Below are 121,896 nucleotides of genomic sequence, written 5' to 3'. Positions count from 1 at the left end.
CCGGTGTCCGCCCCGGGCCCGCAGCCCGGAGGGGCACGGAGGCCCTGGAGCGCATCCAGGGAGGGGAACGGAGCTGGGAAAGGGGCTGGAACACCAGCAGGGGCTGAGGGAGCTGGGCAGGGGCTCAGCCTGGAGAAAAGGGGGATCAGGGGGGCCCTTGTGGCTCTGCACAGCTCCTGACAGGAGGGGACAGCCGGGGGGTCGGGCTGTGCTCCAGGGAACAGGGACAGGGAGCAGAGGGAACGGCCTCAGGCTGGGCCAGGGCAGCTCAGGGTGGGCACAGCAGGAATTTTCCCATGGAAAGGGGGGTCAGGCACTAGAACTGCCCAGAGAGGTTTGGAGTGCCTATCCCTGGAGGTGTCCCAGGAAGGGCTGGACGTGGCACCCAGTGCTCTGGGCTGGGTAACGAGGTGGGCATGGCGCACGGTTCGGTCTCAGCGGTCCGTTCCAGCCGGAATGAGGCCGCGGTGCCGCGGGTCAGGGCTGCAGTCAGGGCCCCGAGCCGCGGCCGCCGCGCAGCTCCCGGGCCCGGCACTGGTCCAACCGCAGCGGGAGCGCTGCCCGACCCCGCCCGACGAGGGCGCTCTTTCGCGTTCGCCGGCGCTCCGGCGGGGCCGCGCACCCTCCGCCGGCCGGGGCTGTGTGCGGCCGGGCGCGACCAACCCCCGGGGGGGAGGGGGGAACTCGGCGTGCGCCGCCATATCCCAACTGTCCCCCGCAGGCCGCGCTCCCCAGCCACCCCCGCGCCGCGCTGCGCTGCTTTGCGCCGGGCCGTGACGTCACCCGCCGGGGGCGTGACCACGTCGCTCCCAGGGTGCAGCGCACAAGTTGAGCCCCATCTTGGGCGAGAGGAGCCGCGGCCCTACCGCGCTCCGGGAGCTCCGGGGCCGGTGCAGCGCAGCGGGTCCGCCCGCCCGCGGCCGCTGAGCGCCGCTCCCCGGGCCGCCGCGGCGCCGGCACCCCGCCCGCGGCGGGGGTTTGCCCGTGGGGCGAGCCCACGGGCCGGTTGCGAGCAGGATGCGCCTGGCGCTGGTCTCCAGGTAGAGCGCGGAGACAGCGGGGGGGGGTGGGACACGGGGCCGCCCGGGCCTCGCCCGGCCAGCGCGGGGCCCCTCGCGCGGGGCGGGCCGCGGGCCCGCTGCTGCGGCCCGCAGGAAGCCGCGGCGCGCTCGGAGCGGCGGCAGGGAGGAGAAGGAGGCCCGGCCGCGGGAAGAGGGCTGCGGAGAGGGAGGAAGAGGAGGAGCCCCGCCGCCCCTCGCCCGCCGCAGGAAGCCGCCGGAGGATGTACGGTAGCGCCGGGGGCCCGGCCGGCACGCCGTGACAGCCCGCCCTAGCATCCCGCTCGCCTCGCCACGGCCGGCCGAGCCCCTTCCTGCGGAGGAAACATGTCCAAGATGCCGGCCAAGAAGAAGAGCTGCTTCCAGATCACCAGCGTGACCACGGCGCAGGTGGCCAGCAGCATCACCGAGGACACCGAGAGCCTGGATGACCCGGATGAGTCCCGCACCGAGGACGTGTCTTCTGAAATCTTTGATGTTTCCCGAGCCACCGACTACGGCCCCGAGGACGTCTGCGAGCGGAGCTCCTCCGAAGAGACTCTGAACAACGTGGGCGAGGCCGAAACTCCCAGCAGCGTCTCTCCCAATCTCCTTTTGGACGGGCAGCTGGCTGTGGCTGCTGCTGGGGTGGCTGCAGGCCCCAACGGGGGGGCTGTGCCCAAAAGTTCGGCTGTGCCCCTGCCAGCTGTTGCTCCTGGCACTGCTGTGGGGGGAGGCAGCAGTGCTCAGGCACCCACTGCCCCTGGGGCCATCTCTCAGACGGCGGCTGCTGCGTGCAGCTCACGCTTCAGGGTGATCAAGCTGGACCACGGTACTGGGGAGCCCTACAGGCGAGGCCGATGGACGTGTATGGAGTACTATGACCGGGACTCAGATGGTGGTGGTGTTCTGGGCAGGACTGGAGATTGCATTAGGCACAGCAGCACCTTCGAGCAGGCTGCTCAAGAGAGGGACAGTGGCCTCGGTGCCACAGGAGGCTCTGTTGTGATCTCCACTGTGCCGGCATCAGCCCATGGCCCCGATTCTATAGCTGACAGCTCCCTGGCTGCTGTGTCACAGCTGCTTCAGACAGAGAAAATGAACCAGTCCTCTCTACAGCAACCTAATTTTGTCATTGGGCAACAGCAACAGCCCGTAGGTGGGGCCGTGCCTCAGAGTACTGCTCAGCCTGTGTTTTCTGGGGCTTCAGGAGCAAGTCAGCAAATGATAGTGCCACAGCAACCACAGCCACAGGTAAATCCACAGGGTGTTTCACAGGCTGGACCCAACGGGAAAGGCATGGCACCTCCAAACGTGACAGTAGGGCAGTCAAGCATTCCTGTGGCCCAGCAGCAGGTGCAGCAGGCAAACATACCAGTGACTCAGCCTCAACAATTTGCTTATTCTCAGTCCCAGATTCCACCAGTGCATCTACTGCCGACGCAGTCTCCTGGGCAGGCTGAATACATGCAGCACATGACAATTATGCAGTCTCAAGGAGCAATTCAGCAGGCTACTACAAGCTCTGCTCCAAGTACTGTGGCCTCCAGCCTTCCTGTGGGGCAGGTGACGGGCCAGAACCCCTCAGCTGTGGGAGCGCCAGTGATGGGGGTGTCAGCACAGCCCGGCGAAGCAGTCGGGCAGGGATCGGGGCTGCTGCAGAGTGGCCAGGCACCAGCGAGTCAGCCTGCCCTCCCGCAGCCGGGAGGTGTGGTGCAGCCAGGCCTTGGACATACGGGGGTTGTGCAACAGAAATCTGTGACTCAGCATCCAATGGGGGGAAGCAGTCAAGTGTCGGGAATGCCTGGTGCCCCCCATGCTGTGGTCCCTGGAGTTCAGAGCGTGCCTGCGGTTGTGCCCGGTACAAGTGTGCCTAGCGTGTCCACCACGGCCTCTGCTGCTATGCCAAACGTCCCTGTTACGCTGGTCCAGTCCCAGCTGACAAGCCACCCTTCTGCCAGCAGAAGCACTGGCGCAGTCCAGTCCCAGCACGTCGGACACTCGATGATGCAAGGTGCGCCCAACGCACCCGCCAGTCTGCCTCAGGCAAGCCTCGGACAGTTTCAGACCCAGGCCCAGTCCTTAGTAGGCCAGATTGATGATACTAGAAGAAAATCGGAACCCCTACCTCAGCCACCACTTTCTCTTATAGCTGAAAATAAACCTCTTGTGAAGCCTCCCATTCCAGACACTCTAGCAAATCCTCTTCAGTTACCTGCAAGTACTCCAATGAACAGTCTTGCCAGCTCTGTTTTTGGCATATCCATTCCTGTTGATGGTGATGAAGACAGGTATGAATTATTTTATAATGCCATAAAAAAGAACTGTGTTTTTGGGGGGGGGGGGGGAAGTCAACTTTCAAGTAATTGCCCAGTGTTTTTTGTAAATTCTTATTTTCAGAAGGTCATGCTGAGGTTCACCTGGACTGTATTTTTATTTTAAGAGTGCAAACCTTAGCAAAGTATTTAGGCCAGTAGTGAATTGTACTTGTTTTTTGCAGGGTGTGAGTGTGATTATTTTCTCACAAAATGGGGTACAAAGTATCCTGGAAGCTGCTTAATGCATGAATAATATTACCTCTTCCAAATCAGAAGACTGAAAGCTGTATTTCTGTAGCCAGTGGCTGAGGCTGTGAGAAGGGTTGTTCTCTCATTTTTCCTGAATGCATTATAAAGCACTTCAATGGCAGCTGGGTTAAAATGACACTGTATTGCAGTGTTAAATCTCTGTAGTGCTATCTCAGGGCTTTTAACATAGACTCTTGATTTTTACCCTGCTGTGGAGTTAACACTTTATAGTGTCAGTTAGTAAGGAAAGTACTTGCACTTGTATGTGGATTTGTGTGCAAATCCGTATGCAGGGAAAGCTCTGCAGAGAATGGTCCTTTGTGCTGAGAAAACAGACACCACTTGGGCAAAGATGTGGACACGGTGGGAAGTACAACCTTACAGTGAGTTTTTTTAAGTTGGAAAGTAATTTGGAACTATAACTTGTAACAGAGGGGTGTGGTGTGAGCAGACTCCTAAGAGGGCCTGAGAGAGGGAGTGGGTGTGTGGCTGCTGTTCCCATGGCCACGTCAGACTGCTCTGAAGGCCAGACCACTTGATTGACTTCTTTGAGGGAAAGAAGAATCAAGCAGTGTTTTAGCACTGAAATTAAGTCCCGACATTTACTGTCAGAATTGCTGCAGTTTGGAGGAAGGGAATACATGTGTGTTACTTGTTTTTAAAAACAGGCATTAGTCCATTTTAAAGAGCAGATCTTATGGTGAATTTCTCTGTAAATCTTCTCTCACCTTGAGACAGCACCAGACATGAAGATAATATGTCAGTGTTGCTTTGAGGATGTTTTAGTGAAGCAGCTGTGTCTGTGGAGTTGGGGTGCAGTGCATGGAGAGAGCACCTCAAAGTGGATGGTGAGTTCAGGCTGCAGGTTTAATGCAGGCCTGTGCTCGCTGGAGCATTGGCTGACGCTGTGCCTGAGAAAGTAACTGCTATGCTTTTCTGCAAGGAAAAGCTGTGGTTTGGAAACCTGTGCTGGTTTTGAATAAAGTGGTAAAGGACTAACTAAAAGTTTAAAATTTACTCGCAGTTTGCCCACCTTAAGAGGACTGCTAATCTGGCTGACAAACTGCCTTGTGCAAGTAAGGTTTGATTTCAAGCTGATGGGTTCTTTTCATAGCTCAGTGTTTTTTGAGAAGACAATTTGTCTGGTGTTTAATCATTCTCTTGATTCAGGAATCAGAAAGAAAGGAATACATTTTGCATTTGTTTTCCATAGCTTCTAATACTTAATATAAATTATGGCAATGAACATGATTGTCTGTGACAACTTAATAACCTCTGTGTAAAGATAGAGAAAAACTTATTCTGCTTACTCAAATCAGGGGTTATGTAACTTTGTGTGGCAATCCAGTGGGTCAGTTTTTGGTGCTCTTACCAGAACAGTGATTCCTAAAGTTAATTTTCTAGTTTAGTCCTTGAGCTTGCCGCCTTGCAGTGGTGCTTTACATGGTGTTCATGTCTAAAGTAATTCTTTCAGACACTTTGCCATGAGTAAGAAATGGAAGTGGGGTCTGAATGCAGTGTGCCCTTTTGGTAGGCCATGCTGTGGTGTTCGGTAGAGAAACGAAAGTCTGGTTATCAGTGAAGGAGCGCCTGTGTGTCGTTTGTCAGCTTCTGCACTGGGTGATAAAACTGTGCTGTGTGCTGGGTTGTCAGAAAGCCAGGAGCACATGTACGGTGTGAGAGTCTGTCCTAGCTGGGAAGGTGATTCTGGTAAGCCGTGAAAGCTCACCTTAAGCAGACCTAGACCTCATACATAACATAGGCAGATAGATACAGAGACAGTAGATGGAAGTTTATTCTTTGCTCCCCTCAAACAGTAGCCTGATTTGCACTGGCTTCAGACAGAGAAAGGTGAGAATGAAAACCTAGCAGCTTGTTAAGGCTGTTTTAGCTTTGGTTTTTATGTGCTTTACTCTCTGGGAAGGCTTTATTGTAAAACTGTCTCCTGCTTGTCTGCTGTTCTATTCTTGCTCCTGCTTTTTTTCCCCTTTCCAGCCATTTAAATTGTGCTGCCACTCCCATGGGCTTTGCCCAGCTGCCTTATCTGCTGGAATCGGTGGTGAAATAGTTAATGAAGACCTTCAAGTGTCATTAATAGGCTGGGGGTTGACACTGATAAAGCTATTAAAGCACAAAGGGAGCTGATACATCATGAGTCATGGTTTGTGCTGGCAGGTCCAGGAAGTTAGCGCACAGCTCAGTTCAGAGAGGTTACTTGGTGGTCATAGAAGCTATAAATCTGTGGAAATCATTTTTCTCTTTGTCTTCCGTACTATTAATCTGTAACACTCCCAGAAAGGGGGCTTAGTGTGGAGGCAGGTATCCATGTTTCTTCTGGCACCTTCAGTTATACTTCAATATTTGCACATACTTGAAGCTTCACAGACTTGCGTAGATCATTCTCCTATAGTCATCTTCTAAAACAGTGACTCATCAAGGAGTAGTGTATAGCTCTCAATACGCTGGATTTACCTGGAAAGTTACCATTCTGAATATGAAGAGGAACTGTTTTAAAGGTAAAATAGTTAGGATGGAAATTCTTTGAAAGCAGCATGTTGGTAATACAGTAAACATGATGTAAAAAGTTGATCAGTTAATGTATTTCTGAAACTTATTTTTTTTTTTTATTACTCCTATCTTATAGTCTGCTGTTTTAAATCGAACAGCATCTAAGGTTATTAGGGGTGGAGGTGATCTAGTATGATATATAAAGAGAACTATGTTTATAGATTGCTTTCTTCCAAGCCATTGCCCAAAGACTTTTAATTTCATGTTCCCATAGCCCAGTACACCTTGTCAGTAGTCTAAAAACCTGTGGTTTCTTGCATTGACCTGATGAATAGTGAAGAATCAATTAATTGGAAAATCTTGTCTGTGGGGGAAGAAAGGGTGGATAGGTGGCCCAAAAGAATGAAAAAGAAAAAAGCCTTCAGTGTGTCACACCTTCCTTGAAAAGCAAAGCCAGTATTTCAGTTGATGTGTCCAAATTGCTAAGCTCTTAAAAAGAAAAAATTGTGTGTGAAAGTTATGAAATCTTTACCGCATAACACATTTTCCTCTTTAAATGTGGCTGCAAATAAAATAAGCTGCAGCAGTATTAAAGGATGGAGGAGCTAGTACTGGTACTGAGGCAGATGTGGGTATTGCTGTCTCAAACAGGGAAAATACTAATTGTGTAAAACCATTATTGGAACTAGGTCTCAAAATTGCTCTGACTCTCTTTCGTTGGACTTCAGCACTAGTACTAATTATTTTGAAGGGAGGGCAGTTAGAGCACCTGAGAGGATTTTGGTATCAGTGTGTGTCAGGTTCTCTGCTTGCCCTTATGCCCATGTATACACAAATTTGTAATTGACAAGCAGAATATTTCATCTGGCTTAATAACTTTATTTTGGCTCTTGGGGGAAAAGAAATATGTGGCTTCTGTTAAAAGAATGTTACTGAGAAAGCTTGTTCAAACCTCCTACATGTTTGGCAGACTTTTGGGGCAAAATATTACTGGGGCTGTTGGAAAAGGCGCAGAGTATAGATCATTTTCCAGAGATAACTGCCCGGCTTGAACTGTTCCGGCTGTATTCCAGGAACACTAATGAATGGCTGCAATTGTGAACTGTCAGCTATGGCAGCTGAGCTGTTGAGAACCTGATTGTGCAGGGCTCTCGGCAGCGTGGCTGCGAGCTCAGCTAAATCACGTACTCGTGTGGAGCACTAACTGCTGGGAGAACTGTGCTGTTGAGACCATGTTCAGACAAAGCTGGGCATGGGATCACTTAAGTATTGCCCTACATGCATATTTTATTGTGCTCCTAAAGAAAAATAATAAGTTTTCTGCAAGTACCTACCAGCACATGGCACTTGAATTGCATTAGTTTGCAGTGTTATCCCTTTCTTCACCTTGCTTATAAACTTTACAGAGGTTTGAGCTCTCCTACAGCTGCAGACTTGTTCTCAGCTCTCCTGCTGAAGGCCCGTGTTTGTGAGTGTGTGTGGAAGCAGGTGGGAATGAGGCCTGGAAAGACACGCTCCAGAGCCTGGAGAGCCTTTGGTTTGATGGACAGTTCGAAAACTGAGCTGGGACTTCTGGGGTGGCCTCTGCAGCTCATGGCAGCAAACGATGGTTAATGCAAAGGAACTCCAGTTGGTTGTGTTCACTGCTTGCTATACTTTCTATAACAAAAATGACCAGAGGTAACTGCAGCACTGCATGGGTTTCTGCACGGTAGAAAGCCTGTCGTGCTGTGCAGTCACTTTTAGAGTGGTGCAAGATAGCTAAACAAAACTGTGGTTGCTTGTTTGACAGTACAGTTTCCCAGTTTAAACATTCAAATGCCTTTGTTAAGGAGGAGTCAATAGATTCTTAAAATTAATGGGGTACAAGTGTTTCAGATGAGAGAGTTATTAAAAGGAGGGAATGGGGAAAGTAGTTGAAAGAAATTCACAGTGATACTCTTCAGGTTGTTTCAAAGACTGTAGTGACCAGCCCTGACAGGAGAGGTTCCCGGTACCTCAGACTCACGAGTGTTCTGCTCAGCTGCTGGGGTTAGTTTTTTCCTCATCTCCTACAAAAGATGTTCCATAGCTGATTTCTGAGTACTGTCCGTATGACAGAAATAACAGCATCTGTTTTATGGAAGCTGTTTTAAACTTCTTGTTAAAAGCTGAATATTGAAGTATTTGGATGTTTTGAAAAGGCAGGACTACCAAACTGCTCTCAGACACCAGAAGGGCTGAAAGTTCTCAGAGGCTGCATTTTTATGGGAGCTGCTGATAATTTTTATGACTTCAGGTGACACTATAGTAAAAAGGAGTTGCTTCCTGTTACTCTACTGGATATTTGAGTTATCAGCCTGTTGTGTGTTGAGGCTGTATATTAATTTTCCTGCTTAAAAGCTGGCAATTAGCAGTTTCTCTTGCTCAGGAGAAGTGCAAACCTTGTTTGTGCTTTGTGTCAGCAACGATTCCTTAAACTTTTGTGACACTCCTCCTGCTAAAGTACATCTGGATGGGTCTGTTCAGTAAATCTAGATTGTCAAGCACAGGTGTCTGCTTTTATTCCTATATTTGACAAAGTATAAAGATAAAAGTATTTATAGTAACTGCTAAAGCCACTGTCTTCTGTGAAGACTCTCCAGACATAAGAGGTCACTTGAAGTGCAGAGTAAGGTTGTACTTTCATTCCTCTTGAAAATTACTCCGTCTTTAAACTTCACACTTCATAAATATGAATGTGTATTAAGTGCCAGGAAATCTTTTCCTTATGGGATAGTCTATTTTCACTCAGGCAGGGCAGGTGAATTACTTGGCCACATGAAGGACAGCTATACGCTTGTCTTAATTTTCTTTGTCAATCAAGACAAAATTAGTCCAAGAGAGTGTATATCTGGTCTCCCTTTGACGCTATAAAGGATGTATTTGAATTGTGCCAGCCTGCTTGAGCGCTTTTGTCAGTGTAGAGAGAAGGTAGAAACATTAATTAGTGCCCTGGAGAGGTGTCAGCTGTCAGTCGCACTGGCAGCTGGTGGGTTTGTCTCGTACACAGGAAAGGTTCAAACTGGCGTGGGATCTGGGCACAGCCCTGCAGGTGCGGCCTCAGCAGTGCTGAGGGGAGGGAGGGATCCCCTCTCTCCACCTGCTGGACTCTGCCCTGTGCAGCCCAGGACGGCATTCACCCCCTGTGCAGGGAGGGCAGAGTCCTGACCCGTTTGTCTGGGAGGGGAGGAGTGGGGCAGGGGTGTGAGCTTGCAGGGGAGGAGTGTGGATTGGATAGGAGATGAGATACTTCACTGAAAGCAGTGTCTGAACCTTTTGCATCCATCTCAAGCAGATATCATATCCATTAGAGGATAAGGTGGTCAGAAATGAGGGTTAAAAAAGCCCTGCTTGCTTCTCCATCAAGTTACTTTGGCTATTTTTGTAGGGATGTGGATGAGAGCTCCTGGGAATGTCTCCTATGTCGAGCACTCTTTGGTGGGTGCAAGGCCTGTAAATACCTTGACCAACCCTACAAATGCATTTTTAAAAATACTTTTTCTGTAAACCAAGTGGTGAGCACTCACTGACAGCACAGGCTGGCCTGAAACTTGAGTGTTAGAGACTTTGTAAATGTTGTGGGAAGGCAGACAGATTTATAATATTCTGTGCAAAAACAAAGTGCCATACGTGGCCTAGGATCTAACATCTTTTTTTTAAAGTCAAATGTGTAATTTGAAACGTTTGCTCATACATGCATTCCTGACCATTATCACATGAGTAGGACAGGTGGGATTCATCTGAGTCTGCTTAAAGCTGTTTTATCCACTCATTTTTTACCCCCCACAGATACTGAAATATTTTGTTGTCAGAAAAACAGGAGCCATTTGTGTTTATAGATGACTGAAATAGCTGAAAGTGTCACTGCAACTTAGTGGGGGAAAAAAATCTCATTTTAGTGCAGTTTTATTTGAGAATGAATATTCAAGCCCTGTTCCACTACGCGGGGCCACTTTCATCAGACATCACAGGCACCTTTCCCTTTATCACTGTGTTTGAGAAAATCAGGTTTTGTGGGCATCACAGGCAGCAGGAGCCTGATCACCTTCAATAACAAGTTCATACATGCAAATACATGCCTTTTCTTTACCAGCCATGTTGTATAAAAGTCAGTAATTTTGAGGGGTTTTGCAGATTTTTGGATCTATAATGCAATACTAGCAAATGTGGATCTTTTTATTTCAGAAATGCTGAATTTATTATTTTGCTCCCTCCTTTATACCAGCATATCAGGGTCTGCTGGGTAGGAGCACTCAGAGCATGCTCTCTTGAATGGATGGGGTAATTTGCAGGAGAGTATGATGGCATTATGATATTCTTTGGCAGGTATCAGTAGATGCTGAAGGGCTCCACTCCATGTGAAGTGGAGTTCAAAGTGTTTGTTGTGACCATGGGTGTTATTATCAATAAGACTTTGTTTGGTTTTCGTTTTTGGTTTGTTGGGGTTTTTTTTGTTTTGTTTTTTTTTTTAACTTTTCTCAGTTCATTCAAACATGGATAATATTGGTGAGTTTTTCTATGGCTTTTCTTGAAAGCTACTTGATAGAGGCAAGAATCCCTGACTAGATCAGGCAGACTTTCTGCATTGCTGTTCTCAGCTTGTAATCTGTAAGTTTCTCGCTGAAAATGTGATCTGCTGTAGATTTTTTTTGCCTGGAGGCCAAGCTGTGCATCATGTGGACTACTTTGTTCTGTATCCTCCCTCCAAGAACCGAAGGTTTATTATATCCAGTGAGAAGACAAATCATTAGTACAAAAAATCTTAGCTTGTTACATATTTTGATTTAAGAACAGAAGCTCTCAGATTAGTCCTCACACAGTTTGTAAGATGAAGTAATTAAAGTTCAGCCTGACTGACAGCCTTCACAGAAGAGCCGTGCTCCATTAGCAGGAGCTGTGTTAATTACCTCGTCTGTGGCAGTGGGGTTTGGGACAGGAGGAGCAGGAGAGCCTTGAGTGCCTGGCTGGGACAGGAGTGCACCCAGCCTGGCTTTGGGCAGTGGGAAGGCAGCATGCTGAGGATGGAAAGGGTCATCACTGGAGCTGGAAATCATAAAGCTGTTACGATTACAGTTGTGTGCAGCTCTCCTGAGCCTTGGGGACCAATCTGTGGGACCCAAGAGAACTGGACTCCAGAGCTTTGAGCTGCAGCTGTTGAAATCAGGAATAACAAGATACTTAGAAGATTGTTGTATTCTTTCTCTGATTAGTATTAAATAGTCATACTAGAATTCACTATTTGAACTCTTCAGCAAAGCTCCTTCAGAATTAGTGTATGGTTATGACCCAGTATAGGTAATAATGAAACTTAATTTTTTTTGTTATTTATTAAAATCACATAATTACATAAAGCAAGTAATAACCTTGGTAGGATTTGGAAAATATTCCTGGTATTGTTTTGAAATACTCAAGCCCACCCAGAGCAGGGGAAGCTTGATGCCAGTGTTTGAACAGAGCAGGGAAGTGATCAGTGAAGTGCCTCTGCCAGACTTCGTACTCTGTGTATTTGAGGCAGTTGTCTGTAGTTCCTTCTCCTTAGAGACTTCTGGTCACTGCAGGAAATTGTTTGCCAAAATCTTCTTTTGAGAGCAAGGTGAAGAAGTATGGGCTACTGCTTTTGGTTTATTCAGTGAAGATCAGTTCCCTGCAGTGTGCTTTCTCTACGTTGTTACAATATGTTTGTTTTGTAGTAGCGTGTGAAACCCCTTTAAATCCGTTGTGGTGTTTGAGAGCCACTGTCCCAAAAACTGTCATGTGGGTTGGTCATTGAGTCAGCCTTTCCTCTTATCTGTAGCTACAATGCACCTAAAACTGAGTGTTAAACCTCTGAATTCTTGCTGGTCTTCTAGGGTGTGTATAGCAAGTATAATGGCTTTAAGGAACTGCATGAACAGAATGTGCAATTAAACACATTGCTTCAGAGCTTGAGATGTTATTTTCCTTAATTTTGCATTGACTCCCCCACATTTAGTCCCTGTTAGTTTTCTCCTGTAAAGCTTTGTGCTCCAGTTGCTGTTCTGTAGATCGAGTCTTATGAAAGAAAGCTAATTCAAAGTTGCAGCTGCTTTAAATAGAAGGTGCTAAAAATAAAGTGAAACATCATTTAAAAGGAGAAGGATAGAGAAGGAATTCTGTTACTAGTGTAAACATAATCTCAAAATGCCATAAGCTATGCTGCAAGTTTCTTGATAAACTGTGATCAAGTGATCATCAAATCCCTCATCCAGATCTCAGATGAAGCCTCCCAAGTCTGTAATTTTGAGAGCAGCTGTAATCAGTGTCCATTGCAGGTCATAGTACCCCAGTAAACAGCCTTTTGTTACCAACAAAAATGTCACGCAAGGTGGCATTAAAAGTGCAACTAGTTTTATGACATGGTCACATCTCCTGTGGCTTTCTATATGAGACCTGTTAATTGCTCTCAGAGGGAATTATGGCTGAAGTGAGCTTCTGTAAAGGTCACCCATGTGTGCTTGCTTCTGACTGGGTCGTGAATACGTACTTCTGTTCTTATTTGGTTTTCCTTAGAGGTACTGAGCGTGGACTGTCTGACCTGTTGTTCTCATGTTCTTCAAAGACAGGTGGTTGGGCCTTTTCCTATTCTCAAACCTAAAGAAAATAGCTCAAGTTGAGAGAGAACTGTCTGAATTGATATTGATTTTTTTATCGGGAAAAAAGTGCTATTTTACGTGTGTTCTTGTTGTTGCCCTCAGTTTCTGAGGTTGGTCAGTAGTTTGAACTGGGACTTGTTCATGAACAATGATCTTACTATTTCTTTCAAAGGAAGTAGCTGGTAAAAAGGCATCTGTGGTCGGGCTGATACCCAGTCCAAAGCCAGTATCATTACTTGAACCAAAAGGCATTTATCTGTGTACTTGATGATTTGCCAGCTTTCACAGGCATGGTTTCTAGCAAAGAGAGCCTTCAAGGATGAAGTTTGTATTTGGAATATTGTCCAGATGAATTGCAGTGGGAGGATACACTTCCAACAGTGACATGAGACTTGAGATGAGGTCTAGGCTTCCCTTTTAAAGGGACAGCTTGATGACCTGGGCATTATGCGATCTGAGTAAGTTCTCCTTCTTTAAATTTGGATCAAATTTCCTGTTGTGTGAAAACTGTTCTTAGAAACAAGAGTGTGGGAGTGAGTTGTGAATATTGGCATTCATGAGCTTTTAAAGATGCAGTATATGTTGTAGGACTTGTTTAGAGAGACCTAGAGGCATTTTTGGCCACTTGAGATACACTTCAAATGTTTAAGTGTACTAAGCTGGGAATGAAATTCAGCCCGTGTACCCTTGGGGATACCTGGTCTCTCACCAGAGATGGAGGAAGAGAAGTTCTGGAGTACCTTCTGTGGGAGGTGCTTGCTATTTCTCTGGATCAGCATCTGGGACATTTCTGTCCTGTGTGGCTCTCAGTTCCTCTGCATCACTCTGCAAGGACCGGGACCGAGTCCTGACCTCAGACCTGGCATTCTGCCAGGGAAGAGACATAGGCAGTCTGCTCTTCTGCTCCAGGCTGTCCCTGCCTTCACTTAGGGCAGTGTCAGGAGGACTTGTGGGGCTGCGGCTGTGGCACAGCAGCAGCAGGCTAGGCTTTAGTGCTCCTGTAAGCTGTTTTCTCTGTTGATTCTGCAAGCAGAAAGGCATTTTAGTTGTTCTCTAACCTTTCACTGTTTCTTATGGTTAAACTAGATGCCTCATCAGTCTGAAACTCAGTCATATTCATTCAGATCTGCATGTGAGGCATCATTCATGATGCCTCTGTGGATTTACTTTTCCTGTTTAGGTACACACAGCCCCATTAATTATTTTTAAAATATATAGCTGTGGAGTAGAAAAGATTCTCTTACTTGTCTGAAGTAATGCAAAAGCAATTTCAACAGTAGGGGTTACAAATGAGAATCTAATAAGGAAAATTTTTCCATATCTTTTCAGATGCTTGCTTAAAAACAGTACACAAATACAGAGCATAGAGTGTATCAGTACAAAAATAGACTATATGGAATACATGCTGTGTGGTTATAAACCACTTTTTATACCTAACAGTAGCAACATGACTTTATATGCTACAAGTAAATTTATCTTGGAAGTTAAATGACTTTCTATTTACAGCCTCATTCCGAGGAGGGGACTGTACATGCTCCTGACAGCTGCATTAGAAAGAAGAGCCTGGGCCTGGAGTGCTCTCCTGATCTGCAGATGCCAATTGTTTTCCACATGTGAAGTTCTATTACACCAATGTCCTTTAGCTATTGTGTTGCTCTTCCTGTAATTATTTGTTGAGTTGTGTGCAGTGCTTCTTAAGAAAATGTGGATATTACCAACATAGGAGGATGGTGTTTATCAGTTTCAATCAAGCAACTTCTGCAGCAGATTTTAAGCTAAATTCCAGACTTGTGTGAATTTTCTTTTTTTGAAGGGTACAGTACTGAAGGTGGGAGAAGGAGTGACAGACACTTTAAACTCAGACACTTCCTGATCATTGCTGATACACAAATACCACTATCCTTCCAAGATTTTTGGTATACACCTGCCATGAGAATCTAATTACTTCTGATAGTGTTTTGTTATGGTGCTGCCTCTGTGATGTTTTTGTTTTATTTTATGTGATTATTATGCAGTAATTGTATTTCAGTTGAAATAATTAACTTGAAGACTGTTGTTTTTAGAAATATTCTTGCCATTAACTTAGAAAAGGGATTGATACCTGTGCTTCCAGTGCGTTATAAACATCTCATTTTAAAACAGATTCTAAAAGGAATTTGAACTTACGTTTGCATGTCTGAAGATCTTTCAGCAAGGCTGTTGCCTTTGTCTCTAGGGCTGGCGTAGCTCTGCCCATGTGAGGATGAGCAGTTGAGGAAGGGAGTTTGTAACTTCAGTGTAACGCTGCTGCAGCCACTGGCAGCAGAGAAGCGTGTGCTTCATCCAGTATCCACTTCCCAACAGATGTTCAGATGAGACTTTGGAGAGGTAGAATGTTCTAATTGCGCTGTCAGTGTAGTTGCCATGGTGGGGCTGAGGCGGGAGGGTGAGGCTGCCCCTGGCACTGGAACGGGGCCACAGGTAGGGTTTTCAGCAAGAGGAGGGCTGTGTTCTGGCCGTGTGGCTGTGAGAGCACTCTGGGCAGGGCAGGGCAGGGCTCCATCAGCCCTTGCCCTCCTGCACCTCGGGAAGGGCAAGGTGGCTGACAGGTGCTTACGAAGGTACTTGATGTTCCATTTCTCATTTCTAGCTGGATCTGTTTTTCAGTTGTAACTTGATCTGTCGTAATTTGAATGTGGTGCATTGAGCTCTGACTTCCAGGTCCCCTTGAAGGAATCATCTGTTTTGAGTACAAAGCAGGGGGTTAAGTAGGATGGAAACACTGGGTACTGTGTGCAGAGGTAGTCTGGAACATACCAAAAATGGAAAAGGTGTCTCTTGGGTTTAGGTATGTTTGGCATTGGGGTGGTGGTCAGCTAAACTATATACAGTGTTGCCAGCAGGACAGGAGATGTCTTATTTTTGGCCTTACAGTCTCATCTTTGTAAAGGAGCAGCTTGCTATAGCCTGAAAATCCATAGGGCTGGAGAATTGCTATTTTGTTTTGGATCCTTGTGTCCTTAATGCAAACTCATAGAAACAGTAGGGCCTTTCAAACATTAGTTTAACCTGTCTGGACAGCTAATTCACTTTGTAATGCAGGTTGAATTAAGAGAGTTGGTATTTTTATTACGTACCCATTTTCAATATGTCTGTCTGATTCTTGGATCTCATAGGAATCCGTCAACTGCATTCTACCAAGCGTTCCATTTCAACAAGTTACACGAGTCAAAGACCACCTGGGATAGGTATGGATGCTTGAGTATGGAATGCATACATGCTGAGGTATGCATGAACTGCTTTGCTCTGTGCAAGTTTCTCATTGTTGTTGTTTGCACACAACTGCTGCCTGTGTTCACAACTCCATACTGGGCTTCTGCAGTTTGAAGAGGTGAAAGCGGTCATGGAAGTGAAGTGTTTGTTCTGAGACATGGAACTAAACTCTAAAATATGACATGACTTTTTTTTCTTCTTTCTTCCATTATGCATGTATCATACATGATGTGTAAGCTCAGAGTTTAATGCTAGTCAGCTCCTAGGCGAGCTTTGCCTAAATATTCAATTTCCTTTTCCAAAAGAGGAAACTTTTTGGCATTGAGTCCTATATCAGAAAACACATTGTGAAAATACTACATTTAAACACAATTTTGGCAAAGTTAAGATATATATATATATATATCTTTAAACCAGGAAAAAAAAGCTTTCTGGCTTACTTTCATTCTGCTCAAGTAAAGCTGGATGGGGAACAGAGGTGAACTGTGACAAGGACAAAGTAAATCTCCAAGGTTAGCATTGAACTCATGGTGAGAAACTGCAGTGAAGTGCAACAAAGTCTTATCTGGCATGGATAGACTTGAGAGAGGTGCATTACTAATTCATCAGTAGCTGCAAACTGTTTCTCTCCTGTGCTTTAATGATTTTGAGGGATTTTTTTTTGTCAGCATTAAGTCAAAGTCCTAGTGATGATGTGATTTAATGCCTTGTGCTGCTCTGGCTTGTCAAAACTTCTGCTTAACAAGCTGTGTAGAATGTAAATTTTGTTTGGCTGTTGAAGTATTGATAACCATTTCGTCACTGTCCTGGCTGTATTTGACTTGAAAGGCTTCTCAACTTGCACAGCTCAACTGAATCCTTTAAAGTTTGCTTGGCAATAGTTTGTATACTGCACAATGATGAAGGTTATAAGTAATGCTCAGTGTTCTGCTCTTTTTTAAAAATTATTTTGTATTGCTGGGGTGCTGGCATTAAGCTCAGTTTCAAAGCACATCTTCCTTTTTCAGCAGTAAGTTGGACGAATTTATGTTCTTGCTTCAAGCTCTGGATGATGCCACTTCCCTGTATTTATGGAACAGAGTTGGTATTTAGGTTTCAAGGACTTTGTTATTTCACTGGAACGAACTTCAGGGCTTAGAATACACATTTGGTTTGTAGACCAAAAGGTCACTTTGTGGTCTAGCCTTCAGCTGTTTCTCTATTTTCATGCCTCAAAATAAGGCTTAAGATGAGGAAGCTAATTCAAAAAACCCTAAAATCAAATAATGAATTATTAAGATGGAGGCTTCACAAATCTGACGTTTATGTACAATGCCTGAAGCAAATGCTGGAAATGTGGGATATAAAACATTAAATTCAGATAGAAGAATGTAAATGGTTACCTTTAAAATAACCTTGCATCTTTGCCAGTGAACTCTTTGTGCTAGAAACAAGCATTTGTGAGAACATAGAATGCAATTCATCAGGATTGATACATGTTTTAAACTTATAATCCGTTCAAATTCCAAAGTCTTTGACAGGATTTTGCAGGTTTTGCATTTATACCCGAGTTATTGGATTTTAAGGTCACATTAGGCATCTTTCCTTCACTGGATGACTGAAACAGAGAAGCTGTCAGCTATAAACTTCCAGTAAAAGCTGGTGGAGGGAACACCAGGGCCATCAGTGAGCTGGTGGTGGAACCCTTGCAGGATGGAGCTGGGCAGGACACAGTGGGGGCTCTAGCAAGAACATGGTGTGGGGCTTCTTTTTGGCATCTCTGGTTTGGGAAAGAAAAATTGCTGCTGTGAAAACAAGAAACTTAGGTGACTTGTCCCTTTGTTTGCCCATCACAAAATGTGTGGGTTGACACACTGCAGAGCACCAGGACCATGAGGCTGCTGGCAGTGAGCTCTTAATTACATTTTGCAGTTCTTTGTACTTTTGCAGTACTTTGTGAACCTGAGGGGCTTGACTTAGGAGACTTCAGGGTAAACTGAAAATCTTTCTGTGTAATTCTAGTACTTTTTCTAACAAATATGGATTATTCCCCTATGAGTAGCTGTCTCTGGGGACCTGCTGAAATCAGCCTAGGTAGACACATGATACTGCAATAGAGAGAGATTGCTGAATTGCTCCGGTGAATAGAAACTATTTTATTTTTCACCAACATGCTGTGGCAGGAGGAGTGCTGGTGGCACTCGGGAGATGCTGCTGTTACTGACACATTAGCAGGGATGTTTTCATGCACAGTGCTCGCATGGGTGTTGCTGGAGGCACAGGTCTCGTGTGTTGGTTTTTTCAGCTGATGTGATTTGAGAAGGGGAATAGTGGCTTCTTGGCATGTCCACATGAGTCTGGGTGGTTGCTCTTCTGGGCCTGGGTTGTCTTTGCACAGTAAAGGTGCACAGCTTTAGGTGGGTCTGCCTAAAGCACAGACATTATTTGGAATCTTGAATTTAAAGTAGTAGGATTTATGTTTCCATTGCGTTTATATGTGAAGCATTAAGCCTTCACAATATAAATTAACTCAAAGTGTGTGTGGGAACTCCTGAGGTGGTGAGTTCACTGCCTCAGGTTGTTGCACATTCTCACATGGCTTTGACAAAGAACAGTAATGGAAGTCTGCAAACTCACACAGATCCTCTTTCCAGGCTGGATAGGTGATTGGATTGCTTGGGATGCTATCATTATAAAATCTCTTTATGGGATGGAGGCTAATTAAATAGACCTTAACTCTTGAAAGAATAGAAAAGATTTCTCTGAGTAGACTGAACAGCTCAACCAGTGCTAAGACAGTAGCTCATAAATGAGTAAACAATGAGGGGAAGGAATAAATGGCCACAGGGCTGGAGCTGCAGCCTGCCCAGTGTGGCAGCACTGCCCTGGGCACCTGCCAGCCCAGGCACATGGTAGTTAGTGGCTGTTATCAAGTGTTCCAGGCACAGCAGTGAGGTGATAAGAGCAGTGTGGCAGCAGTGAGAGCAAAGAGTGGCCACTAGCAAGCAGTGGGCTCTAAGAGACTCAGGCAAGCAAGCCCATGGCAAGCACAGGAGCTTCCAGGCAATAGCTGCACAGAAGGAACAGCAATCCATTCAGTCTAGAACATCCCAGTCAAATCTGTCCTTACCTCAAACCCTTCCAAGCCCATGCTGGGTGCCAAAAAGGGGTGTTTTGGATTAATCCTGCTGGCACTAAGCTCCATGCAGCCGCTCGCTCAGCTCCCCCTTCTCCCACAATGGGAAAAGTGAGAGAACTTGTCAGTTGACATAAAGACAATTTAATAGGTAAAACAAAAGCTGCTGAGATTTTTTTTAAACCATCAAAATGAGGATTTCTCTGACAAAATGGGGTTTTGTCTACCTGGTGTATAAGGTAGGAAAACACTGGGATTACTGTGCATCTCTGGGAATGACAAACTGTGCTTGGGGCACCTTTGATGTTATTGCTGACTGTAAATCTTGCCATGTACCTTGTGGGCTTCAGTGTGAACTTGATGTACCAATATGGCATCCTTTTGGGTAGAGCCTCTATGGACATGACCTTAACTGGGAGGTCCACGTCAAAATTAAGTGTGCCATGTTCAGTGTATGTGTTTGATACTTCGTGGGCTGCAGAAGCTCAGTATGGGATGGGGGTTTTGCTGTTAAAAACAAGTATTACATGCCTAATGCACCCCTTCATCTGCCCTGTGGTACTTGATGTGGATTTTTTTGCAGTTTTGACAATAGTTGTCAGACTTCTGTAGCTCTTGGAGCAATCAGCAATTGGTCTTTTTTTACAAGAGCTAAATGGTGTCTTTCCTCTTCTGATTCCAGGATTTGCAAGTTGAGGCATTGGCTCTACAGTGGATGGTGCACTCACAGAATGTGTCAGACTCTCTCTCCATTCAGTCATCCAAAAAGACTTGTTTAAGGGATATTTTGGGTTTATTCCTGGCCTTTTCTTAAGGTCTGGATTGTATTTATAAATGTCATTCTGCAGCCATGGGATAAAAATATTTCTATGCAAACTGGAATTTGATGTCAAGAGTTTAGGATTTGAGAAAAATATACAAAATTTTAAGATTTGGCAGCATGTTTGGAGTTTCCCATGAGAGCAGCTGTCACTGGAGGGCTCTGCTGATGAATGTCCCGTAGGAGCTGCTTGGTGTTGGGAGCACTGTCAGCTGAATAAAGAACAAAATCATGTGGGATTGTGCTACCATAACATCTAATTCTCATCTGCTTTGAGAAAGTGGCATGAAGTATAATCAGCTGGTTTCATCCTGATGGCAAACTGGGGCGCCCTGTGTCAGTGTGGAGCTTCTCCTGGGTGGGCGAGTAGGGGTCTGCACGGTGCCAGCCTCTGCCTGCTGAAGTTGGCACTTAGGATGTGTGCAGGGAGCAGGGCTGGAATCCAGACTCAGCATCTCAGTCCTAGCACAGCTGCTCTGGGGAAGGGAGCAGCAAGAGCATTACAAAGTTGTGTGTAAAGCTGCTTAGAGCTTTCAGCACTGTTGGTGACATGTCAAGTGTGGAGTGTGTGTGGTAAAGCAGTGGTTTCCCTGGCTCATTCCAGTCACACTGCAGTGAGGGACAGCTTCTACACCCACCCAACAGGCAGAGGGGAGCTCAGAGCAGAAGGTACACACAGGAAAGGTGCCTCTGCAGCATGCCACGCAGGTACAGCTCTTTGGGAGGCTCAGGGAAGGCTGCCTGTCTTTCTCATGGGACAGCTTGAATGCCTTTACTTAGAGTCATGTAGTGGGGTTTGTTGTTTTAAATAATCACACTACAAAGTAGCTGAAACAGGGATAGAAGAACAAAGTTCCAATCTCAAGTTTGACTAGATGGGTCTTGACAAAAGTTGTACGATTATGGTGCAGAGATGGGGAAGTAGATCCCACTGCCAAGTGTGCAGTTTGCTTTAATTGTCCTCCTCTTGTTGTTACCTCTTCAGAGCTGCCTCATCTGATCTGGAGAGTGGTGTCCATGAAGGACTGTGAGAGGACATGGAGTCTTGGGGATTTTGTGGTTCACGAGCACAGATACTTCTGTGTTCATGAAGTGTCAATGTGTCAGATGAGTCTGATGATATATGTTAACTCAGCATGAAAAGGCATACTTCCCTTGGCATGAGTTATAAGTAGCTTTTATTCTGAGGAGGTTTACCATAGATAGGGTTTGGAAGAGGCTTAGAAGACAGTAAGAGATTGGAACAATTATCTTCTGAAATGGGTATTCGGTGCTTTTGGTTTGGGTTTCAAGATTGGTTCAGTAGAAATAGAGGCTGTTACTCCCCCAGTCTGCAAACCTGATGCCCCCCGCTTGTAAAAGCCCAGTTCTAGTGCTGATGGTTCTGTGGGAGCCCTTAAAATTAACTTCTCTGACCAGTATCGCTTTTCAGGAGCTGAGCCGTGTTTCACATCTGTCACTTGTACTGCTGAGCACATTGCCATACTCTTTGTAAAAAGCCTTGAGTGATTTTTTTCTTAGCACTTGGTTTTGGTGAGTTGCACAATTCCAGAGAGGCGAGTTTTCCAGCATGACTGCAACCCTCGCATTTTCCCCGTGTTAAGTGTACTGAACGCGGCTGCACAATGCTGATAGCCACGTCCATGGCTGGGAGTGTTATCAGCAGCTCTCGCTGGTGGGGCTGCCACAGCCCAGGAGCTACTGTCAGAGTCAGACCGGGGCTGGGTGGGACATGGGAGGCTGAAGTGGAGGGTGGGGAGGTGGCTGCTGCAGGCCGCAGCCCTGCGTGCCCAGGGGCGAGCCACAGCTCCTCTCTGAACGGAGAAGCCAGAGTCTGGGGGGAACAGGGCACCCTGGCCTGCTGAAATCCCACTCCAGAGCTGCCCGTGAGGGACTGGCTTGTGCGCCTCTGGCGTGCCTTGGAAACAGACCCTGGCTATTAAGGGCTGGATTCCTGTCACACAGGATGCAGAGATCCCAGTTTGGGGTGCTGTTGGCACAGGAATTAACATCTTCACAGTGTACCGAGGTGTGCTGGTAGATGTCCTGCAGCAGTGTGCGTGTCTGTGGAACAAAGCTGCCCTAGCTGTGGCCCATGGCCGTGTGTTTGTCAGCTGTCAGACAGGATCCTGGCAGAATTCACTGGGAGCCAGGAAGTGGCTGCGGGCTCAGGGCTCTGGTCCTGTCTCGCCCTCCTGCCGGTTGCTGCCACAGGCTGCAGGGGCAGTGCTGTGCCAGGAGCTCCTTACCTGGAAGGTGGACTCAAATGAGTCCAGAGAACAGGTATTAAAACAGGATGTTTTCTTCATTGCTTTAGAAAAACAGTTTGGAAGAAATAATGGTAGTGGTAAGAATCTGATGAATATCCCATGAATTTTTGTTTCCCTCAGTGAAGAAAGCTGGTAAATGAGGCCAGGAATTAAAGCAGTTGATTTAGTGTTTATTCTAATGCATTTTTATGGTTATGGGTGTCATAAGCCCAGTATGACAACATATAAACTGAAGGAGCAGTGTTTCTTGTGAGTCACAACTGTACTGGGCAGCTGGGTGGGGTGGGGTGGGAGGGACATGGGACACCCCCCTGTGAGTGTATACTGGATTCTTGACTCTAAGCTTCAGCCTTCCAGTGACAGCATGATCCAGGAGTCCTGCGGGTGCACAGTTTGACCTGAGTGATACAATACCGCTCACGGAGTTTTCTCATTGTATTTACAGTGCCTCTGGTGCAAGTGTTGTTGCCATTGACAACAAAATAGAACAGGCAATGGTAAGTAAAGTATAAGTTGTTATTTCTAACAGGATTAATGTGGTTCATCACTGAACATAAGTTTCCTGCTTTATTGTTAGTTTCTCTGGGGCTTCTCTGTGATATCCTTCCAGGTGGGTCAGACTGAGAGCATCAATAAAGGATTTTCTATATCATCTATGAATGACCACAAAGCATTATTGCTTTTAGTGTTGGCCTAGAAATATTTTTCAGTTAATTTTCTTACAAATTGCTGTGAACAAGGTGATTGAACATGGAGTGCTGAAAATAGAGTGCATATTTCAGTCTCTTACTCTAGCCAAGTTCATTACTGGTTTTTCTGAGTGGCCATCCTTAACACACTGCTCAGCTTCAGTTAGAGCTGTTGGATTTTTGCTTGTGATGGCGTAAAAGCTTTCTTGTTGATTTAGTTCTCATACGCCTCAGTGGCTGGGCCTGTGTACCACAGACCCATACCCCAGGTCACAGCATCAGAGCAGGTGCTTTCCTTCTGAGGAGCTGGGGCGTCACTCTTCTCCTTGGCTTCCACAGAACTGAAGTGACTGGAGTGCTGGAGACAAAGCTTTTCATATCAGGCCCACTTCACATAAGGGCTGGGTTGTTTGTGCTCAAAGGCTGATTTATTCATAAATTTTTGGTGATGAGTGCTTTTTTTTTCCCAGGCTTACTGCAGCGAAAGCAGTAACAGTAAGTTCTGGGGCTGGGGTGAAGGAAAGTTGTTCTTTCCCGTGGTGTAATTGTCCACTTGTTCTTTGCAGGATCTAGTGAAAAGCCATTTGATGTATGCAGTGAGAGAAGAAGTGGAAGTTCTGAAGGAACAAATAAAAGAATTAGTTGAAAGAAACTCTTTACTTGAACGAGAAAATGCACTGTTAAAGTCCCTTTCCAACAACGATCAGTTATCCCAGCTCTCCAGCCAACAGGCCGGCCCCAGCAGCTCCTCTCAGGCGCAACCGCCGCCCGCGCAGCCGCCGCAGCCCAACGTCTCCTCGGCGTGAGCCGGCCCGTCCGGTGCCTGCGCCGGCTCAGCCCGAGCGAGCAGCCTGCTTCTGTTGTGTGTTTGGCCTTTTCAGTATTAGACAATCGCCCTGCGGAGCTGCCCTGGCCGCGCTGCGGAGGCCGCGCAGGGCCCCGCGGCCCGGGCTCGTCCCCGGCTGCAGCACGGAGCTCTGTCACCGCGGGGTGGCTCTCCGAGGTTCCCATTGCTCCTGGGCTGCTTTGGGCCTTGCTGTCTGGTAAGGAGCAACTATTCCTCTTCAGAGCCACTGTTCTTTTCATATAAGTAACATTTGCCTATGTTAGTTTCATTTATTTGTTTTATTTATTACAGGGCTGCTATTTTCATAATGTACATGAACAATGTCACAGAACTTTTGAATTTTTTTTAATAAACGTCTGTATGGGTAAAATGATAGATGGGATTGCGTTAATAGATACAATGTCTAGGCAATAATTGAACAAAGAATCCTGGCATATTTCTAACACTAATGGCAATTGACCTTTGGTATTTATTTACGGTAGTAAAGATCCAGCTTGAATGTAAATTTTGTATAGAGTGTAAGTATGAAGACCATAGTGCATCTGTACAGGTAGTCACCAGTCCTTGTGATATAATAAATAAGTGATGGGCTATTTTGATGAAGAAAACTTTGCTCATTTCTGTTTCTACTTTTTAATAGAGAGAAGGGGGCCATGATTCCTCTGCTTTTTGACATTTCGTTTTTGGTTTGGTTTTTTGGGTGGGAATAAAAAGCTGTGAAATTGTTCAACCTACTTTGTAACCAAAGAAGCAAAGCTGTATAATTGAGTTGGTTGTTGATTTTTTGTTTTGTTGTTTTGGTTTTTTTTTTTTTTATTTTATAATGCACATTCTTTATGTATTTTTTATTTAGTGTTTTCTCATTCACAACTTTCTTTGCTGTCTCGCATGATCTGCATGACCTGTAATCTTTGAACCACTTCCGTACCTCATGTTTTTATCCAGCACTCTTAGTGTAATATGTACTAGTCTGTGAACAATGTCAATAAAGAGAAAGAACAGCTGGTGTTGGTGGAGCTAAGCTAGTGTGCTAGGCACTAGTTGTTAAAACAAATAAATGAAGTGAGCCATCTTTTGTTCATTTAAAATGGTGTTTTGAATTTCGTATGCAGAAAACGTTTTGTTACATTGCAGATTTAATGTATTTAATAAATGCAACATGCAGATTAAATGCAGTGTATACTGAGTATTTAAATTAAAAATGTACATTTCATAAATACAGTTTCAAAAAAGACCATCATTTGTGTAAACTAATGCAGTGTGTCAAATTGATGTACAAATATATATATATTTTAACACATTTTCTGAAATTAAACCAGTTTTGTTGAATTTTTTGGCTGTAGATGTTGTTGCAGTGTAATTAAATTCAGTAGCTCTTCTGAACAAAATGGAGAAATGTAGTGTCAGTGAGGCAGTAACAGACCAATGCCAGAGTTACTGCTTTTCATGCAACAGCCTGGTTTCTTCTCTTCTAGAAGCATCTTCTGATGCTGTCAGTGGCTGCCTTAGGGGTTTGGGGTTGCACTGATAGCTCTGAATAAACAGCTGGGCCTGCTCAGTCACTACTGTGAATGTCTGCTTCAGTACTGAGCCCTGAGCAGCTCTAACTCTGCTCAGGTTTATGTCTAAGGTAAAACAGAGGAAACGCTGGAAACTGCAAGTTTTGGTGTCTTCGGATCTCAAAGAAGTGTCCATGTCCTGGAAACAGAGAAGCATCTCCTCCTGGTACGCATCAGTTCAGCACAGTTCACACAAACCCTGTGTTGTGTGCTTATTGAAAAGTTCTTGCTGAAGTAACACCAAAATGATCTTTCCATTAGCTGTGGATTGGTGTTTTCTGCCTGCTGCACCCCTGTGCTGTGAGCACTGCTGGGAGACTTCAGTGCCACAGATTAGAAAGCAAAATATTCCAGTAGCTATGTGTGTTTCCTCTGCAGTGTGATCAGTGGTTCACTCCAGCTGTACAATGAGGATGATGCTGGTAAAGAAAGAAAAAGGACAAAATGGGGATTTCTGGGAACAAGAGTCCCTCAGGTGAGTAGTTGATTAAAACTTCTTGGAGGATACTCTGTAGCTGTCAGTTCGCTTTTGAGTGAAACAGAACAGAGACACAGGTGCTGATTGTTTTCCTGCTGGGAGCAGAGGGGGCAGCTCTGCTCCCCTGGGAATGCCTGTTCCTCTGTGTGAGAGCTGTGAGGCAGTGCTGGGCACATCCTTCACACCGGGGCGCTGCAGAGGCGCTTTCTCCAAAAGCAAGAAGCATTTAGTAAAGCTGAAAAAGGGGATGAAACAAAGATTGAACGGATCCTGTTAGAAAGCCTTTGCTTTGCTCTGCTCCTGTCAGGTTTGCTTTGGGGGTTTGTGTTTAGTTTTTGCGTAGAGATAAGCTGTATTCAGCTGTGGACAGCGGCTCGGCTTGTGAGAGCTCTGAACTGTAGGAAAGGGTCTGGGAATGCTGCGGGCTCTTCTTGAGAGGCTGCCCGAGGAAAAGGAGCAGCAGTTCTCACAGTGAGAGCGCCGTGGTGTCGGTAGATGCGCGGCTGCCGCTGGCAGGGAGCCTCGGTGCTGCTGCCAGCCCGGCTCGGTGCCGCCCGCGCTGCTGCGCCCCGTCCTTGTCCCGGCTGCCGCCGCTGGCCCGGCGCGCTCGGGCCGGCCCGGGGCGAGCTGGCTGCGGCAGCCGGCTCTCCGCACATGATGCGGGTGCTCTAACGCGTGTCTTCGACATTGTTCCATAGCTTTGGTATAAAGGATTCAGCTGCTGCGTTCACGGCAGCGTCTGCTTTGGCACGGGCGGGGAGCGGGCTGCAGTCGCGGTGTCACACAACGCTCTGAATGCACTGAGCTGGGCAGAGGGGGGCTCCGAGTTAGGCCCGGCGTCTCAGACCGGACGTGAAAGAAGATGCGGGGAAAAGCTACGGAAACAGTGGAGGATGCGGAGGAAATGCTTACTGAGGAGAGCTTCAAGGCCGCGGCCCTGGCTCAGAGGGGAGCATGTGCAGGAGGAGGCTCGCACAGCAGTGAGGCGGCTCTGGAGCGGGTGCCGGGTGAGGTGAGCACAGAGAGGCACAGACCCTTCCCGGGCTGCGGCACAGACGCTTCCCTCCCGAGCCTTCCCCGGCTGCGGCGGGCGGCTCCGCCCGTGGCGCAGCGGGACCTGGAGGGGCCGCGGCGGCCGCGAGGCGGCGCTGTGGAGCGGGGCGGGGCTGTCCCCGCACCGCCCCCGCCCGGTCCCGTTCCCATTCCCATTCCCGGTCCTGGTCTCGTTCTCTTTCCCGGTCCCGGTCCCGGTCCCGGTCCCGGTCCCGGTCCCGGACCGTCTCCGCAGCCCAGGATCCGCTGCCTCGGCCCGGTTCCCCGTCGCTCGGGCCCTCGCGCCGTCACTCCCAGCGACGCTGCCGCCGCCTGTCCCGGGCTCCCGCCTCGGCGCAGGGGTTGTCCCCGCTCCACGAGGCTGTTCCCGGAGAACGTGGCTCCTGTCGCTGCCGGGTCCCCTCCGTGCAGCGTGTGCGCAGATGGGCGGGACACGGCGCCGGGGACGTGGCTGCGGCGCTTTGTGCGGTGCCGGCAGCTGCGAGAGGCCTGGCAGGACAGCAGGGAGCTCTCGCCTTGGGAGGCAAACCGTGTGCCCCTCCTGATGCGCTGCTGGAGCACAGTCCTGCAGCCAGCCTTGAGAAGGCTTCACAGGTGAAAAGAAAAAAAAATAATTTAAGTAAGTAAAATTAAATAAGTGTGTTGCAGGTGGTTACTGACGTCACCTGAGCAAGCTCAGCTCCGCGGAGCAGCCCGAGCAGCCGCGGCTGTGGCACAGGGTCAGCCAACGCCTCAGCTCTCAGGGCCTGGAAACGACCAACTGCATCTCACGAGGGGAAATAAACGGGTATTGCTTGGATGGGTTTTGGAAAGAAACAAGTGTGGTGTTCTGCAGCATTTGTTCTTGGGTGTGTGGAGCCAGAGCACAGCTGGGGCCAGAAGGGCCCTCCAGAGATGCCCCCAGCCCCAGCTCTGGCACTGCAGCTGCCCATGACCCTCACACTGCAGGCACAGCGCTGCACACACCTCTGTGCCCAGCTCGCACCAAAGCAAGGATTCCCTGAACTTCAAAGAACCAACTCGTACAAGCCACCCTGAACGCTCCCACAGCCCGGGAGCAGCTGCTGTGCTGGCACAGCCAGAGCCCTGCGCCGCCGTGGCATTCCCGGGAGCAGAGGCAGGAGGTGAGAGAGAGCAGAGCACCTGCTGAGCCCCCGTGGGGGATGGCCGGGGCCCAGAGGGAAGGGGAGCGGCAGCTGGGGGCATCCAGAGCCTCGGCAGCCCCCGCTCAGGCCCCGCGGTGCCAGCCTGGCCCAGCACGGGGCGCCCCATGGCACAGAGGCTCCTCCCAGGGAAAAGCCAATCAATCCCTGCTTGGTGTGAATGGCCGAGCCTCAACAGCCAGCAGAGCCCTGCCTTGCCCACATCAGAATGAACACAGCTTGCGTTTGAAAAGAACTTTATTTAAAATCAGCGATGATACAGACTGCCCCCGCTGTCACAGCACAAGGTGTCCCAGCACAAGGTCCCCGTGCCCTGGGCAGCCCCGGCTCACAGCAGTCCCAGTGATTCCATATGGAAATACAACGTGTACAGATCTGCTCCTTCACAGCTAACAGGCGATTCAGTAACCTCAACCCATTTTGTTTTCTATGATTTCTAGTGTAACCAGACTTAAAATTTGTCTTCTAAGAAATCTGGAGAAATCTTCCTTTAGCAACAGCGTGCACCAGCAGAGCAATTCCCACCACCTTTGTCACCACGCAGACAGCAGAGCCAGCAGGAGTCAGGGCCATCAGCAGGGAAATATGATCAATAGCAGCATTTTCCACGTGATCTCAAGTTACAGTCGTCTACAGAAGAAGGAACTGTGATCACCAGTAGGGAAGCAGTTAAGTACTGAATCCATTGTTAAAAGAAATTGAGTTGAAGGCAGGTTTTACCTTAAATAGGATTAAATATATATTGCAAGACACACCACACTCTGCAGGGGCTGCACATACAGAAGCAGAACTGTGGGCAGGGAGGCAGCGTGTGTCCCCCCCTGCACCCAATATTCCCACACAACATTGTCAAATTTAAAACTATCACCACTTGTTGAAAGTTGTCCAAGAAGTATTTACAGCACAGGCAGGGCCGGGAGAGGCTTGGGGAGCCGCAGGTCTGGCCAGGGTGCTCCCGCAGTCCACGGAGCTCCAGCACTGGGTCCTGCCAGAGCAGCTGCTGCCCGGCCATGCCAGCTCCACACACCCCTCTACCCCTACACAGACAAGCGTTTGGCGTGGATTAGGACAAAGCTACAGGCGGTGCCGTGGCGTGGGGACGGCGAGCACTGCCCATGCTGCAGTGCGCCCGCCCGGCGCACACGGGAGGATGCACGGCGGGGTCGGAGCAAGAGAGGCTCCTCGGGAACATGCTGCACAGTCGGGCTCCAGCCTCTACAGGAATCCTGGCTTCCAGCGTCAAATAAAGCCATTTCCAGCTATACAGCGAGGGTGGCACTGATCTGGGACCGGTGTTTAAACAGATGCCAGTTCCTACGGACCTACGTCGCGTATAGCTCCACGTATTACAGAGACCAGGCCGGATCTTCAGCGAATAAGTAGGTCCACGATTGTAGATCAACAACAGACTTTTATTGCTTTATACATGTGGTGCTGTTCAAGGCACTGTGGCACGGGCTAGAAAACTCGGAATGACTCGTGAAGGGACCTGGAATGCGACACGGCCGGAGCCGCGCGCCGCTCCTCGGCTGCTGCCGCGGCGGCCGGGGCCGGCGGGCCATGGCCCGACACCGGCCCCTCACATGCCCATCCGGATGCTCTGGATGATCTGGAAGATAGCTACAAGAGAGCGGAGAGGGGAGCGCTCGCCGGGCAGCGCCAGCAGCGAGCTCGGGGGCCCCGAGGGGCAGCGCCCGGCCCGGAGGGGCAGTACCGGGCCCGGACGGGCAGCGCCCGGCCCGAGCCGCCGCCGGACCCGTCCGCCCGCGCGCGGCCGCTCACCTGATCCGCAAACCACGAAGATGAAGAGAGCCAACAGCCAGGGCCCGACCGACGCCTTCTCCTCCGGGGCCGTTCTCTGCGAGCACAGCACCGCCGTCAGCGCAGCGCGGCCCGGCCCCGCCACCCCCGCCCGTGCCCGCCCGGCTCAGCCCGGCCCCGCGCACCGAGGTCTTGGCGACGTTCCCCCGCTGGGTGATGTTCTTGCTGTGCTTCTCGTTGGCCATGCGGATGCGCTGCTTGGCCACCATGTCCGCGCTCGGCCCGGTCCGGCCCGGCCGCCGCTGCCGCGTCAGCACCGCGCGCGCCGCACGCCGGGAGCGCGCCGGGGGCGGGGCCCGCGCGCGCCAACCCGCGCACGCGCCCCGGGCCCCGCCCCGCCCGGTAACGTGGCGCGCGCTGCGGCCGCTACGCCGCCGCCGCCCCGGAACCGGAAACACCGCTCCGCCCGCGCCGCAAGATGGCGCCGCCCACGCCGCTGCTCGCAGGTGCGTCTGGCCCGGGCCCGGGGCCGGTGTGCGGGAGATGGCAGCCAAGTTGGGGTGGGGTGGCCCGGAGTCCCTCCGTTGCTCCTCCGGTGCCCAGTGGTTTCCGCTGCGCGTCTCCTCCCCGGCGTGCGCTGCCGCGGCGTGGCCACGTCCGGCCCCGGTCGTGGAGTTCTTGACGGTGCCGGCCCCGGCGCTGGTCAGGGCTCGCCGGGCCCTGTGCTCGCTGGGCCGGGGCGAGCAGCGGTGCCCCAGAGGAGGGCCCGGTCCTGCCCCGGGCCTATGCCCGAGCAGCCGCCCCGCCGCCGACTCCCCCGCCCCGCGGGGCCCTCGCGGCCCCGTGTCGCGGATTCGTTCTCCGGCCGCGGGTGATTCACTCGCGGGTACCGGGGCAGGCGGGCAGCCGCTGCCGGCCGGGCCCCGCTGCCGTGTCCGCTGAGCTCCGCGGGATTTGGCTGCCGCTTCTTGAGAGTCGTGTTCCCTTTCCGTGTCTCACTGTTTAAACTGCCCCAACATAAGGGATGCGTATTGTCCTTTTCTGTATTTGTAAGCTTTAAACACGAGCCCGTTTCCCCGCACTCGGCCCCGTGGTGGCGGCAGTTGCTCGGGTGGATTTTTGGCTGCTCACTGCCGTCTGTTGTGAGTTTGGATCCTAACGGGGAGCGTGACGGGAGGGCTGGAGAACACGGTCAGGAAGGGCTGCGCTGGTCCTGGGTCACACCTCACGTGTGTTAGGGGTTCCCTTAGGGTCTCTGGGGGCTGTGGTGTGCATGAACCCTGTACAATTGTACTTAGGCATGAGAAGGGCTGTTCTCCTGTGAGGCTGTGGCTGCCCACCCTGGGGCACATCCTGCACAGTGATGGCAGCTCCAGGGCTGTGTCCCGGCTGTGCCTTGGAATTTCCTTATAGCAAGTATGGGAAGCACTGTGCATGGCTCAGGGTTCACAAGTTAGAAAATCACCTGCTTTGTCAATTTCCTGCATTTGAAATGAGTTGTTTGTTTCCCCTTGCAGTGAGAGGCTCCGAGGGGCTGTACATGGTGAATGGGCCCCCCAGCTTCACTGAGAGCGTGGCATTCCAAAGGTACTGCTGGCACTGGCACTAAAGAAATTGCTTTCTGTAAAGTAAGGGTAGACTGTGGAATTGAAAAATGTGTGAATATAAGTGAGTTCAGAACACTGATGACTTGGAAGGCTTTGCACTTGCCTGAGCTTTCACTGCCAGGTGACAGTCCCTGGGCAGGGGTAGCAGGGACTGCACTGTGACACAGGGCTCCTCAGGAGCACAGCAGGAAAGCTCTTGTGTTGGTTTTTGTTAAGGAAACCTTAACCATGGCACTGTTGGGTACTTATGTATATTTCTTATTTCTTCAGGGATTCTGGAAAAAATTGCAAAGCTGTTGCTTTTAGCAAGGACGGCTCCCTCTTTGCCTGGTGCAATGGAGAAAAGTGGGTGCATTTTATTATCTTAATGTTTAGCTTGTATGAAATGTAATCAGTTATGCCTCATTTACTTTTGTCTGTGTAAAGATGATTGCTGTTAATGCAAGTGTTTGCATGTACACTTGAAATGGAGTTTATCAGATGAAACATTTTGTGTTCTTGGTGCACCCATGATGCACCCATTCTCATGCAGTCTGGATATGCTCTCTTTGGTTGGTTGTTTTTTTATTTATGGCTCCCAGTACCTGGTCTCTGGGATTAATCTATTAGTAGAGCCTACAGAAAATAATGAGTCTATTCACCTTGTGGACATTACAATACAAGGTTCCTTTTTTACAGATCAGGTACATTATAGAGTTCAGTCTCATATTTAGAGCTTATGTGTTGCATATAAAAATACATATTATGTTTTGACCAGTGGTTTCTGTCAGGCTTGGGTGTCTGGTTTTAAAATGTGCTCTTGGAAAAATTTAGTAAAAACAAGGGGGGGCGGGGGAAGCTCTTCCAATTCTGTTCCGTGGGCCAAATTTGAAGCAGATCTAGAAGAGTCAATGCTGAACAATTCTCTCAGCATTAATTAACTATTGTAAGCATGTTTTATTGAAATAGCGTCTTTTGGTTCCAGAGTCAATGTTGTTAATGTCACCAGAGCTGAGTTACTGCATTCCTTTGATCTCCCAAAGACAGTTTGCCTTGAATTCTCGCCAAAGAATAGCGTTCTGGCAACGTGGCAGGCCTATGCAAGTGAGTATTGTACCAGCTGGGGAAGCTTTGTGCCAGCTGGGAGGCTTTGAGCCCATGCCTGTGGCCTCTGTAGTGCGTGTGTTGGCCAAATGGGCAGTGCAGGAAGGTGCAGGAAGTTGTGTGGGCAGTCATAGCACAGTGGAGAGGGAGGGATGCCGTTGTCGGAGCAGCTGGCGTTGGGCACGCTCACCCACGCTCTGTCAGAGTGCTCGTGCTCACAGCCACTCTGTCACTCAGGCACGTCTTTCCTAAGCTTTGGGAAGTGGTCCTGGTGCCACCTGGTGTGCCCTGCAGGCAGCTCCTGTTCTTGGGTAGGCAAGGGAGATGGTATGCTGTCCTGGAGAGCTGTGTCCTGCCCGGGGCCCATGGCTGGAGGGTTCTCCATGTCCAGAGCTTTATTCCCTGCTCTGCATCCCTGGGGGGTTTGAGATCCTGGTTCTGAGAGCTGCAGTCCTGCCTGAGGCACAGACAGTGTAAATGCTGCCTTGGGAGGGAAGAGCTGGGCAAGGCTGGGCCTTGGGAGCTGGCCAGGCTGTGGGGAGACTGGGAACTGGGACAGGCTGTAGGATAAGACAACATCACAAGCTGTGAGCTGCTTTGGGGCTGCTGTAAATCACTGACAGCAGCAGGCAGGCTCTGCTAGCCTGGGTTAGGAGGAGAGTACAGACAGCTTAAAAGCAGCAGAACCATTTTGCATGGCTTGCAGAGAGAGCAGCATTGACTACAGTGGAAGGGACAAAATCACCTCATTCCTGTGAGAGCAAAACACTGGAGTAGAGAACATGCCTCCATTGTTTGCCCTGAGGATGGTTTTGGGTTTGGATTAAAAAGCTGTGCAGGTGTTGGTTGCAGCCTTGCGAGGTTAATAGGCACAGCAATCAGCATTCATGGGCTTGGTCCCTCAGGGGCAGAAGTTGCATGCTTGCGAGAAGTTCACGCAGAACCATGAGATGGGATGTTGGGGTGAAGCAGATTTAAGCTTCAAATACCACTATGTTCTTTTGCAGCTGCTAAGGATGGCACAGCAGGGGTGCCCAACCTGCAGCTCCATGATCTGAGAACGGGAAAATGCTTAAAGTCTTTTGTGCAGAAAAAGATGCAGAACTGGTAAATAAGCCTTCCAGATGCTAATTGTTTACAAAGAAATGTGGTTTTCAAAATCTGATCCAGGTAAATGGAGCTGTTAGTGTGGTGTTGGCTTTCAAAGCAGTGCCTGCTGCCCACTGAAAGCCAGAGTCTGTGCCTGTGAGTGTCTGTGTGTAGTTTATTGTAAATTCACTCTCACTTTGCACCACAGGGGAAAGCTGAGCAGACAATAACTAAGTCCACTTGTACATTTTTGCTATGCAGATGTCATTTATCCACATTAAATGTATCATGTTTGAACATACTGGGCTCATAGTAGAGGGAAAAAACAATCCTGGAGTGCTAATGATGAGCATCATTTCATGTTTGTGACTTTTCCCTTAATGTGCAGGTGTCCTTGCTGGGCAGAGGATGAAAGCATTTGTGCCAGAAATGTGAACAATGAAGTGCACTTCTTTGAATACAACAACTTCAGTATGCGAGTATTTCTCACATTTCATTCCTTCTATAAATGCTGCTACTTTTGAGGGGTGGTTTTTGTTTTCAGGTTTTTCTTTGTTTCTTCATTTGCTTGCCTTTTATTTTAAACACTGCCTACATTCTATTTCAGTTTGAAATTCAGAATCATTATTTCACTTTCTTACTTATCTTTTCACTGACTGACATGATATGAAATGCATCTGATTCTCAGTTAAGAAGGCCTGATTCTATATTGTTACTCATTTAATGAGATCCAGGAAATTGTTTTGTAGAAAATGTAATCTGCCATTACTTCCTTGGGTTGTGCATATTCTGTCAATAGATTGCTAAAAATGGCTCATTAAAAATTGGTGGCAAAAATGAAATAGTGAAGCCTGAAGATTTTTACCACAGAGATGTACTGTTGGTGATAGAATATCTGGAGTCGATGGGTGTTTAAAAGGGAAGGGGGAAGAAAAAAGCAGAAAGATAAAAACTAATTAGAACAAAAATGTAAAGGAGTGAAAAGAAAACGGAGGGGAGAACAGCAGCATGTGGTTTTAGTTTTGTATTTAGTTTTGCATTCTTTGTTTTGTTTTAAATATAAAGTTGATAGAGGAATTAGGGCTACAAGAGGCTCAGTTTCCTGAGAATTAGTCCTGGTGTTGTTAATCAAGCTGTGGGAAGCACGGAATGTCAGCCTCAGCAGGATGTCTGCTGACAGTGCAGGTTCCTGGCTGCAGTGGAGCTGTGGGGTGATGCTGTTGCCATCAGTTGTTTGTGGGAAGGAGCAGTGCTGAGCTCTGTGCAGGCCTGTTGGGAAGAGTTATCCCATGGAGGTGTGAGGGGAGAGGCCCTGCCTCTGTGTGATGGCACCTGAATGTGACTGAAGCCAGCACAGATAAGGTGAAGAATATCTGCTTCAAACACAGGCTGCATTCACCTTGGGTTCAGAGGCTTCCTTTGCTTTTTGAACTTCCAAGTACTGAGTGCTGAGTTTCAGGCATAGGCTTGATTAAAGTTGGTTTTGTAGGTGAAATGGGAAAATAATATTTGTTTGCCTAGAAAAAGAGATCCTTTGTGATTGTCTTTACTGGTCTGTGTTATCCAGGATAGAGCCCCATAGAAGGATGTGGTTAGGACATCCAGGTAACATGGTTTGTCGTTAACATCAGACATCTGTGACCTTTTTCATGGCAGATACCATTGCAAACAAGCTGCATTTGCAGAAGGTCAGTGATTTCGTGTTGTCCCCAGGAGCACAGCCAACCAAGGTACTTCTGATCCAGCTTCCAGTCCTTTTTTTGTTTTCTTAAAAAAAAAACCCCACTGTGATTTTAGTACAGTTGTAACTATTTTAGTAACTATGCCCTGTGCTACCAAGGCTTTAACCTGCACTGAAATCTCGTGGCTGTTTCAGGTTGCTGTTTATGTCCCAGGCAGCAAAGGTGCTCCGTCCTTTGTCAGGCTCTACCAGTACCCCAACTTTGGGGGCCCGCAGTCAGCACTAGCCAACAAAAGCTTCTTTAAAGCTGACAAGGTGACAATGCTATGGAACAAAAAAGGTATAGCAGCTATGTACTGAGACTTATATTGTGCTCATTTTGGATTGACTTTGTGTGCTGTGTGGGGTTTGTGTTTAATTTGCATATGTTGATAAATCCTGAGGGCAGCCATTAATGCTTTGCTGAGGTGCATTTCTGCACACCCTGGGGTGCTCAGCACTTATCCTGTGACTTTCATAATTTTTTGTGTTGTGCTTGAAAATATTCTATACATGCTGGTAAATTTTTCAGTTGAATGACAAATTCCTATATAATTTTGCATCCTGTGTCAATAATGTAATTGGATTGTAAACATAACAACCGTTCATGTGATGATATGATCTTAATCTGTAGAATCATCTGTATGCATATATATGATAACTGGGGTGATCTGAGAGGCCTCTGTGCTTGGTTGTTTGTTAGCAATGAGCTGTTTCAGAATGATTTTGTACAAATCATTTTACTTCAACCCACATAGTTTGGAATATAAAGGAGGATGTTTCACACATGTAGAAACCATGCTTGGGGACTGTGAGAGACAGCAAAGATTGTTGCTCGAGACATTTTGGGGTGCACGTGTCTGTGGGAATGGGCAGGCTGGGCCTTGCCCTGGTGAGACAGTGCCCTGCTCTGCACCCCCCACAGCTTTGGGTAACAGATGTGCATACAGAAGATGTTGAAAAAATGTTTCGGTCAAGGATTGATCAGGATGTTTGGTTTCTGCCATAGTTTAATTTTTTTTTAATCGCTGCAAAGGATGTTCAGTTGCTTGTGATCTAACAGTAAACTAATAGACTGAGCTGATGTTTCCCACCTGAGGAAGGAATGTATTCAGTGCTTTTGTGGTAGCATTTAGGAAAAACTCGATTCAAAAGAGAATGATACGAGCCCTATCACACAAGCAACCAGCAGGAGCTCATAGTGGAGCTGGTTTTGCTCAGTCAGGTGTTTAGTGCAGTGGCTGCTGTGGCTTTCAGAAGCTGTGCTGCAGTAACTGTGTGTGTTCCCAGCCACGGCTGTGCTGGTGGTTGCCAGCACCGAGGTGGACAAGAGCGGTGCCTCGTACTACGGCGAGCAGACGCTGCACTACCTGGCAGCCAGCGGGGAGAGCGCCGTGGTGCAGCTGCGTGAGTACGGGCTGGGCTGGGCTGGGCCGGGATGGGCCGGGCTGGGCCGGGCTGGGATGGGATGGTCTGGGCCGCGCTGGGCCGGGCCGGGCCAGGCCGGGCCGGGCCGCACTGGGCTGCGCTGGGCTGCGCTGGGCTGCGCTGGGCTGCGCTGGGCTGCGCTGGGCCGGGCCGGGCCGGGCTGGGCTGCGCTGGGCTGCGCTGGGCCGGGCTGGGCCGGGCTGGGCCGGGCTGGGCCGCGCTGGGCCGCGCTGGGCTGCGCTGGGCTGGGCCGGGCCGGGCTGGGCTGGGCCGGGCCGGGCTGGGCTGGGCCAGGCCGGGCCAGGCCGGGCCGGGCCGGGCTGGGCTGGGCTGGGCTGGGCTGGGCTGGGCTGGGCTGGGCCGGGCTGCGCTGGGCTGGGCTGGGCTGGGCTGCGCCGGGCCGGGCTGGGCCGCGCTGGGCTGCGCTGGGCCGGGCCGGGCCGGGCCGGGCTGGGCTGCGCTGCAGCTCCTGCCTCTGCTGGGCTTCTTAGTCTCATGAACTGACCTTTAAAGCAAAATCCTCTAAACAAAAAATCCTTCACCTTTTTTGTTGTTGTTGTTTGTTTTTTACCTCTGCAGGAGGATGTTGCTTTTTTCTGGGTTGGTGTGGGGTTTTTTTCAGTAGCTGGATTTTATTACCTTTGATAGACTTACCATCTTGATGTCAGTGGCATTCAGTTAATACATACATAAAGGTTCCAGTTAATACATACTGATAGTTTGACTGGGAAGGTGTTCAGGTGCACAGGGAGGGAACTATACTCATTTTCTGAGAAAACACCTGGACACTGGAGCCAGGTTGATGTCTGAGAATCCATAACAGGCAGGAATGTGTGTCACCAAACAGAATAGTCCTACCTGCACTTCAACATATGCAAGATACTGCCCACAATGAGCCAGGGCAGAGTGACAGCAGTGTTTTGAAGTCTGTCAGAAAATAAAACTCCTTTATTTTGTATTGTAATACTGAAAGTGTTTTAAAACCTAAAAATGACATATTGGAGGGCAGCAGATGAATGTGCTTAATTCCAGTGTCTAGCTTTAGCTGGAAGTCCATGCCTTAACTTCTGCTGTGGGGGTCTTTTTTCCTTCTCTCAAGCTCTTGCTCTTGTGTGCAAACATCTGGCCTGCTTGGGATTATAGAGGCTGGTTTGTTGGGAGTGCTTGGGAGCACTGGGGGTGACATTGACCACCTTTGCTGGAGGTACTGTGAATGTAACTTCCATAACAGTGCTGGCTGGGAACATTTCCAGTTTGCCTTCTGCTGCAAAACTTGTGGATGAGTACTGTGCCACGTTTCCCCTTGATAGTAACTGCCCTGGGGAAGGAGAATTGGGGTCATGACTCAGTATATAGAATCTCTTTGGGAGTAGTTTAACCCAGCTTACAAGTAGAGCACTACTTGTTTAACTACATACCTACTAAAATGTTCTTTATTTCTACTGCATCTGTATTTAACAGGAAGTCTTTTCACTTAATTTAGCTATTCCTTTTCAAGGAAAAGTCCAAACTGATTAAAGCAAGTGGTGGGCACTTGGACTGAGAGTGCCTGCGGAGTTGGATCTTTTTTGAAGTGCAGTTTTGAAGCTTTTTTCCACTCAGGCATTTGCAAAGGGCTTTTCATTTTCGACTAAGATGTGGTGCTGCTGCAGGCTCTGGCAGAGCTCTGAAGCTTGCATGGAGCTGCCCTCATCTCTCCAGCTGTTGCTGTCACCAAATATCATTTTCTGTCACCTCTGTAGCTGAGCTGCATTGGGTTAATTTCACTGAAAGGGTTTCGAAGGGGAACACACAGTGTGATTATACATCCTTGTTTCTAAAGATAATGAGACTTCAGAGTGACAGCAGACATGAACCATTTAACTCAGTTTGAACATCTTGGGTCAACTCTGGATTTAAGGATTCAGTAATGCATTTGGCATTTATCTGAACTATGGGTGAATATACCCAGATGATGAAAAGTTATAATGGCCTGTGGTTTGTATTTACCTCTGGGTATTTTACCCGAGTTTTCATCACTTATTCATTATTCTTCAGTATATCCTGATGTTCCAACCCCCAGAATAACTTCTAACGGTAGCAAGTTTTGATCATTGCATGTAAGGCCATTTTTGTGTGCTCACCCACATTAAAGTCTGACTTATAAAATATTGTGCATGGGCATAGTCCAAAGATAACTCAGGTCACTATTGCTTACCTCTACAAAGCTGAACTACACAATATTTCTTAGATTAAAAGAAGAGAAACTGTTATCCAGCTGGTATAAAACTCCTGTTTTTGCAGGTTTCCAGTGGGACAATTTGAGATGGTCCTGAGGTCATACTTGAGGAAAAAAAAAAAAAAAAACGGAGTTTTTTTACATGTCAAGCTATGCTTACTGTTAAAGTGTTGGTGCTGGCCCTACAGAGGTAATTTGGAATGACTGCAGTTGTTGTTGCAAACCGTAACTAAAGTTATCAGAAGATACAAGGTTGTTTTTCCCTCTGTTGTTAGCAGAATTAATTTTCACTGTCAATAATTAGAATATAGCATTTTAGCAAAGCATGAAGAGTCACTATGGATTTTATTTTGGCTTGCTCTGAAAAAATGCAGTCTCCCAACAGTTGCATGTTTTTCCTTTTCCTTCAGCCAAAAACGGCCCTATTTACGATGTTGCCTGGAGCCCCAATTCTGTCGAGTTCTGTGCTGTGTATGGTTTCATGCCTGCCAAAGCCACGGTTTTTAACCTGAAATGTGACCCCGTGTTTGATTTTGGCACCGGGCCTCGCAATGCTGCCTACTACAGCCCCCACGGACACATCCTGGTGCTGGCAGGGTTTGGAAACCTTAGGGGACAGATGGAAGTGTGGGACGTTAAGAACTACAAGCTGATTTCCAAGCCAGTGGCCTCGGATTCCACGTACTTCGCTTGGTGTCCCGACGGGGAGCACATTGTGACGGCCACGTGCGCTCCCCGGCTGCGCGTCGGCAACGGCTACAAGATCTGGCACTACACGGGCTCCGTGCTGCACGCCCACGAGGTGCCGGCTGACCAGGAGATGTGGCAGGTGTTCTGGCAGCCCTTCCTGGACGGCGTGTTCCCGGAGAGAGCGGTGCGGTACCAGGCGGTGCCCGGCGAGCTGCCCCGCGCCGAGCCCAGCCCCGCGCAGGCGTACCGCCCGCCCGCCCTGCGCAACAGACCTGCCACGAGCTCCAAGCTGGTGAGTGGCACTGTCCCGGGGCAGCTGCCCGCCTGGCTCTTGCCTCCTCGGAGCTCGGCCTCGCGGATCTGTGTGCTTTTGAGGAGGAGCGTGAGAACAGTGACCAGGTTGACAGCACTGTGGGGGTTTGGAGGGGTTTTGGTGACCTTCTTTGGCACTCTGCTCACAGTTTGCAAGAATGTATGCTAGAAAGCTCTCATCTCTTTGGCCCAAACACTGTCCTTTCACAAAGCATTTGCAAATTTCTGTAATGCTCTTTGCAACATGCACTGGAACACTAAACTCACGTGTGGTGAAATTGAGTACTCTGGTTAGGACAGAAGCCTCTGATCTGGGTGACTTGACCCTGCCAGTTCTGAACCCAGCCAGCCTGGGGCTTGAGTAGCCTCCCAACAGCCATTCTTTCTTGGGTTTTTTCTTTTTAATAAGGTAAATATACTTATTGGAGATTGGATCATTAGCAAGTCAGCTGCAGCTTAAACACATTTCAGTACAGTGATCTGCTTGTATAATTAGTTTCTTTCTGCAGGTTTCCAGAGTAGGCTGAGTAGCAACTAATTCCATGTAAAAGCTGCATCCTTGGTGTTTGGGTCCCGGAGAGCTTTGATTTTGAGCCCTGTGCTTTTGCAGGAGACTGCGAGCAGTCTCTTGTTAGCCATGCTGAGGGCTGCTCTCACAGGCCATCCCTGAGCAGAGGGAGTAGGGAAAAGATACAGTCAGTAAAATAATTCTCCTTACTTATATGGGCAAAAAGTTTTGTCACATGCATTAAAAAAATACAGTGCCACAGTTGAGAGTTATCTTAAAAACACCGAGCAGCCCCCTTTCTCAGCCCCCACTGCCTCCCAAGAACCCCCCATCTCCCCTCCCAGCACTCAGCCTTCCCCTCTGGTCATCGGGAGTTTGAGTTACAAAGCTGTCAGCAACAGCAAAATGCCAGGCTTCAGTCATTTTGTGATAGGTTATTCTTCTTGGATTTTGTTTCCTTCCCGAGATAGAAAACAATGATTTTGTTTTCTTACTGGAAAACTATGAAATCATTGGGGCACATGGGGTAGTCCCATGCACACTTGAGTGGATGAGTTTGAAACCCTTTTCACCTTTCTTTGGCTGTTCCAAGGAGTGCGTACTTTTTCCTCCACTTTCTTTCTTTCTTTTTCTTTTTCTTTCTTTTCCTTTCATCTTTGTGTATGATGTTGTCTTAGGTAGATGTTAGGGTTTCTGTGCCAACATGGAATATGGAGTTTTAACCATTTTGCATGTCCCGCAGCATGAAGATGAGCCACCCCAGAACATGAAACCCCAGCTGGGAGGCAGTGATAAGCCAGTGTCTAAAATAGCTCTCAAAAATCAGAGGAAGCATGAAGCTAAGAAAGCTGCTAAACAGGTACTGCAAAAGTCGCCGTTATAAGAATCACGTTAATTAGTTAATTAGCTTCCCCAAAGGGCAGGGGTCAGTCTCAGAGCAGTGGCTTGTGCAGCAGTGTGGGAAGGGCAGCAGAGTTTAACCAGAGAAGAGCAGCTACAGAAGGGTGATTCAATAGTAACAGCTTTGCAGAGTCACTGCAAATGTTAGCTAAAATCAGTGTGGAGACAAGGTGATCCTGGCTTCTCACATCCTGCAGAATGTGGTTTGGTTTTAGGTAGGAGGGAGGAACAGGTGGGTGCTTTGTGTTTCCTGCAGGTCAAGGCTGAGGTGTGTTTTTAGGGCAGGCCAGAGACAGCCTGTCTGTCACTTCTGGACTTACTGTTCTTTGACTAGGTAGATAAAAGTCAGCTTTTAGTATTAGCCTTCCAATTACTACAAAACTCTGCAGCAATAATTTCTTTAAATGCTATTTTAAAAAAATTCTAGCACTGCTTTTGAGCCCTTTTTTTTTGCTTCACAGGCAATGACCCAGTCTGCTTTGTAAAATATTTGTGTATGTATTTGTCATATCACCCTTAAACTGGTGTTTCCCTGTGCTGTGTGTGGTTGGGATCTTGAGGAAGTAGAAATTAAACAAGAAACAGCATGTGAGCTGTTCCAGATAAGCCTTTGTCCATGGAAGGCAGATCAATAGATAATGCAGTACCTCAGAGCAAGCCATCCTGGATTTTGGAATACATCCAGCAAACTGGGGAAAGAAGGAATATTAAATGGATCCTAAAGTGATTAAAGACATTTTTCATTCTCTTTGTAATCAAAGGTATTTTCTATATTGTGTTTATGTGTCTCTTTGTAATCAAAGGTATTTTCTATATTGTGTTTATGTGTCTACAGGAGGCCAAAGCTGATGCACACCAAGGCCCTGCTCAGGTCAGAGCCCCACAGAATGCCCTACAGAACACTGTGCCAGCCATGACCACGGGAGATCCTGAAGTGGATAAGAAGATAAAGAATTTGAAAAAGGTGTGAAGAGATTCTTAGATTTCTAATAGACAGTATTCCTCCAAGGGCTGGTCTGTCACACCTAGTGCAAGTGTAAGGTGAGCTGAGTCCAGGAGGATGCAGGAACCTTCACGGAATTGTCCCAGATTTGTACCCACCTCCCTTTGCCCTCCTACCTGTGCAGCCATCATGTGCCAGGGTTCCTGAAGGTCCCATCAGAGGTGGCAGTACAGGGAGGAGTTTCAGCATTTCCTGACCCTCAGGAATGCTGTGGAGGTGCAGCCAGTCCCAGCTGAGGGTCAGGGTGCCCTGGCAGGTGTTGGTGCTCAGACAGGAGCTCTGTGCATTCCGTGGGTGTTGGGACCTGCATCTGCCAAGGGAAGAGTGCCCTTGTGGCATGAGTGCAAAGTTTACTGCCAGTCTTGAGAATTCTCGCATTAAATAATTCCAGAACAGAAATTGTTAAGTTCTGGCTAGAGAATCTTTCCCATTTATCTTGCTGCCTCCTGCTGCTCATAGTCTCTGGATTAACTTTCCAGGCTTTTTGAGGAGAATGTGTGGTGAAGAGGGATGGTGATGGAGTAATTTCCAGTTTTGGATCTAGCCCTTCAGTGAGACAATGCCTGGTGTTTTTGTATCTGAGATGAAGTACTGCTGTTCCTAAGTTCTGTTCCTGAAAGAAATGTGTGTTATGGGTGGGAAATTCTGGGTGAAGCATCTGGAGATGCTCAAGGGATTGTGCTTTCCATAGAGACCTGCCTTCAGACACATCAGCAACTTCTAAGATTTATTTCCTGTTCTTGTTTCACCAATATTTTTGTTTGGTTGGTTGGTTGTTTTTTTCAGAAACTAAAGGCAATTGAGCAGCTGAAAGAACAGGCAGCTGCTGGCAAACAGCTGGAGAAGAATCAGGTACGATTGAGATCTGTACAGTTTATTCCAGGTTCATTTTACAATAAGCTACATCTATTAAATTTTCTGCTCTAGGTGGAGAAGATTCAAAAAGAAGCTGCTCTCCTTAAGGAACTGGAAGACCTAGAACTGGGTGTTTAAATCTTCCTCGAGCTCCAGTGTGGTGCTAACACAAAGTTCATGCAAAATGTAGTTTTGTTAAACATTTCAGCAAATGACTAAGGGTTCGACAGTCCACAGATTTGCTGCTCATTTGCCTTTAAAAAAGAATTTTCCTAAAGATTTGTGCACATGAAGCCATGAGCAAGCGATGAGTATCCATCAGCCAGTTCTGCTGCTGTTCCAACGAGAAATGCGCTCCTTTTCTGAGAACATACTGCCTAGACCAGATTGTTTTTCCTTATTTGGGTGGGAGAAGGGAAGGCGACAAAGACATTTGATAGCTTTATTATATTTAAGAAGAGATGCGATCTTTATGCGATGACGGGCTGTAGATAAAATAAAGAGCATTTATAACAGCGAGCTGTCGGAGCGCTGTGTGGCCGCCAGGGGGCGCGCGGGGGCAGGGCTCCGGCCATGGCCCCGCCCCGCCGCGCGCGTGACCTTGGCGAGGCGGCGCGCGCGCGGTGCCTCAGCGGCGGCGGCGGCGAGATGCGAGCGGCGGGGCTGCGGCGGCTGCTGCTGCTGCTGCTGGCGGGGCTGGCGGCGGCACCGGGCGGCGGCGGCGCCGCGGCGGCGGAGCAGGGCGGGCTGCCGGCGAAGAAGCTGCGCATGGCCTACGCCACCGGGCCGCTGCTCAAGTTTCAGATCTGGTGAGGGGCGCCCGCCAAGATGGCGACGGCCAAAATGGCGGCGTCCGCCGGGCCGTCGCCTCTCCCTCCCTCGTTCCTTTTTCTTCCCTTCTTTTCCCTCAGCGCTGCGGCGGCCTCGCTCGCTCTTGTCCGTGGAGGGGCCTCCCCCAGGGCAAGGGGCCGCCTCGCCCCAGGCGACCTGTCGGGGAGCCCGGCCTTGTTGGAGCGGGGGAGGCGGCACCGGGCCGCGGGCGGCGGCTCTTTCAGTGGGTCCTGCTCTACGGCCACTCGCCATAAAATCGCGCTTTTCGGGCCCTTTAATGCCGTGTATGGCGTTGTGCTGGTGCGGGACTAGCGTTTGGGAGGAGCCGATGTCTTAGCAATGGCTGTAATTTTGTGTGTTGGTGCTGTGCCCGTATTGCAGTCGGTGCGTTCGGGCACCTTTGCACCTTTCCGGCGGTGTTGCGATGGTGTCAGCAGCACGGAGCCTCTTGGCGGCGAGAAAACTCCACAGGCCCGGAGCACTCGTCACTACGGTTCCCGGCCGTCGGGGTGCGCAGGGCCAGGTGGAGGCCGGAGCCGAGCCTGGGCGGGCCCTCGGGTCCTTGAGGCGCCGCAGAAGCGCTCAGCGGAAAGTGCCGCGTGCGGGGTCTTCGGCGGTTTACCGCAGTTTTATAGAGGCGGCTGCTGAAAGGCGAGGCAGAGGACAGCTCGGGACTATTTAACTCCTGCAGTTTCTTTGTCGTGCTGACATAGAGATGGCTGGAAAAGACATTGCCTGTCTGGACAGTCCCAGAGAGGGATTCACACGTTCTGTGTGAAGACTTTTTCGGCACAGAGCAAGGGATTGCTTACATTGACTTTGTAAATTAATCGTAACTTTACAGATTTTTGCAGGGAAAGCGTGTGATTTGATGCTTAAGTGAGTATTTCCAGAACTCTGTGTCTGTGCTGGGATGTGGAGCAAATCAGTGTCACACCCAGGGCTTACCTGTCGGGATTTGTGATGTGTAATTTCACTGCAGATGAGGTTTTCTTTGTGCCATAAAAAATGTGAGTTCTATTTTAGATTGATGGGGTTCTGAAGAGGGTGAGTGCTGCTGAGCAGTGCAGCCCTGGAGCTGTGGTGACCATGCTGTCTGTGTTCAGTGTCTCCTGAGGCTACAGGCGGGTGTTTGAGGAGTACATGCGGGTCATCAGCCAGCGGTACCCAGACATCCGAATCGAAGGGGAGAACTACCTTCCTCAACCTATCTATAGGTGAGCGTGTGCCTCATGCTGTGTGCTCTCTGTCTGTCTGCTTTCCACTGCTAAACACATGCACTCACACTGAAATAATACTGAAAATATAAACTTGAGGGGATTTTCTACTGCGATTGCATACAAGGACGCTCGTATGGTTTTCTTGTATGTGATTTTCTGCCCTCCAGGTAGCTGCCTTAGTTTTCCATACAAGTATCACTATCTGTATATCTGTATGATGAGGCCTGTCATATCCAACCTAAAATAAATTACATAACTTGTTTTTGAAACAGTGAATTTTCCTAGCTTTTCTTCATGCTGTATCTGGACATAAATTCAATTTGTTGCTCAGGCTTATGCACTTAGTGACAAATGCCTGTAATGGGTTAAGGACACAGAGGAAGGAAAAGTTCAGTGTTAACATCTGAATCAGGGAGAGCTCACCTCAGGTTAGGGGCTGCCAGAGTGGCCTTTGCTGCAGCTGTGGGGGGAAAGCCCAAAGAAATTCAGAAGAAGGCAAAACAGTGTTATTCCTGTTACTTAAAGCAGCGTGCCCACGCAGGAGAGTGATGCCATAGTTACTGGGTGGCTCCTGGAACGCTCGTTGGCCCGATTTCTGGCAGGGTTGTGGTGGTGGGAGGCTGCGGGGCGCAGTGCCTCCGCGTGGGCTGGCTCTGGGGAGTTGCACATCACTGGGAAATGCTCCACAGGAAGTGGTGCCCGTCAGTCAGACATGTCTGTAATATGGCACAGCTTTAGAAACTCAATCTGTTAGCCAGGCATAAAAGCAAAGTCCCATTTGAAGTCTGCTGAGGAGCAAAAGAATCTGTGTTTTACAGGAAGGTGGCATTCTGGGGTGCTGTGCAGAAGCAGGGCCTTATTGGAGGTTTTGTTATGTGTGTTGCTTTTTTGTTTTGTTGGTTTGATTTGGTTTGGGGTTCTTTTCCAGTGAGACAAACCGTGGAAAGTTTTGTACTTCCCCTGAAACATTTGATTGTACTGTCTCCCAGTGATGTGAATTACAGTTGTGTATGGTGAAGTAGGAACTGAACCTTCAGTCACTGGTGTGTGTTGTCTCCAACAGGCACATAGCATCCTTCCTGTCTGTCTTCAAACTAGTATTAATTGGCTTAATCATCGTTGGCAAGGACCCGTTTGCTTTCTTTGGCATGCAAGCTCCAAGCATCTGGCAGTGGGGCCAGGAAAACAAGGTAAAGGACATACTTCTTTTAATCTAAAAAAGCAGCTTCAGAGTTACTTCATGAGGGTGTGCTGTGAGTCCCTCAGTTCTGACTGATTTACCTTTCATATGCTGCAGCCTTACAGTAGAATAATTTTACCAGTTGTGCTTTACGCTTTTGACAAAGCCAAGTGTGCTTCTGTGATCTCTTTCCAAGCTGCTGCTACTGCAGAGGGGCAGCTGAAGTTAAAGTGCTGACAAAGATGATAAAAGAGTTCTTTATTTTTTAGGGCTCAAGAAGAGCATTCCAAGCCAGTATTGTTGATGTTAAAATTACCGTTTCCCTTCTCTGTTGTCTCATAATGATTTTGCAGTTGATGCTTCCATCAGACTCCTGATAGATTAGGCAGCAATTAGAAGGGTGTTAGAAAAATGAAGTTGAAATGTTGTGGGTGTTTTTGGAGAGCAGACTGGCTTGACATTGTGGGAGAATATTCCCATGAGTCAGTACTGATGATGCCAGTAGATTCAGGGTTTTGTACTCTGATTTAGAGTAACCTTGTTCCAGATTTATTCCACTAAACTAAACTAATTTACAGACCTTCATGCTGAGCTGCCTAGTGCCCTGGGTCTTTCACTGGCCAATTTGCATGTCCAGAAGCTGTAATATTTCCATTTGAATTAAATGGGCCAGCTCCGTGCCTGGCTGGGCTGGCCGCAGTGCGTGGCTGCTGTCCCTGTGCCAGGTTCTGTGGTGTTGCAGTGACTTGTGCGAGTGTGCCTGTGAACAGGAAAAGGAAATTGGAGAGGTGCTGGTGGTGAGGGAGGAGCTGCACTGCTGAAGATGCTGTCCTTTCCTCCTTAGTCACCCATGCACAGAGAAAATTCCAGATGAAGAGCTTGGAGGTGTGCAGGAGGGTCGGTGGTTCTTATGCATGGGACTTGCCTTGCTCTGCTGTTTGTGGCTGGGCCCTTGGCTCTGTGATCTGGAGATTGCTGTGACAGTGACAGGCTGTGTCTGGGGACAGTTGAGTTCCCATGTCCCACTGCCAGCCCCCTGCAGCTGCCTGTGCTGGGTCCAGAGGTGTGCAGAGGCTGCAAGTTGGATGGGGTTGGAGCTGGTTTGGTGCTTTTCTGGGGAAGGCAAGGTGCAGTCTATAAAAGGAGGAAGGGGAGGTGTCTGTAGATGGGAACATTCCTTGAGCAATGACAGGGAGTTCAGAGGCACCTGTGAACAACAGCAGGCGTGCCTGACATGGCTGAGATCTGTGTGGGTCTTTGTTCCCTTCCAGGTGTACGCCTGCATGATGGTCTTCTTCCTGAGCAACATGATTGAGAACCAGTGTATGTCCACTGGGGCTTTTGAAATCACTTTGAATGGTGAGCTCAGACTTTGTTTGAGGGGTGTCACGTATACACATGTGAGGGCTGTGGGGTGTGGAGAACGAGGGATGGTGTCGGTAAATTTATGTCCCAAATGTGATATGTGGAAATTGCCATCCATTTGGATCTTCAGGTGTTGCCTATCAGAATAAATCATGAAAATCATAAGAGTCTTCTAAAGCAATTTATACAGATGTTAGATATTCTAGAACAGGTCTGTAAAAACTTTCTCAGAGGGATATTTGGTGCCTTGGAATAACTGTGTTACGTTCTTTCTTTGTGTGTGATGGGCATTAAATAAGAAACCATCAGCTAGGGGCATGTACTTTCCAATTAGATGCTTTTCCTGTCTGTTCTGCAGCATGCTTTAGCTTTGGAATCCTAAAGAATCCATTACTATTACTGGATTATCAGTACTGATGGACAGCAGTACTGATATTTCAGGTAGAGGGGAATGTCAATGGATATTCTACACCTTTCCATCAATATGATACACTTCTAAATGGAAGCATTAGACACTCTGCTCTCCTAGTTGGGCTGGGATTCAGCATAGCCAGAGGTTGGAAGCATTGTTGATTCGGATGCTTTCCTCAACATAGATCAGTACCAGCTCAGTTTCCTAGAGCTTCTCAATTCCATGTTTACACCAGCTCGGCCTGTTTTCTGATGCTCCCAGTGTAACGGTGCTTCTCTCCCGTGTGTATTCTGCACTAGATGTCCCAGTGTGGTCTAAGCTGGAGTCTGGCCACCTCCCTTCCATGCAGCAGCTTGTACAGATCCTTGATAACGAGATGAAGCTCAATGTGCACATGGAGTCAATGCCCCATCATCGATCATAGCCCCATCGATCAGCACTGAAACTTCTCGTAAGTCTCCTCCAGTCTCCTCCAGTGTGTTTGCCCACGTAAGACAGGCACGCTGGAGACTGGATTTTAGCATTGTGTGTTTGTTCAGTTAAATGTTTTTCTGGAGAACCAGCTCCCATGATGTTAAAACTGCCACATGTGGTGTCACAGAGGCTGTTTGGGTGGGAGGTTTTGGGATGTGGCTCATTCCGCCTGTCTCAGAGCAGGAAGCTGGCATTCCATGATGCAGGAGAATGTGTGTTACTACAGGCAGAAGGCCTAGTGTCAGTGAAGCTGTGGTGCAGAGATCAGGAACACTGCTTTGTGCATTACAATTGCCTCTGTCCTGGGGCTTAAGGTCTCCCTGGCTTTTAACCCAGTTGAATTCCAGAGCCTTGGGGAACAGGATGCTGTCTATTCCTTGCTTAACCCTGGAGAGCAGAACAATGTCATGCTCTGGTGTCCTGCCCCGTTCCTCTGCAAAAGCTCCACAGCTTTTGGTAGCGTGGAGTTCACATCCTGTAGGTCCTTTATGACCAAGCACTTCCACGTCCCTGTGTCACCTGTGGCTTTCAAAACGCATGGCTTACGATTCCCCACCTTGGGGCTGGCTCAGTGCAGGTGTGCTGCTGTGCTGCAGGGCTGTTGCTGACTGTAACCCAGGTGTCTCTCCACAGGCATTGGGTGGTGGTTCCCGGGCCACGTGCTGCAGACCCATGAAGGCCTGCACTGAAGACAGCTGCTGTTGGTGCAGGCTGGATGCCTCTCTTGCAGCCACGTTGTGCCTCCTGGACAAACACTCAATGAGCCCTGTTTCAGTGCTGGCCAGTCCTCACTGCACAGCCACGAGTGCAATAATACTGTATAGTTTTTTTAAGACTTCATTCGACCAGTTCATAGATCAGCAATGCAGGCATTACTAATGGTAACTTATTTTATATTCATGTTTCACACTATGGCAGATTGAGTTGATACCTAATTTTTCCTTGGAAAAAGAGAAGTTTGTTTAATCTGTTGTATTTTATATGAATTTATGTTTTTGTAGTTTAAAATGAAGTTATAGGAGTGTCTGATATTGTCCTAAACTGTTGAGTAATTGATAGCTGTCTATCAAATCTCTTTAATGTGGTTAAAACAGGTTTGTATATTTTTCAAAATCTATGGCAGAGTCGAACAGTGCATTATATACTGAATTATATAAGCAAAATTATATGCGGAATTGTTACATCACTTGGTGACTTCAGTGAAAATTAAGATCAGCTACTCTTTAATCATGTGGACCAGCTCCAGCAGTTCTTCTTGGCCATTTGAGAGATGAGCTGGGCCTTCCTGCTGTCCTGAACAGAACCCGAGAACATTAATTGAAATAAAGAGTTCCCATTTCCTGTGTGAAGTACCTGGTTTGTCACCGATGGACATTCTTGGAACTGCAATTGAAAAACTGCATAAAAAGCCAACTTTCCAAAGTTACTGACCTTGTATTTGTCATGTGTATGCCCCTAAGAACCTCCAGTGTGGGGAAGGGTACATGGGGCTTGGTCTTATCCTTTAGGCACCTGCCACAGTTCAGGTGTGGCCTCCCTGGGGGAAGCTGGCCAGGTGCACCCCTAGTTTCAAGGGCAGCTCTGAGAGGCTGACTGCAGCACTCTGAGCCTCTAAACACCCACTGATAGCTCTGTGTTTGCAGTGCTTGAACCAGAGCCCATTGCAGGCTGCAGCTGGTGCTCCCTGGAGCCAAGCATAGGTGATTGCTTTGGGCACTCTGAGGGCATTTGTCGCTCTCTGCGCAGGGAACCACCTTGCCTTGTACCTGCAGCTGGCTGAGCTGCCGTAGGCATGGGCACCAGGAACACCTGGGGCTTCCTGCTGATGCCACCTTCTTATCAGGAGCGGCAGAGCAGTACCTGTGTAGCTGTCCCAAGCCCTGGCTCAGCTGTGCCTTTGTGCCTTGTGCTGGGGCTGGAGACAGAAGGGGGCCTGCTCAGGAGCAGTGCACTGCTGTGGAGCACGGGATTGCCTGAGCAAAGCCCTCCCATGCCTCCGTGACCAAGGTGCTGTCACTGCAGGCTGGTACCGTGCCCTGAGCAAGACCCATTTGGGGCTGTGTGGATCAGCCCTGGACTGCCCTTTGCTCTGCACCAGGGCAGGCAGGGCCAGAGGAGAAATCTTGCTGAGCACATGCAGGTGCCACAGTGTCAAGGGACTGTCTCTGGCTCATTTTCCCTTACACCACACACACACTGGTCAGAGCTGCTGGGCATTTACTATCGCCTTGATGGAGTTGGCCAGCTCATCACTTATGTCAGCAGTCATGCAGAGCTCCAGGATCTTCACAGCCTGGCTGATGAGGTACATGGGAGGCTGCATTTTGTTCCACTGCTCACTGGAGGGGAAGTTGAGGCATCCCCGCATCCTGTCGAAGAGCTGCAGGATCTTCACGCGGAAGGCGAGCAGCAGCAGCTCGTCCTCACCCAGCCGGGCTGGAGGAGGCAGCTGGCTGTCGGTGCTGACCTGCAGAACAGAGCACATGTGTCAGCAGAGCCACCCTGGCTGGGCACGGCGCTTCCATCTCCAGCAGACAAACCTGCCCCTGGGACAGGAGCCTGCGGAGGAAACGAGCTGCCATGCACCCTGCCCACATGGATCATAGAGCCAGGGTGACCTTGGGGATGTTACCAGGCATCTGCCTGGGAGTGGAGTCCCACACTGTGGCCCCTTGCAGAGAGCTGGGGCTGGCAAGTGTCCCATCTCCATAGGAGTGGCAGGAATATGTGCATCTCCACAGCTTTCTTTTTGGGGATGGAGCATGGGACAACATAGGGAGCATCCGCCACGGGATACACAGGATAAGCACAGAGGGAGGGGAGCTTCCCTGGCTGCCCCGCTCCCGCTGTGGGGAGTGGCTCAGCACAGGAACAATTACCTGCACTTTGGTTCCCATGTTGAGTTTTGCTTGTCGCCCCATGGCGAGGAAGGAGACGAAGATCTTGTCCTGGGCCAGGATCCTGACCCCCACGTAGTGGTTCAGGGAGATGAAAATGGGGCTCAGTGGGACCTGGGGTTCTGGTAACAAGTTCGGCCACATCCATCTTCTTACCCTGTTGCCTGCTTGGTCCAAATACTGCCCACCCTGCATACTCATATTTATCCTAAAGAAAGGGAAATGGAAGCTCTGAACCCTGTAAGCTCTTGTGGCAGAAGGTCTCTTATTCCTCTGAGGGATGGGACAGAGGCACAGCAGGGGCAGGGTCTGTCCCCCACCTCTCAAGGCACAGCTGGGTTGCCTTGCTGCTCTGAGGGCACCTGAAGCAGGGCCTATGAGCTGCTAAATTTGTCTATTTTTGGATACTATTAAAAATAGCCTTTACGGCCTTTGGAATGTCAATGCACAGAGGAGACAGCAAAGCTGCTGAACGCACCACTCATCTCCGGAAGGGTAATAGCATGTGCTCCTGCCATCAGACTGAAACAGTGCTCGGATTTTGGCTGTCCTTGGCTCGTCTTCCTGTACTATGCACATCAGCTGGTCTTTGGCTTGTGCAATGATGATGGCCAGGTTTCCAGATGGATAGCTGCCACTAGGTAAGGTGTTTGTAACCCCCTGCTTTGCTTGGTTGATCTGTTATTACACACTAAATACTTCTGAGTACTACTTTGGAGTGTAAAAACTGATATATTACCCAGAGCACAGTGTTAAAAAGTGTGCTGCTTCCTTGGGCTGGGTCTTGGAAGCTACTGCTCATTGGAGCTGGCTGTTCTTTGAAACCTCAGCCCAGGAGCTGTGTCAAGTTTCACTGCTGCTGCTCCTCAGAGCAAGTGGGATCGATGAGCTGGGTTGTAATAAAGCGGACGGGGAACACTTAAAATTAGTAACAGCCCTGGACTAAGGCAGGCAAGTGAACCCTGTAAAGGATACAATAACTGTGATGTTCCGTCTGGGAGCATGGTAAGGAATTTCTTTCCATTTTTGTAGTACTTCTGCACCAATTTACCCTTCCCCACCTAAGATTGGAAGGATAAAATGGATGAGGGCAGTCTGGCACAGCTGCCCTGTGAAAATGGGCACTGCCAGGCTCTGCCAGCTCGGAGTGCTGACATGTCCAAGGTGCTCCCGTCGCTGTCGGCCGCAGGTACCTGCCTTCTTCCCCAGAAGACTGAATTCGTAGCAGAGGACGCTGCGGGACATGGGCTTCTTGTCGCGCTTGGGCTCTTTCTTGGACTCAGGCTCCTCTTCGGGCTGGGACTCGGGCTCGTTCTCCAGCTCGGGCTCCTCCTCGGGCCAAAGCTCCAGCTCAGACTCCTCCTCAGGCCGGGGCTCTTCCTCAGGCTCCTCCTCGGGCCGGGGTTCCAGTTCAGGCTTCTCCTTGAGACGGGATTCTGGTTCAGGCTTCTCCTTGGGTCGGGGCTCAGGTTCGGGCTTGGGCTTCTCCTTAGGCCGGGGCTCGGGCTTGGCTGCACTTGCAACAGGCGCTGGTGTCCCACCTTCGGGAGATGCGAGTTCCTGGGAAGGCTTGTAGGAAGCGGATCCAGCTTGCTGTAACCCTGCAGAGCACAGGGAGAGGGCTTCTGTGCAGCAGAGAGGGTTGGCAGTGCTCCCTGTGGGGCTGCCCGACACCTCTGCTGTAACTGGGGGAGAGGGAGTTCCTGGCTGAAACGCTCCATCCTGACAGTCTGTCTCGGGCTATTTTCTAACAAGGGCAGTCCAAAGTGCTCAGCTATTTCAGAGCACAGGATTATGATAAAAGATAGCATTTTTTTCAGTTACATATATACACACATTTGTGTAAAGAGCAACTTTTTGGGATAACATTTGGCTCCACGCACTGGAACTGACCATTTGAGATCCCAGTGCTCCAGAAGCCTCACTGCCCTGCCATCCTCTCTGAAAACATGCCCATATCGTAAATCTGGTTCACCTGTCCAAACTCCTCTATCCAAAGGCTGCTCAGTCATCTACAGCCTGGACTAGGAATTGATGGAATATCCACCTGATCAGGCAAAATATGGGCAAGACTCATTTTGGCAGTTCCTATTTCCTAAGGGCTTCGCTTTGCCAACTCATCCTCTCAGGTCAGGTTCTGTGCATCTCAGCTGGAAACATCACAGATACATACTGAAAATCATGACAAACTCTGTGCAAAGAGGATGTGCCTCCTCTTGTGCTCATGTGTGAGGACAAGACTTGGAATGATTTGTATCTAATTTAATGAGATTGCTTATCTGACAATGAACAAACATGTCGCTGTATAAAATCCTCCAGTTAGAAACCAGCAATTCCACTGAAGGCACTGTTGAGATAAATGGACAAATCCATAAGGAAATACCAGCTCACCTTTAGTGGCACTCAGCTTTAAAGACTGGTCAGCCAACTCTCTAGCCAGGTGTCTCTTCTGCTGCCTGGAAAATAGAAGTGTTGTTGACACCTCACATATCATGTTTAGAAAGCCACAAGTAGTGGATACCCCTGCTTTAGGAACACAATTTCTGAATCTATTTTTCTCTCTGCTCACAATTCCAAGTAATAAGCAGCACAGCGTCATCAAAATACTCATACCTCAGCAGAAAGGAATTGTGCCCACACAGATTCCAGTGAACAGACTGCCACTGCAGTGGCATCAGCTCTGCTGGAAGGAGAGCTGAATATTTTAATGGGGTTTGGATCAGTATTTTATGTGAAAGAGAAGGACATACGACCACAAGATCAAGAAAACAGCTCATCTCCAAGAATATTTTCACTATTCATGTGTAGCTTCCTGTGAATCTGACAGTGGTTTGGTGTGTGCTCTGTACATAGTAGGCAGGATTTTTGAGGAGACCAACAGTTTACTTCCAGGTGTACTGGTTTAGTTTTCCCTAAAGGAAAAGAAAACTAAACCAGTACACCTGTGGCTTAGACTTTCCCTGGAGGCTTAAACTCTTGCACAAGCTTTGGGTCTCCTGCTAAACAGCCTGAGAACTTGCAGAGTTCTTGTGTGTGACTCTGGAAACTGTAATCCAAACACAGTTTATAGATCAAAACAGAAATACAAACACCAGCTTTGTTTCAGTGCCAGAGGTAGAAGCTACACCCAAATACTGTCCCTTCCCACAGCTGTGGGTTTTTTTTGGCTCTACCTGTCTCTGGATAATTCATCTGTCAGGATTGGAATTAATGTTTCACTCAGCACATGCCTTGCCACCTCCTTGTGCAGCCTGGCAATAAGGGGAGCCAGGAGGGACCAGAGAGAATCAGGACTGGTGCCTAAAGCAAAGGTTTTTCTTCTTTCATCTCTCTCCCTGCGGTTTCTTAACGCTCCTATTCCCCTCAAAGCTCCCTGTTGTTCATTACACAGACCTGATCCCCAGCCCTCCCAGTACCTCTGGCTGTCTTGCTCCTTTGACAGCAGCAGGTTGGCTTCAGAGCTGAGGGATTCCTGGGTGCTGACAGCTCTGGGAAGGCTGCTGGCATCCTCAAGCCTCTTCTTCTCCTTCATGATGAACTCATAGAGCTCCCGGCTGCGCTTGCAGCAGAATTTCTAGAGGGTGAGAGAGCAGAGCCGTGAGCGTGGCTGTTCCACAGCAAACCCCTGCTTGTCCTCCCTGCCAGCTTACGTCCTCCTGGTCCTCAGAGAGAGGCACATCCTGGGAGAAGGGGAACGGCCTCAGCAGGTTGCCACAGTACTCGCAGGTTGGCTCAGCATCCTCCTCTGCCTGCAGCAATGGTGGGGAGAGCAGGGAGTAAGGACGAGGGGCACCAGCCCCCAGATCCCCGGTTAGCACGGTGAAAACGCAACAGATGTGACAAAGCACCTAAGGGCACTCACGACAGATCCATGTCTGGGATATCGTGGAATGACTCAAAACATTAGGTTCAGGAAACCACCAAAGAGAATAGCAGATGTGTTATAAATAAACCAATAAATGCCCCCAAACAAAGGGAATGATTGGTATTTGTGAGTTCTGCTCCTTCCCAGGGAAGCTGAGAGCACAGAACACTGGAGCTGAGGATTTGAATGCATTACAGAGAGAAAAACTCCAGTTGTGGGAGTTTCTGAGGAAGCACCAGCAGACTTGGTGATACAGAGCTGGTCACATCTGACCAGATGCAAAACAGGCTGACAGCAGGGTGTGTTTTGAGGATCGGTACTGGATATCCTGAAACAAAATTCCCTTGCTCCTCACCTCGTGCCTTGAGTTAACTCTTTGGTAACTTTGCTAAGGGTTACGGGGAACTTTGTGCCCTGCTTGTATTAGGTGGCTGTGCCTATTTATATACATTTTGTGTCTGATTTAGACAAAATATTCTGCTGGGAAATTCTCAACAGAGGATGCAGCGGGGAGGGGGGGGGCGCTGCATAGCCTCTTGGTGCCCAGGCTGTTTCAACAGCCTCGCAGAAGAAAAACCTGTCATGAAGGGGCTCCTTTGCGGGCTCGGCAAAGGGCGTTGGTTCCCAGTTTTCCACATAGAACCGTGTGAATGAAGCAGCGGGAAGTGCCCACCCCAACTGACCTCGTGGTGTACGTTTGCCTCTGAGGACTCGGGTCTGTAGGCCAGGAGGGTGGGCAGGCCCGTGGGGGTGGGCTGCGGGCCGGCCGGGGGCGTCCCGCACTGCGGCTCTGCCGGGTGGTGTGTGCCCTCCTCGGGGGCCGGGGGCCAGCGGGGCCCGCCCGCCGCATCGTCCGCCCTTCCGCTGGGCTCCGCGGCCCGGCCCGGCCCGTCCATGCCCGGCCCGTCCATGCCCGGCCCGCTGCGCCGCCGTCTCCAGGGCGACGCCGGGGGCGCGGGGCACGCCGGGACCGCGCGGGGCGGCTCCGCCCGAGGCCCCGCCCCGCCCGGTACCCGGCCCCGCCCCGGCGCTCCGGGCCCAGCCCCAGCCCCGGCCGGGCCCGAGCCCCGCCGCTCCGCCCGGTACCCGGTCCCGCCCGGGCCGCCGCTGCCCCGCGGCGCTGCTCCTCCGGGCGGCAGCTGCGGCTGCTCCGTTCCCCGTGCCCGCCTCGGCGGGGCTGCGGGCGCCGTGCGGGCCGCACCGCCCGGGGCCCGCGGCCGGGAGCGGAGCCGGGGCGGCTCTCACGGGGCAGCCGGAGGCGGCCGGGCTGCGCGGGGCTGCGGGGGCCCGTGGTGCTGGTGGGGGCCCGAGCCGCCGCGCCCGGTCCTGGTCCCGCCGTCCCGGCGCTCCGCGCCTGCCGAGCCCCGGAGCAACTGGGAGCTGGACTGGGGGTGACACGCGTTACCAAACCCGACGTGACTGCCTGTTCGGACACGACCTGTCTGCACCTGGAACACCTGCCCGAGTGGATTCCTTACACCTGTGTCACACGTTTGTCACACATCTTCCCGATCTCTCCCGTAGGACTTGGCGCTGTCGAACCTCTCCAAGGAATCTGCACATACAGCTCGGAGAATAAAAGAGAGAAAACCGTCTTGCACAAACCCAGCCAGGTTTGGATTCCCCTCGGGAGAGCAGGTGTGTGCTGCTTTAGCTGTGCTCTCGGTAAGAATTCGCAGTGTCTTACTAGCACGTGAGTTCCACAACAGAGAAGTCAGTTTCACTTATATTTCAGATGGAAAGAGCGTGTTGAGGTGCAGCCAGTGTCTCGGTGGCTCACCTGGTGTCTGTCGGTGCCGAGCACTCCCCAAAGCACTGCGAGATCACTTCCATGGTCCCGACAGCAGAGGGCCGGCAGGCACGGCCAGGGCAGGCCCCTCGAGGTGAGCTGTGCTCGCTCCAAACTCATCAGTCCCTGACAGGTGCATTTTAATTTGTGTCTGAAGTGGAAATAGTTTCTAGGGAGAACTCTAGAACCACAGCAGGTGCTCCTGGTGGGCTGGAGAGCAGCCAAGGGGCTGCAGGGCACCTGGCTGGCGCTCTCCCCAGCATACAGGTCTGTCTGCTGTGAGCTCTGTCTGGATGTGCTTCACCCTCCCTTTCAAGTCTGAGGGCTTGAGAGGGGTCAGCTCTGTTCCAAGAACCAGGCAGGCCTCAATAACCTCTTCTGAATGTCTTGAGGAACTGTCACACTTCTACTTGGCAAGTCATATCAGCTGCCTTGGGAAGAAAACCTGAAACCTGAGGGAATCCTGAATGAATGTCACCTATCTGCTCAATGACCTGAACTGGAAACGCCTCTTTTCTTGGCAGTGCCAGCTGAGGTATTCCTTATCCTAAACTCAGTTTCAGTCAGAAAAGACACGAGGTGATGGGTTCATTTTGTGTGGGTTTTTTTGAAGTGAAATCTAACAAGAGTTTGCCACTTCTTCAGAACTGAGTGTCTGGACAGACCTAATGATAACATGTGTTAACTTATCTAATGTGGATTACAGGTAACACTGGAGTAATTAATTAATCCTGCTATATTCAAAGACACATTTTGGAGTTTTACTTTATGCAAAAATCCTCTTACGTCCCAGCTGTCAGTAAGAAAACTACCTTCCACTACAAGTTTTACTGAATTACAGAAAAATTAATCAAATCCTTAGGAATTCTTGCTTGATGAATCCTGATGAAAGCACAGGTGGTAACAGGTGTTGGAAGCATGGCTTGACTTTGATCCTGCTTATGCAGGGAGCAATTAGTTCACCAGGCTGATGCTGCCAGAGTTCTGCCAGAGCACAGTGTAAGTGAGACCAGATGTAGAATCTTTAATTGTTGGTGTTCAGTGCCTAGAGAGTAAATCCTTGGGAGGTTTTTTCCATGGCTACTTCCAAGTTCTTGCAGCCAGACTGAGCTTCCCTTCACTGAGGCTAAACTTATTCTTGTGCACTTTTCTGAGGGCTGGTGATGGCTGCTATGGGCTTGGACACAGCTCTCCCAGGAGGAACAGTCAGGACTGGTTTTCCTCGTTTGTATTGTATTTATTCACACCAAGTCTCACCTGTCCCTTTACCTGCCGTTTTCCACCCCTGTGAGGCTTCCCCTGGCAGTGTGACCCCGTGGCTCACTGCCTCCCCCAAAGGGCAGAGGGACGAGGTTTGGCACAGCCCACGGGGAGCTGCTGTTTGCTGTCAGTGATTCAAGCAGAACGATCCCACGGCAGAGGTGGGAGCTGCAGGCAGAGTCAGTTGTGGTGCCAGCACGGCGGCGGGGAGGTGGCAGGGGCAAGGACCCCGCCAGGAGAGCCAGCCCATGCCAGGGATCCCAGCTGATCCAGCACGGCCGAGCACGCGGCGTAACCGCAGAGCAGCTGCCGCGCACTCGTGGGTTAGCACGGCTCCTCAGCGCAGGTTTTGCAAAATATTTATTGCAAAATAAAAGAAATATGGCAACAAAACTTAAATACCAAATGACAAGACACTGGCCATAAAGCTCTTGCTATATTAAGAATCTTTTACAATAATCAATAGTAGAATGTGTCCCAGGGCAGCTGCACATGGACATCCCTGTGTCTCTGGCTCCATCCATCTGCAGTCTGTGGGACTTGTGCCTCCTGCTTGCACCTGTACCTGGCCTGATCCCCCTAAAGCAGACAGGAGCCAGCAATTCCATGTGAAATGTACCATGCCATCCAGCCCCTTCTCTCCTTTTTCCTGTTGAAACCACCACCACAGCTGACCCAGTGCCCTTCCCTTCTGTAAGGTAGCAGGGAATGGAGAAACATTGCTGAAGTACCTACTGTTCCCCCCACGGCTTCTCCTGTGAGAGGTTCCTTGGATTTCCTTCCTTCCCCACCTACAAGGAAAGGACAGGCAGCCAGGGAGGATTGTGAGCAGCCAGGGATCAGGTTAGGAATGCTAAAGCCTGAAAGAATTAAATCTGGCCAGGGGCATCAAGGGCAACAAGCAAAGCAACCTCTATAGGTACACCGGTGATAAAAAGAAGACTTGGGAGAATGTGGACCCTCTAAGGAAGGAAATGGGAGCCCCAGTTCCCTGGGACACGGAGAGGGCTGAGGTACTCAGCCATGTTTCTGACTCAGCCTTCGTGGCAAGCTGCTCCAGCCACTCTGCCCAAGTCGCAGGAGGCAAAGGCAGAGAGTGGGAGAACAAAGAACTGCCTGCAGCAGGGGAGGACTGGGGTAGAGGAGGTCGAAGGGACCTGAAGGTGCACAAGTCCATGGGACCTAATGAGATGCACCTGCAGGTTCAGAGGGACTGGTGGAGGAAGTGGCTTGGCCACTGTCATCCATCGTGTTTGAGAAGTTGAGGCAGTCCAGAGGAGTTCCCACTGACTTCGAAAGGGGAAACATAACCTTCTTTTATTAGAAAGAGGAATAAGGAAGATCCAGAGAACTACAGGTGGTCAGGTCTCGCCTCAGTGCCTGGAAAGAGCTTGGAGCAGATCCTCCTGGAAGCTATGCTAAGGCACATGGAAAATAAGGAGGTGATTGGTGATAGCCAACGTGGCTTCACTGAGGGCAAATCATGAGAACTTAGAGCTCCTTCCAGTGCCTAAAGGTGCTACAAGAGAGCTGGAGAGGGACTTTGGACAAGGGCCTGGAGTAACAGACAAGGGGGACTGGCTTCCCACAGCCAGCGGATAGGGTGAGATGGGATATTGGGAATTAGGAATTGTTCCCTGGGAGGGTGGGCAGGCCCTGGCACAGGATGCCCAGAGCAGCTGGGGCTGCCCCTGCATCCCTGGCAGTGTCCAAGGCCAGGTTGGAAAGGGCTTGGAGCAGCCTGGACAGTGGGAGGTGTCCCTGCCCACAGCAGGAGGATTGGAACAGATGATAGTCTCTTCCAAACCAAACCCTCTAGTGATACTAAAGCCTTTTCTTAAAGCTCACCAGCATCAGAGGGAGTCTGTACTGCTGATGAAAAGGCTTATAGGTGTGCTCCAAACAGGAGCCTCTTAAGCCATATATCCAATGGAAGCACTCTTTACATAAAATATAATTAAATTATAAAAGGTAACTGTGTGTGTAATCTTCCTAAGGCACCCAAGAATTTTAAAAGACCTTGTCCTGCTCAGATTACTTACAGCACACTCTTGTTCCTCTTCTGCCCAAAGTTGCAACCGTTGGCTAGTCAGAAACCTTAGCATACAAGATGACACAGTTGAACACCGTAAAAAACAGGAACCAAAACCAAACCCCAGTGAAGCACTACATCCAGCCAGCTCGAGTCTGCTAGCAATGCATCATGGGCAACACATAGAAATCGTCACGTTGATGCCGAGGTTTCCGTTGTCAGCAAAGAGGTGTGCAGTGGCTGTATCAAAAACGAGGCAGTTGCTGTTGCGGATGGCCACGAGCACGCCGTCGTGGATGGAGCAGGGAGATGCCTCCCAGGTCAGCCGGTGGCAGCTGCCGTGCAGCTCCAGTCTGTACTGAAAGTTCTCTGCCTGCTTACGGGTGCCAATGAGCAGCACGGTGGCAAAAAACTGCTGGTGACCTTCGCACTTCTCCTGTTTCTTCAGCACCAGCATGAAGTGCTGACCAAAGCACGACTGCATCATCACCCAGTCCACTGCCCCTGGCAGGTTAATGTCTGTGGCAAGGAAAATGATGTCTTCTCCCTGAAGGGTGGTAATGCTTTTGTGGGCATGCATGAGGTGGGACATCACGGCTTCCAAGGATCCCTCCCAGTCACAGGAGGTACCGGGGCACGGGCAGGAGTAGGGACGGTACTCACAGATGGCTTCATGTTTTGGCTTTTCTGTGTGGTGGAGGGTCAGGGAGCAGCCTGTTGTGGCATACTGGAAAGAGACCAAACACAAGCCGTCAGGAAAGGCACCAGCACTAGTATGTGCTGCTCCCACCCATCAGCTGCAAACACAGGTGATCAACCAGAGCTACCGTGCTCATTGCAAATATTACATTACTTGTATGGAGCCCTGGATTCAAGCTGAGCTTTACTTAGTTTTTGTTTCCACTTAAAATGGATTCTTCTTGTCTTTTGTGGTTGTTTTTTCCTAATGCAAGCACTTAGATAAAATGGGCTGTATGGCTGAGTTGTACTTAGATCTGCTGTTGCAGTTAGATCTGATCCGTCCAGATCAGCTGGAGAGGTCCTGGCTTGGATATTCCTTTTCTTTAAAAAGAACAGAGGATTCTAGTTTCAACAGCTGGGGTGGTGGGTGGGTGTCCTCTGCAGGGGGATGTGGGGGGTGGTCTGGGGATATGGATGTGGGGGTGATGGCTGGGGGTTTTCGGCAGGGGTGCAGGGATCGGGGGTGGTCCCGGGGGCGGCCCGCCCGTCCCCCTGCCCAGCCCCTCATCCTTACCTTGCACGGGAAGAGGACAGCCGAGGCCACCTTCTCCATGGCCAGGTTCCTGATGTTGGGGGTGAGGGAGCCCCGGCAGGTGGGACAGAGGCTCAGCTGCTGCCGGCATTGCTTGCACACCAGGTGCCCGGCCTGGCACTGCAGGATGGGCGGCAGGACATAGTCGAAGCAGATGGGGCACTCGAAGAGAGAGGTCAGCTCCTGCTGCTGCTGTTGCTGCTGCTGGGGGGGAGGAAGAGGAGGAGGAGGGGGAGGCGGCGGAGAAGCCCCGCCGGTCCCCGGCAGGACGGCGGCGGGGGACGGGGCGTGCTGCTGCTGCTTTCCGCAAGGCTTGCTAGGGCCGGGGCCGGCGGAGGACGGGCGGCTCATCGCGCCTCGCCACCGCCGCCACCATCGGGCCGCGCTGGGGACGGGGCAGAGGCGGCGGCGGCGGCGGCGGCGGCGGAGGAGGAGGACGATGGACGGGGCGGCGCTGGGCGAGCGGCGGCTGCGCGCGGCCCCCGCCCCGCTCCCGGCGTGCCCCGCGCGGGCCCGCCCGTGCTGCGCGGGAGCGTCCCCTCCGCGGGACCGTGTCCCTTCACCGGCACCGTGTGCCCTCCGCGGGACCGTGTCCCTTCACCGGCACCGTGTGCCCTCCGCGGGACCGTGTCCCTTCACCGGCACCGTGTGCCCTCCGCGGGACTGTGTCCCTTTACCGGCATCGTGTCCCTTTACCGGCATCGTGTCACCTCAGCAGGACTGTGTCCCCTCAGCGGCACCGTGTCCTGTCAGCCCCTCAGCGGGACCGTGTCCCTTTACCGGCACCGTGTACCTTTACCGGCACCGTGTCCCCTCTGCGGGACCGTGTCCCTTTACCGGCACCGTGTGCCCTCCGCGGGACCGTGTCCCTTCACCGGCACCGTGTGCCCTCCGCGGGACCGTGTCCCTTCACCGGCACCGTGTGCCCTCCGCGGGACCGTGTCCCTTTACCGGCATCGTGTCCCTTTACCGGCATCGTGTCCCTTCACCGGCACCGTGTGCCCTCCGCGGGACCGTGTCCCTTTACCGGCATCATGTCACCTCAGCGGGACCGTGTCCCCTCAGCGGCACCGTGTCCTGTCAGCCCCTCAGCGGCACCGTGTCCCTTCACCGGCACCGTGTGCCCTCCGCGGGACCGTGTCCCTTCACCGGCACCGTGTGCCCTCCGCGGGACCGTGTCCCTTCACCGGCACCGTGTGCCCTCCGCGGGACTGTGTCCCTTTACCGGCACCGTGTGCCCTCCGCGGGACTGTGTCCCTTTACCGGCATCGTGTCCCTTTACCGGCATCGTGTCACCTCAGCAGGACTGTGTCCCCTCAGCGGCACCGTGTCCTGTCAGCCCCTCAGCGGGACCGTGTCCCTTTACCGGCACCGTGTCCCCTCTGCGGGACCGTGTCCCTTTACCGGCACCGTGTGCCCTCCGCGGGACCGTGTCCCTTTACCGCCACCGTGTCCTGTCAGCCCCTCAGCGGCACCGTGTCCCCTCAGCGGGAGCATCCCCTCAGCGGGACCGTGTCCCTTTACCGGCACCGTGTCCCCTCCGCAGGACCGTGTGCCTTCACCGGCACCGTGTCCCTTTACCGGCACCGTGTGCCCTCCGCGGGACCGTGTCCCTTTACCGCCACCGTGTCCCTTTACCGCCACCGTGTCCTGTCAGCCCCTCAGCGGCACCGTGTCCCCTCAGCGGGAGCATCCCCTCAGCGGCACTGTGTCCCTTTACCGGCACCGTGTCCCCTCCGCAGGACCGTGTGCCTTCACCGGCACCGTGTCCCCTCAGCGGGAGCATCCCCTCAGCGGGACCGTGTCCCTTTACCGGCACCGTGTCCTGTCAGCCCTTTACCGGCACCGTGTCATCTCAGCAGGACCATGTCCCTTTACCGGCACCGTATTCTGTCAGCCCCTCAACGGGACAGTGTCCCCTCAGCGGGACCGTGTCCCTTCACCGGCACCGTGCCCTGCCAGCCCCTCACCGGGAGCGTGCCCCATAGCGGGACTGCCCGCCCTCAGCGGGACCGTGTCCTGTCCCTCAGCGGGACCGTGTCCTGTCCCTCAGTGGGACCGTGCCGTGCCGGCGGGCCCGTGCCATTCACCAGGACCGTGCCGTGCCGGCGGGCCCGTGGCCCTCAGCGGGACCGTGCCGTGCCGGCGGGCCCGTGCCATTCACCAGGACCGTGCCGTGCCGGCGGGCCCGTGGCCCTCAGCGGGACCGTGCCGTGCCGGCGGGCCCGTGCCATTCACCGGGACCGTGCCGTGCCGGCGGGCCCGTGCCATTCACCGGGACCGTGCCGTGCCGGCGGGCCCGTGCCATTCACCGGGACCGTGCCGTGCCGGCGGCCCCGTGCCATTCACCGGGACCGTGCCGTGCCGGCGGGCCCGTGCCACTAACCGGGCCCGTGCATGCCCCCGGTGCGGCGGGAGCTGCAGGTGCCCAGGGCCTGCAGCGCCGGGGCTGAGCCGCGGCCCCGCAGTGCGATCGCAGACCTCGCGTCTGCTGTAACCTCATCCCGGCCCAGCATAATCTCTGGCTGGGTGCCGCGGCTTCTTTTTGTTTTTTGTAAAATTCAATAAATCGTAACCAAGTTTCTGGATCACTTGCAGAAGGTTTATTGTTCTCAATTGTTGTTAGCAACACAGTAAGGGTGTGACTTACAGGTCGTTTTGGAGTAATGACAATGAAAAAGGAAGTGGACAGTGGTTTCTGTCAGCTAGAAACAATGTGCCCTGCCCATGCTTGTCAGGTGAATGTAGGGTGCCAGGATTTGGCAAAGGCAGTAAAATCACTGAATCGCAGAACCCCAGAGCAGTTTGGGTTGAAAAAGCTCTCTAAGACCCAGTAAGTTCAACCATTACCCCAGCACTGCCAAGGCCACCACTAAACATGTTCCCAGATCACACATCTGCACAGCTTTTAAGTCCCTCCAAGGATGGAGACTCCGCTACTGCCATGGCATCTTTGCCAGTGCTTGACTCTTTTCCTGCCAGCTGTGGTGGGGAGCAGGAGAACCTGCATCCTACCACCTGGAAAAGGCATGCAGTGGGACAGGCTTGCAAGTCACTGTTCCTGCAGTGGATGCTTTTGCAGTGGGTGTGATGCCTTATGGACAGGGTGTCCCTTCAGTGCACCAAAGGCTGTTTGACTGGGGAGAGAGCTTTTTGTCCTCCAGACCGCAGTGACCAGTGCAGCTGGTAGTGTGTGGGAGATGGCAGTACCCTTCAGGAGCGGGGGTCCATCCTGCTCCCTCCTCAGAAGAAAGGGTCTGTCCCGTTCCAGCTGACGGTCGCACCTGCCCACTTGGTCCTGATTGCCATCTCCAGGGCTGGGCGCCTCCTCCCTGGGCTGCAGGGGCCTTCTCTCTCAGCCTCTTCCCAGTGATGCGAATGAGTGTCTGAAGAGGAAGTGAAAAATAAATGTCTAAAAAAATCTTAAAAACCCAACCCCACTCATAAAGGCTTCAGTGACAGCTAAAAGCAGAAGCCTCTGCAGCTGCATTGGTGTAGAGGTGCTGCTGTCCTGCGCTGAGCAGGGCCTCCCGGGCTGGGGACTGCCCCTGCGCCGAGGGCCCCCCGGGAAATTCCGGTGCTCTGAGTGCAGCTCTGGGCTCCTTGCACGATGTGTTTGCATATTGCTTTTCTGGGCAGATGCTCAGATAGTATCTGTGGCCACACCAGGTATCATGACAGTTATCTCAAATCACTCTGCTTCCTTGCAAATTTACCCTTTAGTTTCAAGGTTCTGACTTTGCTTTAAATGCTGCAGTGAAAGGAGAGCAAGGAAGGAGGCACCCAGTGAGGAAGGTAAGTGATGCACAGCAGCAGAGAAACAAGAACCTTGCACCTCAAGCACAAAGCCTGGTTCACAACCCAAGCGTTGCTACAGGAGCAGTTCATCCCTCCTGAGGGGATATGAAACTTGGTGGGGAACACGAGGGCCATGGTGGCACCTGGTGCTGGGCAGGAAGACAGACTTCAGCCGCAGCCAGCCAGGCAGGTGGCCCTGCTGCATGCCAGCCTCGCTGCGTTGGTGTGCAGGTTTTGTCTGGGATAGAATTCATTGCCTTCCCCGCGTCTGGTATGGAGCTGTGATTTGGCTTTGTGCTGAACACAGGGTTGATTATACAGAGGTGATTTTGTTACTCCTGGCAGTGCCCCCATAGCCAAGGCCTTTTTGCTCCCACCTACTGCCACGCTGGTGAGGAGGTTGGGAGTGCATGGCAGGCTGGGAGAAGACACAGCCAGGACAGAGGACCCAAAATGATCAAAGGGGTATTCCAGACCCTGTGACATCATGCTCAGTATATGAAGTGGGGGCAAGGAAGAGAAGAGAAAGGCCTTTTGAGTATGATGTTTGTCTTCCCAAGTCACTGCTGTGTGTGATGGGGCCCTGCAACACCTGCCTGCCTTTGGAGGAAGCGAATTCATTCTTTATTTTCCTTGGCTTGTGTGTGTGTGGCTTTTGCTTTTCCTATTACCCTATCTCTATCTCAACCCACAAGTTCTTTAGCTTCTACCCTTCCAATTCCCTCCCTGATGCTGTGGGTGGGGGTGTGAGTGAGCAGCCACACGGGGCTCAAGGGCTGGGTGGGGTAAAACCCCGGCAGATGGAGAGAATGTTGTTATAAATATTGAACTAATCATGAAACAGTCCAGCTTCCTGGTGTGTTTAAACTTTGTATTGAGTGTTTGTTTAACGCAGGAATGAGTTGTCTGCGCTGCCCATACCTCAGTCCCTGGTAAATCTGGGTCCGTACCTATCGTCAGGTGAGCAGTTTGGGTCTGCTCCTGCTGCCCACTGTAGAAGTACAGGTGGAAAATTCTCTCGGCTTTCCAGTCGGAGAGCAGCCGGCTGTCAGTGCTGAAGAGCACGCTGTGCCTGCCCGAGAGGCTGCACAGCCACACGGGCAGCCGGGGCGTCCGCAGCCCGGGGCTCACCTGCCCAGGGGGACACTTGTTGGGATCCTGGGCTGTGCTGGGGTCCCGCAGGCCGTGGGGCTGCCCTGTGCTCCCCTGGGCTGTGCTGGGGTCCCGCTGCCCTGGGGCTGTCCTGGGGCTGTCCCTGTGCTCCCCTGGGCTGTGCCGGGGTCCCGCTGCCCTGGGGCTGTCCTGGGGCTGTCCCTGTTCTCACCTGGGCTGTGCCGGGGTCCCGCTGCCCTGGGGCTGTCCTGGGGCTGTCCCTGTGCTCCCCTGTGCTGTGCCGGGGTCCCGCTGCCCTGGGGCTGTCCTGGGGCTGTCCCTGTTCTCACCTGGGCTGTGCCGGGGTCCCGCTGCCCGTGGGGCTGTCCTGGGGCTGTCCCTGTTCTCACCTGGGCTGTGCTGGGGTCCCGCTGTCCTGGGGCTGTCCCTGTTCTCACCTGGGCTGTGCCGGGGTCCCGCTGCCCTGGGGCTGTCCTGGGGCTGTCCCTGTGCTCCCCTGGGCTGTGCTGGGGTCCCGCTGCCCTGGGGCTGTCCTGGGGCTGCCCTGTGCTCTCCTGGGCTGTGCCGGGGTCCCCCTGCCCATGGGGCTGTCCTGGGGCTGTCCCTGTGCTCCCCTGGGCTGTGCCGGGGTCCCACTGGCCATGGGGCTGTCCTGGGGCTGTCCCTGTGCTCCCCTGGGCTGTGCCGGGGTCCCACTGGCCATGGGGCTGTCCTGGGGCTGTCCCTGTTCTCACCTGGGCTGTGCCGGGGTCCCGCTGCCCTGGGGCTGTCCCTGTTCTCACCTGGGCTGTGCCGGGGTCCCGCTGCCCTGGGATTGTCTTGGGGCTGTCCCTGTTCTCACCTGGGCTGTGCCGGGGTCCCGCTGCCCTGGGGCTGTCTTGGGGCTGTCCCTGTTCTCACCTGGGCTGTGCCGGGGTCCCACTGGCCATGGGGCTGTCCCTGTGCTCACCTGGGCTGTGCCGGGGTCCCACTGCCCTGGGGCTGTCCTGGGGCTGTCCCTGTTCTCACCTGGGCTGTGCCGGGGTCCCACTGGCCATGGGGCTGTCCCTGCGCTCCCCTGGGCTGTGCTGGGGTCCCACTGGCCATGGGGCTGTCCCTGTTCTCACCTGGGCTGTGCCGGGGTCCCACTGCCCGTGGGACTGTCCTGGGGCTGTCCCTGTGCTCACCTGGGCTGTGCCGGGGTCCCGCTGTCCTGGGGCTGTCCCTGTTCTCACCTGGGCTGTGCCGGGGTCCCGCTGCCCTGGGGCTGTCTTGGGGCTGTCCCTGTGCTCCCCTGGGCTGTGCTGGGGTCCCGCTGCCCTGGGGCTGTCCTGGGGCTGTCCCTGTTCTCACCTGGGCTGTGCCGGGGTCCCGCTGCCCTGGGGCTGTCTTGGGGCTGTCCCTGCGCTCCCCTGGGCTGTGCCGGGGTCCCGCTGCCCTGGGGCTGTCCCTGTTCTCACCTGGGCTGTGCCGGGGTCCCGCTGCCCTGGGGCTGCCCTGGGGCTGTCCCTGCGCTCACCTGGGCTGTGCCGGGGTCCCGCTGCCCTGGGGCTGTCCTGGGGCTGTCCCTGTGCTCACCTGCCGCTGCAGCGGCGCCCGCTCCCAGCGCAGGAAGCCCACGGGGCCCCGCGGGCACGGTGCCTCGGCACCGCCGCTCCCAGCGCCGCGCTCCGGCTCCCGGCCGCCGCCGAGCTGCCGCGGGCTCGCCCGGCCCGTCAGGAGCAGGCTGAGCACGGCCTGCGGAAACAGCCCGCTCACACCGGCGACACGGGCAAACGCCCCGTGCGCGGGATGTCCTGCTCCCAGCTTGTCCCGTCTGCCACAAATAGGGCAATGCCGGGCTGCCAGTGGCATTTTAGAAATTATTGTTACTATCATCATCATCATCACCTGTTTTTTAAGTGCACGGTCATGATTAAAATTGCAAAATATTTTTTTTATGAACTTAGGCTTCTTTTTTCTTTGGATTAATTACCAAGTGATAATTTTTTTCCTAAATTGGATGTGGGAATAATAAAACCAGAATGCTTGAGACATGTGGCTGATCCTACCTCCGTACAGGTGATGTTTCCAGAACTGATGTTCAACAGAGGAGCTGCGTCACCCAAATCCTCTTGGACCCTGTGTGGCCCAGCAGAGATCATCAGGGCAGCACTGGGCCTGTGCCAGAGGCAACACTGTACCTCCGTGCCTGGCCAGCAGAAATGGGAGGAAAGGAAAAGGCTTTTCAGGAGATGAAACTAAACTACAGGAGGATGTTTAAAAAGCAAAATATACCTTTCAAGTGTCCTAGAGAAAAGTAAACTGTATAAAAATAGGATCACTCCATGGCTTCCTTCACCTTTGAACTAAAAAAAGAAATAAGGCATCACAGGGGAGGAATTATGGCCTGTAAATAATATTTAATTAAAACAATTCCTCTGCTTCAATACAGCCCTATGTGAGTGTGTTGAGTTAGATGAGTAAGGTGTTATTCCAGGAATATTTTGTAACTAATTTTTTTTTAATAGGATCAGGCAAAAAAAAGAAAGAAGAAACTTCCAGTTATTGGCTAAGTGCGTTTTGTACAATTTCCCCCATATTTTTGCTGAGGCTGCAAGGAATCACATCTTTGAATGATGTACAAAATGCTGCCCTGTTTACCCAGTGTTTGTGGGCTGAAAGAGCTGGAATAATGGGTAAAGTCACAGGGGTTTACATGGGAGCAGAATCCCTTCCCATAGGAAAGGCTGGAAATGATCCATGAACTAACTGTACATTAATTATGTGAACATCCTGATGATGTTAACACTGCTGTGTCCAAAATGCCCAATTTGATTGGGAAATAAGATGTAATCTAGCAAGAAAATAACTTGGATAAAGCAGTTATCCCCACTTACAGAGTTTATGTGATCAGAGATGAACTCCTGAGCAGCAGCTTTCTCTGAGAACTCAAACAGCCGGATCTGTTGGGCATGGGCACCGTGAGAGTGGTGCAAAGGAGACAAGAGTTATACCAAAAAGCCGAGCTTTTGAATCTTGTTGTTCCATTAGTCAAGTGAAAGAACAATGCAAAGGTTTGCTCTGCCCCTTTGCCCAGCTGTGGGCTCTGGCGCTGTGCAGGGAGTCAGGGCAGCAGCTTTATGGTGACAGGACTCTCCTTTTTGCAGGAGAAGGAAGATGGGCTTTGGTGCAGGGGAGGTGGATGTATCACAGGCCACAGCAAGACCTGGGCCTGGGGTGATCCCTGTTTGTAGGGCAACATAAGTGGGGGAGCAGGTGCGGGAGGTCCTGCGTTTCAGGCCAAAGGTATCTCTAAGGAAAATCCCGATGGCAGAGGACGGTTCCATACTCACTCTGTCTGTGAAGCTGCTGGCTCTGCAGCCTGCACGTGGCATTGTGGTGACAGGGGCAGTGATGAGGCACACGACAGCTCTGCCACCTCCTCCTGCTGCCCACAGGGTCTCTGCCAGGGCTGTGGCCAGTGCCTGCCCCTGCTCCCTGCGCCCGAGCTGGCACAGCCTGTGCCAGGGGGAAACCAGGGGCTGTGACTGTGGCACCACAGAGGAGGGGGCACATGCCACTGTCCCAAAATCAGAGGATTTGGTGGGAAGAAGCCTTGCCTGGAGTCAGCCAAGGCTTCTCTCCCAGTGCATATCCCCACCTGAACCTGGATCCGGTTTGCCTGAACCCAGAGGTTCTGACCAAGCAATGCATGGAAATAATTTTCATGAGTCCCATGAGGCCCAGCAACTTACCTTTCCAGGTGGGTACATTCTGTCTCTCTTGTGAAGAGCAGGTATGTGATGATGTGTGCTTGTACAGCTGCCAGAATGGCTCTTGTTCCTCCCTAGGAAAAGAAAAACAGCCCCTGCCATCTGAGGAGTCTGAATGAGCACTTGTCACACCCAGCCGTCCCTGGCCAGGGGGACAACAAGAAGCCCTTATGGAGAAGAAGCTGCAGGGTAGCCCTGGCCATGTGCAGGGGCAGCAGGGATCCTGTGGGTGGGTGCCCTTCCTCCCTCTGTCCCAGGAACAGCCCCCAGCTCCAGGGACCCTCTGTGCTGGGAAGCCCCAAGGTTTGTTTTTTGTCCCCTCTGGCCTCGCAGCAAAGGGACAGAGGTGCTGGGGCAGCCAGGGCTGATGTGAGGCTGCACACAGGAGTGCCTGTGCCCGCTCCCCACCGTGCTGACACCCACCAGGGCTGTGCTTACCCACCAGGGCTGTGCTCCCTCCATGAGCACCGAGCTCTGGAATGCAGGGAGTGGCACCCGTGGTTGTACCTCGCATTCCAGCCCCCGGATGAGGTGGGGGGATTACAATTTGAGTGTGTATCTTGGCCTTCTGCTTTCTTGGGTGCAGCGTTGTGATGGTAAATAAGGAAGAAGAAAACCTCCATCTCAGAAAATTATAAATTATAGTCTAGGTGACTTCACTTGTTGGATTTCTAGGTGGAGCAGGAATAATCAGGTAAGTCTAATTCTCAGAAAAGATACGAGCTTTTTGCAACCTGTTGCATCTCTCCTGAGCAGGTGTGTGGGGTGCAGGTGTGCAGGGTACAGGTGTGCAAGGTGCAGGTGTGTGGGGTACAGGTATATGGGGGTACAGATGTGCGGGGTACAGGTGTTCGGGGTACAGACGTGGGGTACAGGTGTGTGGGGGTACAGATGTGCAGGGTACAGGTGTGTGGGGTACAGGTGTGTGGGGTACAGGTGTGCGGGGTACAGGTATATGGGGGTACAGGTGTGCGGGGTACAGGTGTGTGAGGTACAGGTATGTGAGGTACAGGTATATGGGGGTACAGATGTGCAGGGTACAGGTGTGTGGGGTACAGGTGTGCGGGGTACAGGTGTGTGGGGTACAGGTGTGCGGGGTACAGGTGTGCGGGGGTACAGATGTGCAGGGTACAGGTGTGTGGGGTACAGGTGTGTGGGGTACAGGTGTGCGGGGTACAGGTATATGGGGGTACAGGTGTGCGGGGTACAGGTGTGTGAGGTACAGGTATGTGAGGTACAGGTATATGGGGGTACAGATGTGCAGGGTACAGGTGTGTGGGGTACAGGTGTGCGGGGTACAGGTGTGCGGGGTACAGGTATATGGGGGTACAGGTGTGCGGGGTACAGGTGTGCGGGGTACAGGTGTGTGTGCTGCTGAGGCCCCTGCCCTGCTCCAGCTCCCAGGAGTGTCTGTGGCAGCAGCAGCTGGTGCCAGGTGCTGTGTGACAGTTTCACCTTTCCTGCCTGCAGCGCGTAGGCCAGGTGGGAGCGCGGCGGGTGGAACCTGAAGCGCGCTGCTGCCCACTCGCAGCTGAAGAGCGGGGCCGTGCTCCTGAAGAGCAGCTGCTGCAGCCTCTGTGGAAGAGGAGGCAGAGGGGCCAGGGTCAGGGCTCTCATCCTGGCATGAGGGTCTGTCCCATCAGGGCTCTCAGGGTGCAGGTGCCGCGCGTGCCCTCAGCCAGAGCTGCCTAGAGCCAGGCCTCACCACTTCAGAGCAAAGTGATGTTTGAGCTCAGTAAAGGGACTTCACACTGCACTCAGCCACTCTGGTGAAGCTTGGTTGTACATTTACATTTTACATTTGGGTACAGTGCGCATTTTGGGGAAGATTGCACCAGGGCCCATCGTGCCATTGCCTGCAGATCTGCCAAGCTGCTGGACAACAGCACCTGGCAGCAGTGCTTTTGGGGCCAGGCACTCAGCAGGAGCTGAAATCCCTCCCTGATGGTGTTAAGGGCCCTTTCCAAGCCAAACAATTCTAAGATTCCATAATCCTGCCTCCTGAGGCTGTTTGTCAGGGAAGCCTCCAAGTGCAGGGAAATGTTGCCTGTTGTCATTGGACTGGGTCTCTCCTGAGAATTATTGCGTATCAGCTTTAAGGTGGCATTCCAGCCATATTTGTTAAGAGTCTCCTAAATAATCCATCCCCATTCCACACCCTGTTCAGCTGACAGCAGGCTGAACCCTGCAGTCAGAGCACCAGGAAAGGCTCCCCAGTCTCTTTCCCTTCAGGAGATTCAATTACAGCTCATTCTTAATTCAGCAGGCAGCTCACCATGGCCGTGTCCGGGGAGATGGGGCAGCCACCCATGCCCTGAGGGAGCAGGAGGGGCCGGGGGACGGTGGAGGGCGGCTGTGACCCCGGGGACTCCCCGGCTCCGGGCGGTCCGTGGCCAGCGCTGCTCCGTCCTTGCTGCAGGGAGAGGAGCAGGCAGGGCATCACCTGGGGCCGCTGCTCCCTCATCCAGCGTGGGCATCACCCGGGGCCGCTGCTCCCTCATCCAGCGTGGGGCATCACCCGGGGCCGCTGCTCCCCCGGGCATCACCCGGGGCTGCTGCTCCCTCACCCAGCGTGGGCATCACCCGGGGCCGCTGCTCCCTCATCCAGCGTGGGGCATCACCCGGGGCCGCTGCTCCCCCGGGCATCACCCGGGGCTGCTGCTCCCTCACCCAGCGTGGGCATCACCCGGGGCCGCTGCTCCCTCATCCAGCGTGGGGCATCACCCGGGGCTGCTGCTCCATCACCCAGTGTGCCCTCAGTGCATCACCCGGGGCTGCTGCTCCCTCATCCAGCGTGGGGCATCACCCGGGGCCGCTGCTCCCTCATCCAGCGTGGGGCATCACCCGGGGCTGCTGCTCCCTCATCCAGCGTGGGGCATCACCCGGGGCTGCTGCTCCATCACCCAGTGTGCCCTCAGTGCATCACCCGGGGCTGCTGCTCCCTCACCCAGCGTGGGGCATCACCCGGGGCCGCTGCTCCCTCACCCAGCGTGGCCCCAGTGCTCCCAGGGTGGGCACAGCGCCTGGGCTGGCAGGGGGCTGGGGGCACGGGCTGCCCTGGAATGGGGGTGCCCTTGACTTCCAGCTGTTTTCAGACATTCCCAACACATCCTTCCGAGCTGATGACTGCAGCAGGTAATAGTGCTGTGTTTGTCTGAATTACCGACAAACTGTATACTGAATACCCTTCAGTGTCTCCCAACCTAAGGGCACAGCAGGCTTTCCAAATACTTACATTTTAGAGATCTTAGTTTGTTTTCTAAAACTCACCATGAAAACCATTAGTTTTTGATGGAAAGGTTAATCAAGTGTAGGACTGGTCTGCCCCTTTGACTTCAAAATATCTGAAGTCTGTTTCTCAAAGAAGCAGCATGAGAAATGAATCTCCATAGATACGTGGGCTGCAGCTATGGACGTGTGCCATCTAATGACAGCCCAAAACTCACCAGACAAACAGAAAATATTACCTTTGGAAAAGGAGTTACCTGATGAGTCGTGCTGTTGATTTCCAAGCTGAAAGCATAAATAAAGTACAAATGAAAACACCCAACAGAGGTATTACTAGCATGTGGAGAAACTGGAGTCCAGCCAGAAGAGAACCCCAGAACAAAGGAAGAATAAGACCTGTAGCATTTATATTACTGGGTACACAAGGACTTTTTGTCATTGTCACATAAGTTTTGTAATAAAACATAACTTGAAAAATTGCGTTAAATAACCACCTGGAATTAAAACTGTGTTAAAGAAGCGGAATAAAAACCTTACCCGGGGAAACTGAAGATTTCTCTCCATTTGCTGAGGTCAGAGATTCTGCTGGCGATCTCCTGCAGCGGTGCAGGCGCAGCGTGCCCGGCGCCCTGGTCACCCATGGCCCCGAGCGGAGCCGCGCTGGCCCTCGCAGGCACCGACCCTCCCGCCAGCCGGGGAGTCAGAGAGCCCGGCAGCATCAATGTTTAATGATGTTTAATGATGTTTAATGCCACAGGAGCGGCTGCTCGGGGAATGCGGGGCCGGGAGCGGGGGCAGGAGCGGGGGCATTGTCCAGCATGAGCAGGAACGGGGCTGTTTCCCAAACGGGGGCATTGTCCAGCATGAGCAGGAACGGGGCTGTTCCCCAACGGGGGCATTGTCCAGCATGACCAGGAATGGGGCTGTTTCCCAACGGGGGCATTGTCCAGCATGAGCAGGAACGGGGCTGTTTCCCAAAGTGGGGCAGAGCAGGGGCATTGTCCAGCACATGGCAGGACCAGGGGCATTTTCATGGATGCAAGGAGGTCCAGGGTCCATTCTGGGGCTCCCCCAGGGTCTTTCCTGGGGTTCCCTCAGGGTCCATGCTGGGGCTCCCTCACAGTTTGTGCTGGGCAGGCCATACCTGCTCTTCCAGCGTGCCAAACCCACAAACATTGTCTTCATTTTATTTTAGCTGGTAAGAAATTGTTGTTTGCCTCAGGAATAGCTGGGCTGATCCTGGGGTGCCGGGTGGGATGTGGGGGTGGTCAGGCCGGGCTTTGGGCACAGGGACCCCTGTGAGGACTCCCAGACCCCAGGCTGGGGCTGCTCTTGTCTGCACAGTAAAGGAGTGGTTTTGGGTTTGCTGTGTAGTAAACAATACCATGAGATGCAACACAAATTATGCTTTAAGAATATACATTAACATTAGGAGGAATATGCATATAGTTTATGAAGAAAATGATGAAAAAAGCTGGGAGCTGTGCTGACTTGCAGAAGCCCTTCCACATTGATAAAATCCAGGGAGATGAGGAGGCAGAGCTACCATGAAAGATGCAGCTGACAAATCTTTGCAACAACCCAGCAGTGTTTTGCCTTTCACAGTAAAAATACAAAAAATGACATCAAAGTCAGTAAGGCCTTGTGGGCTGGTAGATCCTGAAGCACAGAGGGCTGTGATACCTGGAACCTGGGTCTGATCTGCACCTGGGCACTGGGTGGATGCTGGCAGGGATTGCTCCTCACCCACAGCTGGGCACAGCAGCCCCTGCAGATAAATGGGGCAGGGGCTCTCAGCCTCTGTTTGTTTCTGTGTCCTGTGAGGAGCAGCTCATCTCCAAGGCACCCAGGTAACCCACAGAGGCAGTGTTTGGTGGTGTGATGCTCTGCCTGGAGAAGCATCCCGTGCTTTAGCTGACTTGGGGCTTCCAGGGGTGAGGGTTGGTGTGTCTGTCTGCTCTGGCTTCCCATGCCAGGCCCTCCAGCGTTTGTTCCTCAGTCCCTGCAGAGCTGCAGCCTGTCTGCTGTGTTATTGCTGCCCTTCACCAGGGGTTCTGACAGGGTTTATTGGTATTTTTGATGAGAATTTGCAGGGCTGTTCTCTGGAGGGGGCAGTGGAAGGTGGAGGTACCTGGGCTCAGTCCCATGGCTCTGCCCTGGGAAAAGCCCTTTGCATTTCAAACAAACCCCAGAGGGTTTGTTCAGCTCTGCCAAGCCTGGCTGCCTCCCTCAGGAGCAGCAGCACACGTGGCATCTCCCCTGCATCTGCTGTGCTGTGTCAGCTTTGTCACCAAGCTGCAGCAACGGCTGGGGAAACGAGGGCTCCCAGGACTTTGAGTTTGGAGCAGTTTGGTTTGTTAAAAGGAAAAACCCAGAGAGTTTCATGGAGATAAATGATGCTGTTGCCCTGCATGTGGAGCCAGATCGAAGTGCGGGAGTTAGGGCTGTGCCCTCTGAGCGCCGCAGCTGAGCTGGGGTCTGAGTGTGCTGGGCAGTGCCTGGGGGCTCTGCTGCCCCTTGCTGGGTGTCCCTGGCCCTGCTGCCCTGACGGGGTCACTGCTGCGTCCTTGCCTTCACCGGGGCTGAGGGCAGAGCTGCTGCTGGCGAGTGTGTGCTTCTACTGAACCCATTGATTGGACCTGCCAGATTCAGTGCAATCCTACTGAGACTCCTATTTTTCTTCATACCAGCCACTTTTTAAACAGTTTACAGGAAAAAAATGTTTTAGAGGGCTTTTCCATCCAGGCATTACCATACAGCACATCTTGTTTTGTTCACTGCTTACACCATATAAACACTTATTTGAAACTTTCCCTTTTTTACCTTCTCTAGGGCAATCATTCACAAGTTGGTACATCTGGTGGTTGTTGATGTAATAGTGACAAATTTCTTTGCTAGAAATGTTCTTAAATCCCATCATTTTAATACATCAAGTCAACTGCTCCTGTAATTGTCCCTGACTCTTTTGATTTTGAAAAGGGAAATTCAAATCCAGCAAATCGGATTAGCAGGGCATTGAGGAAGTGCACCAGGGAGCAAACCAGGATGGTCCAGAAGGAATTTGCAAACTGCTCACTGTGAGTCTTGAATGTAAAAGTTCCCTCTTTGAAATTAGCAATTTTCTCTGAAAGGTGGTGGATCTTCACTTCTGAGGAGAAGAGAATCATGATGAGGCAGCCACAGGAACCTGAAAGGGAGGGGGAGATGCTCGTTACCTCAGGATCCCTCAGCTGTGCTGCACGATGTATGCTGCAGCCCAATACCACAGGGAGAATGTTTGTATGGCCACACCGCTTTAACAGGGATTATTTTTGGAATCCAAGCCAATGGCTATTGAAATGGGTAAGCTTTTCTAATTGAGCTTGGCTCAGGACCAGGAGTATTTAGCATGGCTGCTTTAGTGCCCTGAGCTAGTGAGGTGTCTGTGTTCATGTTCAGCTTTAAGTTGCTCATTGTCCCATTGAGCATGATGGAGCTGTCTGCATGCCTGAACATAAATCTGTACTGAAGTCCTCTGTGAAATTATGGTTGTAATGTGTAACACCTTGTAAAGCTGGGGTAAATCTGCCTGTCAGCCAGGCCAGCAGCCCAGGGAGCAGGTGTGTGGCTGTTTTCCCTGCATGGCAGTGGTTCTCCTCGGACTCCACGCGCTGCTGCCAGCCTCTGGCTGCTCAGCTCCCCTGTCCTTGGCAAGGCTGTGCTGCTCTGTGTGCTGGCCTTGCTCACGTTGTCTGGAACCCTCCTGTGGTGGAGCCAGCTGCATCACTGGCATATTTTGGTTGTTTTCTGCCCCCTTTTCCTACTCTGGGGTGGCTGCTGGTTCTGACTGTGTGTGGGGTGTCGGTGATGCCAGCCCAGCTCTGGGTCGCTGGGGCCCTTCTGCCATGGCTCCTGCAGCTGCTTGCCCATTCCCATCCTGCCACCCACCCTTTTGTGGGGTTTCCCCAGTTTATCTCCCAACTTCAATTTGGAAAACACGTGCTTTGACGTGGCAGAGCCACCCGCCTTCCTGCCTGGCTTGCTTTTGCCAATTGAGAGCCAAAGCAGGCGCAGTTTAGCCTGAGCAGTGGGTGATGCTGGCAGTGCCAGCCCCAGCCCAGCCTGGTACTCACAGGAGATGAAGCTCCACAGGTACAGCCCCACGGGGCCGTGCAGCGTCTCGTAGGGGCTGCCAAAAGCGTTGAACATGAAGAACCCTGCTCCCACCAGGGCAAAGACAATCAGTGCTGTGCAGAAGAGAATGACACTGACATGGATACTTGCAGGGATAATTCTGAGCAAATCTGGAAAAACTGAAAACAAATAAACACAACATTATTATACACATTAGGCAAAGTTGTCTCTGATGTCAGGCTGGGGGTTCCTGCTCGTTTGTGATAATTGTTTTCATGCTGCTCTTCTAAATGCAACCAGATGAAATAATTCCCTAGAAATGGTTTTTCATGGATGTTTGGAGGCAGAAAAATTCTGTGGAACTCGGAGGCATGACTGGCCAGGAGGGAGAGAGACTAGCTCCAGGAAAAGCCTCTCCTCCCCTTCCTGAGGGTGCTCTTTGGTCCTTAATGTGAACAGCATCTTTTGGGGACAAACAAGGGAGCTGTGATTGAGGAGGCAGGTCTGGCACAAGGTGTCGCTGGGATCTCTTCCAGTGCCAGTGTTAGGGGCTGATCTCCCTTGGCTGAAGGCTTGGCCATCCCCTCTTCTCTGGGACTGAGACAATAAATCTTTCTTTACACTTTTTTCATTTATGTTCATGAGGTCCCACAAAGGGTTGTGACGTGGGAAAGGAAATTGTGCTGTGATTGTGGATGCACAAATTCAGGAATAATTTATTCTAAATATTTTTATGCAGTTTTAAGCTACTGTTTCAAATTGTGGTCCTGTTTGTCTAGGACACAGAGATAGACATTCAGAGAGCAAGAGAGAATGATTTTTAAAAATTCCTGTTTGTTTGGCAAAAAGGAGGTGTTTTGGAAGGAACTGTGAAATATACTTCACTGTTCCTGATCTATGGGGGCATGACTAAAGTGAGGTAATAATGCCTGGTGCTGTTTTGCTGTAATGTGTGGAGAGTAAAGCAGCCTCGCATCAATTACTCCTCCGTGTAAAGTTTGTACCAGCAAACCGCTCTGCAGCTCCATGCAGGAGCACAGGGCAGCAGGTAATGAGGTATCAAATGCATTTATCCCCCTGACTAAATGAAAGGGAAATCAATGAAATGAATGTCTCGTGAAGTTCAGCCAGGCCCAGTGCAAGGCGCTGCCTGTGGGTTGCCAGGGCAATCCCAGCACAGAGCCAGGCTGGTGGGGACCGTGCTGGGAGCTGCCCCAGGAGAAGGACGGGGGGCGCTGGGGGGAGAGAAGCTCCCCCTGCTTGGGCCAGGGGCTCTGGCACCCAGAACCTGCCCTGGGCTGAGCCCCAGCGGGGCAGGGGGGATTCTGCCCCTCTGCCCTGCTCAGGGAGGCAGAGCAGCCCCTCAATGTCCAAACAAGACAGAGCTGCTGAGCGAGCCCCGAGGGGGCCAGGCTGGACCTCAGAGCCCCTTCCAGTGCTTCCCTCTGCAGGATTCCTACAGGGAATAGCATCAGTTCCTGTGACACTATCTGATGCTTTGGGAAAACATGCAAAGCTCTGTATTTAATAATGCAATTTCGTATGGTTCGTTTTAAGAAAACAAGTTGTGGCATAGTATTGAATCCTCCCCTGGGCACCTGCGTCTACAGCTGGTTCTGTTATTAACATTTTATATGTGATGTATTGGGAAAAATTACTTCCAGAAGCAATGTTGTCTTGAAAGTAAAACATTCCTTCATGGTCCTGAATGAACCCTTGTGTGCTGTCCATGGCAGAGACCTTTAGAAAATGAACCATTGACCTAGAAACTGATGGGAATGAGTGGGAACAAATGGAGCAGAAGTTTTCCCCAGCTGAACTGGGTTTGCTGGCAGAGCAAATTCATATTACAATTAAAAGAGATACAGTGGTCAGAGGGGAGCACTTAATGGGAACAAGCACAGAACTAAATCACGTAGCCTATTTTCCGTCTGTGTTCTCCTCAGGCGTGCTGAGGTGCAGTGAGTGCATTGAGCTATGGCTGTGTATTTTATAAGTTTGTCCTGCTTTCTGGAATGCTCCTGGTGAGCTTCCAAGGTACTGAGGTGATGGGAGGGGATCAGCATCTTGTCCCCAGTGCTCTCTGGGGTGAATGCTCCTGACCCCTCACAGCTGAACCTGACTGAACCTGAGTGTCAGTCCCAGAGCTGCTGGCAAGCTGGACCTGCCCTGGGTCATAACTGTCACCTACAGCAATCCAAATCCTCTGAAAATACAGCCACGGTGCAAGAACTGCACACTGGGATGGCACACAAAGCAATCAACAGGGAACTGCAGCAGTATAAACAGACTAGTCATGGAATTTAGAGAGAGCAAATACTAATACTATATCAAATTAACTTGATTTACTATTTTTGGAAAATGTTACATAGTAAATAATTTCTGGTACCTAGTCTGGCAACATTGCCTTGCATTAAATAACAGGTGTAAACAATTCACGTGTGCTGTTGTAGCAGAATGATTGTGATCTGTGTGCTGTAGTAACTTCAGGGGAGGTATTGCACACACAGCAACTGGCCTTTACTGCCTGTTCTGCATGCTGCTGGATACAATTGTGTCTCACTTCATAATTTTCTCATTGATCTTCTTATCCTTGAAGATTAATAGGTTATGAATGTAAAGCGAAGCCATTACTGATACTTTGACACTCTGTGTCAGGTACCAAGTCAGCCAGCGTTCCCCAGACAGCCTCCCCCAGTCCTTCTTCCAATTAGTGCCACAGATTGCAAACTTTTGGGCTGCTTTGTTTCTCAATAGCAGCTAGTGCCCCAGCTCTTTCCTGAGGTTCTTGCTGGTTTAGCTCATTCTTCTTGACAGCACAGAGGTAATGTTGTAATGCTGGCACACAGAGGAAGATGACAGAGATTAATTAAACCCCCCAAATATTCTTTTTAAAGAAATAGCATAAATCTCTTGGGAGGTGGCTACCCGTGTAACTGCAGTAATTGAAGACCTGAGGCAGGCAGTATCAGTACCATAAAGCAAGTTACTGACCCTGAAGATCAGCGCAGGCCGGGGGCTGCGGGCTCGGTGTCCCGCCGGCCCCGGGGTGTGGGCAGCTCGATGGCCGCGGGTACTCACATGAGAACTGGGAGGCTCTGCCCCCGAGCCCGCACTGCCGCACCCGCTGCCCGGAGAAGAGCCCGTACTGGATGTCGCCGATGAACTTGTGCAGCTCGGGGCCGCTGGCGTTGACGAGCAGCGCTCCGGTGCTGCAGAGGATGGAGCCCCTGACCCAGAGCTGGCTGCCCACGGCCGCCGCCGTGCCCAGCGCGCAGGCCAGGCTCAGCAGCCCGGCTGTGCAGAAGAGCAGCCTCTTCTGCTGCGGCGGCATGCTTCACTGCGCTGCGCACGGGCTGCGTGCGGCGCTGCGGCGCCCGGCCAGCCCTGCCCGGCTGAGGGGAGGATGCTCTAAGGGCTCTTCAGCCCCGTGCCCGTCCGCACAGCCCGCGGATGTGCCAGTGCACCCCCGTCACTTGATAGCGAGGGTTTAGATGACAGATCTCTGTAATTTGATGAGTGCTCTGCTCGTCCCAGCCCCCGGGCAGTGGATGAGTTGGGGGTTCAGGCGATGAGCTTGGCTGCTCTATCTGATTGTCTGCTCTCCATAAAGGAAGATTACAGAGGGTTTATTTTTGCAGGTTTTCTTCTAAAGGCAGTAATGCTGAGCTGCTCTCTTGTATATTTTGGTTGTTTTGTTTTCTTGATTTTGGGATTTGGTTTTTCTTTTTTTCCATCTGGGTGTATTTCTTTTTGCTGTTTTTTAAGGTAATGCCCAGGTACCACACAGCGCCCTGCCAAGCCAGGAGGCCCCACTTCAGTATCCAGTTGCATTTGGGCACTTGCTTGCACTCGCTTTCCGTGTCAGGGTGTTCTCTGGCAGGGGCCATGTGTCTGTTATGCACACTGCAGTGTGCAGGATGCTCGGCAAATTGTTCAGACCAGGTTTCAAATATACACAAATAGGTTTTCTCTTACAACTTGACAGAAGGCCCAGCCCACCCTGAGGCTCAGGAACGTGGGGCTCCTGTGTCTCATGTCCTGCTGCTGCTGCTGGGCTCCTGCCTTGCTCCTCTCTCGGGCCGGGGCACGGCGGCCCCTGGAGCGCGGCCAGGGCGAGTGCCGGGGCACCGCCTGTGTCACAGCACACACAGGGCCGGGGCTTTCTCTGAATCACATCAGCTGACTGGTATGCACACACTCTGCAGGTGGTTCAAGAATGTTATATCATCTGGGCTCAAAGACTGAGTCTGGTGAACTATGGAGGTGCAGAGTGCTGGATGGATGGTGCCTGTGCGTTTTGACATTTGAACTTCCAAAGCCCCAGGTAATGGTTTGGGTTGGAAGGGACCTTAAATATTGTCCAGTTCCATCCTCCTGCCATGGTCAGGGAACCCACACATCCACCTCACCAGTGCAGGTTCAGGTGTCACCTGCTGGGCAGGCTGTGGTGAGCTCCTGGCAGCCCTGCCCTGGTCCGGGGGATGAGGGGAGGGCATTGCCGGGCCCCGGGCAGGTTCCCGGGGCCCCGGGCAGGTTCCCGGAGCTCGGGCAGGGTGCCGGGGCTCGGGCAGGGTGACGGGGCCCCGGGCAGGTTCCCGGAGCTCAGGCAGGTTCCCGGGGCCCCGGGCAGGTTCCCGGGGCCCCAGGCAGGTTCCCGGAGCTCGGGCTGGTTCCCGGGGCCCCGGGCAGGTTCCCGGAGCTCGGGCAGGTTCCCGGGGCCCCGGGCAGGTTCTCGGAGCTCGGGCAGGTTCCCGGGGCCCCGGGCAGGTTCCCGGAGCTCGGGCAGGGTGCCGGGGCTGCCCAGCCGCCCCACGGCCGCTGGATGTCGGGCGCTCCCCGCGCTGCGGGGATGTCACCACGCGCGGTGCTGTTTGTCTTCTTTTTGTCTCCTGTTTCCTTCCCCTTCATAAACTTCTGCTTTCCCCTGGCAGAGGAGGCCCCAAGTCACGAGGCTGTGTACGCTGTTTTCAGCCGGCAGCTCACGTAAGCCTGTAGGGATTTTTTTTTTTTGTAAATAGGATGTCCACAGCTAGGACATCTGCCTAGTGACATTGTTGTTGTTGTTAAAAATGTTCTTTGAAGGACAGCTGTCTGCTGCCCGTGTTTTGATGTAAGCCCAAGTGAAGCATGTTTGGAACCTATTTCCTGTCTGTTTTTCCAGTTTTAGTATCTTGGTTTGAGCCTTTACCATGGATCACGCGTGTTTTAGTGGTAGGCTTGCAGTGCTGTCCTAATGGTTTGATGTGATGCTCTTAGAAGCCTTTTCCAACTGGAATGATTCTGTGATTCTGTCCCAGCTGGCTCTTGTGAGCCAGGTTTCCATACAGGCAAGGGGCTCCCAGCAGGACTGGGTACAACCCAAACCCAGCACTTGGTGTAGCTGACAGAGGCTCAGCTCCTTGTTCATGAGGTTTCAAATAATGATAGCAGCTGTTGAAGTGTTTTGGTGGGAAGGTCTGATGGCCCATAAAGATGTAACATCACAATGAATACAGGAACAGGGTTGCTGCCTGGAGAATGTGGCCGTGTGCACTGAGCCATGAAGGACCTCTCATTCCTGGTTCTCTTTGACTTGTGTGGGTTCCTCAGGAGATTTGCCTGAGTAGGGGGACTCAAAATATAGAAACCTATTCTGTGTCATAAAGCAGTAAATTCACTTTCTTTTTAGATGGGATTGCAGAGAAAACTACTGACCTTATTTCTGGCCACAAGCATTTTCCATGTGACATTTCCTTGACTCAAATAATCTCTTGTGCACAGCTCCAGAATGATTTTCACAGTGGTGATTATTGTCAAGGTGTAAATCCAGTAAACAGTCTGTATTGCTACTGTACAGTTTTCAGTTGGAATAAATTTTATTACACCAGTCCAGACTGGAACACGTGTGACTCATCTGCAGCCCCAGCTGGGCAAGGAATCCCTGTGAGGGCAGGAGTTGATTTGGGCAGGAACAGAGTCCTCAGAATGGTGATCTGGAGAATGCAGTAGTGACAGTGACTTTCTCATGTCTGTAACAACTCCTCTGTGAGTTCACCTGTCATTCTCCTAGGGCTTAAACCCACTCAAATTTCCCCTAACAGTTGAACTACATGTATTCTATTATCTGTCATAGTCTGTCACAGCTGCCGCCATGGAAGGGAACTGAGAATGAATGGTTTTTTCACATCTTTAATCCATTTTAAGATGTTTAGAATGGTTGGTGAAACCTGATCTTGTCAGTCTCCTGTGTAGCAAAATACAGCCTGGTTAAGTATAGCTCAAAATACCCCCCAGCAGTGGGGGGATCCCTGGTGATGCAGCTTGGTGGCAGGATTTTCTAGCCAGTGTGCAGTAGTGAATGTGATGCGACGGAAGGGAGTGATTGATGTTTTTAAGGATTGATGTTGAATTTCTTAAAATCTCTATGTAGAATCCCGGAACTCCATGGATATTTATGCACTTAGGTCTCTGCTTTTAAGGCTTAGGGCTCTGTACTTGTATTTAGTCTTGTTTCTGATGTTGTCTTTGAAGTTCTGTCTGAATTCTTATGATGCCAAGAAATGTTTTTCACTTTTTTCACAGAGTGAGAAAGTCCTGTTTTGAATGTGGTTCTCAGGAATGGGGCCTGTGACAAATGCAGAGAGTTGATATTTGTCTTTCCGAGATCACTTTTCTGGAAATGACACAGACAAACAAAACTCCCCACCCCACTGTGGGAAAGGAGCTCTGACAGGTCTTGAAATCACAGAGCTTCAATTTAACATTTGTAACTACATTTATGAGAGACCCAAATCTGAGTGTGTTGGGCTGCCTGACAGGAAAGAGAGACAAGATGAGCAAAATAATATCTTCAGAATCAGTCTGTTTCCCCAAGCACCGAGAAAGTGGAGCATGTTCTAACAGTCTTGTAATAGTTTTAATAATGCAGTTAGCATTCCTTCAGTTGCTCAAATTGCTTAGTTACCTGTCTGGGTGTTTTCATCCCTAACTGTTCTAGCAAATCCAACACCAGGTTCCTGCTCATCTAAAGGAGTTAAAGTACAGAATCTCTCTGGAATGAAAAAATTTATTCTGTGACTTGAATAACTGACAGTGACCTTGAGAGGAGCACACAGCTTCAAGCCTGCTTTTCCTTGTGACCCTGCTGCTGCTCTCTGGGGCAGCAGTTTGAGCCCCTCTGGCACAGGGTCTGTGCTTTTCCAGGCCAGAGTAGCTGCAGTGCAAAACCCCAGATCAGACAAACCCAGAGCCTGGTTAATCCAAGAGGCTGATGCATTCTGATTGTGTGTAAAGGTGGTGCTGGAAGGGAAGAAGCCCTGAGGTACAGCCTTTGTCACACAGGAAGCCTTTGTATGGCTCCACATTTGTTATTTCCAGTCAAAAGTGAAATAACCTGTTTGATGGTCAGACCCTTCAGCTTCTCTTGTCTCAGCTGCTGCCAGGGCCCTGAGTTCCAGGAACCCAGTGGGAATGGCTCTGGCTGTGCCCAACAGAAGCCTGCATCAGTGGAGAGCAGAGTCTTTTGGGTGTTCTGCATTGTCTTCAGAAATCTGTAGCATCCCTGTTCTGTTGGTAGCTGACTGATCTCACCACAGCAGTGGTGATGCCATCGTGTTGCTTTATTTGGGTAAGAGAAAAGCATTTCCCCTCCTCCCTGCACCGCCCTGCCCCAGCTGTGTGTGTGTGTGCACAGCAGCCTTGCTCAGCACAAACTTGTGTTCTGTTTTCCTGAGGAGGGAAGCTGGGACACCTGTGAAGCAGGAGCTTCCATGCCCTTGGGTCTGTAATTCCCAATCACTCTGAGGGAAGTGTTCACTTGCTGGGGGTGCTGTGCTTGGCTCCAGCCCTTGTGGTGGCCACTGCTCTCCGTAGCTTCCATTGATCTTGGGGAAAGCAGGAAAATCACATCTCTTTAGTTTGCAGGTTGGTATTTTGTAGTCTTCGGAGATGGTGGCCAGCTTGGGAGGGACAAGTGAGAACAGCAGAGCACACAGGGAAAAAGGACTGGAAATAAGCACATTACATCCCTTTACTGCTCTGTAAATGCAGGGTTCTAAAGACACATGGTGTTTCTTTAAAATGTCAGAAATAAAATGGGGCTTTTGGGGAGATTTTCAACCTTGGCTATCTGACAGATAACATCTTTAGAGTCAGGGGGTGTTTTGTTGTGTTTACTGTAATGTGTCAGTGTGATACAAGTCGCAGCCTGGAAACAGACAGGAGGGCTGGAAGAATGAGTGTGTGAATCCTGTGTGGTGAGTGGGCTGGAGCCTCTGTGGGTACACTGCTCCTCTTCCTCTTGCTTCACAAAACCAGTGAAGGATGATGTGCTTTGTGAGCAACTTTATCATAAGGTAAAATTTTGACTTGAGTATCAGCAATACGAAAACTGGGGACGTGAAATCTTTCTCTCTTTGGCTTCTAGCTTATATTTCATATGAGAACACTGTAAAGAAAGCAAATGTGTGCAAGTGACAGCAATGTGTGCATTGGAAGCCCAAAGCACAGCTCATTTGGCTTTTCCTCCTGCAGGGCTGCAGGCTGTTGGGTCAGAGCAGCTGGTGGGCTGTGTGAGTGAGGTGGTTTCTCTGTCCTGCCCTGCACAGGCAGCCCCAAACGATGAGGCCATGGTGATGCTGCTCTGTGAGTGGGCTGTGAGCTGTAGGAGCTCTGGGAAGCACAGGACCATGGCTTTGTTCCATCTGTAATTTACATAGACAAGAGAACTCTCCTTTTGTATTCACAGTGGTCCTGGAAGTTGCTTTCTGATCAGTAAGCCAAAATGATTAAATAAAACACCTTAGAACTAACCAAACTAGTTAATAGGAAAAGCCTGTCATTCTAGAGTGAGTCTGGACTTGATGCAGAGGTAAGAGAGTCACACATGGTGGCCTCAGATGCAAATGCTGGGGATATTGTGTGCATTTGTGTATAGAAATGTGGTGAATCTGAAGTCCTGGATAAAAAGAAATGATGGGTACTTACACTTTTTATCTTCCTTTTACAATTCACTTGAATTTTCTGCAATAACATGCTGTTAGCTTTTCTCGTATTCATTGAGGCAGCAGCAGGGAGAGACAGTGGAACTTGGCAAGAAGAAGAAATTTATTTATGAAGCCTGCATGTGTGGTGTAAGCAGATACAATAATTTTTAATCAGTGCAGTTTAAAATCCCTTTTTGGAGTAAATAATGCCCTCTGAAATGCTTTTTGATTAATCTCGTCAAATCAGCTTTGCAGCTGCAGAACTGCTGTTTACTAATTTCTTCACTTGATAGCACCCAGTCCTTTAATATAGTAAATGCACAATATTTAACTTAGTAAAGGTGAGTCCAGGTGTCTTCCATAAATAATCCCAAGGTATATTTGAGTCTGAAAGTGTATTCTCACGCGTTGCTGATGCCTGGTGGGTCAGCACTGTTCTTTGAGCTGTTGGTGAAGGCATTTCTGGAGGCTGGGTGTGCTCAGGGTGCTGTGTGAGCAGTTACACAGCCAGACGTGTTCCTTGCTGGTGTTTTCCTCCTGCCTGGGCTCACGGCTCATCAGAAGTGCTGCCAGCAGTGCTGCCACAGCTGCAGTCCCCCAGCAGCTGCCAGTGATGCAGGTGGGCTCTGCCCTGCTGCTGTTTCATGGACAGGGCTGCAGCTCTGCCCTTGGCTCTGCTGCTGTTTCATGGACAGGGCTGCAGCTCTGTCCTTGGCTCTGCTGCTGTTTCACAGGCAGGGCTGCAACTCTGCCCTTGGCTCTGCTGCTGTTTCACGGACAGGGCTGCAGCTCTGCCCTTGGTTCTGCTGCTGTTTCATGGACAGGGCTGCAGCTCTGCCCTTGGCTCTGCTGCTGTTTCATGGACAGGGCTGCAGCTCTGGCCTTGGTTCTGCTGCTGTTTCATGGACAGGGCTGCAGCTCTGGCCTTGGTTCTGCTGCTGTTTCACAGGCAGGGCTGCAGCTCTGTCCTTGGCTCTGCTGCTGTTTCACAGGCAGGGCTGCAGCTCTGCCCTTGGCTCTGCTGCTGTTTCACGGGCAGGGCTGCAGCTCTGCCCTTGGCTCTGCTGCACTGTCTCTGTGGCCGTGAGCGCCTTTGTCTCCTTGGGGGCTGCGAAGGCCTCAGTGAATTTCAGCCTGAAGGCTTTGGACAGGTGGTAGTAGAGCACGGGGTCGAGGCAGAGGTTCGAGACGGCGAAGAGCAGCGTGGCCTCCTTGGCCTTGAAGAGCGCCCGTCGCAGGGGGCAGCCGGCGCTGGCGCTGCCCTGGCTCAGCGTGTAGGGGATGCGCACGGCGTGGTAGGGCACGAAGCACAGCAGGTAGGCCCCTGTCACCAGCAGGATGTGCGCCAGCGCCTGCCGCGCGCGCCCGCCGTGCTCCCCGCGCCCGTGCCGGCGCAGCTGCCGCACCGCCAGGCAGTTGGAGATCAGAATCACCGCCGAGGAATTCAGGAATATCGCCGTGCAGATGAAGTTGGTGAACACGTGCCAGTCCCTCCCGAATTTAGTTTTGAAGTCGATGCACCCCACGCCCGGCCGCTCCTCGATGTGCTTGATGGGAATGGCCATGTTGGGCACGGTGATGAGCAGAACCATGGCCCACACCACCGCACACAGGGTCTTGGCAAAGCCAGGCTCCTGGACGCGGTAGATCTTGGAGCTGTGCATCAGCTGCAGGCAGCGATCCATGCTCACAAATCCCAGAAATATGATTGATAAATACATGTTCAGATAGATGAAGCAGGCCGTGACTTGGCAGTGGAATATTCTCAGATTCCAGGACGCAATTCCTAGGTCAACAATAATCTTCACTGGCAGTGTCAAAGTCAGCAGGAAATCTGCAGTGAGGAGGTTGATCAAGTAGATGCTCATGCACTTCTGTTTCTGGTCCTTCTGTGTGAATGCCCACAGTGCAAAACAGCTTCCAATAATTCCCATAAGAAAAATCAAGTAGTAAAAATAGGTAAAAGGTTCCATTTCTTCATAGAGATGACATTCAGAAATGTTGCTTGGCATTGTAAACTCCTTGTGTGAGTTGGTTTTGCTGACAGGAGGTATCACAGACCTACAAAAGAACCAAGAGGACATCAATGACATCAGCCTTTCCTCAGCAACAGCAGCTATTCTCTTACAATTTTGATTAATTCTAAAAAAAATACAGTAAGGAAGAAATATTTTTCTCTCTCTTCATGATGCTTCCCAAATATTCAGGAGAGTTTTGTTCTCATGCTGGAAGAATTAGGAGTGTATTCAGATTTGTTTCTGAAAGAATACAGCCTTCTGAGCAGCATTTCCACTACAGCAGCTTTTCTGGCAGTGTTTGGTTCAGCATCCTCCTCCAGTCAGAATGCTAGAGAAAAGGGCTTGAATCTATTTAAGCATCTGGTTAATAATAATCATACTGAAACATCATAACCTTTGAAGGATTGAAGCTATGCCTGGAAAAAACAAAAGTAGTATTTGTAGCATCCCCTTTCTGTAAAAATGCATTGGGAGTTCTGAGGGAATGCACTGCCCAACCAATATACAGATATATCCGATGGGTGAGCAAATGATCCTCATCAGCCTTTAGGTTGCAAACTGCTCTCCATTCCTGCTTGAACAGAGAGCTTGTATTTTTATGAAGCCTTTAGGAAAAGCACATTTTGAAAGAAGCAGATAATAGATAATTTTGCTCGTTTCTTTTGTAGGCTTCAGTAGAAAAGGAAAGTAGAAAGTTTTGTTCCTAATTTAAGTAAATACCACTCAAAGACTGAGGGGTTTTTGTTTGTTTGCTGCACTGTGTCAGCCTGCTACAGAGGATGGCTGTGGGAAAGGCTGTTCTTTGAATTTCTTGGAACCAACACATTTATGCCTCGAGTAGCATCAGACTGCAACACTTCTATTTCTATATATTGCACAGAATACTTTATACAACATGAGAGAACTACTGCACATGTAATTTAATCTGTTAAATTGTATCCAGATTTGCATATTTTGTAAAGCAAAATGGTTGCAGATCCTCCAGTGGTTTAAGATGTTGGAGAAAGCAGTCTGGTCCTTGCAGCTGGCTCTGTGCAGGTGTCCCTGTGCTGAGAAGGGGTTGAAGTGGCTCTGGGTGGGGGCAGGCAGCGCTGCTGTGGCTGGGCTGAGGCTGCACGGCAGGGAGAGCCCAGCTTGCCCCTGTCCCTCGTGGGCAGGGACACCCAGCACACCCAGCCCTGGGGGCTGTGAGCAGTGCCAGGGCTGCTGCCCAGCCAGGGCCTTGCCAAAAGCTGAGCCCAACCTCTGGCAGCTGGATTTTGGGCTGTCCATCCATGGAGACCTAAACAGGCTGTACAGACAGGGACTGAGGCCACCTACCTGTGCTGGTGGCCAGGGCTGTCCTGAGCATGGTCTGCAGAGCTCTGGTGTCCCCGAGGGCTGCTCTCCTCCCGGGCTGGTGTGTGACCTGCTGCCCAGGCTGCTCTGCGGGCCCAGACGGGGCTGTGGTTTCCAGAGGGGCTGACTGACGCAGTTAAACCCGGCGTTCAAGCAGCTGAATCACGTGGGGATTACCCAGAAGAGCAGTGACAGAAAGAAATAAGCGCTCACGGAGCTGCCCCGAGCCCTCGCTTTCCTGTTCTGGGGGAGAGGTGCGTGGGGGCTGTATCTGTGTGGCATCAGTTCCTTTGCTTCTGTTTTCGTAAGTCTGGAACTCTCCTTCCCCCCTTCCCCACGTGTATCTCACATTTAAAATCCACCCGAAATCAGGACTTTGCAATGTTGCTGCTCCTCAAGGTTCTGGCGATCTCATGGTGTTTGTTTTAGAGTTACACCTTGCCTGGCAGATTTGAAGACACCTTGGGGTTCTGCTGATTGCAATGAACGTTCTAAATATTTGGATATTTTCCAAGGACTATTAAAGTAACATGGCATATTAGGGAAGTCAGAGAAATCTTTATTTTTTGTTTGGTTGGTTTGGGAAACTATGAGAAAAGCTCTGACCTGTGCTGGGGGTGAGGTGCTGACAGTAATACTGAAACTCCAGCTGGTGGCCCCGGGTTGTAATTGAGAATCCACAGGAATTTACAAACCCTGCACCAGAGCTGTGTGGAGGAACAGATGAAGAATGTCTGGTTCTAGGTTTAGTCATGAACTGAAAGTTCAGACCATATTTGTCAAAATGTTTGCAAAGCTTAATAATTGGAATGATCCTGTGTCCAGCTGCAAGCAAACATCGACTCATTTTGTAGTGTTCTGCTCAGGCAAAGCTGATTTCCTATACTTGTAGGGGTTTTTTAAGCCCAAACTGCAGCAGTGGCAGTTGTTTCTGTCTGTGTGTCTCTGTCAGTCTGCCCGTTTGTGCTGAGTCAGTTTACAGATCAGGGAACTTTTCCAGGTCTAAAAAGACAAAGTGATGGTTCAATGAACCTTTACTGTGTAATGGTCTGCCCTTCCTGCAGAAGTGTTACGGGAAGAGAGCAGATCTTGGAATGTGAGTAATTCCCCGAGTGTGGGAGCAGCTGGCTTGGGCTGTCTGACCCCAGCCTGATGTGCTAGGAAAGCACCGAATTTTTAAAAATTTTTCACCCTTAGATCTGTTTGGACCAAGACAAAAAGCAGTGGCAGAAAGGTATTTATATTCCTATAGCTTCTTTATTAAGTAAAATGAAGACATTCAGCTCCAGAGCCACTCTCAGAAAGCTTTAGTGGATACTTTAGGCCCTGGTATGTTTTTCCTGTACAATAATAAAATCAATTTTAAAAAAGCTGTTCTGAAAAATAAAATTATAACAGAGATTATTTTTGTATAGAGCAGGTCGGTGGCTTTCAGCTGTTATCTTGGTACAGACAGAAATGCTTTACTGCTGTGTAAAAATCATGGGAAAGCCAGCAAACCATTCATTCTGGATTTCAATGTACCTGAGTTTTTACACAGCTGTATTTGTGTGCTCCCAGATGGCTCCGTGGTGTTCTTGCCTCTTGCTGCGGCAGCACTGAGGGAGTTGCTGCAGTTTGGTGTGGACATGTTTCTGTTCATGGAAATCCAGATAAGAAGATTGGAGTGGTTTTGGGTCTTTTGGATGGTCCTGTCAGAGACCCACGGCCTGGAGCTGCAGAATGTGCTGTTCCAGGCTCTCCTCTCTGTGTTTCTGAGATCCAGATGGGTGGTGTCACACCCCAATGCCATCAGGGCATCAGCTGGAACAGCACACAGTGAATGTGTTGGCACATGCAATACTGGGTTTAGGCAGAGAAGTAGCACCTGGCGTTTTGCTGAACCCCTCTCCTGCTTGTTGCTGGTTGTCATGTGCTCTGGTTCTTTGGGACATTTGTGTTCATGAATAACTTCCTGAAATGTGCATTATTGTGGAGACACAAACCTACACTATGTTTATGCTTTCCGGAAGCGTATTTGATCTTCTGGATTTAGAAATTTCAGCGTCACTTGAAGCTTTCAGCTTGAGATGCAGTTTTTGATACAGCTTTTCTCTAAAGGGGAGGCAGAGGAAAAAATAAATAATGGGGTCAAGGCAGACATTTGCTGCAGACAGCACCAGAGTGAACTCCTTGGCGTAGAACAGCGACTTTTGGGACTGGCAGGTGAACTGGGAGCTGGTCTGGCTCAAGGTGTATGGGGTCCTGCAGAGGTGGTAGGGCACAAAGCAAATGACAAACACGAACATGATGGTGAATATGTTCCGGCTGGTTTTTCTCTTGGCCGTGTCTGAGCTCCTCCGGAATTTTTTGTAAGAGCTGTATATTTTTTTGGATATAGAAGTGTAAAATATGATTAGCAGGAAAAAAACAATCCAGAAAATCCCTGTGCAAATGTAAGTTGTTGCTTTGTGCCACTGTCTGCCAAGCTCGCTTTTAAGACCTATACATTTTGTGGAGTAATTGTCCTTAGTGATTTCATTAGTTAAAATCATATTTGGAAATGACATAATCATTAGTAACAGCCATATGATTACGGAGACCACCTTGCTGTAGTTAACTGTGTGAACAAAGGAGGTGAACAAAGGCTTCACGATTTTGTAGTACCTGTCAAAGCCTATGAGGCCAAAGAAGGTGATCCCGATGTACATGTTCATGTAGAACACGACTGCAGAGTACCTGCACACGAACAGGCTGAGCTCGGCAGGTGCAATTCCTGAGTCAGCAAGGATTTTGAAAGGAAAGGTCAGGCTCATCAGGAGGTCGGCCACAGCGATGTTCTTGAGATAGACAATAAAGCTCTTGGTGCTGGACACGTAGAGGAAGACCCAGGCTGCCAGGGCGTTGAGCGAGAGCCCTGCGAGGAAGATGAGGCAGTAGAGCAGTGGGATGACCGTGGTGGTGATCACCGTGCTGTGGCTGCAGTTGTTTCCTGAGGAGCTGCTGCTGGAGTTGAGCATCTTGCAGTATCCTCATTCCTAGAAGCAGAAAAAGAGTGTCTGAGCAGGACAGGGTGGTGCTGGGCTTTCTGCTACCTGCTCTGAGCTTTCTGCCCTCACTTCCAAGCAAGCTCGGTGTGCCTCAGAAACAGCCACGTTCCACACCTCGGCATTCCCAGCACAGAAAGTGCCATCTCGCTTTCTGGTGATGTCCCGTGTTGTTGCTTTGAACAGAGGATGCATTTCCTTCTCTGTTTGACTTTAACCCGTTGCCTTCCAGCCCAGGGCTGCCCCTTTCCTGCAGGCATGAGCCCCCATGCTGTGAGATGGGACTGACCCATGGCAATCTGGTGACTCAGGGTTAAGGAGATGTGTTTTTTAAACATTAAAGGTGGATTTTTAACATTGATTTGCCATGAAACATGAGGGATATGAATATTCCTGGTCAAAATGTTCTGTAAAAACTCCTGTTAGTCAAGGCTGTGGAGATACCCAGCTATGGCAATATATCCCAGTGCTCCCTTGCAAGGAACTTGCATGTGCAGCTGGCAGAGTTCACTTTAAAATTCCAGCAGCCCAGCAGTGTGTCTGTGTTAGTTTGTAATGTGAGAGTTTGAGCTGGCTTCTCAAGTCAGTCAGATTTACATTTTAAAGAATCTCCAAGAAGAAATCACATCTGTTGTCTGCTTTTCTTTGCCAGAATGTTTGTGTGGGTGGATTATCCTCTGTGGGGAGGGCAGAACAAATATAGATATAATTATAATGCTGCTGTGTTTGGCAAGTGAAACCCTGGGCAACTGGAAAATATGTGCCTTGGAGCTGGGAAAAAACCCACCTTGTCTTTTAGAAAATAACAAATTTCCTTTTATCCCCATTCTGAGTCAGTAGCTGATGTCCCTGTGGAGTAGGTTGGAGCCTGAATGCAACCTTGCAATAGCTAGAAATTGACATTTTTTCTCAAATAGGTGAAATGGTCTCCTTTGGTGTGCTTGTTTTCTGTACCTCTTGCAGACGGTGTGAAGGCTGATCAGCTTAGGTGTGTTCTGGCGCATGGGGTGGGTGTGTTACCCTGAGCACACCCAGAGCCTGCACTGAACCTCGTCCTGCTCATTATCCTGACAGAGCAGCAGCTCTCCTCCTTTGTCATCAAGGCATTTGGTTTTGTTTGGCTGGGGTTCTAAATGATAAAGATGGTTTGGAGAGTAGGTATTACCCTACCACATGTACAGGTGTGTTAGAGCTGGGAGGTTATGAGGGTAGAGCTTGGGGTGATGCTGCTGAAATCAGAAGCATCTTTTGGAAAGGCACTAATAGCAAATGGCATTTTAATTTAAATAGTAACACACTGTATTTAGGAACTGTTCTCTCCTGCTGTGTTCCTGTTCCCTTTCTCCCTCCAGGCTGTCTCAGCAGGACCCTCTCTCTGCACGTGGTGGGTTAAGAACTCGCTCCTTCTCTGCAGGGTTTTCTACAGCCAAGAACCTCCAGGTGGGTCTTTCTGTGCTTGGACTTGGGGGTAGGTATTAAATTGTTTAGACGTTCATGAAGTGTGAGGCCTCATACAACAAAGGGTTATTTCAGAACTGTATGAGTAGAGATGTGGACATCAGATCTTTGTGACGTCCACTGTGTCTGTGCAGCCCAGGGGACACCCTAGACAAGTTTTACATCTGATACCAGCAGACTGACCAACTGGCTGCCACTGAGAGGGGCCACAGGCCAGGCTCTGTCCATCTTTCCCTGCCATTGGCACGTCCTTACCTCCCCTCAGCTGCCTGCTGCGGGGCTTTGCTGAGGGTCTGGAGCACTGTCCGTCCCCAGGCACGGGGCTCTGCTCTTGCTGGGACAGCTGTGGGAGAGACAGACACAGCCCTGTGTCCTGGCAGAGCACACCTGCGCTGCTGAGGGGCACAGCACAGCACTGAGCAGTGCTCAGACATGGCTTCAGGTCCCTCAGGAGAGCTTCAGACAGGGCTGGGGACAGACACGGAGCAGCCATGCTCAAGCTAAAGCCTGTCACTGCCTGGGAAAGGCAGGAGGCTCCTGTGTCCCCTGCTGAGCATCACAGCTCAGTGCTCTTGGCCAGTTTTATCTGTTCTTTGTGTCACCTTGTCACACTCTGCTCCTTTTGGAGGGTCTTGTCCTGCTGCTGTCATTAGTTCAGCACTGACAGCGAACGCTGTCACCTTCCTGCCTGTCCCCTCTGTCACTTGGGGGCCCAGGGTGGCTCCTGCAGTGGCTGCTGGGTGGCAAAGGGAACATGCTAGCATTTAGGAGTCAGTGCCATTTGGGAGGGTGGCACACAGCCTTTTGTACTCAAGCAGCTGTTCTTGTTTGAATGCTTGGGCCAGCATAAAGTACATTGATTCTGTGTGAATAATGTCAGCTAGTTGTGCAAAACCAGCAAACTTAATTCACCATATGACCAAGATGGATTGGGTAAAATATAAAAAAGTTCTGAACTTTCTCAGTGTGTAAATCGTGTTGTCTTGGCACAACACACCAAAGGGAAGCTGCATAAACCATTAGAAGTGCTCTGTCTCTTCTGAGGTCAGTCTTGTGCTGTCCCCTGTGACTCTTCCACAGTAGCATTAAGGCAATTCTTGACTTCTGTGACATGACTGTCAAGTTTCAAAGTTCACCCTGCTTTACTAAACATAAGAATAATATTTATAAGTTGTTTTTTTAATTTATTTACCCTGGCTTTACCAGAGGTTGTGTTGTTCCAAGTACACATTTTAGCTACTTATGGAAATGAATGCAGCTGTTTAATAAATATGTAATAGAGTTACTGGGTCAGGAACTGGTGACAGTGGTCACTATTGCCAGAAGTCTTTTTGAATTGCAAAATGGAGGTAATCAGGGGAGGCTATCAGGCTGGATGGCACCTCTGATGTTAGGAGGAAGCTGGAGGAGGAAGAGGCACAACACACACCACAGCCATTGCAAGTTGTGCTGAGTGTGCTAAAAGAAGAACCTTATTTTAAGCTTTTCTCTCTAATGTGGTAGGAATGTCGGTGCTGGTGGAACTTGCAGTGCTGTCCACGCTGTGTGATGCGGTGGGAAAGCTGCTGTGGGTGTCCCTGTGGGGCAGGAGGGGGTGAGGCTCAGGGGCTGGGGGAGCCTCCTCCCCAAACACCAGGACACCTCCCGGCCTCAGGGCGGTCAGGGCTGCTCTGAGCCTCCTCTGTGTCCCCAGAGAGGAGCCCAGCCTGGGGGTGTGTGCCAGGGGGAGACACGCAGGGCTCTGGCCAGGAATTGCCGCTCTGCTCTGGAGGGCACTGCTCACAGTGACTGTGGGGATATGTTGGTGCATTGGACTCGTTGAGAGTTTGCCAAGAGACTAAAATTTTGTTATTTACTGTTCTTATTATGACATTTGTCATAGGGCAATGTCTGGGCTTTAATACTTAGGAGAATAAAAGTATGCAAAATAATGGGATATTTTAGCCTCTGGAAATGGCATGTTGGGTGGTAGCTGTTCTTGTTTTGTGTAGAATGTAGTGGAGGAAAACGGGACGAATGCTGGAATTAGGATGGCAGAAAGAATAGGTGGCATTCCTGCTGCAGGAGGCAGTGAGGGAGGGGATGTGCCGTGGTGAACGTGGGATGAGTTAGGAGGGCAGAAGAAAGAGGCGGCGTTCCCATTGCAGCTAGGGAGGATCTGCTGTGGGTCAGGCAGGGCCCCTGCTCCGGCAGGGCTCAGGGCAGCGGGGCAGGGCTGAGGGCAGTGGGGCAGGGCTGAGGGCAGTGGGGCAGGGCTCAGTGCAGGGCTGCAGGCAGCCGGGCAGGGCTCAGTGCAGGGCTCAGGGCAGTGGGGCAGGGCTCAGTGCAGGGCTGCAGGCAGCGGGGCAGGGCTCAGTGCAGCCGGGCAGGGCTCAGTGCAGCCGGGCAGGGCTCAGTGCAGGGCTGCAGGCAGCAGTGCAGGGCTGCAGGCAGCAGGGCAGGGCTCAGGGCAGCCGGGCAGGGCTCAGGGCAGCCGGGCAGGGCTCAGGGCAGCGGGGCAGGGCTGAGGGCAGTGGGGCAGGGCTCAGTGCAGGGCTGCAGGCAGCCGGGCAGGGCTCAGGGCAGCCGGGCAGGGCTCAGGGCAGTGGGGCAGGGCAGCCGGGCAGGGCTCAGGGCAGGGCTCAGGGCAGCCGGGCAGGGCTCAGGGCAGCCGGGCAGGGCTCAGTGCAGCAGTGCAGGGCTGCAGGCAGCCGGGCAGGGCTCAATGCAGGGCTCAGGGCAGCCGGGCAGGGCTCAGTGCAGCAGTGCAGGGCTCAGTGCAGGGCTGCAGGCAGCAGGGCAGGGCTCAGGGCAGCAGGGCAGGGCTCAGTGCAGGGCTGCAGGCAGCAGGGCAGGGCTCAGGGCAGCAGGGCAGGGCTCAGTGCAGGGCTGCAGGCAGCAGGGCAGGGCTCAGGGCAGGGCTCAGGGCAGGGCTCAGTGCAGCCGGGCAGGGCTCAGTGCAGCCGGGCAGGGCTCGGGGCAGCCGGGCAGGGCTCAGGGCAGCCGGGCAGGGCTCAGGGCAGCCGGGCAGGGCTCAGTGCAGCAGTGCAGGGCTGCAGGCAGCCGGGCAGGGCTCAATGCAGGGCTCAGTGCAGCAGTAACCAGTGCTGTGTCTCGCCCTTGCCCTCCAGCTCCTGCTGTCTGCCCCCTCAGGTGTGCTGTGCAAGGACAGAGGACACAGAGCCGTGCCTCTCCTCAGCTGCTCCCTGTGGCAGGGGCTGAGGACAGAGCGTGTCCTGTGGTGTGGCCCTGGTGACACGGGGTGTGCTCTGTCTGCACTGCTGGCAGAAATGGGAAGGACAGGTGGGGCTGCCTCTGTCCACGTTAGCAGGACATCCCCCTTGTGATCCCAGAAGGCCAAATCCGGGATGCTGTGGTGAGGAGGGGCAGTGGGTGACCACAGTGTTGCATCAGGGAGATCAACACTGTTATGGCATCCGTGATGTTCCCCTGGCGCCTGCAGAGCTGCTGGTGCTCTGAAGGACACGGGGAGGGAGCCAGCAGGTGCACACAGAGGGGGAGATAAGGTTCTGTATTTCCATTACAGCCACGGCTCCCCTGGGTGCAGTGTCAGGACACCTCAAGGGCAGAACTGTCCTTCTGTCTGGCAAAAACCGCCAGTGACTGTTTCATTTCTTCTTCCTGTCCAGCAGTCTCTGTGCTCTTTGGTATCTGAAATTCAACAGCTTTGTCTTCCTCATCAGCTAAATTTTTCATTCTCTTTTTATTTCTGATTTTTAGACAAGAGTATGCATTATTCTGAGCACGCTTTTAACCTTAAAAGATTTTAGACTGTGATGTATTTGTGCAAACCCTGATACTTGGAAACTTGGGCAATGCTTTGAGCTCTTCACGCACAGCATAATTTTCAGGTCTAATTCAAATACTCAGTTTTTTAAATTAAGTCTCAAAATTCCTCCACTGAGATCCTTCCTATCTCACATCAATTATCATACTGGAATTAGGGAGTGGTGGATGAGAGGAAATGTTAGGTCAGGTAAGAGTAGCTTAAAAAGTTAACAATAATAACAATAATAATTACAATAGATTGTAATGAAGGAAAATAACAAGGAGAGAGATAAACCCCAAGAAAAACAAGTGGGTCAGCTTTCCTGGCATGCCCTCCTGCACTGGCAGGGCATGAGAAGCTGCACCTGACTTGGTGCAAGCCCTGCTCATCAACAGCTAAACCATCAGGGTTCATCAGAGAACCATCGCTCTCATCCCAAACCCAAACACATTTCTGTACCAGCTACTGGGAGAAAATTAACTCTATCCCAGCTAAAACCAGAGCCCTGGGTCAGTAAAACATTTTAATGATTATTAGTTGCATTGTCCTAAAACTGGGTTTTTTAAAGTAGTAAAATGTGGCTCAGAAAGTTTTCCCCTTTAATATTACATTTTAATGGTAGTATTTGTCATTCAAATATTTTATTTTAAATTCTATTTTCTGATGATTTAAGCTATGTTTTTCATATAGTTATATGTTCTCAGTCATAAATTAAAACAAAACTAGTTGCTTAAGAAAAATATCTTTTTAAGGCAGACAAGAAGAATCCTTGCCTGCAGGTTCTCTGTCTGCTGGCACAGCTGGAGTCTGCTCCATAGCTGAAACAGTCGTTTCTGTAGTTAGTTAGTTAGTTAAAGCTGCTCGTTTGTGTTATTAGTTGTTAGTGGTTTGCAGAACGCGCGGATGCTCGCCTTATTTGCCAATTTAAAAAGTAAAATTGCGGTGGCAGTTACTTAAAAATACCCGAGGGTGCTGGAGAGCGTTTGCAGGGGACGGGAGCGGGTGATGGAGGCAGCGACTCACCTGGGCAGCAGCGCGGGATGGCTGCGCGGTCCCTGCGGCGCTGCGCCGCTCCGACAGCCGGGGCGCGGGGCTGGGCGGGATCGCTCCGGGAGCCGCTCCGGGGACGGATCGGTCCGGGAGCCGCTGCGGGGATGGATCGGTCCGGGAGCCGCTCCGGGGGTGGATCGGTCCGGGGATGGATCGGTCCGGGAGCCGCTCCGGGGGTGGATCGGTCCGGGAGCCGCTCCGGCTGTGGATCGGTCCGGGAGCCGCTGCCGGGGATGGATCGGTCCGGGAGCCACTGCGGGGATGGATCGGTCCGGGAGCCGCTGCGGGGATGGATCGGTCCGGGAGCCGCTGCCGGGGATGGATCGATCCGGGAGCCGCTCCGGGGGTGGATCGGTCCGGGAGCCGCTGCCGGGGATGGATCGATCCGGGAGCCGCTGCCGGGGATGGATCGGTCCGGGAGCCGCTGCCGGGGATGGATCGATCCGGGAGCCGCTGCGGGGATGGATCGGCCCGGGAGCCGCTGCCGGGGACGGATCGGTCCGGGGACGGATCGGTCCGGGAGCCGCTCCGGGGAGCCGGTCCCGGTCCTGCCGCGCGGAGCCGCTCCCGGGCAGCCGCAGCCGCTCCTGCCCGCCCGCCGTGCCCGCGCCCCGCCGCTGCCCCCAGCGCAGCCCTGCGAGGATTCCGGAGCAAAAGGGGAAGGGCTGGCGAGCCGGGCCGTGCCCCTGCCCCTGGGCCGTGCCCCTCTCTGGCCGTGGCCCGGCTCCCAGCCCGCAGCTGTCCCGGCTGCAGAGCAGCGCCCGGCGGCTTTCGGGACAGACGCAAGTGCAGCTGGCACAGCTGCCAGAGGGCTGGACTGCCGGGCTGGAGTTTGCTTTTCCTAAGCTGTTCCCAGGGCTGGCTGCGACCTTTGCTGTGACGCATCCTGCCCCGAGAGCCGCGGCTCTGTGCTTGGGAGGTTTGAACCGGAGCCATGGGCTGGGAGATGGACTCTGGGGATACGTGATGGATCTTTGGTGTTTGGCTGTTTCCTTTCTCTTCTTTTTTGTACTATTCTTTTCTTTTAAGCTTAAACACCTACTGGGCTTCCTCCCTTCCTGTTCCTCCCAAAAATTTTCTGTGAGGCTTTGAAATCAAGCACAGAATTAGTGGAAATGTATGGTAATAGAAGAGCTAATATCTTCTCTGTGGAAGTAGGAAAGGAGTATATTCTGAGAGAGAGCTGAGGTTCGGGGAGATAGATAAATCGAGGTTTAAATGTTTGTTTAAACACTGTGAAATATGTACATTGTGTACCTTAGAACAAGTAAACATTTAGTGCAGGACTTGAGCTCTGCTTGACAGTGTGTCACCTAAACCCTAGAGAAAATACCCAATTCCTCATGGACTTTGCTTCGCCTTTTCTTCTGAGGGTTTATCTGTGTAGAAGGAGGGCCCAAAGGCACAGGGAAACACATGTACCTTCTCCCTGAGTGTTGCTGCCATATCCACATCCTTTACATGGGGCCACTGTGAGCTACCCTGAACCTCCAGTCCCTTCCTTCCCCAGATTTCACTGAACATCTCTCAGTGCAATAAGGGGGTATCTTGAGAGGCAGAATTGTCTGCACATTCTTGCCAGTACTCTTGTTCCTCTCTCCATCCTGAGAGTCACAGCCCAAAGCTGTAGAGGTCAATCCATGGCTTTGGGCTTGGGTTTGGGTGTTGGTTTCAGTGACAATTTTGTACTTTCCCCATGGATCGGGCAGAACAAATGGGGCACGAGGCTTCTCAGGGCTCCCCAGAAGACACCAGGCAGCCAAGCTTTTCTCTCTTTCCATGCACCCTGTGGTCATTTCTTGAAGCAGGGATGGGAGGAGTGAATCAGATAAGGCTTTGGTTTAAAAGCCATGGGCTCTCTAAGATAGAGGGGAGCATGGGAAGCCCCAAAAGAGAGGAGGTACAGTGTAAGATGCCAGTCTGTGATGGATTAGATGTTGCAGCACAGATAATTTTTTGCAGTGAGAAGTAAGCAGTTGTCCAGGGCAGAGGATTAAGGGCTTAAGGAGAGGGTGGGGTGCCTGAGCTCTGTGTACAGCTTCACCCCATTGGAATGGCTCTGGGCAGCAGGGCAAACCCAGGGATTGCTCTGTTGTACAAACATGGGGATTTTTCCAACATGCCAGCCAAACCCAATGTTTAAGGATCTCAAGATGTGGCTGCTGTTTCTCAAGGGTTAGAAAGTAGGCAGTGAGCGTGGTCACTAGAAAGCCCTGTACTTTGCCATGCACTTTAGGTGGCTGAAGAACAAACTGATAATGTATTTTACCTTTAGCCATACAAGTCTGCTTCTTCCCGCAAAATCCAAAATTCCCAGCTGCTGTTTGTGTTATTGAGAGAAGCTGTTAACACTTTGCCTGAGCTGAGGGCCTGAGAAGGGAGTCCTTTTGCGGGATCCTGGTGATGGGTTTGTGTCCCAGAGAGGGGAGAGCACTGCTGGCGTGTCCCAGCAGGACTGGGGCTGGTTTGGTTCCTCTCCTGGCTGCTGCAGCAGTGCAGGGAGGGTGGCAGCTCTGCCGGCCTTGCTGGCAGGATGGGGCTGATGGGTCCTGCCTCAAGGTCTAAATGCAGGATCTTAGAGCACCAAGCCTTTGCCATGGGGAGGGGGTGTCTGTGACCAGGGTCTCACCTGTGCCCTCCCCAGCCCTGCAGACAGAGCTGCCAGTGCTTCCAGCCCTGCTGAGCACGGAATCATGCGCATCCTGGCGAATCAGTGGCCAGCTCTGGGAATTGCTAAAAGCAGGATGAACAAAACAAAGGTTTTTAGGATAATCCCCCCAGAAGCCAGCTAATTACAAAAGTATTGCAGGACTTCTAGCTGTGTTTTTGCCCGTTAAATCTGCCAGCAAATGTTTTCTGCTCAGTTTTGTTTGGGTGATGGGTGGGTGCCTTCTGAGCCCTTACAAGGATTTGTCTGGAGCTCCCTCATCCCTCCCTGAGCCTGCGCCCACATTCAGGTGGCACCACTGCTGCTCCCAGGCTGATGTTTGGCCTTAGGGGGTGGCAGGAGAGCGGTGCTGAGGGAGGGGACTGTGCTGGCCTGAACTAGAAAATGCTTCGTGCGGGATTTGATCAAGTAATTTTCCTTACTTAGTCAAAGCAGGCTTTCCTGCAGATGGTTCTCCTGTCCTTCAGCCACAGCCAGCAGTTTTTCTAGTTGCACACTTGCACTTCAAAGACCATTGACATAATTTTTGTAATTTCTCCTGTGTCTCTTTCTCAAAGGACAATTGTGTTTAAAGTACCTCATTTTCTGACTTCAGAATCATGCATTCTACATCTGTAGCCTTTCCAGGAAATGGGGATATTTTGATTTCCTTTAGTGTGAAAGATAAACTCTCCTCAAAAACTGCACAAATAACTCCTTTATCTTTTCCACATTTTTCTTTCCCTTTTTTTTTAACCTTCTACTGCCTTTTTCTCATCCTTCCACCATTTCTGGTCACAAGGTTAATATCTGGTCACAAGTGTCTTGATCACAAGCCTAATATCTGGGTCAGCACTGGGCATAGACGAGGACAGAAATCTCATCAAATGGTGTCTCTTCTGGGCAGGTGAGGAGGACAAACCCATCCGTCTGTCCCTGCAGTGTTGTGCTGGATTCTCATGCCCCAGTTGGATGTAAAATTGGGGTACCTTTAATGCCTCAGTAACCCCTGATGTGTGAGGTTCTGTGGGTGGGACTGCAGTCAAACCTTCCGGTGTCTGTGGGTGCCTTTGGCAGGACATCTGTGTAGGTAGGGGTGGGTTGGGTTTACAGAGCATTTCTGGTTAACACAGACCACAGGACCTCCATCCGGCCCGGTGCCTGCACCACGGGCTCCGTGGCGTGTGGAGTTTTGCATTTTCTTCACTGCTTTATCCTTCCAACCCTGGCCTCCGTGGCGTGTGGAGTTTTGCATTTTCTTCACTGCTTTATCCTTCCAACCCTGGCCTCCGTGGCATGTTGAGTTTTGCATTTTCTTCACTGTTTTTTGCCTCCAGCCCTGACCAAGCTGGGTGAACCTGTCATGGTCACTCTGCTTGTCAGTGCTTTCCCACTGCTTCATCCACCTCGACAGTGGTGGGTGCCAATGCAAGGACAGATTTTTAGAAATTTGGGTGGGTTTAATTTCCTTTTTTAGGATTCCTGTGAAGCTGCACTGGTGGAAAGTCACAGGAAAGGTCATTAGTAGAAAAAGCACAGAAGCAGAGTGCAAAATAAATGTGATGACAAAAGTCCTGCAGCAGTAGTGATCTGGGGCTGGCTCTGAGTACAGGCTCAAATCTCATTTCTGCCACAATAATGCCCTGGCATGGAGACCTCTGCCTTGGCTATTCAATCAGAATATGAAAGATATAATTGCATTTGAGTTACAAACACTGTAATGCAAATCTTCCTGAATGTAAAAAATCCCAAATGTTAATGAATTGTTCAGGAATTGCTCCTTGCATTCTTGGGTCAGATCTGCTGTTGTAGTTCCACCAGAAAACTGTGTTTCCTCTTAAAAATGGGACTCTGGGACTGCAGAGCCACAGTTTATATCCATGTCTGCCCTGATGTGGCTCTCTGAAAGGGCTGTCACAGGTCAGAGACTTTCCACACAACTTCCTTGTGGCTTTTTCTTTCAAGATGAACTCTTGGAGACCAAAATTCCATGTCAAATCTGGATAAATTAAATATAGTTATCTGGTATTTGGAAATTGGGATGTTGTTGTACAATTCATATTTAGCCCTGGGAAAATACTTCACAAAGAGCATCTTCAAAGAGCTGTCATGCACGTGAGTGTGCACAAGGCAGTGACCAGATTATCACAGATACACCCTGGCAGGCAGAGCAGCCTGCTCTGGGGTGGTTCTGCAGTGCTGTCTGCATGCGGGGCTCAGGCTGCATGCGGGGCTCAGGCTGCATGCGGGGCTCAGGCTGCAGAGCTGCCTGCATGCGGGGCTCAGGCTGCAATCAGGGCTCAGGCTGCATGTGGGCCTCAGGCTGCATGTGGGCCTCAGGCTGCAGTGCTGCCTGCAATCAGGGCTCAGGCTGCAATCAGGGCTCAGGCTGCAGAGCTGGCTGCAATCAGGACTCAGGCTGCAGTGCTGTCTGCATGTGGGGCTCAGGCTGCAATCAGGACTCAGGCTGCAGTGCTGCCTGCAATCAGGGCTCAGGCTGCAATCAGGGCTCAGGCTGCAATCAGGGCTCAGGCTGCATGCAGGGCTCAGGCTGCATGCGGGGCTCAGGCTGCAGAGCTGCCTGCAATCAGGGCTCAGGCTGCAATCAGGGCTCAGGCTGCAGTGCTGTCTGCATGTGGGGCTCAGGCTGCAATCAGGACTCAGGCTGCAGTGCTGCCTGCATGCAGGGCTCAGGCTGCAGAGCTGCCTGCAATCAGGGCTCAGGCTGCAATCAGGACTCAGGCTGCAGTGCTGCCTGCAATCAGGGCTCAGGCTGCAATCAGGGCTCAGGCTGCATGCAGGGCTCAGGCTGCAGAGCTGGCTGCAATCAGGGCTCAGGCTGCAATCAGGGCTCAGGCTGCATGCGGGGCTCAGGCTGCAGAGCTGCCTGCATGTGGGGCTCAGGCTGCAATCGGGGCTCAGGCTGCATGCGGGGCTCAGGCTGCAATCAGGGCCCAGGCTGCATGCGGGGCTCAGGCTGCAGAGCTGCCTGCATGCGGGGCTCAGGCTGCAATCAGGGCTCAGGCTGCAGAGCTGCCTGCATGCGGGGCTCAGGCTGCAATCAGGGCTCAGGCTGCATGCGGGGCTCAGGCTGCAGAGCTGCCTGCATGCGGGGCTCAGGCTGCAATCAGGGCTCAGGCTGCAGAGCTGCCTGCATGCGGGGCTCAGGCTGCAGAGCTGCCTGCATGTGGGCCTCAGGCTGCATGCAGGGGCTGCTCCTGCCTGGCCTGTGTGCTGGGGCTGCATGGCTGTGCCTTCCCTTCCCACATTTCACGTGGATTTCACTTCTGGGACCCTTCCCAGAAACTGCTGATTGCTTCATGCCTGTGGTCCCTGCATAGGGGGCATCTTCAGGCTGAGCTTTGGAGGGCACCATCCCATCACCTGAGTGTGGCTGCTTTGGGCAACAGATTTTTTTAGTGGAAAGCTCTTATGAGGGATCAGCAGTGGTGTCTCTCTAGGAGGAAACACCATGAAAATCTGTCCTTCAGTTAAAAATTCGTGGGTAATGAGAAAGGTGGTGTGTGTGCATCCTGTCGAGAGGGCACACAGCACACTGGGGGATGCAGGCTCCCCTCTGGCTGTGTTTGCAGCCATCCCTGCGCTGCACCAGCAGCTCCACCCTGTGCCAGGGCCGACCCCAGCCCTGGTCTGCCTCCTCAGCTGCCTTCAGTTCCTCTGGCTGGGGACCGACAGGGACAGTGCCCCTCAAGTGGCTCTTTGGGCTTTGCTGGGCTTGTGTGGGAAATCCACCATCACCTGGGAAAAGGTCATTGTGGATTTAACGGAGCAATCATCAGGCACAATTTAACAAGCCATAAACCCTCGGCAATTTACACTTGTGAAAAGGAGACCAGAAGCACTCAGCCTTGATTTGCTTCAACCATATAAGACCTGAGAGGACAGTCTTTGGTTAGGAACGTCAGTTCTGTGTGCCGATCTTCCAGTCCTAAATACTATCACTCAATTTCATCTGGTGCTTGTCAGAATTTAAGCTATGCAACCCAGTCCCCAGACTGGCTCTCTTAATATGGTTTTGTATGTGCATGGACTGCTTAGGGTGCAAGATGGCAGATTTGGTCCCAGAACTTGTCTCCCGTGTGTGAACAGTTTTCTACGAAGCTGATTGGGAAACAGGGTTAATCTGTGGTATTTTAGCTATTTTAAGTATTTTTATTTAAAGTAGGATAAGTAGCCAAAGTATTCTGACTTCCTTTCCAGAAATGTTCTCTCCTGATCATGTAAGTGGTTTCATAATACTTGCATTAATCCAAATATTATCATACTTACATTTAAACTTCTTAATTATTCATAAACCAAAATCTAAACCTAAACCAATAGTGTTAAAAAAAAATAGAAGAAAGAAACTGCTCTTTCAGTGGAAAGCTTTATGAAAGATGTTCTCATGCAGAACTTAATCTTGAGTGGTGCATTTTGGGGATTTTCTTGTCAAGGATTTTCTTGATTTTTTTTTTTTTTTTGGTGTATTAGAAGGGAAGCGGTTCTGAGTGTCAGCGCTGGCCGATGGACTGTTGCCATCTCCTGCCGGTGCAGCTGCACTGCAGCCGGGGCTGGCTGCAAGCACCGGCTGCTCAGGGCTCTGCACGCTCCTGCTGCTCCAGCCTGCCTTTGCCAGCTCGGTCGGTTTTTGTCCCAGCAGTTTTTGCTCTAAACAAACCTGCTTTAATCCCCAGTGAGTCCAGGACAGACAGACTGACCCACGTGGACATCGCAGGGTGCAGAGGGCTCAGTGTGGGCACTGGGTGAGGGACACGGAGCCCTGGGGCTGGTGGCACAGAGCTGGGTGGCACCAGAGCCCTGCCCTGCCCTGGGTACACCGAGGATCCCACGGGGCCCGTGCCACCTCCTGCCCTCCCTTCCCCTGCGGCCTTCTGCCAGACCCGAGGAAGCTGATTCCTCCCAGTGGGTCTGCTCAAGGCCAGAGAGTCCATCCCGGCTGCAGCCTCCTGGCCCAGGGCTGCTTTCTGAGCCGAGACAGCCTCCTGATGGCCCCCAAACCAGCCAACCCCAACCAGCCAAGCTGCCCACCCACCAAAACACCCCCAGCCCCACGGAGTGAGCCTGATCCCTGCAGGGATGGAATTTGAGGTGGATGGTGGTGAGCTGGCACAGAAAAGCTGAACGTGTCTGCACATCCCTTAATGAGCTTCTGTGGTCAGACACTTAGAGACATTTTATTTACATGATATACAAGCACCCTCGCAGGTCAGCACAGTCTCTGGGGTGCCTTCAGACGTCGGTGTACTCGTGGTAGATGCGCACCTCTGACCTCCTGACGCTCTGCAGGGACCTGATGCTCTCACTCCTGGTTCTCATGTTGGATTTCCTGAACAGCCTTCGAGAGAATGATCGACACATGAAAAAATAAATGATGGGATCCAGACAGACGTTGCATGCGGACAGGAACAGGGTCATTTCCTTACAATAATACAAGATTCTATGTGCAGAGTCATCTAAAATTTTGTCCAGATGACTAAAAGTGAAGGGTATTCGGCACAAATGGTAGGGCAAAAAGCAGGTGAAAAACACAGCCACGACAACCCTTATACTCTGGTTGTGCTTCCTCTTCCGGCTGGAGGAGCTGATGAACTGTTTGCTGGATTTGTAGATGTACCTGGAGATGGCAATGTAGCAGCCTATCAGCACTATCAGCACCACCACGAACATGCAGGTGTTGATGTAGATGACGGCCGAGTGCCACTTGACTCCCAGGGGAGACTTCAGCTTCAGGCAGTCGTCCACGTTCCGCCTGGTGGGGTAGCCGTTGGTGAGGATCAGGTTTGGCAGCGCCAGGAACGCCATCACCACCCAGACGCAGGCTGACAGCACCTTGGTGAAGGTGATGCTGTACATCCTGGAGTCCCCAAAGGGCTTCACCACCTTCAGGTAGCGGTCGATGCTGATGAGGCCCAGGAAGACGATGGTGGTGTACATGTTGGCGTAGAACAGCACGGTGCTGTAGCGGCACAGGAAGGAGTTGAAGTGCCACGGCCCCAGCCGCGAGTCCTGGATGATCTTGAACGGGAACGTCAGCGTCATGAGCAGGTCTGCCACCACAATGTTCTTGAGATAAAAGATGAAGCTGGTCTTGTTCCTGATGTGGAAGAAGATCCAGACGGCCAGGCCGTTGAGCAGGAGGCTGGCCAGGAAGATGAGGAGGTAGAGCACGGGCAGCACGATGGTGGTGAACTCGTCCCGCGCTGCCGAGCTGCCGTTGGGCCAGCTGCTGTTCTCGGGGCTGGGGCGGCTGTCTGCGGGAGAGGGAGACCGTGGTAAGGCTTCACGGTGCTTTACAGGTGGGGCCAGGTGAGGGGAACAACGGCAAAGCTTCACGGTGCTTTAGAGGTGGGACCAGGCAAGGGAGACAATGGTAAAGCTTCATGGTGCTTTACAGGTGGGGCCAAGTGAGGGAAACAATAGTAAAGCTTCATGGTGCTTTATGAGTGGGGCCAGGTGAGGGGAACAACAGGTAAAGCTTCATGGTGCTTTATGAGTGGGGCCAGGCAAGGGAAACAACAGGTAAAGCTTCATGGTGCTTTATGGGTGGGCCAGGTGAGGGAAACAACAGGTAAAGCTTCATGGTGCTTTACAGACTTGGGCACTTTGGAACTGCCCTCTCTGGGCAGTCTGAGGCTGCTGGGTGAACCATAAATCAGAGCTGCAAGTAGTCAGCTCTTGGCTTTCTTGACAGAGTGTGACTTGTGAGCTGAGATGTTTGTCATGGGACAGGGCTCTGGAGAGACTCTGCAGGCCTATCAAAACGTGAATTTAAACTTGGTTTACTTAAATGTACTTAAAAGTCACAGTCTTTGGGGGATTTTAAGATTTCATATGTAAATGTTTGTGAAAAACTTATAAACTGTGCCATAAAATGTCAGTATGTTTTGTTTCATGTTGTTTATGCTCTGGCCTTGTCTGGTGAGGCAAAGCAGGCTGGCTGTGGGGCAGGCTGGGCAGTGCTCACACAGCCCGTGCTGCAATGACCGATTTCTTTCAAATGTTGGTAGGAACTGACAGTAATAAAATAAACACTTATCAATCTCTTGTATTTCCAGTGTTATTTTACCTGGCAGTTTTCCATAGGACAAATTGTACCCCATCCTTTGCACTGCTGTAGGTTTCCAGCTGAAATGCTCCTCAGGAGTCCCACTGACAGCCGTGGATCCCGGATGCAGCAGGGCCTGTGCCAGGATGATGTTCTGGGGAAAAAAATCCAAATTAAAACCAAAGGAAGATAGAAGAGCCCAACTTCTTCTCCCTGCATGGAGGGGAGCCCTGTGAAAGGAGCTGCCTCTGGAGTTCCCAGTGAGGGGCTGGCTGAGGTTCTGGTGTCAGGGCTTCATTGCCCTCTTCTTGCTCATTTCAGTGACAGGTGACCGTGAGTAGATATTGGTTTTCTTAAATCATCACTCACTTCTTGAAGTGAAAAAGTTTTATCAGTAATGATGAGATACATGTGTATAACTTAATGGTATATTCCCCAAATTGGGGTGGAAATGAAAAGTTCCTGTTCCTTTTTCATAGAAACTGGCACACAAGGAACACCGAAACCTGCAGAAACTCAGTAATGCCATATGGCATCACAATGTTTGATACTGTTAAAAGGGATTTTGCCAATACCAGTTTGCAATGCTGTGCTCCAAATTGCTCTTTCCTCAATCAGTATGCAAATGCAGTAACTTTTCTGGGATTTGTTTTTTGCTTACAAGTTTTGATAGGAAAACTGGCAAAATGGTTAAAATCTCACCAATTTCACAAGACCTGACTGCTCTCATGGGAATGAAGAGAGGATGGGATTCCTGCAGCCCTTTTGCAGATCAAAACCTGTTTTAGGTGCCATTCCCATGTAGGAACTGTATTGTGTGGCACTAGATGGCACCAAAGCAAGTAATGGTGGGTGAAAGCATCAGTAAAAAACTTTAATTTTTGGGTATTTCAACCTTTTTATCAGTCTGGCTTCTTGGCTGGCACTGTTTGCTCTGACAGTGACAAGACTGTCAAAGGTGTTGCAGGAATTTTGTTTTCTGTGTCTGAGCAGCAGCAATCCATCATTGCTGTAGTTGTAGTAGTGCATCCATTGCTGTTGTTGAGGATTTGCAGCTCTCTTTTCTGCCCAGGAGGCAGAGATCAAAAGAGTATGTGATTTTATGAAAAGATGCATATCTAACTCCTCATGTAAATAAGGTGCTTATTTCCCTGCTTTTCTGAGTTTCTTTTAAGTCTGCATAATTCCTGGCCCCTGGAAAACTCCCTGTTCTCAGGCTCTTCAGGCAGGTGCTCCATGAAACCCTCAGTGCAGAGAAGTCAGGGAGGTGCTGGGTGTGGTGCCTGGGATTGGAGCGGAGCAGGCGGGGCTGCTGTGTGCCCTGCTGCACCCCTGGGACTGCTGCAGCATGGCTGGGGCTGGGGCTGGCGCTGTGTGCCCTGGGCTGCACGCAGCCGCTGTTGATGGCCCCATTCCTGTCGTGGCCCTGCTGAGCCCTGCCCAGGGAAGGTGTGACCGGCCTCGGATTGCCCAGGGACATCCAGGCCTCTGGAACCCATCCTGGGAGCTGTGTGCTGGTGTGCAGACCAAGCCTCTCTGTGTCTTCTTCTTCCTGATGGTTTTGACATTAAAATGTGTTCCAAAATTATCTCAACAAAGGGTGGTTGGAAAAAGAAAGCAGCAAATTCTTCCCCAGTGTAATCTGTGCCAGCTGAGCTCTGGGCCCTGTGCCCTGCCAGCACACCTGAGCTCAGCATTGCTCTGGTGGCTGCAGGGTGGAGCAGAGAGGCTGCACCTGTGACTGCCTGCCCTCCTCACACACCAAAGGCTCTCCTGCAGCTCAGAGCTTTACAGGCTTCACCAAACAGGGCTGGGCAGAGCTGTGGAGCAGGGCTGGTGGGATGGTTCTGCAGCACGGAGCTGGCTGTGTGATGGAAGGTGGGATGCACAGCCATGGTCCTGCTCAGACTCAGCAGTCCAAAGGTGTTCCTACCAAAGTCTGTCAGGCTGAGGGGTGCTGTGGTGGGCAGAGTGCTGAGAGCAGTGTGGCTTCATTATTTACATACTGGAGTAGGTGATCAAGTGTAGAGCTGGGGTATCTGTACTCTGTAGCTTCATTCTTTCCAACAAAGCCTGCTATATCGCAGATGCCAGGAGCAGGATCACATTTATAAAATATGGAGAATTCACTCTTTTTCATGTGTTTTATTACAACAGGAGATGAAGATTGTGTTCTCTTTGAAGAGTATTTTAGGGTATTTTGTAGATGCTTGCTGACTGCGTACTCTAGTTGTGGATTTTTTACTTGTCTGAATCCAGTATTTTCATGCTCAGCAAGGCTGCCTTTCCTCTCCTTGTCCAGTTTTCTGGACACTTTCCTCACCAATTTTATCCTAAGGAGCTGTCTCAGTCTGCTATACAAATATTTTCTGCTTGGAAGGCTTTGAAGATGCACTAGAAGCTGCTGCTTTATCCGGGCAGCTTTGTAAAGCAGAATACATTTTACTTCTTGTAGCTCCTGTACTTTGTCTGTGGTTGATGAGATAATCTCTTGCTGCTGATGTGGACAGACTGGTTTATGTGCATGACTGATGTAACCTCAGAGAAGAAATGAAATAATAGGCTGCGTGGCAGCCTTCAGTGTCAGGTGGATTGGGAATGACTGCAGAGTTTTTCTAGTGACTAAGGCTTTAGGTTACCTTCCTGTTTAAAGAAATTGTACATTCTCAAATCTAATATGTTTTCATCTTATTTAAAACTTTTTATAGTTAGAAAACTCTCTTTGTGACCTACACCAGCTGTTCTAGGTCATGGGCCTGCAGAGTCTTAAGCAATGTTTTTTATTGGAGCCCATAACTTGTGGATGTCTGCCTCCTTGCCTTCTGCTGCACTCATCACCAAAAGGGTGGGTAAATGGCAGGGTTGATGCAGCAATAGACATGTGAGGCAGGTATTAAACCTGCTCTAGGCTGACTGCAATGATCTTATTTCCTTTGCCCATCAGAACCAAATCACAGAGTTGTTTGTAAAGATGCAGGGGGAAAGCACTGGTCAGGGTAAGAGCAAGTGTGCATGAAGCTGCTGCAGGCAGGCCTGAGCCTGTGCCACTGCTCTCTGTGTACCCTCAGCTGTCCCATGTCCCCCGAGCCTGCTCCTGCCATGCTCCCTGAGCAAGCCTCCATGCTCTGGGTTGCCCTGCCTGCATCTCTTTCTTTGTCTGAGTGTTGTCTCCTGCTCCCTGCAAGCCCAGTCCCAGTAGCCATGGCACTGCCACCTTTCCCTTCCTTGGAGGCTTCTCTCAGAAATGGTCCAGCTCCCTTTTGTTGGAGGAAGATGTTAATGTGCTGGTAATGCACAGTGGAATAACCTGAAATTCCTGTTTGAGTCGCTGCCTGCCTCGGTGAGTTGCCCTCCTTGCTGTCTTGGGCTGTGCACACTCGGATGGTTCTGATGTTTTGTAGCCAGAACCTCCTGGTGCTGGCCCTGCAGGAGTGGGGTGGGAGCTCCTGGGGTCCCCGTTCCCTGAGCACCCCTGGTACCGAGCATGGGGTGTCAGACCCAGCACGGGTCCCTTCCTCGGCTGGGAGAGGGTGAGAGCACAGGGCTCTCCCGTGTGCCCCCCGTGTGCCCCCCATCCTGGCACTGAGGCCACCGTGGGCTGGCTCCAAGTGCCAGCAACCCAGCCCTGCTCAACCAGCCAGGAAGGACTGGGCCATCACTGTCCCAGCTGCGGCTCATGCTGCCCCTCTCCTTAGTCCTAGCCAGAAATAGGAACCTGCATCTGCTCAGAAAGCTGCTCCAGCATCTGGCACAGCACCCCCTCTGTGTTTCAGGTTCCTCCTCGGGCTTCCCCTCGTGTCCAGCCCAGTTCTCCTCCCACATGTCTCAGAGCAGCATCCTGCCTGGGGAAGCTGCTGTGCAGCTGGCTTCCCTCTGCCTTCGGCTGCTGCCTCTGGGATCCTGGCCCTGCCCTGTCCATCTGTCCTCAGGACAGACAGGAAGGGCAGTGGTCAGGGTGCCCCCCTGCCTGGGCCCTGAGCTGGCATCCAGCTGGGGATGCCCACGGGGGCAGCCCTCCCTGGCTCTGTGCTGGGACCAGTGTCCCCATCCCTGCCATGCCCAGTGTCCCCTGTGCCCTGCAGAGCCCCCACACAGCCCCGAGTGACAGTGAGGGCCAGTGCTCCCCTGGGACTGCCACGGGTGGCCCCGGGGCTGGCTGTGCCCAGGCTGGCTGTGTCACCTCTGGGGGTCATGGCAAGGTACAGCTGCACAGCTCCTGAAGACTGCATGGCTTTTGCATGGAGCTGAGAGCTCTGCCCGCAGAACTGGCATCACCTGGGCAGCAGGTGAGCAGCCGCTCTCAGTGCAGGAGAAGCTGGGTTGCAATTGCTGGCTGCTTTTTGGAGGGGATAAAAAAAAAGAGCTCAACACAGTGGCTGGCAAAGCTGGGATAATGAATGTTTTCTCAATAAGGCAGCCTCTAATTAGCAAGGAGGAAAGGAACTCTGGAACGCTTCCTTTGCTCCTTTCTAGAAGATGCTGCTGTCGGTTGTGGCTGCAGTGGGAGCAGCCTGGGCCCTGCACAGGGGCTTTCCCTGGCCCCCACCAGGACTCCCCACGTGAGGTGCAGCCCCCGTGCACAACCACGGGCAGGGCAGGGGCCCAGAGCTGCGGTGCAGGTGAGCAGGGGCGCCCTTGGCACTGCTGCAGAGCGCGGTGCCACGCTGGCAGTGCCCTGTCCCTGGTGCCTGTCCCCGTGTCCCTGTCACCAGTGACACAGCTGCCGTGGGGGAGCCGTGGCTGCCACGCTCTGCAGCTCGCCAGCAAGGGCCACGGCTGGGGTGCCCAGTCTTGAGTCAGGAGTTTTTACTGAAAAGATCAGCTTTTAGGTTTGATTATTTGTACTGTGCAGTGAAAAACATTAAGTAAAAATTTCAAAATGACACTTTAAAAAGAATAAAGGTGTCTGGGGCACAAACACAGAAATGCAGCTGTGTAATTGGTAGCATTGCACCTTCATCTGTTGTACCTGTGTCTGTTGTGCCTCTATCACATCCCTCAGGGAGCACTGTGAGAAAATATCTTGGAAAACAAAAATAATTATTGGTATGCGCACATAGCCAGTGCCATTTAAGTCTTTCAGTAACTCCAGTCTAACTTTCAGGCATTTTTCTTTGTGCTGAAGCAATTTCTACTGATTTTTTTGCATGCAATCCTAATTCACATCACAGAAGCACCAAGAAATCCTTGTGTGCCTGTTTCTCTGTGCTCCAGTCCATCCTGCTGCCACACTGTGCCGTTTGCTACTCACAGCAGCACCACTGCCTGAAAGAGGAAGGAAAAGGACACGGGGATTTCAGGGAGAAGTCCAGCCTGGTGCAAGCAAGGCCGTTTTTTCTTGCACAGCCCGGAGAGTTCTGCTGGCCCTGGGCAGGGCATCAGGCACAGCTGTGAGAGCTGCTGCTCCTCCTGGCACCCAGCTCTGGGCTCCTTCCACAGTGGCAGCACCTGCTGCTGCAGGGAGGGCGACACAGGCTGGTCCCAGTGCAGTTTGTGCTGCTCAGCATCAGCTGTCCCTTTGGATGCCACTGACACTGTCTTGAGGAAGAGCCAGAAGCAGTGGTTGCTGCAGTACCTTGTGTGTGAGGTTCATTGTTGGTCAGAAGTGGAAACACAATTCTGATAATTGGCAGTGCAATGTTTGAGTTCATTGAAGATGTTGTGGTATTTTTTCCGGTTGGAAGGGATTAATGTTGAAATGTAGGAATGGATCTTGCCTCTTTCCTCTGGAGCTCTCCTGGCAGCCCTGGGGTTGGCGTCTGCTGCAGCCTGGGCTGCTGTGGAGCTGAGAGCTGTGCAGAGGCTCTGGAGCTGAGGGTGTGTGTCAGGTGTATTTCCACCAGCCCCACGCTGTTGATAAGACTGCACAGTTCAGGTTCAGTGCTGTAGCTGGGGCACAGGGGGCTTGCCTGGCTTCTGCTGCTCACTGGATCAAAGAGGAGGTTCTTGGACTTTGCTTGGAGCCTGGCTTCTGCTGGCGCTCACTGGATAGAAGAGGAGGCTCCCCTTGAGCTTTGCTTTGGGAAGGCGAGCAGGGGACTGCTCACCAGGTGAGGAGAAGGAGCATTCCCAGTGCCTGGCTCCTTTCCTGAGCACTCCAGGGCTCTGTGCCGGGGGTGGGAAGGAACCTGTGGCCTCTGAAGTGCTGCTGTGGTGCGGAGCAGTCTGGACGATGGAGCCTCGCAGCCGTGTCCCGGTGGGCCTTGCTGCCCCTGGGTGTCCCCAGGCTGTGCGGGGCCCCGGGCGTGCCCGGTGTGGCGCTCTGGAGCCTGGCACGGGGCTCCGCGCTCCCTCCCTGCCCCGGGGCTGGGACACGGGGCTGAGCCGGGAGAGCCCCGAGCAGCCGGCCCGGAGGCGGAGGGCTGCGGCTGGTGCTGCTCAAACGCGCTGGTTTTCCCTCCCAGCCCAGCGCAAACCCGCGGGGGATGCCCGCGCCCCCTCCAGGCGCTCTCCCCATGCCCCTGCCCGGTCCCTCTGTCGGGGCTGTCCCCGGGGCTGCCGTCCCTCCTCCCCACGGGATGGGGAGGCAGGAGAGGCTCTCCCGGAGCCTCGGGGCTGCTGGCCCACCCGAAGGAGAGCAGGGGAAGCTTCTCCCAACCCGAAAAGTGCCGGTGGCTTCCGTGCTCAGGGCCAGTGCCTGCGAGTGAATCAGCGACGTCAGCCAAAGGCTCCCCGGCTTTCCTGGTTTCCCTTTCTAAAGAGGGTTGCAGAATTCTTTATAAAGATGGAAAGAAGCGTGAAGTGCTGCCAGTTTCCAGATGGAGCACGCAGGAGTGGCTGCAGGCCCCAGAGTGCACAAACAAGTGATTTTTAACAAACTCTTGAATCGTGCTGCCGCTCCCAGTGCCCCGTCACCAAGAACGACCTTCCCAATAGGAGATCGCCCTAAAAGACAGAGGTTTTTGCAAGCACCTCAGATATTTCCCAAGCTGTAAGACTCATCAGATCTCGTCTGCTCATTCAGAGCTATGTGGTTTTTCCAGTGAACCTGACAAGTTTTAACATGACTTGAATGAAGTACGAAGGAAGAAAACATTTATTCTCTTCATATAGTGAAGAGAGCTCAAGTTTGCTTTCCTGTACTGAAAGAGGTGAAAGGGAATATAGTACAAACACTTTTAAAGCAAATTCAGGTACTGTAGTTACTGAATCTTACTTTATATGAGTTAAGTTCTGTCAAGAAGCGAGTTACTGAAACAATGGACCCACCTGCACTTTGAGTCGTATCTGAGAAGGAAGGATTAGTAGAAACTGAACTTTTTTGCCACCAAGAATACCATGTATGAGTGAACAAAAGGTTGGTAAAGGAATGCTATTATGAGAACTTTTCATGCTTTGAATTGATCCAACATTCAGTTTATGGTTCCAAGTGTGTCTTTCAGCAACTATATCTGAATTCCTGTTTTTCCAGCCGAGGGTGAGAAAGTGCTAGCAGATTCACTGAACAACTTATCGAATGCTTTTCGGATGATCAGAGCTCACTTACCTGTCAGCATCGTCGCCTTCCGCTCTCGGAGCTGCATCCCCAGAGTGCCTCAGACTCCTGCAGAACGCATCCCGGAGCTACACTGGGCAGGAGAGTAATTCCTGGGACAGGGCAGCCGAACCAACCATGGCTGCCAGGAGGATTTTTGGGCTTCCGATGGCTTTTTTTTTGGTGATACCTGATCAGAGAGTCAAAATTCCCCTGGCCAGGAGCAACTGGAGCAACTGGCTCTCTCATTCCTGGGAATGACTCACATGCCAGGGTAGGTGAGCGCTCCGCTCACTTCCTGGCTCCGGCGCAGCCCGGGACGCAGACAGTGATTCACCTGGGAGGTGGGAGCGTGCTGGGGAAGGCTGCAGAGCCTGCAGGCTGCTCCCGCTGCCCTGCCTCTGCCTCCCGGGGCATGCCGTGCCTCTGGATTCAATGTCAGCCTGAAAAATCTGGCGCTGGACAGGTGAAAATATCTACTAATCAAGCTTATCTTGTCAATTATTAATTTGATTATATTTTTATTGCCTTTAGTGTTGTGCTTTGAACAGATCCTTCATTCTAAATAACGTGCAGGATGAAAGTGGAGCTCCAGGTCTGTCACTCAGCGCTGCAGCTAAAATGCCCTGAGTGTCTGTTTCCTGCCATGGTGCTCCTTGGGCCTGACCGAGCCCACTGCCTCCCACAGCCCTGCCCTCAGTGGTCCTGCCTGTACATATGTTTACAGTCAGGCTATTTAGTGCCTCTAGAGCACTGAAATAATCATGGGGTAAAATTGGGACATATTATACTGGGACTGTTCTATTGGGACAAAGTTCTGCTTCGTGTCAGTGGAGGACGAAGTGGGTCATTTTTCATATCTGCTGCCTTCTTTAAAAGAAAGCAAATTCCCATCTCTCTCATTAAAAATTCGTGAGAAAAGAAAGAATAATCCCCAGTGCTCTGAGAGCAGTGGCTGCCAAGGCCATTTTCTGTCTGTTCTGCCTGGACTTTTCCATAGACATGTTCAATTTTTTTCTCAAATACCTGAGGGGCTGAGCCCCTATTGCCCCTCTGCACAGGAACCTGCGAGGGGCTGAGCCAGAGCAGGACCCACCTGCTGCCCCCGCAGAGCTGAGCAGCTTCTGCTGGGGACCCTGTGCTGAATCCCACATTGCTGCTTGTGGGCAGACTCCAGAATTTCCTCTTGCCCCCCGGGACCTGTCCCTCGGATCAGGCACAGTCCCTGATCACACAGACTGCTGGCACAGCTCGCCTTTGAAGCCCAGCTTTTGCAAGGCAAAGCAGACCCATGCAGATGAGGCTGCAGGAGCACGGGCTCGCTCTGCTGTGTTTTCAGCTCTGTTATTGCAGGCTGCCAAGCTCATCCCAGGAGCTGCACACCCTGCCAGCAGGGATGGTCCTGCTGCAGGCACACGGCACCCCTGAGCATGGAGGAGCTTTTCCCTGCAGCGAGGGAGAGGAGACCTGATGAAGCCTTTGCCTTGCTCGTGACTGGGCAGGACAGTGTGTGCTCCCCTTTGCCTTCCTTCAGCTGTCCCTTGTGCTCTGGGCTGTGGCAGCTGCCTGCTGGAGTGGGGGAACAAAGCTCAGAGGGTCCGGAGGGGTTTGTACCCTCCTGGAACAGTCCCCTGCACGAGGCACTGAGCTCCAGAGCCAGGGCTGTGTGGAGCACAGCTCCTGCATCCCTGCCTGGGGGCACAGCTGGGCTCAGGGGGCACAGCTGGGCTCGGGGGGGGCACAGCTGGGCTCGGGGGGGGGCACAGCTGGGCTCAGGGGGCACAGCTGGGCTCGGGGGGGGCACAGCTGGGCTCGGGGGGCACAGCTGGGCTTGGGGGGGGCACAGCTGGGCTCAGGGGGGGCACAGCTGGGCTCGGGGGGGGCACAGCGGGGCTTGGGGGGGGCACAGCTGGGCTCAGGGGGCACAGCTGGGCTCGGGGGGCACAGCTGGGCTCAGGGGGGCACAGCTGGGCTCAGGGAATGCAGCCACTCCTGCGCTCCAGCATGGCCCAACAACATGTGCTGCCTACATTTGTGCTGCTGCTTTTCAGCACTGCCAGTGCTGGTGGTCTCCCAGGCTGGGGTCTAAGAACCAGGGCAGCAGGATGTGCCATGGGGAAAGAGAGAAGAAATTGAAAGTGAAAACTGAAATGCTTAAAAAATGTGATTTTATTGCTTACAGAGCCCCAAGTGTTCAGGGGTTGGCACTTTGGGAGTAGAGTTTATACACCAAAACTGGTGTTTTAGTAACGCTCAAATAATAAATAAAATCTGCACCAGGATGGGGTTTAGTTTTAGTTTTTGAATATGGTGCAAAGGCACATTAACTTTTCTTAAAAACCTCTGTATTTTGGTGCGCCAGAAGGACATGATGGGCTGGAAGCTGGTGCCCTGGCACCCCGGGCAGGCTGGATGCAGACGTGCTGCTGGCTGGTGCCAGGCTGAGCAGGTCAGGACGAGCTGACACACGAAACGCTGGAACTGGGGAGCTTGCCCTCAAAACAGCACAGGAGAAGTGCAAGGTCTGATGTAAAGAACAGCTGAAGGTAACCTGTAACTTAACTATTGTTCACATTATTTACAGGCTGGATGTCCCTTTTTGTGTTTTGATGATTAGAGAGTAACTCTCAGATTTCATAAGAGCCCGAACAACGTTATTACAACAATTACTGTGTTGCTTCATTTTAAAATGTCTTCACTGCCATATTTAGCAATGTGAACTGCAAGGTTATGTTGAAGCAGATTCATCACCTGGGTAATGCACAGGACTGGCTGTTTCTGCTTTTTAAGCAGAAAAGTGTGAGCAAGATCAGAGCTTGCAACACGGGGAGGATTCTGCAGTGTTAGCGCTGAGATGTGGAGGTGCTGTTGTCAGGGGAAGAGTCCTGGAAGAGCTGCCATTTCCCCTTTCCTGGTGTGGATTACTCCAGTCACTGTGTGATGCCTGTCACTCACAGGGAAGGAAGGAGGAAAGTATCTAATTAAGAACTGACATTAAAAGCTTAGTTCCTTTCCCCTCGAGTTCCTCACCGTGTGCTGATAGGGAGCCTGGAGCTCCAGGCCTTGTCTGGCTGATGCTGTCTGTAGGCCCAGGTCTGTCCTGGTGCCCGCAGTCCTGCCCTGTGCCCTGCTGGCTCTGTGCATGTGCCATCATGTGGGTCAGACCTTGGCTGCTTGACTTGTCTGCCCAGCTCTGGTTCAGGATGCAAATCATTGGTTTGCATTTCTAATTAATTGAAGCACTGCTGCGTGTTGTGAGAGTTTTCGGAGTTCTCAGAGCTGGGGAGCCTGGATGGAGGGATGTGTGTAGCTGTGCCAAGGGTCAGGATGTCTCTGCAGAGCAGTTTGTCTCTGGGCACCCAGGAATTGCCATGCTGTCCCTCTGAGGAGAAGCAGGAGGCTGCACGTGAGGGTATAAAATATTTCCTTTATCTGAAACACGAGGAAAATAAAAAATTTGTATAAGCCTGTATGTACACAAATGAGTGATTTCCTATTAAACTCACCTGCTGAGTGCCCTGTAGTTCCCTTTCCAGGAACCCAATGACCTGCAGAGATGTTTAGGACAACTGTCAGTACTTTGTGTGTGGAGCTGGCCCATGGGAGCCTGGGCCAAGGGTCATTTCTGCAAAAGGGTTCAGAGCCTCGTGGCAGTTTTCAGTTTCTAGGTTGTCTGGAGTGAGGACAAGCCATGCAAGGAACATTTGTCTGTGGGAAGGGAGAGCTCTGCTGCTGCCTGTGGTGTGATGGGCTGGAGTGAGCACAGGTGGGATGGGATGGTGCTGGTGTTTGCTGTCCTGGCCAGCACAGGGGGAATGGAATGGTGCTGGTGTTTGCTGTCCTGTCCAGCACAGGGGGAATGGTGCTGGTGTTTGCTGTCCTGTCCAGCACAGGGGGAATGGTGCTGGTGTTTGCTGTCCTGTCCAGCACAGATGGAATGGTGTTTGCTGTCCTGTCCAGCACAGATGGAATGGTGCTGGTGTTTGCTGTCCTGTCCAGCACAGATGGAATGGTGCTGGTGTTTGCTGTCCTGTCCAGCACAGGGGGAATGGAATGGTGCTGGTGTTTGCTGTCCTGTCCAGCACAGGTGAGGGGGAATGGAATGGTGCTGGTGTTTGCTGTCCTGGCCAGCACAGATGGAATGGTGCTGGTGTTTGCTGTCCTGTCCAGCACAGATGGAATGGTGCTGGTGTTTGCTGTCCTGGCCAGCACAGATGGAATGGTGCTGGTGTTTGCTGTCCTGTCCAGCTGCTCTGTCAGGGAACAGTGAGGGGTTTGCTCAGGGCAGCACCAGCACATTCCAGGTGGGCTGGGACAGAAACCAGGTTTGGGAAAATGATGACTGCTGTATTGAGTATGCTGGTAAACTTTGCAGAATTCCACAAATCCCTGGGCAGCCCTGCAGGAATGTGGGGAGTCCATGGCAGCTGCTCTGGGCTTCCTGCCAGGGGAGAGCTGCTCTCCAAACACAGCTCTGTTTGATCACGTGCAAAGCAAAGGACTGCTTGGGGTGTTTGTTTGAGCCTTAAAAAACAGAGACCTAAACTTTGAGCCATTTTAACGGCTGTGATTTTTACTCCATCTGGAGGCAGCGATCTAAAACTTTGTAGAAAAGGTGTGCAAAATCCCAAGTGCTAGCATTCAGGGACTTTTTCCCTAAGTGCATCAAGCAGGTGTTCTGTCCTTGCAGTCACCTTCACTTCTTTGCCACAGAGTTTGGTAGCTTTGGCTCCCTTTTACCTACCTAAGAAGCAACAGCTGAAAAACAGATGATTAAGACTCCTCAGAAACCTTTGTCACACCCTTTATTTAAGGACCAACTCATCCCATTTTGTGGTTACACCCACCCTAACACGGGCTCTCAGCTGTGTGAGCTGCCAGTGTGTGTGCACAGCGTTGGATGAGCCTCGGTCACAAGCAGAAATCGCAAAGTAAAAGAAATTTCTGTTCTTCATCTTCTTAGTTTCTCAGTGCCACCGTGCTCTGCCAGTCCAGAGCTGGATGCAGTGAGTGCTGGAGTCCCTGGGGGCTCTGTGTGAGCTGTGCTTTGTGGAAGGCCACAGACCCTCCTCTGCCAATGTTTGGCTCAGGCCCCTTGGTTAATTGTCAGGCTGTGTCAGCAGCTTGGGAAGAACATTTCCAGCCTCCTGTGTGCTCCTCTAAGCAGGTACTGAAGGGCTGACTGCTTCAGCAGCTAAGAATTTATTATATTTACTTTTCCTAAAGGAGCAAAGTTAGTCCTGCTAACAGTGTATGTGTGTGGGGAGAGCCTTTAATGCAACAGCATTTAACGTAAGAGGTAGACAATGGCTGAGATAACACTGATTTATAGGCAG

At 51.3% G+C, this 121,896-nt stretch overlaps 10 protein-coding genes, 1 long non-coding RNA gene and 1 other non-coding gene across 14 annotated transcripts; 4 read left to right on the top strand and 8 right to left on the bottom strand.

Annotated features, from left to right (window-relative positions):
- Nucleotides 1-1,093: 1,093 nt before the first annotated feature.
- On the top strand, nucleotides 1,094-25,066 carry TSC22D2 (TSC22 domain family member 2). 3 transcript variants are annotated; one of them, XM_036388810.1, is made up of 4 exons: nucleotides 1,094-3,328; nucleotides 15,900-16,008; nucleotides 22,647-22,698; nucleotides 23,457-23,570. In XM_036388810.1, the coding sequence occupies exons 1-3, from the start codon at nucleotides 1,386-1,388 to the stop codon at nucleotides 22,674-22,676; spliced, it is 2,082 nt and encodes a 693-aa protein (XP_036244703.1). In that variant the 5' UTR covers nucleotides 1,094-1,385; the 3' UTR covers nucleotides 22,677-22,698; nucleotides 23,457-23,570. The 3 variants fall into 3 exon arrangements, with proteins under 3 accessions (XP_036244703.1, XP_036244702.1, XP_036244701.1); XM_036388808.2 differs by having other exon boundaries at nucleotides 1,096-3,328; nucleotides 15,900-15,971; nucleotides 23,457-25,066; XM_036388809.2 differs by lacking the exon at nucleotides 15,900-16,008 and having other exon boundaries at nucleotides 1,095-3,328; nucleotides 23,457-25,066.
- A 3,143-nt stretch (nucleotides 25,067-28,209) lies between these two features.
- SERP1 (stress associated endoplasmic reticulum protein 1) lies at nucleotides 28,210-30,082 on the bottom strand. Its single transcript, XM_036388751.1, has 3 exons — nucleotides 29,937-30,082; nucleotides 29,773-29,848; nucleotides 28,210-29,610 (listed from the first exon to the last, which is right to left on the bottom strand). The coding sequence occupies exons 1-3, from the start codon at nucleotides 30,018-30,020 to the stop codon at nucleotides 29,570-29,572; spliced, it is 201 nt and encodes a 66-aa protein (XP_036244644.1). The 5' UTR covers nucleotides 30,021-30,082; the 3' UTR covers nucleotides 28,210-29,569.
- A 118-nt stretch (nucleotides 30,083-30,200) lies between these two features.
- On the top strand, nucleotides 30,201-43,679 carry EIF2A (eukaryotic translation initiation factor 2A). Its single transcript, XM_036388750.2, has 14 exons — nucleotides 30,201-30,257; nucleotides 31,269-31,338; nucleotides 31,629-31,703; nucleotides 32,323-32,441; nucleotides 33,449-33,548; nucleotides 33,919-34,001; nucleotides 35,187-35,260; nucleotides 35,407-35,551; nucleotides 36,541-36,657; nucleotides 39,307-39,878; nucleotides 41,149-41,265; nucleotides 42,142-42,270; nucleotides 43,096-43,161; nucleotides 43,237-43,679. The coding sequence occupies exons 1-14, from the start codon at nucleotides 30,230-30,232 to the stop codon at nucleotides 43,300-43,302; spliced, it is 1,761 nt and encodes a 586-aa protein (XP_036244643.1). The 5' UTR covers nucleotides 30,201-30,229; the 3' UTR covers nucleotides 43,303-43,679.
- A 118-nt stretch (nucleotides 43,680-43,797) lies between these two features.
- Nucleotides 43,798-50,072, top strand: SELENOT (selenoprotein T). Its single transcript, XM_036388828.2, has 6 exons — nucleotides 43,798-43,973; nucleotides 45,102-45,212; nucleotides 46,279-46,405; nucleotides 47,667-47,754; nucleotides 48,472-48,623; nucleotides 49,280-50,072. The coding sequence occupies exons 1-5, from the start codon at nucleotides 43,813-43,815 to the stop codon at nucleotides 48,594-48,596; spliced, it is 612 nt and encodes a 203-aa protein (XP_036244721.1). The 5' UTR covers nucleotides 43,798-43,812; the 3' UTR covers nucleotides 48,597-48,623; nucleotides 49,280-50,072.
- A 280-nt stretch (nucleotides 50,073-50,352) lies between these two features.
- ERICH6 (glutamate rich 6) lies at nucleotides 50,353-56,325 on the bottom strand. The gene is made up of 9 exons (XM_036388829.1): nucleotides 56,092-56,325; nucleotides 55,194-55,292; nucleotides 54,960-55,117; nucleotides 53,935-53,999; nucleotides 52,741-53,144; nucleotides 52,519-52,604; nucleotides 52,022-52,174; nucleotides 51,526-51,751; nucleotides 50,353-51,113 (listed from the first exon to the last, which is right to left on the bottom strand). The coding sequence occupies exons 1-9, from the start codon at nucleotides 56,317-56,319 to the stop codon at nucleotides 50,847-50,849; spliced, it is 1,686 nt and encodes a 561-aa protein (XP_036244722.1). The 5' UTR covers nucleotides 56,320-56,325; the 3' UTR covers nucleotides 50,353-50,846.
- A 380-nt stretch (nucleotides 56,326-56,705) lies between these two features.
- On the top strand, nucleotides 56,706-61,414 carry LOC118690239 (uncharacterized). The gene is made up of 2 exons (XR_008508554.1): nucleotides 56,706-57,046; nucleotides 57,152-61,414. It is a non-coding gene; the product is annotated as an uncharacterized LOC118690239 (long non-coding RNA).
- Nucleotides 58,800-62,171, bottom strand: LOC118690238 (uncharacterized). Its single transcript, XR_004980750.1, has 3 exons — nucleotides 61,745-62,171; nucleotides 60,500-61,216; nucleotides 58,800-59,248 (listed from the first exon to the last, which is right to left on the bottom strand). It is a non-coding gene; the product is annotated as an uncharacterized LOC118690238 (transcript).
- A 2,249-nt stretch (nucleotides 62,172-64,420) lies between these two features.
- Nucleotides 64,421-74,300, bottom strand: MINDY4B (MINDY family member 4B). Its single transcript, XM_036388863.1, has 12 exons — nucleotides 74,173-74,300; nucleotides 73,893-73,920; nucleotides 72,683-72,820; nucleotides 71,863-71,982; nucleotides 70,390-70,481; nucleotides 69,988-70,153; nucleotides 69,532-69,597; nucleotides 68,930-69,000; nucleotides 68,704-68,773; nucleotides 68,231-68,389; nucleotides 66,511-66,691; nucleotides 64,421-65,148 (listed from the first exon to the last, which is right to left on the bottom strand). The coding sequence occupies exons 1-12, from the start codon at nucleotides 74,274-74,276 to the stop codon at nucleotides 65,006-65,008; spliced, it is 1,338 nt and encodes a 445-aa protein (XP_036244756.1). The 5' UTR covers nucleotides 74,277-74,300; the 3' UTR covers nucleotides 64,421-65,005.
- Nucleotides 74,301-75,037: 737 nt separating this feature from the next.
- On the bottom strand, nucleotides 75,038-81,082 carry CLRN1 (clarin 1). Its single transcript, XM_036388893.1, has 3 exons — nucleotides 80,830-81,082; nucleotides 77,748-77,927; nucleotides 75,038-76,822 (listed from the first exon to the last, which is right to left on the bottom strand). Exons 1-3 carry the CDS (start codon nucleotides 81,080-81,082, stop codon nucleotides 76,557-76,559), a joined length of 699 nt encoding a protein of 232 aa, XP_036244786.1. The 3' UTR covers nucleotides 75,038-76,556.
- Nucleotides 81,083-86,852: 5,770 nt separating this feature from the next.
- Nucleotides 86,853-90,180, bottom strand: GPR171 (G protein-coupled receptor 171). The gene is made up of 2 exons (XM_036388864.2): nucleotides 90,053-90,180; nucleotides 86,853-88,775 (listed from the first exon to the last, which is right to left on the bottom strand). Exon 2 carries the CDS (start codon nucleotides 88,724-88,726, stop codon nucleotides 87,701-87,703), a length of 1,026 nt encoding a protein of 341 aa, XP_036244757.2. The 5' UTR covers nucleotides 88,727-88,775; nucleotides 90,053-90,180; the 3' UTR covers nucleotides 86,853-87,700.
- Nucleotides 90,181-91,268: 1,088 nt separating this feature from the next.
- P2RY14 (purinergic receptor P2Y14) lies at nucleotides 91,269-99,499 on the bottom strand. The gene is made up of 2 exons (XM_036388968.2): nucleotides 99,347-99,499; nucleotides 91,269-93,087 (listed from the first exon to the last, which is right to left on the bottom strand). Exon 2 carries the CDS (start codon nucleotides 93,067-93,069, stop codon nucleotides 92,056-92,058), a length of 1,014 nt encoding a protein of 337 aa, XP_036244861.1. The 5' UTR covers nucleotides 93,070-93,087; nucleotides 99,347-99,499; the 3' UTR covers nucleotides 91,269-92,055.
- Nucleotides 99,500-107,270: 7,771 nt separating this feature from the next.
- On the bottom strand, nucleotides 107,271-109,141 carry LOC118690267 (G-protein coupled receptor 87). Its single transcript, XM_036389080.2, has 2 exons — nucleotides 109,108-109,141; nucleotides 107,271-108,292 (listed from the first exon to the last, which is right to left on the bottom strand). The coding sequence occupies exons 1-2, from the start codon at nucleotides 109,139-109,141 to the stop codon at nucleotides 107,271-107,273; spliced, it is 1,056 nt and encodes a 351-aa protein (XP_036244973.2).
- Between the last annotated feature and the right edge of the window lie 12,755 nt (nucleotides 109,142-121,896).

Source organism: Molothrus ater, chromosome 10 (genome assembly GCF_012460135.2).
Source record: "Molothrus ater isolate BHLD 08-10-18 breed brown headed cowbird chromosome 10, BPBGC_Mater_1.1, whole genome shotgun sequence".
Classification (NCBI taxonomy): Eukaryota; Metazoa; Chordata; class Aves; order Passeriformes; family Icteridae; genus Molothrus; species Molothrus ater.
Note: the sequence above shows the minus strand (reverse complement) of the source record. Positions and strands in the feature narration are given on the sequence as shown.

What these genes read in the sequence shown, in the direction of transcription:
- TSC22D2 (XM_036388808.2), top strand. Translation starts at nt 1,386, where the DNA reads ATGTCCAAGATGCCGGCCAAGAAGAAGAGCTGCTTCCAGATCACCAGC. An exon ending in GTTGATGGTGATGAAGACAG is followed by an intron (nt 3,329 to 15,899) that starts GTATGAATTATT and finishes TGGATCTCATAG; the next exon opens with GAATCCGTCAACTGCATTCT. An exon ending in ACAAAATAGAACAGGCAATG is followed by an intron (nt 22,699 to 23,456) that starts GTAAGTAAAGTA and finishes TGTTCTTTGCAG; the next exon opens with GATCTAGTGAAAAGCCATTT.
- SERP1 (XM_036388751.1), bottom strand. Translation starts at nt 30,020, where the DNA reads ATGGTGGCCAAGCAGCGCATCCGCATGGCCAACGAGAAGCACAGCAAG. An exon ending in GGAACGTCGCCAAGACCTCG is followed by an intron (nt 29,849 to 29,936) that starts GTGCGCGGGGCC and finishes CTGTGCTCGCAG; the next exon opens with AGAACGGCCCCGGAGGAGAA. An exon ending in CTTCGTGGTTTGCGGATCAG is followed by an intron (nt 29,611 to 29,772) that starts GTGAGCGGCCGC and finishes GCTCTCTTGTAG; the next exon opens with CTATCTTCCAGATCATCCAG.
- EIF2A (XM_036388750.2), top strand. Translation starts at nt 30,230, where the DNA reads ATGGCGCCGCCCACGCCGCTGCTCGCAG. An exon ending in AATGCTATGGAACAAAAAAG is followed by an intron (nt 35,552 to 36,540) that starts GTATAGCAGCTA and finishes GTGTGTTCCCAG; the next exon opens with CCACGGCTGTGCTGGTGGTT. An exon ending in CTAAGAAAGCTGCTAAACAG is followed by an intron (nt 41,266 to 42,141) that starts GTACTGCAAAAG and finishes ATGTGTCTACAG; the next exon opens with GAGGCCAAAGCTGATGCACA.
- ERICH6 (XM_036388829.1), bottom strand. Translation starts at nt 56,319, where the DNA reads ATGGACGGGCCGGGCATGGACGGGCCGGGCCGGGCCGCGGAGCCCAGC. An exon ending in TACCCTTCCGGAGATGAGTG is followed by an intron (nt 51,752 to 52,021) that starts GTGCGTTCAGCA and finishes CCCTTTCTTTAG; the next exon opens with GATAAATATGAGTATGCAGG. An exon ending in ACATGGGAACCAAAGTGCAG is followed by an intron (nt 51,114 to 51,525) that starts GTAATTGTTCCT and finishes TCTGTTCTGCAG; the next exon opens with GTCAGCACCGACAGCCAGCT.
- MINDY4B (XM_036388863.1), bottom strand. Translation starts at nt 74,276, where the DNA reads ATGGGTGACCAGGGCGCCGGGCACGCTGCGCCTGCACCGCTGCAGGAG. An exon ending in TCTCCCCGGACACGGCCATG is followed by an intron (nt 71,983 to 72,682) that starts GTGAGCTGCCTG and finishes CCTCTTCCACAG; the next exon opens with AGGCTGCAGCAGCTGCTCTT. An exon ending in GAAACATCACCTGTACGGAG is followed by an intron (nt 68,390 to 68,703) that starts GTAGGATCAGCC and finishes CTGTTTCCGCAG; the next exon opens with GCCGTGCTCAGCCTGCTCCT.
- CLRN1 (XM_036388893.1), bottom strand. Translation starts at nt 81,082, where the DNA reads ATGCCGCCGCAGCAGAAGAGGCTGCTCTTCTGCACAGCCGGGCTGCTG. An exon ending in CAGAGCCTCCCAGTTCTCAT is followed by an intron (nt 77,928 to 80,829) that starts GTGAGTACCCGC and finishes ATTTGTTTTCAG; the next exon opens with TTTTTCCAGATTTGCTCAGA. An exon ending in CCTGTGGAGCTTCATCTCCT is followed by an intron (nt 76,823 to 77,747) that starts GTGAGTACCAGG and finishes CCTCCCTTTCAG; the next exon opens with GTTCCTGTGGCTGCCTCATC.
- GPR171 (XM_036388864.2), bottom strand. Translation starts at nt 88,726, where the DNA reads ATGCCAAGCAACATTTCTGAATGTCATCTCTATGAAGAAATGGAACCT.
- P2RY14 (XM_036388968.2), bottom strand. Translation starts at nt 93,069, where the DNA reads ATGCTCAACTCCAGCAGCAGCTCCTCAGGAAACAACTGCAGCCACAGC.
- LOC118690267 (XM_036389080.2), bottom strand. Translation starts at nt 109,141, where the DNA reads ATGGGGTACAATTTGTCCTATGGAAAACTGCCAG. An exon ending in GTCCTATGGAAAACTGCCAG is followed by an intron (nt 108,293 to 109,107) that starts GTAAAATAACAC and finishes CCTCTCCCGCAG; the next exon opens with ACAGCCGCCCCAGCCCCGAG.